The 144179-nt window shown below is 40.0% G+C and overlaps 1 protein-coding gene across 10 annotated transcripts; it reads right to left on the reverse strand.

Moving 5' to 3' along the window:
- Nucleotides 1-7386: 7386 nt before the first annotated feature.
- Nucleotides 7387-110204, reverse strand: Tsc22d1 (TSC22 domain family member 1). 10 transcript variants are annotated; one of them, XM_045146448.1, is made up of 4 exons: nt 107317-110183; nt 106910-106953; nt 9913-9964; nt 7387-8727 (listed from the first exon to the last, which is right to left on the reverse strand). In XM_045146448.1, exons 1-4 carry the CDS (start codon nt 109795-109797, stop codon nt 8470-8472), a joined length of 2835 nt encoding a protein of 944 aa, XP_045002383.1. In that variant the 5' UTR covers nt 109798-110183; the 3' UTR covers nt 7387-8469. The 10 variants fall into 10 exon arrangements, 7 of the variants coding, with proteins under 7 accessions (XP_045002383.1, XP_004665917.1, XP_045002386.1 ...); XM_045146449.1 differs by lacking the exons at nt 7387-8727; nt 9913-9964 and adding exons at nt 79771-81433; nt 82253-82409 and having other exon boundaries at nt 107317-110204; XR_006636331.1 differs by lacking the exons at nt 7387-8727; nt 9913-9964 and adding exons at nt 79771-81433; nt 82253-82422 and having other exon boundaries at nt 107317-110203.
- Between the last annotated feature and the right edge of the window lie 33975 nt (nt 110205-144179).

The raw sequence follows: 144179 nt of genomic DNA on the forward strand, positions 1-144179 counted from the left end.
TAGTAACACATCTTCACAGGCTTGGTGTGAAGAATAAAAGACAGCCTTAAAGAACTTAGCACACAGTGAGTGCTAGATACAGGTAATAGTGAATGGGTTCCATTTCCTGTCTCTGGAAGGAAGCTGGATCTCAAGCTGGAGCCTAGTTCAACCACTTAATATCTAGGAAAGCAGATGCCCAGCTCTGCTGGTTCCCTACCACTCCAGCTATGAAGCAAATAAAACCCAACAGGTTGAGAAGATCTGTTTTCTACTTTTTTAAAGATTTTATTCACTTATTTATTTCAGAGAGAGAAGGAGAGAGGAATAGAAAGAGGCAGATAGTTGGGGAAAGAAAGAGACAATGGGAGTTCCAGGGCCTCCAGCCACCACAAATGAACTCTAGACGCATGCACTACTTTGTGCATGTGATTTACATGCATACTGAGGAATCGAACTAGGGTCCTTAGGCTTCACAGGCAAGTGTCTCAACCACTAAGCCATCTTTCCTGCCCTATTTTCTTCTTTAAGGGCCCAAATCACATAAACTGTTGAATGAGTTAAGCCCATAAAACTTTAAGACTCAGCTATTGGAATCTTGCTTTTAAATGCAGCCTCAAACAGCTAGGAGAATCAGGCATGGCCAGGCTGAGAGGTATGGGGCTCTGCAGCAGTGCCGGGGAGTGGAGGCTGGATATGAGGCCTGGTCCAAAGTGAACAACACTGATGACTCAGCAGCAGCTGGTTACTGTCAGGAGGGGTTGCAGATTCAAGGCTCCTAGAACTTGGAACAATACCACAGTATCAGAAAGGATGTCACTTATTTTCTTACAAGACATATTTGAGAGCCAGCTCTGGCTAGTGGGTTTTCTGTGGTCCAACAACCAATGTGACATCTGATCTCAAAAGATGATCTGCCAGTGGGATTCCTTAAAGTAGGTTATACTTTACAACTTTAGTAAGCCAATTCTCACAGAATAGTATTTTTCTAAACTACTAAAAAATATTCCTACCACATATGAGAATTTGATTATTTTTGATAACTATGCCAAAAATTATTCTTCCTGTGTTATTGTATAGCCTTTTCAAAGTCAGCCTCAAGATTTATCTTTTAAATGAATTCTATCCATCTAACTAGTACTGCTCCCTGGCTCTAGTATGCTCTATTTGCACGACATTAATGTAGTGTAATTATATTTCTTTACAACATATTAAACATGTTTGTATGCCATATAAAGTATCAGACTCAAAAATGTGTCTAAAATAATAATAGGAATGTCTTTCCCTCTTACTAGTCCTGACTAGTTTCAGTTGGGGCCATGGAGTCAAGAACTTTGCTCCACTCAGTCATTCAGGACCCAAGGCTGACAAGATTGGGGCATCCTTCAGCTGCTTTTGCTGAAGGGAAAAGAGCATGGAGGGTTGCCCATGGGAAAGTTTCATGAGTCAGGACTAGAAATGACAAGCCTGCATTTCTGCCTATCTCCTTTGGCCAGAGCTCAAATGCATGGAGTCTGGGATGCACCACTTGCCTAGGAAAAGATTTTCTGGCAAACACATGCCAGTGGGCTCAGATATGCATTTCTTCTTACTGTGACAACAGACATTCTCCCTTCCAGAGCAACAGCCCAAAGGTCCACTCATGTTCTCTATCAGCTCCAAGGTCTCCATGTGAAGCACAGGTATGGACTTGACTCCCCAAAGCCTGGAGATCTAATAACCATAACAAACTTCTTCTCCACTGACAAGTGTCAGCTGTGGAGCTGGGACACAACAGCCACAGGACAATCCCACTGGAAGCGAGGGAAACAAGTGGTTGGCCCCAGTGTTCATCAAGGGGAGGTCTTGAGGAGATCCCTTTACCCTGTAGCAGGGAAGCACTCTGAGGAGACTCTGAGTCCTTCTTTTGGGAAGAAATCGACACCTTGATCTCCAAAGTTCCAGGCTCCTCCTTCTTTGGAGCTTCTTATCCCATACCAGGCATGTCCATGTGTAAAACAATGTTGAGGAGAATGCTGTCCGTGGGACCCAGACAGCTGTAGACATCTACTCAGGATGTGCTCAGGAGCCTAAGAGTTGCTGAAAGCTCTGACATGATTTGGGTGTTGTGATTTAAGACTATATTGGCTTGTTTTCCTTGGTAGTAAAGCTTCCTTGAAAACTTAGTAGGCTTTTCCCTTCATTATAGCCAACCAATGTATCAGGTATAGAACCAAAAATATTTTTGTGGACATGCCTGCTTTGTATTTAACTTCCTCTCCCCTGCCTCTCTGTATCAGTGGAACAGACAGGGCCTCCCTAGACTGTCAGAAACAAAGGCACACACAAGTTCTTGTAGCCTTGGTCTGATTGTTCTTGAAGGGATAGAGTAACCTATGTAACTGTAGGTCTTCGCGTGTATTAACCCCAAATCACCAACTCCAAGGGAGGTAGTTGCATGTCTGGGTAGAAAGAAAGGGAAATGGAATCTAAGGCAGCCAGCTTGTCCCAATTTGCCTGGGACTTTCCTAGTTTCAGCATTGAATGTCTTACTTCCTGAAACACCTTAAAGTCCCTGGCAAACCAGTGCAGCTTGTCACCTACAAGACTCTACCATATTCCTATTTCCTAAGAAATGACATTGTAGCCGGGCATGGTGGTGCATGCCTTTAATCCCAGCACTTGGGAGGCAGAGGTAAGGAGGATGATCACAATGAGTTAGAGGCCACCCTGATACTACAAAGTGAATTCCATGTCAGCGTGGACCACAGTGAGACCCTACCTCGAAACACCCTCCCCCCCCAAAAAGACGTTGAGCATTCTGTTTCCTTGGTCTACGAGGTTACAGTGACTACAAATCATATGTCCAGATGTGAATTGAATGCACTTATGAAGCAATAAAGCAGATTTTAATTGAAATATATTGTTCCTGGAAATTTGTGGCATATGTGATACAATCTTATAGTATGAAAATCTGAAAACATAGCCTTGGTCCCTCAGTGAGTCAGCTAGAAAAGGTGGGGTAGGTCATCCCCCTAAGAGCGTTGCTATCCAGTTAACAACTTTGTTGTTGAGATATACTCACCTTGAACTTAAGATACTACTGCCTCAGATTCCAGAGTGCTAGAATTGCAGGTCTGTGCTTCCATATCCTGTTAACACAAATTCTTAAGAGAACTCTCAGCAAGGTGTGGTAATGCATGCCTTTAATCCCAGCACTCAGGAGGCAGATGTAGGAGGATTTCGGTGAGTTCAAGGCCACCCTGAGACAGTATAATGAATTTCAAGTCAGCCTGGACTAAAGTGAGAATTCCCTGAAGAGGCTGGGAGATGGCTCAATGGATAAAGGACCTGAATTTGATCCCCAGCATCCGTGTAAGGCTGGATGAATTAGCACACATCGTAATCCCTGCCTTCCTATGACAAGATGGGAAATGGATACAGGAAGTGAGGTCAAATAAGAGATCTGTCTCCAACAAAGTGGAAGACAAGAACCAACACTCAGGGTTCCTCTAGCCTTCACACAGACACACACACACACACACACACACACACACACACACACACACACACTGGCATATACATACACATACACACATGTGTGCATTAAAAAAAGACTCCTAGAAACATTTTTGTCAGTTCATCTAAGAAATAACAGCAAAGGAATAATTCAGCTATCACTATCACATACAGCAAATTTTGCCAGAAAACAAACTTCCTCATTTGGCTTAATGGTAACTTGTACAGTCCTCAAGAACAAGGACTTTTGAGTATATTTATCTCTGCAAGATACAAGATACTCAATAGATGGTCTCTGAAGAAACGAACACATAGCATACCACTCCTCTGTGCCCAGACTCATGTCAAAAAGGTTTTTGTGAGACTGGGAAGATGACCCAGTAAATGAAGTGCTTGCAATACAAACAAGAAGCCCCGAGCTCAGAATCAAGACCTGCTGGCTAGCTAGTCTAGCCGATTTGATGAGCTCTAGGTTCAGCGAGACCCTGCTTCAAAATATAAGGTGGAGAGTGATTGAAGAAGACCGGCAATGGCAACCTCTGGCTTCCACATGCATGTGCACACACATGCATACACATATCCAAATGATTTTTTCTGATTTGTTTGGAGCTGAAAAGTGAGCTGCTGCTTAGGCAAGAGCATGCATGCGTCTTGTGACGACAGAAGATGGAAAGCAGCAGTGGAAAGTGGTGGCTTGTGGGCCCATCGGCTGAATTGCTTGTTTGTTTCATTGGCATGGTGTCTGGATGGCAGAAATTTCCACACGGTACCCTGGATTTCTAGGTCTTGAAGAGTGGAAAGCTCTGGCAGCACAGAGCTTGGTTTCTCTTTCTCATGGGATGACTATGTGGAACAAAGGGCCAGCTGCCCTGTCACGTAGAGCACCTGCTCTCCAATTGCTGGCCCTGCACCTATCCCTGATCCTCGGCCACTCAAGGAGCTTTGCAATCATATCCAACAGACTCTAGTATCTGAAGCTGTTTACAATCATATCCAATAGGTACTAGTATCTGAAACACTAGGTATAAAGTACAGACCTAGGGTGGGGGTGTAGCCCAATGGCAGAGCACTTGCCTAGCAGGCATATAGACCTGAGCTCTATTCCTGGCAGGCACATAACCTTGGGTTCCAATCCTAGTAGGCACATAGCCCTGGGTTTCAATCCTAGCACTGAAAAAAAACTCAACTTTATATATTGCAAAACTTTTGTACATTTCTAATTGGCTATTGAACTTTCCAGTAGCTGTTGACTACTAATCCCACACCATTTAGGTAGGCCTACCTGATATTCCATAGCACTGTTTTACATAGAACTTTCTCCCATAATGAAATTAAGGACTTATGATACATATATTCCTTGACTGTAATTATTTATTTACTGTCACCAATACTATTTTCAAACATGGAAAATTCCCAATTAATCCCTTCTGTAATCTATAGCAATGAAACAGCTGTCATTTGGCATTTCCTAGAACTTAGAAGAAATAGTGCATTTCTGTCCTTTTTTTCTTCCTATGTATGTTTTCGTAATAAAGCTTAATCAGCTAAGATTATCAAATGCTAAATCAAAAACTATTGGAAAATAAAGCTATCATGATTTTGTTTTGTGATAAATAGAAATACAATATATTAACATAAGGGGACGAATGACTCAAAAAACTTTGAAGAGTTGTTCTAAATCCATTGCTATGCTCATAGCTTTCCAGCATTACTTGTGGAGACAGCAAGACTCCATTTCTAAGTAGGAGGAAATACAGATCCACATGTAACTTGCTTGAAGTCGGTTGATTAAGTAACCAGCACAGCCAGGTTTAAAACCAAATTAATTTTGGTCCAAGAAGTAAAATGAACAAGCCAGTGAAGGGGAATGCAGACAAGCTTACAAATCTCAGTAGTACCCTGGAGATATGATCCAATCCCTGTTTTACAAATGGGTTTTCAATGCCATGCAAAGGTTAGCTCGTTCCTGAGGGTGGGTGGCCAGAAGCTTCTGGAGCTCAGGTCCTCCACCCACAGGCCAGAGCAGCAGCCTTACTGCAAGTTGGCTTCCCAGTTCTGTGGGTGGGCAGTTCTCTTATTTCAAGCCACTTTATTTAAAAGAAAAAATTTCATTTTCTCTGCCTGTTTCTGATCTTAATGCCATTATAACTGTCTGAAGGGTTTGAAAAGTATCTAAAAGCAGTCATATTGTCAGGGCCTGGTAGCTCCAACCTCTTACTTTATACAACCTAAAGGACAGTAGTGTCTGTCTTGAAATTTGTTTTCATTTTAATTACAGTTATAATTAACGTTTACACATTTCTTGGGTAAATGTAAACCTGATTCTGATTCATGAAATATCACATAATGAGAAGTAAAATTTTGCTTTTAAAGCATGCAAAAATGAAAGAACAGTCTGCAAATTCTGAACATTGGTAATTTGAAACAGAAAGCAGACATTCATTAAAATCATGCAAAATCCCTTCTGTTTCTCCTTCACAGCAAAAAGCCCTCTGTCCTGCAGGTGATGATGTCATGAACACCCAGGACTCAGACAATATTCCCTTCCCCTTAGCAATTATTCCTGCTCCACAGAAGTGTGTTACAATCAGTTATATAATAACCCACAGCCAACTAGGCCTAGGCAGGTCTGTAAGTAAGTAGCAAAATGTCCTTTTAAGCCACCTTAATATGCTTAACTATAAGTCAATAATTGTTTTGTAATTACTAAGATGAGGAAAATGCATAATTATTCATAATTATTCATTCTATTTCACATATAATAATCACATACCAAAGTCTCATGGTAGTTTCATATTAATAGAACTAAAGATCTATTTAATATAGGAGAGTTTAAGATTTTTCAAATTCTCCACAATTACATTAAAAAATGAGATGAAATGGTTAGGAATGTAATTACTACCTAAGTGTCCCTTTATTTAAGTCAGTTATCTAACCTTCATTTTAATATGAGGAAGACATTTCCAAGTCCTTTTCACATTATCCAAATGTCTTTATGGCAAATGCCACCAGCCTCCAGTGATGAGTTCATTACTCTCGTACTTCCACTTTATAACACACCCACCCTCAATGCCCAACACTTCTTTCCTGTAAGCTCTGATGTTTTTCTATTTACCTATCAGTCTCCCACCAGCCTGTTTATTATAGGACTGAAGGAGTCACAAAGTTAAGTACTTGCCCTACAAAGACTCAGATAGTTTTTTGTGTATGTATACCCCAGTCCCCATTAAGGGCTGTTGCCCAGGTCCTGGGGAAGATTACAAAGCTGAGGTAATCCTGTTCACTCACTCACTGACACCACTTTACCCCATTACTTTAGGACTCCAGAATTTTTATTTTGATACATTTTATAGAACTGGGATAGATTCCATAACCTCCAACCTCAAGCCAAGTATATCCAACCCCCAGAATGGTGTTTTTTGTTTGGAAAAAACACCTCTCCCAGGTGCTAGAAATGACCTTAGGAAAGATGTCCGGTTCCAAGATGACAGAGTTAAGTAGGAGTGAGTTTCTTTCACTTTCATCTTTCACTCCTACTTGGGACTACAGAGAAAGGTCATTCCCCCTCTCAGCTAACTAAGCACCCAAGATTAACATCTTTATGGACTCAGGATTTAAAACCATAGGGAACCAAATAATCTTTCTTTCAGTCAGTCTTGCTAGCTAGCACACAGGGGATGGAACTTGCCCATGTCATGCAGTAGAACCAAGCTTCTCTACCATCTCCTCTCAGCCCAAAAAAACTATGTGGATTTTCTCTATCATCTATGCTCACATCACTGCCACCATTACTTTGCCCAATCCTTCAACTCCTTTATAGGATCTTACCAGCAAAACTGCTTAAACTTTTATCAGGAAGTACTTATGGAAATGACTAATTACGTGCATACTGTAATGTGGAAACACTTGTTTATCAACATTTTATATGCTTTATTGAAAGTTGACAAGTACAACAGTTAAATACAGCGACACAACTGTGTAGAGAACATGCACAGAAACGTATGCATATATAACTACTATACAGGTAATATGCAAAAACACCTACTGGGAAGTCCATTTTCTTAGCAGAACTGATCATTTTTCAAAGTATTCAACCAGCTCAATCAAAAGACTTCAATGAACAGGAATTTACTTCAAGATTCAGCAGCTAGATTTCAGATTACACAAAGTGACTAATGGTGCCAAATTCTTAAAATTTCTTCAGGTGTGGCTTTTGTCATGGAGCAATTTTTATGTAGATTTCTATATAAAAGACACTCCACACCTCTTCAAACAGCCAATGAGACATCTAAATTTCAATCTGTACAACCTAAACAGTAGTTATGGTCCTCTACTGTACAAAATAGTTACACTACATACACAAATATACACTAAGCACAACAACCTTCATGTAAGATCGCCTAGGTCCCAGCTACCTATCACCGTTGTCAACAACAGTTTTCTATTATCAGCTGTCTCAGAAAAGAGGGACAGTACTATTATGTTTTATGAGCTTTGGTGACAACTGTCATTTGTATAATGACTGTGTCCCGTCCCCCCCTCATTTCAGTCTTGTCTCTGGCCTCTCATTTCCTCACCAGGAAGGAGAGGAGAGCAAAGTCCAGGAGGAGCCCCAGCGCTTCCTGGCCCCACGCAGGCAAGCAGGAGAGCGAACTCTGGGAAGCAGTAAGTGGCAGGGAAGGGATGGAAAGGCACACGGCTCCTCAGCATCCACTAAACCATTCCTCAGATGTCTGTCAAGTTGCACAGGATCCATCCATGCTAGTTCTCTGGTTAACCTTTAATTCACCCAACTAATAATTTTTTCAAGCCAAAAGCATATGAGTGTTTAATACTGGAAAAAAGAGATAATGGCATGTGTCAGTCTCACGTCTCTTTTGCAGCTAGCAATGAAATGGGTGGCTTCGCGACTGTGGAGGTGGTCTCTCTCTAGCACATCTTCTTGTCTGTTCAGTTCAGAAAGCAGCAGCCAGTTCTGCGGGGCATAGGAGGCTATGCGGTTGATCCTGAGCCCTGGGACGCTGGCTGGGCAGGGGGCTGTGTGGTCCCCTGTGGCTGCGTGGTGGCAGGCGGGGAGCCAGTCTGCAGCTGGGCCTGGAACTGGGCAAGCTGCTCTGGACTGGCCAGTGTCTTCAAGAGATTGTTTTCCTGCTCCAGCTGGGAGTTTTTCTCTATTAGTTCTTTGATTTGCTCTTTCAGAACCTCCACTTCCTCTCTAACGGCATACATCAAATGGCTTTTCACCAGATCCTGAAAGGAAGAGGAAAAGACAGTTTTAACTTATTTCCTGGACTCTGAATCCATAAAAGCATCACTGTGTGTAGTTCTTCCTAAACATTTCTACTCTGCTTTCTAAGAGCATTAAACCACACTTGGGGAAGTCAGCATATAACCATGACAGTACAATATTGAAGTTTAATGCATAAGGGATCAAGCTTTCTCAAGGTCTATACTTTCTCAGCAGACATTAACCAGTGATGTGGAATCGGGTTTCCTACTGCAGACAGCAAGCCGCACTGGGTCTTCTCCGCGCGGGCCCTGGGGTCCTGGAGCCTGACTGCCCGGCCATCCAGACCTGCAGCCCAGTGGCCGCTTCCCCGCCTCCAGGTCCCGCTGGAGCTCCTCCCTCCTTCCCTCCCTCCCTCCGCACCGGCTGCAGCCAGTTCCTACGAGCATGTTGCCGCATTTTCTTCCCTCCACCCCTACTCCCCCGCCTTTCGTGATTAAGCTGACATCACAGAAACCTGGGCAAACGTCGTAGCCAATGGGAGCCCGAGTTATTTATAGCTCTGAATTAAAGGTTCAGAGTTTGCCTAGCAACAGTGGGCAGAGAATCCCGTGAGAAGAGCCACAGGCGCTGCTCCAATAACAAAGAACGACCAAGGCGGAAATAAAAAAAAATAGGAGAAATGCAGGCGCAGGCTGAGAAAACAAAACTTTTCTCTGATTTTCCTTGATTGTGCAGTAGTAGCTCGCACCGTTGGGATCGACTGGGGAGCTGGTTACGTGCCTGCGCAGCTCGCCGGTCCCGGCTCCCCACGGCTTCGGCCTGCCTCCCTCCTCCGCTCCCTGCTGAAATCTCAGGATCCCCGGTAAAGCTCCATCTCTAACATGCACCCAGAACCCAGAGGAGAGGATGGGGCAGTGCCTCCCTACCAAACAGGGACACCCCAAAGAATCGCGACATTGTGTGAATCTGCCCAGGAGAGAAAACCACTTAGAGGCTCAGGGCCCCTGCTCCCTCCAGCAGAGGCGAGGCGAGGCGGAGGCAGTATGCGGCGTCTCCATGCGGGCGCAGCCAGCCAGCAGCGCCGGCATCTCTGCATGTGTGGCGAGCAAGCCCCAGCATCTGAACCCAAGGGATGTACTAGTTCCACCCAAGACAACTCGCTTTCTGTGCTGGGCTCTCGCTGTTAATTTCTAATCAGTACATACCATAGCTTGTTCGATTTTGTTGTCGATAGCTACCACACTTGCACCAGAGGAACTGGAAAAGATAAAAAAAAAAAAAAAGATCATGAATTAATGGAATTTATTTCACACATCCAAGATAAGGATAAGTCTCCAAGCTTGGTGGTATGTTGACTATGCTTTAATGATACAAAATGCACCATACTCCAGAAAATACTAGCTATTCTTCCACTAACGAATATTCAAGCATTTCCTTATTTTTATGAGCCACAAAGGGATAAATTACATAATGTGGAAAAGCTTGTTCTCTGGCCAGATCCATGAAGATTTTGAATATTTCAAAAAGCAGTATGTCACAGTCACCTCTCGGCTATGGACAAAGGAATTCGCCCGGCTATCCGTTACCTGCATTACTACAAGGAGTGAATGTCCAGAAACTATCCAAGCTGACATTTACCTATTGTCAAGTCTCACAGAAGCGTTTTCAGTTCCCAGCAAAGATGACAAGAAAGAAATAGAAAAATGTCTCAGTTGGTAAACTCCTAGATCCATCGCCACTGGTCTACACCATTGGGATTTCATGCAATTGCAGCCAAAAACACCCTCGTGGAAAAAAAAAAAAAAAAGCAGAGGGAGCCCCAGCAGCCCTGTCTGAGCCAGATAAAACCGGCTAGCCTTCTGCTGCCAGGGAGCAAGAGTAGATCCCAGCGGCGGCGCGTCTCGGTTGGGAAGCCGGCTCGGCTCGCAGGCTCTAGACTAGGGCTCCGGCCCGAGCAACATATAGGCGGGAGCAGCGGCGCCGATTGGTCAGCGCCATGGGCGCCCCGCCTCCCTCCCCCTCCTCCCGCGGGCTCGCTCGGCGGCTCGGCCTCCGCCGCTCCCGCCCGCCTCGGGTGGGCCGCGGGGGGCTGGGCGCGGGCTGTGCGCAACGCCCGGAACGCCATGGGCTCCCGCAAGCCCGCACGCACGTGCTTACGTTTCTAGGAGTCAGACCCCGTCTCCCGGAGCCGCGCCGAGCCCCGCGCCGAGCCGAGCGAGCGGAGCGCCCGTCCCCGCGGAGCTTCCGAGTGGCAGCCAGAACCCGGGCGCTACTGGGCATGCTCAGTCCCACCACCTAAGGCTGCGGAGCAGCGCCAGAGTCTCGATTTCAATTATCAGGTTCTCAGCGGCGGAGGTAAAAGGAGGATTTCATGGACGGCTTTACTTTTACGAGCAAAAACCTTCCTGCAGGAACACTTTTATAATGCTAATGAATTTAGGGAAAATTACATTTGATTTGCTAAGCATATTAAAAAATGGAGTCTAAGTATCCCACTAGATGAAATACAAATAATTGTCTTCAAAATGTCCCCAGAGCTGTAAGCCTTAACATTCGCATCCCCCTGACGGCACCAATAATTATGCCTCCTTCCATTTATAGCTACAAAAGTCAACCCTTAGGTTGAATCCTGAATAGATCTATTTTCAGCCAGTTCCTAAGGCAAAAGAAGGTCTTTGGAAGTCAGTACTTCTAAGACTCAATTCTGAGTGTAATTACATCAGAGGGGTAGAAGTAGTCAAGGACATTTTCACAAGCACACAATTCCTTAAAGGTTAAACCTTCAGGAGAATCTGGTGGTGGTTGAACAGTGCTGAGGGCTCACTACCACCTCACCCTGCTCGCTGACAAGACCTAGGCAAAGTGGCTTACCCTGTGACGAAATTATCTTAATAATTTACATATTTTCAAAGGTGTATCAGTGAACGCTATAATTTAATATGCAATAAATCTAAGGCCAAAAGTTTGATGATTCCAAGATAGAAACAGTGCAGTAATTTGAGGAAATTTTAAGTTCTACAATACTGCCCTCTAATGGGCATAATGATATAAACACAAAAAGCTACAAATTCTCAGGCAAGTTGTTATCATCACAATTCCAACATAAAATCTGACCACAACACATAGATACATATTCTACATACACACACGTTCACATGCTTTTCCAAAGGAAGTGTTTTCCATTCCTGAATCTTAGAAGTTGACTCAAGGATAACAGGGATCATTTGGTTTTGGACGTTGTCTAAAACAATCCATGAAGAGCAGGATTGACTTTCCTTATAAAAACTTCACTGTGACTAAATGTACAAAATAATATTCCTTTTAAAGTTTCATGTAATGCTTTACTTCTGAATAAAAATGTATTGTTAGCATATTTTTAGTTTATGAACAATACAGAGTTCTTGAAGGCACTGATTTTCAGTTAAAGGAGACAGAGTAAGTGAAGCTTAAAAATGAGAATAATTTATGCAAACAGGCATGTGGTGCCCATGTCTGTGACCACTGACAAGATCATTACTTAGAATACTTACAATTTCTGCACAACAAACTGTCCACTTACATAGGCCACCTGAATACCAACTCCACAGGAAATGGTATTAAAGAAATATCCTACTTAAGCTATGCAAAGGAGCTAAGAAAAAGAAACATACTCTTTGAGGTCATATGACAAAACGGATTTAAAATGCCCAGCTAGAATTTGAAAAGGTTACTAAAATAACTGAATTTTATTTATATTGTTGTTGACATAAATTATCTTTTTTCATCTTTTCATCTGACTACCTACTGTATTAAGCAACAGAAGCAAATACAAGCCACTACTGTCTATCTAAGTCCATGCCCCTACTGAAGGACATCTTGGCTATCTACAATACTTTCTCTTGTACATATGTGCATGTGCACACACACACACACACACACACACACACACCACACACACACACCACACACACACACACTTCTGGAGAATTTACAGGTCCAAAAGAATATGAAACAAAAAAGATTAGAAGTCCAGTGTTTTCATGTTTAACACAAATGTGCTGAATCCCCTGAAGGTAGATTTGTATATGAAAAATGAAGGTAACATTTGAGAACAAAGACAAAGGAAATACAGAACACTTCATGGGCTGAAGCCATTGGACCAGAAAAGTCCAAAGGACAAAGGGCTAGACTTACCTCTGATTTTCCCTCCATTTTCCAAATCAAGCATCATGAGTCTACTGCCACATCCACACACACCAAAGAAAGTACAAGCCTCCAGGGGAGCACCCCACCCCTGCCTAAAGGTACAGACCTTGCAAGTTATGACCACTGTGTTCTGACAGAGACCAGGCCTTTGGGCTAGGTCATCTGAAACACGGAGAGAAGCCCAGGCATCTCACCTTGTGCTGTTCTGCTACTACTGTGGGCCTGAAAACCTTTCTGCAAGGGTTCCACATCAAACACCTCTGCACCTCGGGTTCCGGTGTGGGGACATAAGAGAACAGGTGGACAGGAAAAACCTGTGTGTTTCTGAGATGATGTGATGTAGGCAAGTTGGTACAGGTAGAGGCCTACCACTCTCCTAAAACAATGTCTATCTCTTCCATCCACCCTCCTTATAAATCTAAAGGGACAGCCAAGGAAGCAGGCAAGGCATGTCACCCTGTACATAGTTACATGATAAAATCCTATCCAGCCATAAAAATGAATCCTATCATTTGCTACAATATGGGTAAAACCAGGGGATATTAAGTCAAATACGCCATGTGCCACATGGTCTCACGTCTAGAAAATCTAAAAATGCAAAGTGTTCTTGTCACAAAGCAATGTCAACCATATGAAATAATGCATCTGTTAATTAGCTAGTTTAACCATTCCATAAAGTACCGTGTGTATGTGTGTGTATTTGAAAACCATATTATGCAATGAGTACAGATAGTTTTATCTGTCAATTAAAAAATATCTAAAACAGGGCTGGAGAGATGGCTTAGTGGTTAATTGCTTGCCTGTGAAGCCTAGGGACCGGGTTTCAAGGCTCAATTCCCCAGGACCCACGTTAGCCAGATGCACAAGGGGCACATGCATCTGGAGTTCGTTTGAAGTGGCTGGAGGCCCTGGCTCACCCACTGTCTCTCTCTATCTGCCTCTTTCTTGCTCTCTCTGTCACTCTTAAAATAAATAAAAGTACCAAAAAAAATCTAAAATAAATTGAAATACATGCAGAAAAATCACTGACATAAGCAGCAAACGTAGCTTTAGCACTGGTTCCTCCTCATGCTGTCAAAACAAGAAATATGTCAGCAGAAGAGAAAGTGGTGGAATCTAACCATATTTCAGGTTGAAAGAGAAAGCTGAAAATATTCCTCCCAAGAGATAGGATTATAAGATAAAAGATAGACTGAAAGAATGAATATAAGAAAGCCAACATCCAAACAGGATGAGTTCCAAAGACAAGAGCAGAGTGAAGGGAATTATCAAAGACATCTTTTAAGAACTGTTGTAGAACATGCAAGGCACACATCTCAGATGAAATGAGATGATTATAAATAAAGTCCTACACCAAAGCACATCACCATGACCCTCCCAAAGATAAGGGCTCGCAGATGGGGAAATCTGGTTACAAACCCAGCAATCATCATCTTACATACAGAATGGTTTTAATGCTGCCAGAAAACAATGGAGAAAAAGTCTTTAAAAGTCTGAGGAAAAAGGTTTTGTTAGCTGCAATTCTTGGGAGCAGGGCAGATGCTGGTAGTGTGGTGACAGATCTCATGGACCACTGATAAATTCAAAGGTGATTACACACACACACACACACACACACACACACACACACACACACACAGCTATTTTAGGGCTGGAAAAATGACTTAGCAGTCAAGGCACTTGTCTGCAAAGCCTCATAACCCAGGCTCTATTCCTCAAGCAAGATAGTACAATGTGGTGCATGCATCTGGAGTTTGTTTGCAGTGGCTAGAGGCCCTAGTGCATCCACTCTGGTTCTGTCTCTGCTTGCAAATAAATAATACTTTTAAAAGCTAATTTACATGGCCATAGTTTCAGATTTATTTTACACATCAACTTTATTGGGAAGGTAGCAGGAAGAACAACTGTGCAGTAGAAATAGCTAAAAAGAGTTACAGTGCAACCTACTAAAATTTGATCATATAATACCTAAACTTGAAATGACAAAAATATAGGGTTGGAGAGATGGCTAAGTGATTAAAGGCTTTGGCTTATAACTCCTGTGGACTGGGTTCAATTCCCCAGTACCAACGTAAAGGCAGATGCACAAAAGGGTACATGCATTTGGAAAGAGGCATGTCCATCTTCCCTTACTCTCACTTACTCTCTGTCATAAATAAATAAAACATTTTTAAAACAGAAAAAGCACAAACCAACAAGGATAAATATGTAAGGATGAAATAAGCATTAAAAGTAGCTGAATTTGAGGAACAGATTTATGGGTGAAAGGGAAAATGTTCTTTAGGTATGTACATTTATTGCTTGGATTTTGAAAATGGAAACACGTTAGTAAAAGAGGTATACAGATACTAACAGGCATATTGAGTATTTAATCAGACATGTGTCAAATGAAACTATCCAAGGCTAAAGCCGAAAATAAACCAAAGTGGCAGGCAGAACAATTTTCAGAAATCACAGGAGGCGATTTCTCACTCACTACCACAAGGCCTTTTCACTTAGCTTCTACAAGCCTGAGTCAGAGGATCTTGTAAGCATGCAACAAACACTTGCAAGAATATTGCCAAATATGGCGGACATCGGTTCTAGACAGAATGAAAGCCTTGAAAGTACCAAGCTACTCCTAAGTAAATTTTGTCTCAACACGGAACTCAAGGATATTTAATAAAATAAAACCTCTAATATCCAACAACTCACAATGTCTGCCTAAAATAAAGAGTACCAGACTTATGAACAAATAGCAGGGGGATATTACTCATGATGAGGAGCCAATCAATATAAATGTTACACATGTGGCGAAGGGGATGGGATTTGTAGACAAGGATATTAAAACATTCTAAACTGGGCATAGTGGTACACACCTTTAAACTCAGCACTAGGAAGGCAGTGAGAGGGATTGCTCTGAGTTTCAGGCCAGCCTGGGGCTATACATAGTGAATTCCAGGTCAGCCTGGGCTAGAGTGAGACCCTACCTTGAACTCCCCCCCAAAAAAACTATTATAATTATGTTTCATATGTTCAAAAGGTAGGCAAAATATAAGAATACTGAAGACAGGTATGAAAAGTACAAAGAAAATGGAGATTAAGTTCATTAAAATGAAAAGTATATCGAGAAGGAAACTCGCTGGACAGGAGGAGTGCAGCTGCGCAGACAGGCAGAGTTCTGGAGATCAAGTCCACAGAGACTGTTCAGGACACACAGGGAAAGAGCTGGAGGAACAAAAGAGAGGAGGAGGCAAGGATCACTGAATTGGGGCAATTTCAAGAAACCACATATATGTACAGTGAGATCCCTCAGGAGTAGAACACAGAGAGAAAACTCTTTTAAGAAATTATGGCACTTTCCCCCAAATTTTATTATAACAATAACTCACTCATGTAAGAATCTAAGCAAACCCCAAGGTAAGAAAATCCCGAAGAAAACCATAGTCAGTGAAGACAGCCCTACTAGGTGTATGGAGAACAGCTGTGAGCTCTGGCTCTTTGTGCTTGCTAGTTGTTGATTTTGTTTTCTCCCACTCTCCTTCTCTCTCTCTTTCTGCTGAAGTGAGCCAGTTTCTTCTACCATGGCAAAACTTCCCCTGGAATCTTGAAACCCTTTCCCCCTTTAAAAAAAAAAAAAGGTATAACCCAATGGGAATATGACCAATATGCAATACATGCTATGTTCATATAATAAAGTACATATTTAATAAGAATGCCAAAAATAGAAGACAGATCAGTGAAGGGGGGATTTCGCAGGTGCTGGGAAAGGATTATATGCTCCTGATATATTGTCTACATGTTTGGAAGTTATCAAAAAGATAAAAATAAAAATTTTAAAAACCCACAGTAAGGCACATAGTCAAGTTAAAGCCAGTCATGAGGAGAAAATCTGAGAAGTAGCTCAGAATATAATTATGCCATACAGCAACAGATGTTTCCACCCAGACAGACCTCTGGCTGGAAACAGTGCTGGGCAGAAGACAGTTCAGCAGCATCTGTTTATTTCTGAAAGAAAAGGAAGCTGTCTCAGTAGACCCACACACTACTTTTCCACAGAGAGGTAAAGGCAAGGCAGTGAATACATGGTGCTGGAACACCCCACTGCAAAAGTAAAGATCAAACAACAAAAACCAGCAACTTCATCTGTTCCTCAAACCAGATGAAAATAGTAGCTTCAACTATGTCACAGCTAAATGTACAATCCCAAACTGTACGAACTATAAGACATTGGGAACTGAAACAAGAAAAATGAACAGTCTAATGAAAGAAATGGGCAAAACACTTGACCAAAGCACTACTGCCAGAGATATCCCAAAGGCAAATATATTGATCATTAGGCATTATAGAAATGCACACTAAGCCAAAAGATACCATTATACAACACACATCCAAGGGATAAAAGAAGACATGAAACTGTCTGAAACCTTACAATGTCCAGCACAAATGAGGCAGAGCAAACTGGAATGCTCCCAGGTCAACTGTGGAACACAGAACAGTAAGACAGCTTATGAAAGACAGTTCTTTTACAGTTGCTTATAATCTGCAGTTTCCATTAAATCCAGAAATCCCAGAATAATAAAAACACGTTATCTCCCAAATCTATACATGAATATTTAGAATGGCTTTATCATAATCATTCCAAACTGGAAACAACCCAACTGATAAATGGCTGAACAAACTATGGCCCAAGCCAGGCACAATGGCACATGCCTTTAATCTCAGTACTCAGGAGGCAGAGGTAGGAGGTTGGCCATGTGTTCAACAACACCCTGAGAATACATAGTGAATCCCATGTCAGTCTGGGCTAGACCCTATCTCGAAAAGGCAAAGAGTAAAGTAACAATGGTCCACATAACCAATGGCATACTACTACTCAGTAGTAAGAAGAAATGAACTACCAACGCACATAACAATGTAACAGCATAAGTAAATCTCAAATATGCCATGGGATGTAGAAAAAGCCAGACACAAAAGGCTATAGAGATAGGATCCCATTCACATGACAAAACTGTAGGGATAGAAGACAGATCCAAAGTTGCCAGAGCCCAGGGCAGAGAAGGTTTCTAAGACTGAGCACTTTTTTCCCTTGACGGTGATGGTGGGATACACACTGTGGTTTGTAAGTCTCATAGAAGTGAGCACTAAGAAAGCAGCCTTTTACTGCACTTGTTATACTTTAATTTTTTTTCAAAATGGTTCCCTATAGGTTGCATTCTGGGAAGAATGAAACACTAACAAAACAAGGAAATATCCACTATTTTTTCCTACTAATTTTAGTTGATTTTTATGTGTGCATGTATTAGTTTTATTACAGGAACAAAAATATTTTCCCATTTTAACCATCTTTAAATATCCACTTCAACAGGGCCAAGCATCTTTTATGAAATATCTCCCAAACTTCACCCTGCAGACCTGAAATTATCCCTTAAATAACTCTCCATTTCCCCTTGCTCCCAGTGCCTCAAAACCATGACCCTACTTCTGTACTATAAATTTGACTTCATATCTGTACAAGAATGATTATAACTCAAAACTATTTTATTCAACTGAATTCTTTATTCTCACCTTTTCATATTAGATTTGTGTTAGCATTAAAAAGAAAAGTTAACAAAGCTTTCAGAAAAATAGGGTAGGTAGTAGAGATGGAGAATAGATGGCCATCAGAAATCAGACCAGAAAGGTGACTTACTCTGCACAAATATGCTGGCAGAGTCATATTTTTGGAACACTGAAAAATCCTTGACCCAATGTAAAGCCCAAGCTGCAGTTTACAGTAATAATTGCCAAGGCATCCCAGGAGAAGGAAAATACATGTTTTAACCAGCTATGGGCATACTGAATATTAAAAGGAATATATCCAAACCCTACAGTGTTTTGGAAACAAAAAACACAAGTTTTCCTAAGGCCTTCACTAGAAGTCATTGGAAAAATCTTAAGATAGTCTTCAAAAACTGGTGACTTGGCTATCTGTGGTGGCAGTTTGGGCTATATAGTGAGACTGCCTCAATTTCCATTCTTTGAGTTTATATATGTATACACTGACTTGTGTGTGCATGCATGTATAGGCCAGAGAACTTTGGGTGTGTTTGTCTATTATTCATCCATGACAGGGTATCTCTCCCTCTACCTGAAGCTGTGGGTTTTGGTCAGTAAACCCACTTTCCAACCGTTGCACATTAGAGTTACAGGCATGCTTGGCAACATTCAGCTTATGTGGGTTCTGAGGAGATGAATTCAAGCTTTCTCAGGCCCTCCTAGATCCTCATGCGTAGGTGGAGCATACTCTTAACCTCAGAGCTGTCTATCCTTAGCCCCAGTTTTTATCTTCTTAAGAAAATGATTTTACAGTTGGGGAAATGGCTTAATGGATAAGGCATATGCCTGCAAAGCCTAAGGACCCTGGATGGATTCCCCAGTACCCACATAAACCAGATGTACAAGGGGGCACATGTATTTGGAGTTCATTTGCAGTGGGCTAGAGGCCCTGGTACGCCCATTCTCTCAAGAAAGAAAGAAGGAAGGAAAGAAAGAAAGGAAGGAAGGAAGGAAGGAAGGAAGGAAGGAAGGAAGGAAGGAAGGAAGGAAGGAAGGAAGGAAGGAAGGAAGGAAGGAAGGGGGAGAGAGAGAGAGAAAGAAAGAAAGAAAGAAAGAAAGAAAGAAAGAAAGAAAGAAAGAAAGAAAGAGAAAGAAAGAAAGAAAGAAAGAAAGAGGGAGGGAGGGAGGAAGAAAATGTTTTTGTTAGTACTTTTATAGGGAATTTTATACCTGAAAAGAATATTTAATACATCTATCTATGATAAGTATTTTTAGCTGACATTTAAGTTCTAATAGCAAGTGAATTTTCATTGAATCTTAAGAAATGTTAACCACAAATTTACAACCGCCTTGTAAGTTAACATTCCTAACATTTTTCTTGCCTACATTAAAAATTTCTAAAACTCTTCCTCAATATCAGAGCTCAGATACATGGACCATACTACACAAATTCAGTAGTTAGAGATCTTTGTACCTACAAAATTATGCAAGAGATTCCAGTTCAAGTTGACAGAACATAAACTATATTTACAGTACTGTATTAAAGAAAAAAAAATACACTTCATTGGGAATTACAACAAATGTTCTACTTAGAAGACATGTGTGGTAGCTTCCCCCAATATATCCAGTGTTTTATTAGTTTTATTACTTTGCATCTACAGCCATTTGGCTGGAGGTGGTGTCACTGGGCTGGGCAGATCTTAAGGTGTGGTGGTGGGTTTGAGATTTCAATCTAAAGATACACAAAGTGTACCTAGCTGGAGTTCCTGAAGTGTGCTGTGTTGTGTGGCTTTGGGCTTGTGCTTCTATCTCTCTGCTTAGTCCTGTGAAAGCAGGCCAGCTTCTTCTTCCATTATGGAACTTCCCCTGGATCTGTAAACTTCAATAAATCCCTTCCTCCATAACTGTGCCTGGTCTGGAAGTTCACCTCACAGAAACTGTCCACTACATGACATTATTAGGATCATCAGTCTATAATTGTTCAATGTTGCCTTTTTCATTCTAAGAATATTGGCTTTTTCAGAGAATTTCAGCTAGTTAGTCATACTTACATCATGTGTCCATACTTGGCCTCACTCATGTAGTAGGAATATTTTTTCAGTCCTACTTGTAAACCAATTCATTTATCTTGGTGCTTACTCCATTGGCTTGTTTTAAACTTTTTGTTTGTTGGTTGGTTTTGTTTTGAGGTAGGGTCTCACTCTAGCCCAGGCCAACCTGGAACCCACTCTGTAGCTCTCGGCTGACCTCAAATTCATGCTGATCCTCCTACCTCAGCCTCCCAAGTGCTGGGATTAAAGACATGTGCCACCATCCCTGTCTTGTTTTAAACATTTTAAATACCTGAAATTACAGAACTTCCTAAGACTAGAGGTATTATGGTTAGTGATCAAAACATGTGGTCAGATGAAAATCAAAATAAATAATATGAATGCAACCCACAAGAAAACTAATTTTTCTCAATAAAGTGGCAGCTATTCTCTAAAGATTTACTATTTCCAAGTCCCAAGAAAAGAACTGAGTAACTTAATTTTGTTTTCTACTATGTACCTTTAGGCTACCTTACTACAAAACTGAGCATTTTTGTAAAATATAGTATTGAGTAAGAGTACTGAAGTTGATTGTTACAGACTATTAAACTGTGCATTAAATGGCTGCATCTTAATTATTTATATGGATCATTGGTCCAATAATATACAAATAGAGACGTGCATCTGGAAATTTATCTCGTCCAATGTTTAGATATAAACAGTTAACCATTCTCCCCATTGTTTCTGCAGCTAGTCCTTGTTTATATTGAAATCTGATGGAAATGCAAGTGCCACTTCTTCCAAGTGACTACATGAAGAGGATGCTACGTCCCAACATGGCACACTGCGATGACTCTTTCATTCACCCATTCTGGCACACTTCCAAAACATCCCCAACAATCCAGTTTGGTTTCTGTCCGGGACGCCGGCTGCCATGGGTTGGACATGAGCACATGCACGCACAAGCAGCAAGATGACGGTCAGCAGAGCCCCAGCCGCATCCCTGCTGGGCCCGGGGCGGAGGCCTCACACTTAAAGTAAAATAAAAACCTACTGAAAAGGATGCAAACCAAGGACTTGGGTACATGCATCCAAGAGACCTACAAACGTCTATTTTGTAACATCAGTTGTTCTGTGACCTTATGAAATGAATCATAGGATCTGAATTTTAAATTCTGATTTTGCTTCATCATCAAAGCTGCTGAGGTGGTGGTCAGCCTGCAGAAGCCGTGGCTGAGGTAAGCTGCCACTCTGGCTTCCATAAACCCGATACTGGTGCCAAGAGAGTCGTAAACACAAATAATTGATCCAAGTGTGAGAATTATACTAGCCTAGCAAAATGCCTTTATATTCTCTTAGTTAAATATAATCACTTATTTGTACATACCTATACCACAAGACACACGGTTTTCTTTAAAAATATATTGCCCCTCTATTTTCTCTCTCCCCTCTGTTTTCTCTCCCTGAACCAAATTATTCTAAGATTGCTGTTATAAGGCTAGGGACAATCTGTTGTACTCACATAGATACCTGCAAATATTTTGTCTTTTTTTTGTCTCATTTTCTAATTTTAAGAGCATACCTTCAAGCTGAAGGCCTCGGTGTGCCCCTGACTTGTTCTAAAGACAGTAAAAAGACTTCATTCCAAGGCACGCTATGATTAGGCAAGCAGTGAAGCTAGTGCCCCTCAATGGCTCCCGGTGCTGGGATTCACATGGCTCCTTTTTCCTGCTTTCCCTCTTCAGGAGAATAATTATTCTGTAACCAAGTTTGTCCTTCAGTTTTATCAGTGGCAGAGTCTGAAAGTCAGGAGCCAGCAGAAAAGGCATCACAGATTCAGAAGCTAGGCAGCGATGAACACATGAAGGGGTGGCCTAATGGTGGCTTCCTAGTTTAAGAACCGCATGAAGTCTCTTATCAAAGATGATTATTTTCACTTTGTTTTTTTATACCGCTACAGAAAATAGATGCTGAGTTACCTTTATACTTCAAACCCAGTTCCTTTAAGTTAATTTTTCATGATAAATTTCTTAAGACAATAACAACAGTAACAAGTACAGAAATAAGAAACAGCTTCAACTAAATTAACAATTTGCTATGCAGACTGGATGGAATACTTGAGGCCATTTTATATTCAGTCCCTTGGTGACCCTGAAATAGTCATGTGCAGATCAACTGAACAGTCCTATTTGCAAAAGTAAAGATAAATTCAAGGGTACTATACATCACTACTAGATGTCTAATATAAAACAGGCTTAGGTGAACATCGACACTCCAGAAAAGACAACTCCATCATCATGGTGTATCTAACAAATACTTCTGCTTTCACAAAGGACACACTTCTACATTATGGCCTCTGGAACCAGCTGTGTGATTTAAACGATGCCTGACAAGGTGGTTTCTCCAACTCTCTGATTTATCCAGAACTTTATACATAAAACAGATCCTAGAGATTATGTGGTTCTAGTAGCCTTATTCTGCATGTTTAGAAATGGAGGCTCAATGGCTGGTGCTGTGGCTCAGTGATAGTGTACTTGCCTAGCATGCACAAGGACCTGGATTTCATCTCGAGTGCCACAAAAATGAGGGGTGGGAGGGGATGACAGAGAAAGAGGGAGGGAGGGATGAAGGAAAGGAAGGAGAAAGAAAAGGAACCAATGAAAATAGAAGTGAAGGCTCAGACATATGTCCAGGATTTCCTAATTGTAGGAGAGGGCATAGAAACACCTTTCTGAGGCCCCATCCCTCCTAAGTTCCTAAACCATAATTCCCACTGCCTAGTATGACCAGTCACTGTCATTTTGTAGAACCAGTTTCTTCTGTCAGCTGTAGCATGGTGGTTACTCATAACAACTTCCACTCATTCACACGTATCTGGAGGGCTGGGAGTTCTGTCTTCCCTCCCACAAGCCAGTCCCATTAGTTCTGTCTCTTAAAAGTTTCTTTCCCTTCCCTCCTGGTTTCCTTCCTTTTATTACCCTTTAATTTCCTGTTCTCTTGTACGTTGTTGTGACTTCACAAGTTACACATCCCATTGCTACCTAGCCTGCATGAATCCATTTTGTGAAGACTTTTGCTGATCTCAATGACCAGTTTCTATTATGTAGCCGGCCTGCAAGGCTGCAGCTTGCCTTAACTTTTTCCCTTTTCACTGTTTTTCTCTGCACCTCCTTCCAAATTCCTAGTCCAGACATATTCAGCTCCTGAAAGGTATCAACTGAGGATTCTGTTGAGCCTAAAGTCCCTGCTCTTCTCTTCATGTTCTCATTCTTAACTAAATATGAATAAGTGAAAGAGGGAATGCCTGGAGAACTAATGTATAGAACTTCTAATTACAGTTTCTACCTTTCTACCTGAGATGTGATATACTGATCATTTCTTTTACAGTAGTTAGCAAAAAGTTTAAGGGCTAGAAAGTGATCCTACAATCACTCAGTTTTCATAAATTTTCATTTCCCTCTTCATTGGCCTAGGTAGCACCACTCATTACTTCATTCCTTTCATTCTGTTGTATTTTTGCCCTTATTTTTGACTAGAAGGGAATATCAGCAAGGTCAGAATCCCATAGAGATGATAAAGAAGGAGCTCCAAGATGATGACACTGGAAGTCAGGACCCATGGGGAACACTGCGAATCCAGAGGGCTTCTCAAAGAAACAGTGCTATTTGAGCCTTGCACTTCTGGCCACACACCTTAGGGACACAACCCACTTTCCTTATTTATAGAGTAACAATCTCTTGGGCTCTTCTCATTCAATATAGCATGTTTTAGAAGTCTAAACCAGAAATTTTAGATCTATGTAGTCTCAGGCTGGCCTCGATCCTCCTGGTCCTCCTACCTCGGCCTCCCAAATGCTGTGATTAAAGGAGTATGCCATCATGCCTGGCAAAATTCCAGATCTATATGCAGGGATTTAACCAAAGCATATTAGAGATGGGAGGACAAAGAACTCAAAAGACAATGAAAGTAATAAATATCCATGGGAGTGAGTGAAATTACCCCAGGAATATACCTGAGAGGAAAAAATGGGGCTGAGAAGTCAAATGTGACTGGGCAGGAGGGGAGAGAAGCATGCTGCTGTTTACTGAGGAGAGGGAGGGAAGCCCATGAGACACAAACAAGGTCCAACCCTTAGTCAGAGTGCAGACTTTTTTCCTCCCTCTAAGAGATTCAATACCTACATGAAAGTCATGTTTCAAAATGGAAAATAATGGAAATGTTTGGCAAGATGGTAAAGAAGCCTTCCACCAGTGTGATTCAATGAGACACAGTCAGCAATAGTTACCATGGTATTTTTCATCACAATGAGATGAGACACTACAGTACATAAGCAACTTGGAGGAGGGTACAGAAAAATGCAGCAAAAACTACCAGCTGAAAGTCACCTGGAAGATGAGGCTGTGTCAAGAAGGGACTGACAGGACCTCACTGAGCTACATGGGGGCTAAGCCAAACCATACCCATGGGCATACAGTGGCCACCAATGTCCATCTCAGGCCAGCAGGTCACAAAGAAGCTCTGTAGTAAATACGATACTAAGAAGTGACTAGTTAATGGAAGTGTTTTAAGAAACAAGGCCATTTAAATAACCAGCAGCACTGGAAGTTCAGAACTAAGCTGAGATACTAAGTAGCCTGCTATCCAGCCAAAGGAGTCCCGTGGACAAAGCTGGTGGCGGTTATGAAAGATTCTAATTGAGCATAGTCCTATCCCCAAGATGTTGAGACTTCTCAGTGGTCTCTTATCTATACAGTCTCCATTTAATCTGAGGCAGTGCATTATTTATTCAATAGAGAATAACGTGGACAGAAGTCTCTGCCCTGAGGGAACTTACATAAAATGGAACTTAAAAGATCACATGTGGCTAGTATAGGTATATCCATGGTGTATGACAGGGTGACAAGGACCGCAGAGATAAAGAATATAGGTTGAGAAGGGGAGAGTAAAAAGGATGGGAATTTTAATCTCTAAGGAAGGCCTCCCTGAAGATGGGTTTTCAGCAAAGACCTGAGGGAAATGGGTCAATCATGGAAGAACTCTGCAATCAGACCAGCAAAAGGACATGCATCACAGATACTCAGCAGTTTCTACAAAGTCAAGCTCGCATGAAGCCTCATGGTAATGTGCAGAAATCAATGAATGGTGCTAGAGATATTCCGAAGGACTTTCTGTAGGGTAGAGATGCATATTTACCGATGACACGGCAGTACACTGAAGACACATAGTGTGAACTTAACAGCAATAGGTAACATATTCTAAACTAGCTTCTTTGAGGACCATTGGGCACATTTCTCACTTCCCAATAAACACCTAACATCTTTTCCTGTCTCTAGGTACAAAAGTAATGTCTTTCACTTACAAAATTGTCTGCTTACAAAGTTTAAACACTAGATGTACCCAGATTTTTTCTTTCTTCCTCTTTTTGAGTCTTGGTTTTGGAATAGTTTCATGAAGCTATGGGACTATCATAGGGAATTTACTTGACTGCTTAAAACTATTTCTGACTAAATATGGTAGGCTGAACACACTCATTTATCTGTTTCTACCTGTACACCACTAAAAGCTTTAAATACAAAAGGATAGAGAAAGTACAGGAAAGATTCAATTCAACAGTTTTCAAAGCTGAAGGGGGAAAGATGGTAATTTATCAAACCGAACCCTATGCAAGCAGCAAAGAAAGTCCAGAAGATAGTTGACATGCACTGAAGAACCGAATACTGTAACACACACACTCTTAAAAGTGAAGGCGCAGGTGGAATGAGACTATGACACTATATACAACACAAACCCCAACCCTACAACTGAGTAAGTATTAGTAACTAACATTCCTTGACTGTGACCAATATTTAGTGACAAGGGCCCTGGACAGTAAGGAAACTGAAGAAGCTTTTAAAATCTTAAAAGATGACATAGATTAAAATAAGAGAACACTCCAGGCAATAAAAAGATCTGGACATTATAAGACAGATGAAAGCTCACTAGAATCAATAAAAAGTAGATAAGAGTTGAAGAAGTAGCTCATACACTGGAACAAAATATTAAAAGGGGGGTGAATTAAAGATTAGCTACTTAGAAGGGCTAGCATCTTAATGAGAAGTGTAAGGAACAGAACAGAACATGGTGTGGGAAAATAACAAAATAATTCAAGAATTTCCGAGACCTACAGATCAGGTTTTTTAAAATTAGCAGCCTATTATGTACAATTTGTTTTATTTACTTATTTGAGAGACAGAGAGATAATGGGCATAACAGGGCCTCTAGCCACTGCAAATGAACTCTATACCTGTGCCATCTTGTGGATCTGGCTTATGTGGGTACTGGGGCATAGAACCTGGGTCCTAAAGCTTCGCAGGCAAGTGCCTTAACTGATAAGCCATTTCTTCAGCCCTACGGTTTGTTTTTTTTATCAAGCTTTTCTTTGGAAAATGCAAATTTGTTCTAACCTAGGTTTTATATACATACACACAGAGACAATACAAGCAAAGTGACATTGAGCATTTGATTATGTAAGGACTTCAGCAACCAGATATTCAAGAACACAAGAAACCCAGTCAAGTCGGGCGTGGTGGCGCACGCCTTTAATCCCAGCACTCAGGAGGCAGAGGTAGGAGGACTGCCATGAGTTCAAGGCCACCCTGAGATGACAGAGTTAATTCCAGGTCAGCCTGGACCAGAGTGAGACCCTACCTCGAAAAAAACAAAAACAAACAAACAAACAAAAAAAAAAAGAAACCCAGTCAAGCCAAGCCTGTAAAGAAACAAAAACACTTATCTCCAATATATATTTATATATGGCAATCTCACTAAGTGAGTACATTTGTCACCACACAAATGCTAACTTTTCTACATTAAAAAGCACTTATTTAGCATCCCAAAGCTGGCTCATTGCTCTGTTTCAAAAACAGCATGTAAGACATGCAAAATTAAAGTAATGAAAAGCCAGCAAAAGGCTATCTGAAAGAGACATGTGATAAGGACATGTGACATCTCCCCTGGAACAGGCTTAAAGGAATCCACTCTGCCTGCCAGCATGATACATCTAAATTTGAAGAAGTCTGCTGCTACAGCAATTGCAAGTGTTGCAAAGTCATTAAGAACAACAGCCACAGAAAGAGAAGATACAGAAAGAATGTAGAGAGGACACATTGACAAGTAGACAGCCAAAAAAAAAAAAAAAAGAATGAGTTCACAACATTTCCACAGAAAAAAAGCACTATTTATATAAAGACCAGAAATTGCTTCTTTTAATGCTAGTCATGGCTGATTCAGTAATTTCAAACATTTCTACATTCCAAAGCCTTCAGCTGTGGGGTGAAGCAGAGAACACAGATAAGAAAATGAATGCAAATGAATTTCCATAAGCAATATGGAAAACAGCTAAAGAAGGTGGCTGCAGAGCCAAGAAGATGGCTCAGCAGTTAAAAATGTTTGCCACTTAATCATGAGGGCCTCTCAAGCTAGACACCAAATTCCACTCCTTAGAACCCATGTAAAAAGGTGGGCATGGTCATGCATGTCTGTAACCCCAGTCTGTGGAGGATGGACACTGGAGAATGGCTGATAAGCAGCAGCTCTGGACTGAGGGAGACTCCATCTCAAGGAAAGAAATACAAAGGTGAACAATTAGAGAAGGACACTTAACATTCTCCTCTGGCCTTCATATGCACGTGCCTAAGTCATTGGTATCTAAATACACATGCTTCCATCTCATATCACATTCACTAAACATCATATATTCCTCACACATGTGTGCATGCAAAAAAGTGGCTACATATTGGATCAAATATTCTATTTTGGTGAAATTGTTACCTATTATAATTGTATACATCTTATGTAAGTACATAAATTTACTGACACTGTATTAGTGGACATATGAAATCACAAAAGACTGAAGAGTCAAAATAGTCTTAAGTAAAAAGAGCAATGTTGAGCTGAGCATGGTGGCACACGCCTTTAATTCCAGCACTCGGGAGGCAGAGGTAGGAGGATTGTCATGAGTTCGAGGCCACCCTGAGACTACATAGTGAATCCCAGGTCAGCTTGGGCTAGAGTGAGACCCTGCCTCGAGAAAAAAAAAAAAAAAAAAGAGCAATGCTGGAGGCAAAAACCCACATGTCCTGCTACACCAGCACCTGGCACCTGACAGGATTCACTTCACCATTAGTATGAAGAATCTATAGATAAGCAAAAAGCAAGCTGATGTCAGGGAGCCTCAAGAACAGAGGCCCAGAGCCTGTTTATTCCTCCCAGTCCACCCTTATCTGCTGCTTCATCTCCACCAATCCCATAGCTCGTATTCAGTGGGAACAGTCAAATTATACTCTACTGAGTAAGAAATCAGGAGGGCATGGGATGTAGTGCAGAAAGAATTCATTCCATCAGAAAATCAAAATTTCAAAGGCCTGGCAAAACAGAATGTTTAACATTTAACCACAAGGAAAGCTTTGGTTTTAAATAACCAAGACTTTGCTGTACATATCAAAACAAAAAGATCTACAAAAATACAATCCTGCCACCTTGTGGCACTCTTTCAAAAGTACTTCATGACTTTATTCTTTCAACATCTGAAGATACTGATCAAGATAACATCACATTTAAAAAAACACCTAAATGTTGATGTTGATATTCACTGAAGTATATTAAGTTGCCAACATTTAATGAAATCGAGGTCAGATCTTAATGTTCTGTTCAACTGTAAGATACACAAATACCACTGTGCTAGACCTCTAAAGCTCTTGGTGCCAATTCTCCTTCCTTACACCTAAAATACCCAGCATGCTTAATAAGCAGAACTGAGCATTTTACTGCCCACCAGATGGTATTGCTTGACCAATTTTAAACCATGAAGTAGAAACTACATGATAAATTTCTATAACATTACTACTAAATTTATTTTATTAGACTATAACTAGTTCAGGCTCTTCAATGAACCCATTATTTCTTAATAGCAAACTGCCATTAAAAAGGTTAGTTCTAAAAATAGTCGAAAAAATACAGAACTACTGACTTTTCAGGGCACCATATGTGATAATCAATTCCTTTTAGTAGTATTTAATGACTATGCCTCCTGATGTAAAGGATTAGAAGTTTATCCTATGAAAATATGAACACCAATTACAGAAAAATACAGTCGGTGCTGATAATATTATGTCAAACCATATACTGCACTATATTTCAGTGTAATACCAAGAATGGAATGCATCTGTGATGCATGTTGCCACCTGTATCCTCTAACAAGCCTGTCAGCCTTCTGGTCCCCATCTCAACAACCTGCTCCAGGCACAGGCCTGTGCCTCCAGTTTCTTTGGTCCTCACTACTGAATATGAAAGGACAGATCTCTACAGAGATACAGATAGAATATATGCATAAGATATTTTTGAGTGCTAGAGAGATGGCTTAGCAGTTAAGGCGTTTGCCTGCAAAGCCAAAGGACCCATAAAAGCTAAGTGAACAAGATTACACATGCATCTGGAGTTTGCATTTGCAGTAGCTAGAGGCCCTGGCATGTCCATCCTCCCTCCCTCCCTCTCCCTCTCTCTCAAATAATACATAAATAAAAAGATATTTTTAAAAAGATAACTCTATTTTGTGCCCCTCTTCCATTCTCTTAATAGTCACTCTCAGAGCTTCCTCTTTACTCTAAAACTTTTAGGAAGGTTGTGGCATTTTTTTTTCCTGTTCTACAGTATCATTTGAATTAAGTTCCTGAAAATATGATTATGCAAATGACTTTGTGGGTTAGGAGCAATCATTGCCTTTACTGTTCATAAATTAAAATGTCAAAATAAGTTGCCAATTGACTACAGTAGCCAATTAATCTGTTTATCAGTAACACCCATGAATTCCATAAGTCAACCCAGTAAAGTAGAAGTAAAGAAAATTCAAGAAACAAAGATGTACAAGTTGATTTGCTGTCAAAACCACTGTTTTAATTAAGCATCATGTTTTCATGAGTCACTATAATCTTTCTAAAGTTACTGTAACCCCACCCCTTTTAAGTTTGATTTAAAAAACAAAACAAACAAACAAACAGGGCTGGAGAGATGGCTTAGCAGTTAAGGCACCTGCCAGCAAAGCCAAAGGACCCAGGTTAGATTTCCCAGTATCCATGGAAAGCCACATGTACAAGGTGGCACATGCATCTGGAGTTCATTTGCATTGGCTAGAGGACCTAGTACCCCCTTTCCCTCTCTCTCAAATGAATTGAAAAAAACAAAACAGCTCTTCTTAGATTTCTTCACAAATGCCCTTGCAATAAGATACACATTTCCTGAGAAAAGCATTTTCACTCACATAGGTTTAAAATATCCAAATAAGAAGAGATTTCAGCTTTTTAAATACGTAAGTATGTATATTTCATCTATACTGATATTCACTGAATATATAGCTATAAAGCTATATACATATATTATAATCACATACATCTCATGTTACAAGTTTTAAAATCTTCCATTCAATGCCTGGAGTAGACATTTGCTAGGAATTTTTCCCTTCAAGTTCCTTATCTCTTCCAAATTTTTTATTGAATAAATTTCTAATGAAATCTATATGCATGTAGTGTTTGATGTCTTTTTATTCACTAATTATTCATTATTCATAATTTATATGTACTACAAAATACAAAATTCGGAAATCAAAAATCAGGGCAGTGTCTATACTTCCAAAAGTAATTACCTCTTGACTTCAATTTCTTTACTTGACAATAAAGATAAAATTACTTGCCTGAGCTCCCTCATGAAATATTCAAAAGGCCTAAATGAGACAATATGGATAAAAATACCTAAGTTACTTGCATAGTCATCTTATAACTACATACTAAATTCCAGGCCAGCCTAGGCTAGACCAAGACCCTACCTCAAAAAACCAAAATATAAAAATAAAAAAAAGATTCAAGAATAAGCAGAAAAATTCTCAGTGGCAATCTGATGAGATATATATCTGTTATTCTAGCTATATTTGTTTGCTACAGGGTCTTCCTATATAGTCCAGGCCTACCTTGAACTTATTATAGATCTAAAGATGACCTATGAACTCCTGATCCTGTTGCCTCCACTTGCTGAGTGCTGGGATTACAGGCACAGACCACCACATCTGGCCAAACTGATTTAATTCTTAAGTTGAAGAATTTATATCAACTATTCTGGTGTATGTTAAATTTAAAGCTACAAAATTAAAATAAGAACTACAGAAATATGTAAGAACTTCTGCCAATATTCACATCAGTTTGGAAGAAGGAGCACACAGGGACAGCATGTGTGTCGTGTGTCTACTGTTGCTTACCAGCCCTTGGTACTGCAGGTGATTGGTTTTGGTGCCCCTCTTCCCATCAGACAGTGGTCACAGGATACACTAGCCCCAATATAAAACAGGCAAAGCATATGCATATAAGCCTCCTCTTCTTTCCTGTGCTTTAAGTCAACTCTAGATTATTTAGAATACCTAACACAATGCAAATGGTATGCAAATAATTGCTATACACTGCAGCTTAGGGATTAATGACAAGAAAAAAGTCCATTGTTTTCAGTATTGTTACTCTTTTCTTAGATATTTTTGATCTGAGGTTGGTTGAATCCAAAGAGCCTGCAGGTAGAGAGGGCTGTCTATGCAGACATTATTGCTATTAATGGAGAATGGCCATCTTTAAAAGTATTCACAAAAATTTTAAACATTTCAAAAGATCTGCACAATCAGTTTTCACCTATGGATAACTTAAACTAATATTTTCTTACAGAAAGGATCAGTGTAAAACTTTTAAATTCTAAATCATTTATGCTACTAATGGTTTCAACTGGTGAATCAAATTAAAAGGCTAAATCAGTTATTCAACTGAATTTTTAAAGTTATTAAACTAAAAATTTTTAAAGTATTAATTTAATTTTTAAATTACTGCTTTTCAGCCTTTCAGCTAAGATAAAGTATAATTTTTAAAATTTATTTTTATGAAGGGTCTTGCTACATAACCCTGTGAAAATTAACTAGTTTCAAATTTGCAGCAATTCTGATTCTGCCTCCCAAATGCCAAGCTTATGGGCATATGTTGCCACAAGGACTTAAAAAAGGGTTTTATAAAATGAATCTCTTAACTGAAGGAAAAGATTGCTCTTGCCATTTCCAAATAATCATCAAAGTAACTTAAAAATAGCTCTTAAACGGTTCTAACTAGGGGAAATAAAACAAAGTGAAAAAAACAAAATGGCTGAACTAAACCTAATGCCACCCTCCAAGATGGTATCCAGAAGCCAACTGCCTTTCCAGGTGATAAACTGTGCTTAGGATGAGGGAGAGATGATTCCTTCTATAAGTATTTCAATGACATTTAAGTAAGTACTCACTGCAGCTCCTCACTAGATTACAGAGGTTTCATGTGTAGGCACAACCCTGTCCTAGCCTCTCTCCCCTCTCAGGCCCAACTGACACTCCTGGGGGTACCCACAAGACCCTCAGGAAAAACTTCCCAGGTTTCATCTGTCCCTCAGGGCAGTTTTCTACTTAAAGGGACAGTGACCTAATTTAGTTATGACAACTTACTACTTCAAAGAGAATAAAACGATCATAAATAGTGATCAGCGTATTTCAAGGGCTAAAGGGATCTAGGGGATTATCATGAGGTTTTAAGTTAACAACAGACAGCTTGTGATCATTTCTATTTAACTCAAAACTCAGGGGGATCTGGTGGAGTTTCCCAACCTTTGAAATATGTTTCAGTGTGGGAGGAAAACAAGCAAGCAAACAAAAAAAGATTTGGAAATAGAAGACTGGGAGGAAGAGAAAGGATACAGGAAAGGATGGGAAAAGGAAGAAGGAAGAAAGGAGGGACTGATGTCCCCACTAGTAGATAGTGGTAATTGCCACTGATTCATGGATCATAGCATTACTGACAATTAATATTCAAAAATTAACTGAAAAATGTGATGACTGACATAATATTAAGCTAGGTATTAGTCAATGCCTACCCAACTTTCTACTTTAGCAATTATATAAGCTATAAAGAAACTGTAAACCACTTGTGTAACTTATTTTCAGGAACATAAGTACAAAATTACATTGGAATTATTATGAAATAGAATCATTACACCTACATAAGTCAACAAAATATAAATTATTTCTAACTCAATATATATAGAGCAACTAATAAACTGATTTTCTTCCTATTGTTATTACCTAAAAAATCTGGCTATATAAAAATAGTGTTACTAGATTCTATTTGTAAAGACAGAAAGAGTAATCAATAAACCACATTATAAACCATATTATCTGACTCACAAATTATTAAAAACAATTAGCTGGATGCTGCATGCCTATAATCCTAATTGAAGGTTGAGGCAGGAGGATATCACAAGTTCCAGGACAGCTTGAACTACACAGTGAAACTCTCAAAAAACAAACAAGCTAAATATAAATAACAACAAAAAACACCCAAAGAATAAATGTCTTAAGCTCAAAGTCCATCTTAATTTAAAAATCTTTGTTAATGAAAAATTTAATGATTTTATATTTATTGAATTAAAATGCTTTTAAAAATTAATGCTCTCTTATGTTCTCTTTATATTTTCTTTTGCTCTTTGTTGGTTTTTCAAAGTAGTGTCTCACTCTCTAGTCCAGGCTGACCTAGAATTCACTCTGTAGTCTCAGGTTGGTCTCAAACTCTGTAGTCCCAGGGTGGCCTTGAATTCCCAGTGATTCTCCTACCCCTGCCTCCAAAGTGTTAGGATTAAAGGCATGTGCCACCATGCCCGGCCTCTTTATATTTTCTTAAACATACCTCCTTAAGAATGTAGTATACCACTCCAATTACTGATCAATTAAGAAAATTAAGGTTATTATATGTATGTCCCCTATTTTTACATTGCTTAAGCAGACAAAACCATGGACAGCATTCTCTTAGTAATGCCAGGAGATTCTGGGAGTATTAGGGTTTAAGAACATTAAAATTTATTTACATTTCAAATATGTTCTCCAGGAGCTACTGAACCCATACTTAACACTATTCAAATGCTTTTACATTGGGATTGTATATAAAGTTCACAGTAAGTTTGTTTTGCTGTTTTATGGGCAGGGAATCAGCGAGATAGAACTCTACACAGAAGTGTAGTGACACTACAGTCAGTCAGTACAGAAGGACAAACAAGTCGCTGGGAAGTGCATCTACGCATTGAGCATCACTGGTTCAGTCTTTAGCGTCTGGCTGTGAAGCTCCCACAGAACCACTACAGACTGCACCAAAGCAAGCACGCTCTGCCCCGATGCTGTGAGGTACTCTGTAAACCTGATTAGCTTGCTGGCCTCACAGGAGTGAAAACAACAAACCAAAATGGCACTCACCTGCCAGGCCCTCCCAGCCCCCTCTGGAGGAGTGATGGTTTGACCTAGAAACACAATTCCAAGGAGCAGGTCCAATTGGGACTAGTCATCAGCCCCATTCCAAACCTGAGCCATCTTCGGCCTGTAACCTTTTCTGAAGGTTAACACTAGGTATGCAAACACAGAACTATCAGTGACCTAAATATTTCTGTCCAATACACAAACCACCAGAAAATTAAGTAAGTTGGTTACGATCACGCAGAATCCAGAGTGCACCATCCTATTATTTATTTAGGATGGAAATAGAAACACTCTAGGCTGACTCTGTTAAGAACAGTTGTATAATGTGAACAATTCATTATTTAAACAGTGTTGTATTTAACAAACATAAAACGAATAAACCACCAGCAGAAAGCATCTAGTGAAAACATGGTAATAAGAAATATGAAGTACGAAAAATGGGGCCAATAGATTTTTTTTGATAAAATTGAAGATCAAAATCTTATCAATAGCACATAAAAATAAATTTGGCTTTAATTGGGTAATTATAAAAGATTTTAAAGTAGCTCATTTTAACATTAACTTAATGTCCATTAATATAAAACCTTAAAAATTAAGATTAGGGTTTAGTGGTTAAGGCACTTGCCTGTAAAGCCAAATGACCCTGGTTCAATTCCCCAAGACCCATGTAAGCCAGATGCAAAAGGGGTTTCATGCATCTGATGTTCATTTGCAGCACCTAGAGGTACTGGCATGCCCATTCTCTCTATAACTATCCCATTATTTAATAAAGCTTTGTCATTTCTTAAAAAAACAATAGGGTAAAGTCTTTGGAAACTGGTGATTGCTGAAAAGCTCAACAGATTACAGAAGAAAAAAAAAACACCACAAATAAAGGAGAGACCGCATTTGGATGACATCAAGGTGAAGATATCCATAGGGAAATCACACGCTCAGGAAAGCTCCAGGACTTCCACAGTACTTCAGAGGCAGGGGTAGGACATACTTCCTGAGGCTGAGTTCCTGTATAAACATGCTACCTTCACATATTTTTTTGACATTTGTAAAGATACCATATACAGTAAGGTTAGTGACAGGGACTGTGAGGGTAAAGCTCACAGTCCCTGTCACTTGCACTCTCAGTGGCTCATCTTGGGCACCATAAATTAACTGTCAAGTGGCAGCACCTACTCAGCAGCAGTATGTGGTTCGGGGGCCCATACTTGTAATCAGCACGCTGACTGAAAAGGAGAAGGCCAAGAAGCAAAGAGAAGTCAGAGAAGTGGGAGAGCTGGGGCCTGTGAGCCCACGGAAGAGAGCTTTGGGAAGAAAGAAGCTACAGTCACAAGGCAGCAAGATCAAAGCCCAGGACTGGCAAAAGTCCCCTGGAACCTATGCTTGGCAAATAGGAAGCCTCCAGTAACATCAGTGAACAATTTCTGATGCTTGGGCTATGGGATGGGAAGGAAGGAGGAACAGCCACACAGCAGCAGTATGCATGAATGGGCAACGAAGAAGCAAGAGGACTGCTGAGGCATTTGAGTTGCTGGATCACACACATTCCCAGCAAAGCATAAAACATTTAAGGAAAAGGCAGTCAAGAGCACTTGCCTTACAAGTGTGCAGGCCTGAGGCCATCTGAGTTCAATTCCCCAGCACCCACAGAAACATCTGGATGTGGCCAAGCATGCCTGTAACCCCAGTCTTGTTAGGTGCACAGACAAGCAAACAAGAAACAGGCAGCTCCAGGTTGAGAGAGAGAAAGAGAGAGACTGTCTGAAGGAAATTCATGGATGAGTTGACAGAGGAGAACACCCAAAGTTTTCCTCTGACCTCCACACATACACGCGCACACACACAATGATTAAGGATAAAAGAGCATTCTGATGAAGCAAAGTCCCAGACAGCCCATGAGGGAATCAGCTAGATAGATATCTACACAGAAGTACAGTGACACTACAGTCAGTCAGCACAGCTATGACACATTTAAGGTCATGCATTCATAATTATTTATAAGCATCCACTCTGTTCAGGAACCACACTCAGTGCCCATCTTTTGCCTTAACACCCCCAGTGCCCTCTGCCCACCATGAAGGTTGGATTCAATCACAGTCTTGATATATAAGGCTGGTAGACAACAAGAAATCAGCAAATATTTCTAATAATCATGAGTTAAATATACTTATATCCTCCTAGAATGCTCCACAAGCCATACTAACAAAAGCTTAACTGTATGTTAGTGACTCGAAGCATGGAAGCGGAGGCGAGTGTAAAAAGCATTCCTTTGAACCACTGTGAAAACATTTCTGTACACTTCAGCAATCACATGCATGTAGTGTGTCTGAAGAGCCTGCAGGCACTGCATGTTCCTGCCTCTTGGTCTGACTCCTGTGGACATCACACTGCCTTTGTCCACTTCTCAAACTCCAGCAAGTCTCTCAAATGCAAACAGTACTTATCTGTGTATTTAATAAACAATATAAAGCAAAAGTACAGAAATAAGAACATGTAGGGTGTGCTATGAAAAGACAGTTAATATTTATGTGGTTGCTCACATGCTAAGCATAATAGCTTTAAAATACATTGCATGGTTTGATCATCATAATGAGGCCAAGCTTTAGAGAGGTGTCTTTCACTGTAAGTTCTACTGCTAGAGCCCAGAGCCCAGATTACTGCCCCAATGGTTTTTCTCCACTCTCCCGAACTACCATCTAAATGATATGCAGAAAAAAGCAGTCAACATTTTGAACATTTTCACTCAAGCCACAGACCTTCTATCAAGCATGCTAGGCTTCACTGCCAAAAAAGGTGTTCGCTACTATGTAATTAAGACATATTTGTTGAAATGTTATATTCACTTTGAGTATATAAACATTAACACAACTATTAATATTCAGTTACAGCAACTAAAAAGTACTGAGTGCTAACTAAGGTGCCAGACTGGCTGGGCATGATGGCACATGCCCGTATGCAGGCAGAACGATTAGGAATTCAAGGCCAGCTTTTCTGTTACTAGAAAGTTTGAGGCTAGCCTGGACTACATGAGATCCTGCCTCAAAATCAAAACAAAACAATCTAAAGTGCCCACCACTCTGCCAAGTGCTTTAGAAGGATTGATGCTTCTTAAGCCATCAAGAGGTAGGTGTGGTTATTACTCTGCTCACTGCCAAAGAGAAAGCAGACTTGGTTGGCGAAGTCAGGTTTATGCCTTAAGATCACAAATGAACATGTGGCAAAGTCAGTGCTTAAAGTCAGAGTCCAACTTTAAAACTTACGCTCTTAGTTAGCATAGTACATGAAATTAGTGTTATCCATCCTTCCTATTAAGAAATTAAATGTCTGTGCATTTGGACATTCAATTAACTAATAACAACATATTGTGACACATTTTTTCATATAGAATAAAATTTACAGGATATGTTAATAAGTACAAACAAAGACTGTAGCAAAGCTTAAAGTTAAAAAACTAGGAACAGGTTAAAGAAATTAAAAATAAATAGTATGTGAATGTACTGAGGTCTGGTTGAGAATTTGAAATTATTTCTACAAATGAAAATATAAGGCACAGAAATGCTAAATATGGGAAGTAAGGAAATATCACTGGCATGTTAACTAAAGGAAGTTGGAATAACCTTGTTTAACTTAAACATCCATTTTAGTCTAGTCACCTTTTGTAACAACAGTCAATTAATCAAGTTTAAAGCAAAAGTAATATACAGAAAACTAGCATAATTAGCTTTTTTCTTCCAAGTTCTGAACTGTCAGGAAAATTGTAGGAACTGCCATTTTCACTTGACAAGGATTATGAAGCAAGTTCCCCCAAATTTGGCCTGCCTCAAAAACACACGCTATCATCATTGGAATGCCTGGAGGCAGATAATAGAGTGGTAAACAAAAGAACCTCAGCACTACTCAGGTTGCCAACTATGCCTTCAGGAAAAAATGCAAATGTTCCAAGAAGTCATTGTTCTTATCTAACAGTAGATGGCGCTCACAGTCCATAAAAATGGTCCTTCAAGGACAGTTTTTATACATGCAATCCAGGCTACTTTAAGTTAAGAATAATTTATCAACACAACATTTTATATAATTCTAAACTTCATTTACCATGAGCTGAATGCATAGGCATTTTATACACAAACCTCAGCTATTTAAAAATGTATTTAACACAATAAAAATCACAAAATATGTATTAACATAAGACATGGATGCAACACTTTTTTTAAAAAGCCTACCATATAATGACTTGTGTGAAAATGTCACAATGAAACTTCTAATTTTGTATCCCAACCAAAATAATTAAAACTATTTTTATAAAAGTAAAATATAAAGTAGAAAAATAGACTGGGGAGAAGTTTTAAAAATAGTAGGTATGGGGCTGAAGAGGTTGCTCAGTGGTTAAGGACACTGTTTGCCAAAACTGGAGGCCTGAATTCAAATCTCCAGTACCCACATGAAGCCAGATGCACAAAGTGGTGCGTGCATCTGGAGTTCATGTACTGTGGCATGTGGCCCTCATGTGCCCGTTCTCTTTCTCTCCCTGTAAATAAATAAATTAACTAATTTAAAAGAATGGTGGGTGAATGAATGTGCTGAGGTATGGTTAGCCTGAGAGTTGGAAACATTTCAGTCAACTAAGGAACTGGACAAGTCTTCATCTAGTATCTCCAGTCCTACAATGGCATATAAGACTTTGCAGAATACGTTCATTTCCTATTGAGGAGCAAGGGAACCCAACCTAGAAGTCAATGTGGGTGGGGGACTGACTGCAACTAGCCAGGGAGAGGAAACACTAGTAACTATTTGTTACTTGGCATTTTAGTCTAGGATGGGAATTAGGTTTCAGGAAGGCAGGTGATGACAAAAATTGTTAAATGTTATTAATAATCATGATAAACATATTTAGTGATTTGGGGCACCTGGTAACTACATCAGATCCTAGGTGTAAATTTGCAGCCCATTAGTAGTAGGGGAGGGGATTTCCTATGCATAACACAGGGGTTATCCCACAAGTCTGCAAAAAAAGGACAGTCACCAAGAGTTATTGTAACTCCAGTGACACTAGGATTATAGAAAACACACAATCATTTGTGTTTTCACTCAGAGAGACTCAACCCCAAACACAACAACAGGCATTATAAAGACACTCTCAAGCCATATACTTCAGGACAGCTACCATCCCTGTGTGGAAAGTTCTATTAGGTACCTTTCATACTTTCAGCATGCTGCTAGTAACCTTGTGCAAATTTTGCAAAGATTGGGTATCTTCTTCTTAAAAATAAACTCAACTAGGGCTGAAGAAATGGCTTAGTCATTAAGGTACTTGCCCTCAAAGCCAAAGGAACATGGTTTGATTCCCAAGGACCCATGTAAGCCAGATGCACAAGGTGACACATGTGTCTGAAGTTCATTTGCAGTGGCTGGAGGCCCTGGTATGCCCATTCTCTCTCTCTCTCTCTCCACCCCTCTCTCAAGTAAATAAAATAAAAATATTTTTTAAAAATAAAAAACTCAACTAAGATCATACATAATAAATATTAGATTTCTTGTCACAGTTTTCAAGAGAGATATTTCAAATATGCTATGTGATTTCAGAAAGAACAGGTGACCAAGATAACTTTTAAGCCTGGAGCTGCGTACCCAAAATAAATGAAGATCTAGAGTAAAACAAAACCTTTTAGACAAACACAAAATAAAGGATAAGTGTGCACTGTTTTTGACAATACAAACATTTGGTAGTTACTAGTAGAAAGGAAATGGCAGGCCCTGTTACAAGGAATGGAATATAGATTTGAAGACATCAGGTGTTTTAGTTTTGATAAACTGGGTAGATTCTTAGCAGGGTTTTTAATAACTCACTTAACAGTCAGATATTTCTTTAACATGACTCATATATATGACACAAACTCTTTAAAATATATATACACAAGCACTAATATATTCCTTGAAAAGTGCAAGTGGTAAATTCTCCCTGGCAGCCACATTCATCTGGTAACTCAGCCTTACTCCCCCCACCACCTCTCTAGCTCAGACATTTCTCCCATTAAACATTTTTTGAAGAAAAAAGAATGCCCCCTATAGAAGTGACACAAGTAAGATGGCAGAGAAAGAAGTGCTAAACTTCTTTAACCACTAGAGAAATATTTAAGGGGAAAAAAAAAATTAGCAAAAGCTACCCCATCAGCTTCGTCAGCACTCTGGGAAACAAAGGCTTGCAGCAGCCCAAGACTCAACCCAGGGCTTCCGCTTGCCCTGGCCTCTGCCCCACAGCCCGCCCCAGCTCAGGGCAGTCTCCACAAAGCAGGGCCCCACCTGGGTTCTACAGGGTTAGGAGATCTGGTTCTCAGTAACGTGATTATGACCTGTCTGGGAACAAGTGCATGGATGGATGAAAAATGTCTTTGTTTCAGGGAACTCAGACTCTCTCCAGGTGGTTGAGCAGAAAGCCTTCTTCATAACACCAGTCACCTGAGGCCAATGATGCATTTGAAGCACACAAAAGAAGTGCAGAGTCACTTGAGAAGAGCCACCAGTAGAGGAATTCAGAAAACCACACCCGTGCTTAGAACGGGGCACAAGCTCAGGAAGAACCACGACGCTGACTTTCACATAGAGGAGGACCGCAAGTCGCACGGACAGGCACAGAAGCCAAGTCCCCACACGAGGCCAGGTGGAATGGGCTTCTGCGAGTGTGAGGGCATGGCAGGGTGGGGCCTGATGGCTTTGGGGACATCTGGGCAATCTCTGACAACACACTTGCCGACCACATGTTAAGGAAGCAGAGACTCTGGATTTCTGCATGATAAAGATATTCTCTTGAAAAACATATTTTAGTTTTAGTACTACAAAGCTACTGAACAACTACAATGCACACCCTGAGGAAGAGGAAGAACCTGGCTTTCCAGCATTACATTCATTGTAATGATCAAAATGGTCACTTTCAACAAAAATTTGCAAAGAAACAAGAAAATTCACAGGATATTGACAGAGGAAGGCTTTAGAAGTTTTAAGACTATGTAAGGAGCTAAAGGAAACCAGACAAGGAACAGGAGGAAGCCAGAAGGATCACAAACACAGATTACTAGGTTAAAAAAGAAAAACATTTAAAAGAAGCAAAAGAGGAATTCTGGAATCAAAATGAACAAGATGGAAATTCACAGAGATTAACAGCAAATCTGAGCAGGCAGCAGGCTTGAAGATAGACCAAGAGAAAGAATCAAGTCTGCCCTGAATAGGACTGACAACACAGGACCGAATTCTGAGAACTGACAAACAGGCTTACAGGAAATTAAAGTTTCTATAATCACCACAGTGAGGAGACAGCACACTACTCATGTCTAACCTGTGGTCCTTGGGCCACATGTGTCCCAGGATAGCTACCTACGAATGTGACTCAACACATCTGTAGATGACAGTACCATGTTAAAATGCCAATGGACACCCCTGTGAGAACTAACATATGACTGAGCTAAACCATACTCCCAAGTTCATGCCTGAAACACTCTAAGTTACTAACATACCTGAGAGACCTGCACATTCATATTTGTTACAGCAATATTCACTATAGCTAGAAATTGGAACCAGCCTAGGTATCTAACATGAGATCAATGGATAAAGAAAATGTGGCCCATACATACCACAGAATTTTATTTAGTCACAAAGAAAAATGAAACCATGACATTTGAAGAGAAATACATAGTAACTTAAAAAATGAATGGAATTATAAGGTCTAAGGAGCCGGATGGACCAAGACAGATGAATAGAGCTACGAGACCCATGGAACACCCGCAACCACAGGCCAGGACAGAGAAAGAATATTTGAAAAAACTCAGAACCAACAGTATCCTGAATTTTATGACATAAATCTGTTCATCCAAGTAGTTTATATCACTCTGACAAAAAGCTAGAGTTGACTCTACCTCTACTTTAAAGTGATTCCCTTCTTTTCCCTGTGGCTGTCCTTGCCTTAATCCAGCAATTAATGGACCATCATTTCTAATCTACTAGTTACCTTTTCCAGGTAGTCTAACTGCAGAGTTGTTTGTAACATTTAACCTTTTTTCTGGGTTTCTGGCAGATCTGTCTCTCTAAAATGTAAATCTAAGCATGTAGTTTTCAATTAAAAATGTTTCATGTTTCCCTCTAGCTTTCAGGATAAAGGGTAACTCCTTATCTCAGCACAGAAAGTCTTGCTTCCTATTCCGGTCCCCTTTGCCCCCTGGTCTAATCTCCTGTTTTCCTTCCTGTTGTTAAGGTCTTAAGACTAGCTCTTCTCCAAGAACGAAATGCCTCATTCTCCTGGAGGGGCTTTCCTTAAATCCTTTCAAAAAATGAAGAAAGAAAGAAGATAAAGCCAGGGTTAGGGTCTCTCATGGATCTGAGGTTGGCTTCAAACTTGCTAGGTCGCAGAGGATGACTTTTAACTTCTGTTCCTCCGGTTTTTACTTCCCCCGTGCTAGGATTACAGGTATGCACCAACCAGCCCAGCTGATGTGGTAACGGGGCTTGAACCCAGGGCTCTGTGCACATTAGGCAAACATTCTTCCAATGAAGCACATGCAGCCCCTTGAACCTCCCAATTCTACATTCACTCCTCTACTCCCAGCTATTTCACAGTATACCAATCATTTTTCAAAGAACTGTTCACATTGTAGGAAAACTGGTTTACTTGCCTAGAGTTGTAACTCCCTAGTAAATTCGGAAGGCAGAAGATACAGCCGTATTATTATTTATGCTACTCTAACCTAGGCTGGTAAATGTTCATACACACACACACACACACACACACACACACACACACACATATATATAAATAAATAAAACATATATATATGTTTTCTGAGGTAGGGTCTCACTCTAGTCCAGGCTGACCTGGAATGCACTATGTATTCTCAGGGTGGCCTCAAACTCACAGCAATCCTCCTACCTCTGCCTCCTGAGTGTTGGGATTAAAGGTGTGTGCCACCATGCCCAGCAAGGAAGAATATTTTCTGGCCCTTTTTACTAAAAGCTAAAGAATGGTCTAAATGAAGGGAAGTATAAAAACAAATTTATTGAATAAGGTTAGAGTCAAGGTAAAAATACCTTAGTTTTGAGCTGAAAAACGTAAACATAAAAATTTTATCTAGCAATTCTTCTTTCACACTCGATACATTAACACAATTCCAGTTTACAGTTAGACACAAAAACCCACACTCCCAGTACTCACCAGCCACCACTCCGCCCCCCAACTATTCCATGCTCTGCCATCTCGCCACCCCCCACATCTCACACCCCAGTGCCCCACACCCTGCCATGCACCACTATGTGGGGCAGTTCCCTGTTCTTTGGCCCACAAAACCACCTGCTTTGCTTTAGACGATATGTTGGTAACTAGATTCTTTCACAATACTTTTCAAAGAAAGCATTCACTACTCTTTCCATTAACTCTACTGAAAATAGTTGGTATCCAAAAAACATTGACAATCTTAGGGCTGGAGAGATGGCTTAGTGGTTGAGGTGCTTGACTGTAAAGCTTAATGACCCAGGTTTGATTGTTCAGGACCCACATAAGCCAGATAACAAGGTGGCACAGGCATCTGTAGTTCATTTGCAGGGGCTAGAGTCCCTGGTGCATCCAGTCTCTATCTGCCTCTTTCTCCTTCTCATAAATAATTTTTAAAAAGCTGACAATCTGAATTTGAGTGTGCCTGGTGAGCCCAAGATGAGTTAGAACAATGTCTAGACTTCCCTGATGACCAAGGATATATTGATATTTTGAAATATCTAAACTTTATAAATTGTTTATGTGACTGTATGATATAACTATGATAGTTATAGTTACATACTGTCAATATTAATGGGATTAGTCTTGCTCTAATCAAATCCAATATAATTCTGGCCACTTTCAGTGTCTACAGATTTCAAACACTCAGGAGAAGGAAGCATCACGATTAGCTTACTCCTACAGCTGGGAGTGGTTTTTCCTTTGGCTATTTCTGCTGAGCACAAAGCTTTCAGACAAACATTTCTCTATGCCAGAAATCTTTCTGGTGTGCTTGTGTTTCTTATCTTACCAGGCTTAGAACTAGATAATTATTTCCATTTTTCTTTGGCTACTAAATAGCCCACAGCTAACTTAAAACCCATTCTAAACCATTCTCATTTGCATTATGGGCATATTATCATTCTGACCTCATCTTAATTCTTTTTAACCTTTTTAAAACTCTTGTCACTAAATTTAATTTTACCATACTTGATATATTTTTGCAAGATGCCTTTACCCTTTCTAGAAAATACTTTAAAGTTATATTAATAAATTGGGTGTGGTGGTGCACACCCTTAATCCCAACACTCAGGAGGCAGAGGCAGGAGGACCACTGTGAGTTCGAGGCCACCCTAAAACTATATAGTGAATTCCAGGTCAGCCTGAGCTAGAGTGAGACCCTACCTCAAAAAAGAAAATCTTAATATACCCTGAATAATAATTAGTATAATCTGCTAGATTTCAAAGTTAGGCATAATCAAACACCCCATAGTCACTCAATAACCCTATGTCCATTTTTATATGTCCCCATATAAAGTATTTTACAGTTTTTTTCATTTTGGGGGAGGTCATTAGAGTGTACTTTGATATCAGCATATATCATATATATGATATGTATATATCATATGTGTGTGTGTGTGTGTGTGTGTATATATACACACACACACACACATATATATATACACACAATATGATTGAGCCAATCATTGAAGCCCACTCACTCTGAGGTTCCTGCAGTGGGAAATAAGGATATGAACCCAAAATCTGTAAGATAGTGATCTCACAGTTGGCAATATGGAGAAACTTGGTAGGTAGGAAACATAACACTCCGAGAGGCACTAGTTAATAAATAGGCAAGTGGATGGTATGAGGGAGTTTCAGTGTGAATTAACAGATATCCCAACAGATAGGACATGGCAAATGTCAAACATCAGAGAGGCAGTCTAGAGGCTTAGTGCTATCAAAGCAAGAATGGCCAGCCCAGATACCTGAACTGGAACAGATTCCATCAAGCAGAATGCTGATCATAAATACTGAAAGATAAAGAATCAAACAGCTATATCGATCCTTATTGCTGAGCTCATGATACTGAACACTCCCTAAGACCAGACCGGGTCTCAAAGGCTGGGCTGTGGAAGGGGCGAGCTGGACAATCAGGGTCAAGTGGAGCAGATGAAATGACCATGGTAAGCACATGAAAGAGGAACAGCAGGGTAGAGGGACACAGAATAACAAACAAGTCTACTGCAGTAAAAACAAACAAGTAAGCCTACTAACTATACCGTAACCACATAAACCTACCAATAAAATGAAACTGTATGAAAGTGAGATGAAAGGGGAGAAAAAGGGACACCCCCATGTGCAGAGAGGGTGACAATTTCAGTGAGATGCTCTTGCCCAGTCATCAGTGATGTCTTACATAAGAGCCTTTTTTTTTTCTTTTGGTTTTTTTTTTTTCAAGGTAGGGTTTCAATCTAGCCCAGACTGACCTGGAACTCACTCTTTTAGTCTTAGGTTAACCTTGAACTCAAAATGATCCTCCTGCTTTTACCTCTCCTGTGCTAGAACTAAAGATGTGCTCCACCATACCCAGCTTTTATAATAGCCAATTTTTAACACTTTTCCTAATATCATCCTTACAAAGCACTGTGGATAAATAAAGTGCTTCCCCTCAATTTACATTTGCATGTAACAAAAGATGTGTGCTTATACACCCTGGGCTGTATTTCACAGTAACCATCTCTTGCTCACAAGAAACTTCTCTCATCTTTAATGAAGTATGTAATGATTTAGGCCATTTTGACATGGGTTACCATAGCAGCATGTTTCTTCTATGTGCAATCTACCTTTCAAATAGCCTGTGTCTTTCAGATTGATGACTTATTGTGTTGATTTTCCTAGCCATTTTTGGTCCTAAAGATTAAGTCATTAGCAGGTATTTGCTTAAGATGGAAAATATTTTCCAACAACCCTTCTGTCTTATTTTAATTCTCATGCCTGAAAACACCTTTACTTCTGATTAAATCCTCTTTTTTAAAAAAAAAAATGTTTGTTTGTAATTTGTTGGAGAGCAACAGAGAGAGGCAGAGAGAGACAGAATGGGCACACCAGGGCCTCCAGCCACTGCAAACAAACTCCAAATGTATGTGCCACCTTGTGTATCTGGCTTACATGGGTACTAGGGAGTCTAGCCTTGAACTGGAGTCTTTAGGCTTCACAGGCAAGCACTTAACCAGTAAGCTATCTCTCCAGCCCCACTCTGTTTTATTTTTATTTATTTATTTGACAGAGAAGGCGAGAAAGAGAGAGAATGGGCACGTAAGGGCCTCCAGCCACTGCAAATGAACTCCAGACAAATGCATCTGGCTAACGTGGGTACTAGGGAATGGAACCTGAGTCCTTTGGCTTTACAGGCAAATGCTTTAACTGCTAAGCCATCCCTCCAGCCCATAATCCTTTTTTGAGAGCTCAACAATAACAGCTAAAATATCCCACTTGACCTATGTGATTTGTTGCATGCTAATTTGTTTCATTCTTAGCCGAGGCTCCTCACTAGAATTATCAGAAAATTATCAGAGTGGCTGTTCTCTCAACTCTCCAAGGACAGTCCATAACTACTGCTACTCCACAACCACCTGAGAAAAGTCAATCCATTCATCACACAACAGATGCCTCGATTTCAAGAAACCCCAGTAAAGAGAGGCCAAAAGTCAGTCACAATCCCAGTAGATAAGTTATACCATCATCTCCATTTGACAGCTGGAGAAATAGACATAGCAGTTGCATTACTTGACCAAGCTCACAGAGCTGGTACCTTGTGGAGGCAAGAGTCAAATTCAGCCTAGTTCGAATCCTTACTGATCAACCCAACCCTTTTACTCTAAAATCACTAAGCCCTTCTTCCACATGTACTGTACACCTTCTGAGCTTTATCTTAAAACCCACTCTTCTTAAAATCTTTATAATTTCCATCCACAAATTTTTCCTCACAATACCAACTATGTTTAAAAAAAGATATAATAACTCCCCGTTTTTCCAGTGCTTGGCTCAGAATTCCTTATTAATCATTGCAACTAATGACCATCATAAGAAATTGAGAAACAAAGTTCTGCCATGACTGGCTTATTTGATATGAACCATGCTTCAGCCAAGCTACAGTCATCACTTATTAGGACATGACATATGTGCATAGTGACCTCCTTGGAACATGAAAATAAAAATCTGAACAAGCTTGTTGAAACAAAAAGATGGGCAAAGTGGATAAAAGATAATGGGAGAAGAACATCATCAAATTACTGTATGTTCATATAATAAAGTTCTCAATAAAAAGATATCTATAACAATTAGGTTATATAATGGTAAAATGAATTTTATTTTAGTAATTTTACTTCTAATGTTCTTATGCAGATAATCCTAAAGTATAAAGAAAAGGAAAGGATGACGAGGACATAAACATTAAAGTCTCTAGAAATATGTTTGGGCTCTATTTTGGAATCTATAAATCTAGATTAAGTTAGCATAGTAAGAAAAAAGAAAAATTATTTCCACTATAACTACAGGATATTATACACAAATACCTTTGAATTTTCATTTACTTGTTATTGCTAATGTGTTTAAATCATCCAGTTGCCCCAAGATTTTGTCGCTTTGGGAGAAGGGGTAATATAACTCTTTCAGTATTTCCAACTATAAAGCAGAGTAAACACAGGTTTACAGGAGAAACTTCTCACTGTTCCATCCAACACAAAGGTTATAAAGACAAATGAAACAGAAACGAAGACCTGGAAAGCTGATAAGTGGGTTGCAAGGTGAATATTTCATCATGATCACTTGATACCTTTCCTCCTTTTACTTGAATACTGTTCCAATGGCAAACCCACTTTATAGATTCCTGGTTATAGCTACCTTTTATTTCAACTAGAAATATTTGGGGATACTTTAACATTAAATCTATTTATAATACATTCATGACAAATTGGAAACATTAAATAAATCTTAATAAAGCATCACCATAAAAAATAGTACAAAAATTGGTTTTCAGCTGTGTAAAGTATGCAAGATAGTATGCTGGGCTTTATTTTAAGTACTGTAGGAATTGAGATCTGCATTAATTAACATAATAGAAACCATAAAACCTGCAAATGGGATCTGGGAAGATGGCTCAGGAGTAAAAAGCACTTGCTTGCAAAGCCTGCTGGTTGGGGTTCAATTTACTAGTACTCACTAAAAGCCAGATGCATAAAGTGACATGTATGTCTGAATTTTGTATCCAGTGGCAAGAGGCCCTGGTGTACTCATTCTCTCTTACACATACAATCAGACAGACAATAAATGTTTAAATTTTTTTTCAATTGGCTGGGAAGATGGCTCAGTGGTTAAAGGTGCTTGCTTACAAAGTCTGTCCACCCAGGTTCAATACACAAGCAAAACCAGATCACAAACTGGCACACACCTCTGGAATTCACTTTCAGCAGCAAGAGGCACTAGTATACCCATAGTCTGTCTATTTATCCCCATTTCTCTCAAACAAATAAAATAAATAAATAAATTATATTAAAAAGTTTTCAGTGGGGAGGTAGAAAGGTTGCTCAGTGGTTAAAGGCACTTGGCTTGCAAAGCCTGATGGTCTGGGTTCAATTCCCAAGCCACCCACATAAAATGGGACCCATAAAGAGACACAAACACCTGGCCTTTGTTTGCAGTGGTAGGAAGCTCTAGTACATATGTATACATATCTGTATACATATCTGTGTACATGTATATACATATCTGTATATGTATATATATGTACACAAATATGTATACAAATACGTACGTAAATAAATATTTCTTAAAAAAAAACTTTTAGTTTACTGGTAACAAATGAAATGTCTACCCCAATCACATTTACCAATATTTTGAAATCATATTAAAAAAATGTAATACCTAAAATATTTAAGCTGGAAACATCAGTACCAGTCACCATGCAGTTTAACGAGATCAACAGCAATTTTAATCCTAGACATTTTGTAGTCAGTACTAAGAGTTACACAAAAGCACTATTAAATATATTAGAAAAGTTAAATGCTTTCCAATTAGGTTAAAGTCCAAGACAGTAGCTTAAAACAAGTACTCTTGAAAAAAAATATAAATCATAAGTAGGCAGCTGTGCTCTGGGGGATGTTATATGTCCCAAGTGATATTCACTTACAAGATAGCAAGACAGTGCCCACTGTTGGAAACAGCTGCCCATTATGGTTCCTGGTGTTTGGGGGCTTTTTTCTAAATGCTGAAGCTGGGTTTTATGTTTTGGCATTCACAGCTTGACTATTTCATCATCTTTGTATGACTTTTTTAAAGGTATACTTTTAACTACAGTTGTTTAAAATTCCAAACCATATCATTAGACAAGAATTGTATATGCTACTATTAAATTAGCCCAGAAAGACTCAGTGAGCTCACTTTGACTACTGAAACTACTCTATACAAACTGATGAACAGATTAAACCCAAAACACCTGTAGTGCTATTACTGGACAAGTGGGCTTTTCAATAAACTTGAGTTTCATTCAATGAATACTTATGGAGTGCCAACCATGTGTAAGGAACCATACTAAATTCCAAGAGACTGTCCAGAGAATGCAACTTTCCCTCTCCTTTATTTCTTTATTTGCAAGCTAAGAGAGATGGAAAGAGAGAGACTGAAACAGAGAGAAAGGCACTCCACGGCCTTTAGCTGCTGCAAACACACGCGCAACTCTGAGCATCTAGCTTTACGTGGTTACTGGGGAATCGAGCCCCAGTTGTTAGGCTTTACAAGGCAAGTGCCTTAACTACTGGGCATTCTCTCTGGCCCAGAAATCTTTTTGTTTTATTTTAGTTTTTTCTCAAGGTAGGTTCTCACTCTAGCCCAGGCTAATCTAGATAGAATTCACTATGTAGTGTCAGGTTGGCCCCGAACTCATAATGACCTTACCTCACTCAGCCTCCTGAGTGCTGAGATTAAAGGTGTGCTCCATCATGCATGGCTAGAAATATTTTATTAACATGTAATGAATGACAAAGAAAACATCTCCTTACTATTGAGCACTGTCTTACATACTGTAAACATCTATTCACTCATTCCTCACAACATCCCTGGGAGGTAAGTATTATTTCTGCTTCCATTTTATAGACGAGGAAAACAAGACCCAGAGAGGGCTACGAACCAACTCAAGGCCCAAGACTAGCAAGAGATGCAAGTGGGGTGTGAAATGCATGCTTTGAGGCACTCTCCCTGCCGACTCTCGAGGAACGTGAAGTGACAGTGAGGGGCAGCTCTTGAAAACTATGACAAAATGTGTCCTCAGCTTCCAAAAGATCACATCCCACCAAACAGAACTTGAAATGCGGCCCCAGGTAAGTGTCAGGGAGGACTGGAGCAGGGATTTTTGGCGAGGGCAAGCAAAAGGAACGTGTTAATGTGTAAGATGCGAGCATGAGAGAGTGCTACAGATGTCTAAGCTTGGGAGAGACGGTAGGTTTTATAAAACTGACCCTCTGGCTAAGGAGGGGAATGTGGGCTTGGACCCTGGTGCTCAGAAGGAAGGGTGCCTCACTAATCACAGCTTACCAACCTGCACAACTGTGCAGGGGACAAGGGAGCAAGAGTGGGAAGAACACAAAGGTCAGAGGACACGAAGCTGGAGGACCGCGTACGGTGCCTGGTACATCTCAGGATCTGTGGCTCAGGAACAAGCATGTTGGAGGCAAGAGAAAAGAGAGTTCAAACATGAGCAGGGGCTCAGCAGGTAGGAAGGTGTGCATGGCCACACATGCGTTTAGCCCCAGTGCTGACAGAAGCAAGGAGGAGGATTGCTGGGGCTTCCTGGTCAGAAAAAAAAAAAAAAACCAACCAAAAAAAAATGGGGGTTACAGGTTCAGAAAGACTGTCTCAGGGCAATAAGCTTGCCAGAGGAGGACATCCTGTACCTTCCTCTGGCCCCCACATTCATGTGTGTGGGCACGTGTATCTGTACACACCCTTGTATACAGCACATGTGAGCACGCACACGATGTCTGAAAAATCAAGACAGTCAAAAACAGCATACGGTTAGGAAGTCAGTTCAAATAAGGCAGCAGTGGGAAAGACCCCGGTGATGAGGGACAGCTGGGTTCTGCTGTGGAGTTAAGAGTAGGCTGAGAGAAATGAACAGAGCTAAGGAGATGACCCAGCACAAGAGTAAAATTAAATTGCCAAGAAGGCACAAAGAAAACTACAGAGGTTAGTGTCAAGCCTGAGAGATCTCAAAGAGCCAAGGAGTTAAATTATTTTCAAAATTTTACACTCAAGAAATTACCTTACATGGAATTGCATTTTTCTAACTTATAAAGCCCAATTATGTAGGTATTGATACTATCCCTTAAGCCAATACAGGAAGCTAGTTTAAAGTCCCCAAAAATGACAGAACTCTGTCTCTACACTGAAGGACTATGTTCTAAAAAAAGAGATGTAGCCACAATATAAATAAAATGCACAGCTCCTGCAACATCAAGAGTCACTGGATATCAGGTAAAGTGCTTCAGATCAAAACAAAACTGCGTCACAGAATGAAATAAAAGTCACAAGACTTCAAAAAAATTTCACTGTGGCCTCAAGACCCTTCAGGTGTGCCTGACCAGGTCCACTCTCACCCTGGCCCACATCGAAGTTTCCATCCGTTCTCCCAACCTTTCTCTCTGTCCTCAGAGCAGCACCAGATTCAGCATGAAGGATGCTCAGCACATGGGGTCATAGGGGGCAGTGACAGCACAATGGGTCCTGTCCCCATACCTAGAGGTTAGAGGCAGCTTCTCTGAGGAATTCTTGAGTCCAACCTAAGGAGCACTGTTAAGAGATATGAATGCAGAAAATATATGCCCAAAATGTGCATAAAACACTGACCTGTATATACTATAATAGGTCCACTAAATTGAAAGTGTAATACTAACAAAAATGATAGTTGCTTCTTTACTTACTAGTCTATAATCTGCCAGTGGGATCTTTAAAACACACAACAGACCATGTTGGCTACCTCTCCCCACCCCACTCCCAGTTAAAATCTTTCAACACAGTTCTATTAGCGCAATAGGAACCTACTTCTCATAGGCCCTACAGCATCAGGCCTCACTTGCTTCCATGTTGTCTCATATCCACTGTCCCTTTACTCCAAGCACCAAAAAGCCTCCCTTCTTCCCATGCAAATCTTAGCCATACCCACAGCAGTCTTTTCCCTTGATGGCTTTCTGCCAGCTACAGACTTGCCACTCTCATTCTCACAATAGAAATTCTGAAAAGGGAAGATTCTCCAAAAAGCAATAAGCTACAGAAGAGCCACTAAGACCCAATGGATAGAGCAGGAAGTGGCCTGGTATGATGGCACATGACTTTAGACCCAAGCACTTGGGAGGCAGAGGTAGGAAGATCGCTGTGAGTTTGAGGCCATTCTGAGACTACATAGTGAATTACAGGTCAGCCTAGACTAGAGCGAGACCCTACCTTGAAGAGAGAGAGAGAGAGAGAGAGAGAGAAAGAGAGGAAGCAGGAAGTGATAGATGAGCATCAGTCTTAGACATGAAAAGGAATTGAGGGAAAATGAAAAGTAATGCTACTAGGCTACACTCACTGAATAAAGGACTCCAAATTATTAGTAGCAACCCCCAGACCCAATTTAAACTATGGCAATGCACTACTACAATGCAGACAAGCCAGCAGCAGCATATCACAATCTCCAGCACTAAGGACACTGCAGAGGGACTTAGGAACTTGGAAATGAGCTCTGCATGTGGAAGCAACAGCAAAACAAGCAGCAGGCAGAGTGGGTGATAGCCCAGCCCCACAAAAGCACCCTGCACAGAGCGGTGACGGCCCAGCCCCGCAAGAGCGCCCTGAACCCAACTGCTCACTAACAATTTGACACTATACAAATTTGATTATGGTTAAAATGCTTTTAAAGGGGATGACTGTTTCCACAGCTTTAAAACTAAAAATCTGGACTTTGTACAAAACACAAAATCCAAGAAGAATATGCACTATTTAATCACATGCATTTCTCACAGTTGAAAGAAGAAATGTTAATTGTACTTTTAAATGTTAATCATTGCTAACAGGAAAACTCAGGTTATTATAACCTATCAAACAAGAAAATTAATAAGAAAATATGTAAATGATAATGTGGCAAAGGAAATGAGTATTCTTATATCATTGCTAGTAAAAGCCCTTTGGAAAAGGAATTTATTCATATGTATTAGTAGTCTTTAAAAATGTTCATGTTCATAAAATGTGTTCATATTCATTTGCCTAGTAATCTCACTCCTATGAATTAGCCCTAAAGAAATAGAGCTGAATGCACATGAAGATTAACCCACAATGTGAACACTCATTACAGTGCTGTGCACAGTGAAGCAGTGGAAGGATGAGATTCATGCTTGAAATAAGAGAATAAAATCCTGGTACGACCATATGTTTTTATCTAGCAAGTAAAATGTTTCTGAAGAACTTGCAATACCATGGAAAAATAACTTTAAAAATTATGAAATGTTGTGTATACTAGGTATAATTTCAAATATTTCCACAACAACATGAGCAGAAATCTTTGCCTAGAGGTTTCTGCTTTTTCACAGCTGAGCTCATGTCTCTGTAATGGGTGGAACAGGTGTAGTAAAGTTAATTTAACAAATTCTAATTTGTAACTGGAAACAAAGAATAAAGGAAGCAATGAACTTAATACAAGATCTACCTAGCTGTCTCATTATCACTCGGCTATTGAGTTGTCTTATTTTCCTCTAACATCTAGGGCATAGCTAGCTGACAGTACACTAGCTACTCAATGACAATCTGCACTCACACACTTACATGGCTGGGTTTATAGACAAAGAAAAATGTACACACTTTTTTCTCAATCAGGAACCAGCCATCCAAGTCAAAGATCTTTGCTATGAAGTACATTTGGTTGTGATTAAAAATTAAAGCTAACACCTAGGATGGTGGTGCATGCCTTTAATCCCAGCACTCAGGAGGCCAAGGTAGGAGGGTCACTGAGTTTGAGGCCAGCCAGAGACGACATAGTGAATTTCAGGTCAGCCTGGGCTTAGCAGTTAAGGTGCTTCGTGCAAAGCAAAAGGACCCAGGTTCAGTTCCTCAGTACCCACGTAAAGCCAGATGCGCAAGGTAGCACGTGTCTGGAGTTCATTTGCAGTGGCTAGAAGCCCTGGCATGCCAATTCTCTCTGTGTGTCTCTTTCCCCCCCACTCTAAATAAACATGTATTTTTTAAAAAAGCAGATAGTAGACATAGTTGCATGACAGACACAGGTTTTAATACAAACACTAAAGGAATGGTTTGATTTGCTTAGGGAAAGAGCTTGGGAGGCAACTTGAATGAGGATGAATGTCCTCGTCAGGGCCACTATTAGAAGCCTCCATCCCTTAACTGATGATACCTCAAAGTTCTACCTCCAGCCTTCCGCTCTCCTCATTCTGCATGTGCTTTCTGTCAATCACAAGGGCTAATTATCACCAGTATATGACAGCTCCCAAATCAACACCTTCATTCCAAAGTCAGGCAAATTAAAAACGTGGAGATCACTGAATCAGGAAGAAACTGGCCTTATGAAATAGAGTGAAACAGCTCAATGGAAAGCAGTCCACAAATGATTTTTAAAGCCTTGCTGTGTTTGTTCACTTTCATTACAAATTTGTGCAGATCATCAGAAGCACTAACAACCAACAGGAAACATGCCCAGTTATAGTTACCATGAGCAATAGCAACCATCAAGACCATAACAGAGAATCTCATCTTCCTTCCTCTACCCTCTCCTTTGTTCTTGAGTACGCTAGTTAAGATCATTGGAGAAAAAAAGGATTCAAATGACAAGTTAGGGGACTAGAGGGATGGCTTGGTGGTTAAAGGTGCTTGTTTACAAAGCCTGACAGCCTGAGTTCAGTTCCACAGTATATACATAAAGGCAGATGCACAAACTAGGGCATGCATCTGGAGTTTCTCTGCAGTGGCAAGAGGCCCTGGTATGCCCATTCTCCCTCTCTCTCTCTCTCCACATGTAAATCAATAAAAATATTACCTCAGTAAGCATGAACAATTTAAGACATTATTAAATGATTTTGATATATAGTTCTTGAAGATAACCAGTTTGGGAAAATCCCTTTCAGTTTGAGTAGAAAGAGATGACCAAACTTTTGGTACTCAAGAGGAAATAGGTTAAATTGGACACATTTTCTGACACTTATTAGTTCTATCTTTCTTACATTCAGAAAATTTGAAGGACATTCTAATTTAAACTTTTTTGAGGGCTAAAGGGATGGCTTAGCAGTTAAGGCATTTACCTGCAAAGCCTAAGGACCCCGGTTCAATTCTCCAGGACCCAGGTAAGCCAGATGTACAAAGGGTTGCATGCATCTGGAGTTCGTTTGGAGTGGCTGGATGCCCTGGAGTGCCCATTATCTCCCTCTCTACACCTCTCTCTCTCTCAAATAAATAAGTAAAATATATTTTTAGAAACTTTATTTTGAATACGATATGATCATCTGAGAAATTATAAATTATTCATTAATACTGTTGAAATAACTAGAAGCTATTTATACACACACACAAAATCACACTATTGGATCTTCCCAGCATACCAAACAAACTCCAAATGGGTCAAAGGTTTATATATAAAAAAAAATAGGTAAAGTATATGTAAGGTACATTTTAAATATCTCGCAAGAAAAAAAGTCTTCCTGATTCTAAATTCTAATCATAAAAGGAAATCTTGATGAATTTGACTCCATAAAATACAAACTACCACATGGTGAAAACTTAATGTCACTATAAAGAAATTCAAATATAAAATGGGAAAAATATTTACTATTATTTGCATTATTAAAAAGGGTTGATAAGGGGCACACACATCCGGAATTCGTTTGCAGTGAGGCCAGAGGCCCTGGCACGCCTATTCTCTCTCTCTGCCAAATAAATAAATAAATAAAATATTTTTTAAAGGGTTAATAAGTTAGCAAGGCACAGAAATAAAATACATGTGTAGAAAGTTGTTAAAAATTTATTTTTAAGAAAAACAAGGAAATTAGAACTTTAGGTCCAATTTTCATGTTTGATCTCACAATCTAAGGACAAGTTAGTAAGAACAGAGATTGTCATCCATGCTAGTGTTTGGGTAAAGGTACAAAAGGAGGACAGTTTAACAACATTCACCAATTCCCTTTCTGGGGATTTAACTTCCGAAAAGTACATATGCAGGTAGGTAATGACATACGTACAAGGCTATTCAATATAGTAACAAAGGAAGTCACCTAAGTTGGTTAAGAAAAAAGCTGTGTCATAAATAGTATACAACTATTTAAAAAGGAGTGAGCGAGTCTTGTGGGTGATAATACATACCTATAATCCCAATCCTCAGGAGGCAGAAGTAGAAGGATTTCTATGTCTTGAGGTCAATACTGAGTTCCAAGATTAGCTAGGGCTATGGAGTAAGCTCCTATCTCAATAAAAATAGAATTAAATTTAGAAGTTGTCAAAAATTATTAAGTAAACCACAATTTGTGGCACATGCCTTTAATCCCAGTACTGGGGAGGCACAGGTAGAAGGATTGCTGTGAGTTCAAGGCAAGCCTGGGCTAGAGTGAGACCCTACCTGAAAACAACAGCAAAAAAGTAAATAAAAATGAGAAAGGGGCAAAAATAATGTCTATTATGTTACCATTTATGTAAAAATTTTACATGAATAATTGAAATTATATTTTGCTAGTTGCTTGAATACATATATAAAGCACCTGAAAGAACCCTAGGTCTAGGGTTGGGTAGTATTTGCTAAATTTGGAACAAAGGTAAAGACAAAATTCAGTATATATCATTTTAAACTTAATTTAAAAAGAAAGTTAAAAATAGCCAAAACTGACTATCTTCAAATAAGCAGTAACTGTAACTTTACAGAGGGGAAAAAATAAAGATGTCAACATGCATAAAGCCGCCACTAGTAAACATTTTTCATGTTGTTGCTCTACAAAACTTTTTGAAATAGATTTCTTAAACAGAAATTAAGGTTGGATTTCAAAGTCCCATTTCTCACAAGCAGTTTCTGAATGTTGGCCAGTCTGTAATTCCCCTGAAGGAAGGTTCTTGACCTACACGCTGTGAGCATCTACAGTAAAAACGAAGTTTTCACGTTGAGCACCAGGGGTGTGCTAGAGAAACGCTGAAGGGCACTAGAAAATGACACTGATGACAAATAGGTAGTGCCCCTCCCTTCTCCCCTGCCACAAAGAATCTCTTTTTTTTAAGTCTAACGACCATGCTTATAAAGTGTGTTTTAATTCACAATTTCTGAGGCCTTAAATTCAGGCTCCTGTAGAGATAGTAGGTAGAGTTGGCTAACACAGTTGCCTGTCTGATGAAGAGATGCTGAGAGCATCCCAATACATCCAACAGACAGGCACCTTCACAGTGCACTTAGTGACTACATTAAAGAAATATTCTCCCTTGTCATAAAAAGCAAGCTACTAACAAAAGTGAAACTCTATTTGATTTACGTCTGTTAAAAATATTATCTACAAAGCTGGGCATGGTGGCACAAACCTTTGATCCCAGCACTCAGGAGGCAGAGGTAGGAGAATGGCTGTGAGTTCAAGGCCAGCCTGGAACTAGAGTGAGTTTCAGATCTGCCTAGGCTAGAGTGAAATCCCACCTCAAAAAGAATAATTATGTGCAAAGATACTATAGGAAACAGTGAGGGACTGGGAAGATTACTCAGCAGGTAAAGGTGCCTACTTGCAAAGTGCCCAGGTTCAATTCCCCAGAATCCACATAAAGCAGGACGACAAAAGAGCAGAGCCAGGAGGACTCCCGGGGCTGGCAGGCCTCTCTCACAGAAAGTGGAGCAGACTCCTTGAGGTTGTCTGTGCTCACAGACAGACATACAAATAAAGTCAAATTTTAAAAGAACTTAAGATATCAAGTACTCAGGAGAATATTTTTTTTCTTTAATATTAAAAAAAAAATGCCACTAAGCAGAAAAGTTGTGGCCAAGGGACTGGCACCATCTGCCCTCAAAGGCAGGATCTCAGTCAATCAGGTTTCCCTCCACTATTTCCTGTTTCTACTTCTTGGAAACACTGCTGGCATCGGAAGCTTCTCCAAGCAGGACATACAACACTTCAGCGTGGGCATGTCAATCATCTATAAGATGAAAGAAAGGGACAGGATCTTCCCCAGTCCACCCAGTGGTCCATTTCTCCATCTTCTTCACTTCCTCATCTCTTGACTAGCATGCAAATATGAAAAAATAACTTGCAAGAAATGACAGCTGTCACACTCCTCTGACACTGAACAAAATCCTTCCTTTCATTAAAGTATTGCTAAAAATTAAAGAAAGTGAACAGTGTGACAGTGAGCATGAATTAGAAACCTTCCTAGATTGTCCCCTACAATTTTGGTTGGTTTTTTTGTTTGTTTTTGATGTTTTGAGGTAGGGTATTACTCTAGCTCAGGCTGACCTGGAATTCACTATGTAATCTCAGGGTGGCCTCGAACTAACGGTGATCCTCCTACCTCTGCCTGGGATTAAAGTGCTGGGACTAAAGGTGTACACCCCCTACAATCCTGAAGACATGTCAGTACCTGGAAATGTGCTAATACTATTCCTTTAACCTATCAAGAACAGAACATTTTATTTTCCATTCTTAATCCCTGTAAACCAGGCATGTTGGCTCACACATATAACTCCAGCAATCAGGAAGTTGAGGTGGGAGGATTAAAAAAAGTTTGAGGCCAATCTGGGCCATATAGTGAAGACTTTGTCTCAAAAAAACAAAACATCAGGGCTGGAGAGATGGCTTAGTGGTTAAGATGCTTGCCTGCAAAGACAAAGGACCCAGGTTCAATTCACAATGCAAGCCAGATGCACAAGGTGGCGCGTGTGTCCTCTGCAATGCCTGGAGGCCTTGGCATGCCCTTTCTCTGTAAATATTTTTAAATAAATAAATATCCTTACAGAAAATAACAAACTCTTTCAAAGTAGAAATCAACTTTAATTCACAAAGGGTATTTCTTATTATATTGCTGTCATCCCTCCCTCGAAGGTCAAAATAATATGTGCTGCTGGACTTTAAAAGTACTGTGCTTCATTTATACAATGGAGTTCTACTCAGCGGTAAAGAAAAATGAAGTTATGAAATTTGCAGAAAAATGGATGGACCTGGAAAGGATTATACTAAGTGAGGTAACCCAGGCCCAGAAAGCCAAGCGCCACATGTTCTCCCTCATATGGGGATCCTAGCTACAGATGATTGGGCTTCTGCATGAGAATTAAAATACTTAGTAGCAGAGGCCAGTAAGGTAAAAAGGAGACATAAAGGGAAGAGAAAGGAAGGGAGGAGGATACTTAATAGGTTGATATTGTATATATGTAAGTACAATGATTGTAATGGGGAGGTAATATGATGGAGAATGGAATTTCAAAGAGGAAACTGTGGGGGTGGGGAGGGAGGGAATTACCATGGGATATTTTTTTATAATCATAGAAAATGTTAATAAAAATTAAAAAATTTAAAAAAAAATAGCGAGGGGGCAGATAGAGAAATGGTTTAGCAGTTAAGGCACTTGCCTGAAATGCCTAAGAACATAGGTTTGATTCACCAGTAACTACATAAGCCAGTTGCACAAGGTGGCACATGCATCTGGAGTTCATTTGTAGTGGCCAGAGACCCTGGCATGCCCATTCGCATTCTCTCTCTCTCTCTCTGTTAAATAAATAATATAAAAAAAAAATAAAAAAAGTACTGTGCTTGACAAAGCACGGGAATAGTATGATTATAAGTCTTTGCTTTAATATTTATCTAATATAACTCAAAAACAGCTCAATGACCCTGAAATATTTTAATTATGAAAATTAAGGTGATAGTAATAATTAAGGAATGGTAAGGCTGAGATTTACTTTGACATTCAATTTATTTTTTTAAAGACTATGTGAAAGAAACCTCCAAATTTTATAACTATACCTACCAGTTATTCACAATAGAGCATGTATAGAACAGTGTATTTGGTAAAGGAAAAAAATTACCCAAATTTGTCAGGGTTCTTGATCTTAGCAAGAGAAACAGAGCTGTGCTGTTTAATATGCACACTGGCATTGCACACTTGAGGTCATCCTGTGTCAAATGGGCTCCCATCACTGGTGGTGCACACAAGCTATGCTCAAGCTGAGGACTCCTCAAAGTTCCACAAAGGTGTAAGAAATTTGAGGAGTACTATTATCCAGTTACTTTCAATAGTTTAAATTTAAAACTTTTATATTTTGCCTCTGACTGAGTTATAATAGAATGCTAATGAGAAATGGTGTTTCTATATCCTTGCAAGAAATGTAGGATTAGAATAGTATTACTATGAAAACATAAACAAGCAAAGGGGAAATGGAAGAGCTGAACAACTTAAACACAAGCACCACATCAACCATTACTTTATAAAAGGAAGATACTCAGATCTAACCAAACAAGAAACCTTACACTATCAAAAATTCTCTACAAAATACAGATCTGTCCACTAATGAATCTGATAGTCCCAAGGTTCTAGAACAGTCAGCATACCAATTTTAGAGACACATCTAAAGCTTAAACATTTTCAAAAGACCTGTTTAAAGCTATACAACTCTCAATCCAGTCCATTAACACTACAAGTAATAAACAGTGTGCTACACAGGTTCTTCTTTGCTCAAAGTAGTTAAGATGATTCTAAAACTTACACGAAAATCAGAATGCAATCACTTGTGAGAAAATCTTGACGTGTTACAGGAAACACTCCATGAAACACTCCATACTGTGTGATGCAGAGGACCTGGACATGCCAGGCATGCTCTGATCATGCCACTCAAAGACTGAGGCAGAAGGACTGCAAATTCAAGGTCAGACTGGGCTAGACAGAAATGGTACAGGATGGAGTCAGGAAAGGGAGTGAATTATGACATTTCTAACGTGACTTAAAGAAATATGGTTTGCATACACGTGAAAAATAAAAGGAAAATTTTACTGGGTGATATGTAAACGCAACACAAATTTCTCCTTTAATACACTATATTATATGTATATCTTACCCAGTAAAATTTGACCAAAAAAGGGATTGTCAGATAAGTTTACACAGATAGTTAACTCCTAAAACTATCCAATGACTCACTGAGTCACAGGCAGGTTACACAGCAAAGGTGCTGAAGAACTAAGCAAAGTTCCAGGAGGTCATCAATGTGGTTACTATATACAGATGTGTGTACATATAAGGAGACCTTTAAGTAGAAGAATCATTAGGATATTTTAAGAAATAGGGCTGGGAAGCCAAGTGTGGTGACGCACGCCTTTAATCCCAGCACTTGGAAGGCAGAAGTAGGAGGATTGCCATGAGTTTGAGGCCACCCTGAGACTAGAGTGAATTCCCAGTCAGCCTGGGCTAGAACAAGACCCTACCTCAAAAAATCAAAATAAATGAAAGAAAGAAAGGGGGGGGGGGGGAAACAGACAGAGTTGGCAGTTTTCCTTACATAGTTCATTAATCATCTAGTTTTAAGAACTTGAAAAAGTTAATAAAAAAGATGCATCATAGCTGGGCGTGGTGGCACACGCCTTTAATCCCAGCACTCAGGAGGCCCAGGTAGGAGGATCACTGAGAGTTCGAGGCCACCCTGAGAATACATAGTGAATTCCAGGTCAGCCTGAGCTAGAGTGAGACCCTACCTTAGAAAACAAAACAAACAAAAAAAAAAAGATGCATCATGTTTTTGTTTTCTCTTAAAAGATAAATCTTAACAGTGAAACAATGAATCTCTACCTGACCTGAAAATGGAATGTTTCAATGGTTCACGAGTAACACTTTATGGGAAGGAATTTTAAAGATAGTTGTTTACAAAGCTCTACATCAATATGAGATTTGTACTGGGAATGTTGAAACAATTTTTTTAAACTTCTCATTTGTATAACCAAAAATGTAGAATTAGAATTTTAAGCCTTTTCAAACTCCTTCAAAAGCATATGGGCTTTTAATCTATTTCTTAAAATGACAGAACTTTTAAAGTTCCAATTCCAATTGGGAGCAAGAGCAAACTGACTAGGGAAGAGAAATCCATGCAATGTGAACCGCAGGACACCACTGCCTAACTCCTGGGCATTATGAAAACCCGAGGGCCATAAATTCCCATGCACCTCTATTTGAGCCTGTGCCTGTGATCGCTCAGTCTGACAGTGTCAATTAAACTCACCTTGCAAACAGACTCATCAGTACTTAACCAAGAGTTTTTAAAATGCAGTATGTTACAGATGGCTAGAAAAAAATCCCCATCATTCTGTGTCCTTTACTGAAATGTTAGTGATATACAAAGTGCTCGTGACTCCACCCAAAACATGTATTATCTGTGAGCTTAAAAGGGGAACTTGGAGCAGTGGCTAAAGGCCCTGGCACACCAATATTCATTCTATCATAACAAAAAGGAATTGACTTAAAGATGCACAATAAAAGTGAGTTCATGTAACACGTTTGTTTCCCTAGTAATTCTTGTTTTTCATGTTTAAAAAAATACCAGGATTCCCAAAGCAGGGCCAATAAACATTTAAATTTTCACTGAAAAATGAACTAAGATTTATATACAAACCACATCATTCTAAAAACATTCTCCCGTCATAGAATGATGTACAAAAGGAGGTGAGTCTTTTAAGGTAACTTATTTGTTGAAGATAACCTCATTTTAATAAACTGAGTGAAAACAGGCAATCTACACATGCCCTACATCTTACTGTTCTGTGGGAAACTTCAAGTTTTGTAAAGTATACTAATTAGAAAATGTGCTCAGCCATGTCTTTACTGGAATAGTCCTACCCAACCAAACCGAGTTCATACAACAGACTGACTGCTCAGATTGCTGATCTCTCATTAACTCATACGTAAAGTAGCTGCAGATACTATTTGCTTGCTGTATTTTTAAAGCACGGTCTTATTTTAGCTCACACTGACCTGACTTGACTCACTCTATAACTCAGGCTGTCAAACTCACAATATCCTCCTACCTTGGCCTCTTAAGTGCTGGGATTAAAAGTATGACCCATTACAGTGGGTCAGTGCTGCTACTTTTAAAACTCTGACAGTCATTACAAGATTGTTATGAATGCCTTTTAAAAGATATTAATGGTAAACATGAGTTTGTTATTACTAAGTCACATTTTCCATGAAAAAAAAAAAAACCTGTGGGGCAGATAAACACTAGTATCACTACTAGTATACTAATATCAGCAGCTTATAATTTGGTAGACTACACACTTAAAATGTCTATAGAAAAATACTCATAAAAAATTACTGCCTCATTATGAAATCGTTAGAAATTTTAGGAAACATTTAACATATGATTTTGCTCAAAAGTTTTCATCAGGGTAGAAATTGAACTCAATGAATTTTAACTGTTAATATAAAAATTATTTTTCTTTGCTCTCAAATGTACATTTAAAAATAAGTAAAATGCATTTCCAACTTTAACAAAAATTATTTAAAAGTTTACAATTATGTTGGTGATTAATTACCTATTCACTCAAGTACAAATATTTTCTCAAAATAAATTTATCAGTATGTCAGAAAGAAAAAAAGGTCTATACGTCAGTGTACTTTTTGTTCTACAAAAGATCATTTTAAATTCCATCTAAAGACTTAGAACTGTTTGTGGTCTGGTAATACATTTTGGTACTGTGCTCTATTTATGGGAAAGTGGACATGAACCTCACAATTGCCACAAAGAACAGTTAAAGCAATTTAAGCAAGAAAAACAAAAGCATGTACATGCTTTTAAAATGACTCACAGTTAAGTATTTGAAGTGATTGCAAAAGGATGAAGTGGGAAGCAGAAATGGCTTAGCAGTTAAGGTGAATGCCTGCAAAGCCTAAGGACCCACATAAGACAGATAGATGCACAAGGTGGCACCTGAGTGTGGAGTTCATTTGCAGCAACTGAAGGCCCTGGTATGCCCATTCTCTATCTGCCTCTTTCTTTCTCTCAAACAAAGCAAAAGTTGTTTTCTTTTCTCAAAGGATGGGCTGGAGGGATGGCTTAGCACTTAAGGCATTTACCTGCAAAGCCAAAGGACCCAGGTTCTATTCCCCAGGACCCATGTTAGCCAGATGCACAAGGGAACACACACGTCTGGAGTTTTGTTTGCAGTGGATGAAGGCCCTGATGCACCCATTCTTATTCTGTCTCCGTCTCTCTCCCTCCCTCCTTCTCTGTCAAATAAATGAATAAATAAAGGATGAAGTGATTTAGTCCAATGACCAAACATTAGTCTATTATTCATATCCCTAGCAAAACAAGTCCTAAAATTGCAAAAGGTTTTTTCAGATTTTTTGTCACCTTTGAAAAATTACATAATGTTAATGGCAAGCTGACCGCCCATTCTGAACTCTTTTGCAGACACAAGATGAGAGAAAAGCTGAATTTTGCAGAAACAGCCTCTCCCACCCCCACAGGAATGGAGCAGAGGCCCTCCTAAACTGAGGAGTGAAAACAGAAATGCTGACTGTGGGCCAGTTTTTTAAAACAAAAGCTGAGAAAAAAGTTAATGAAAAGAAGCACAAAACAGGCAAACAAGTAATGATTTCGGAGCATATCACCCTAAGTTTAAAAATCCTGTGGCATTTTCCAAGGGTATCCAAAGTAACAATCATTCATTCCTGTTTAGAAACAGTTCAGGAGTGAACACTCTACCTCACTAAAGCCAAACTTATCAATCCTAATATAGATATTTTCTCTTCAAAATTAGAAACAAGTCTAACTTTTTAGTTTTGGAAAACCAAAAAAGTAGAACCATCAAGTACCAAATTCGTTCTTAAGATGTCAAAACTAGAAACCAAAAATACTGTGATTTTTTTCTTGAGTAACTTCTTTCACCACCCGAAAAAAAGTAAGAGGTGGGCTGGAGAAATGACTCTGCAGTTAAAGACACTTGCTTGTAAGGTCTGAGGTCATGAGTTCAATTCTCCAGTACCCAAGACAAAGCCAGATCTATAACATGGTGATGAATTGGGAGTTGTTTTTGCAGTAGCAGGAAGACCTGGTAATATCCATGCACACACATTCTCTCTCTCTGAGAAAGAAAATGGGCACACCAGGACCACTGCAAATGAACTCCAGATGCATGGGCTACCTTGTGCATCTTGCTTACATGGGTCCTAGGGCATCGAACCAAGGTTCTTTGGCTTTGCAGGCAAGCACCTTAACTGCTAAGTTACCTCTCCAGTCCAAATAAATATATTTAAAGAAAAGCAGGGGACTAAGGGAGTCTGTTATAGTTCAAGTAAACTTTACTTTTAAAGAAAATTCTTACCCTTCACTGATTCAAAGCTGCACATTTCACATATCTCCCATTAGGCTTCTTTCACTGGATTACTTTTCATCACTTTTTCTTAGGCCAGTCTAAACTACCTAGTTAGACCCTGTCTCCAAAAGCAATATTGGGCTGGAGAGATGTCTTAGCAGTTAAGGAGCTAAGGAGCCAGGTTCAATTCTCCAGTTCCCATATATAAGCCAGATGCACAAGGTGGTGCATGCATCTGGAGTTCATTTGTAGTGGCTAGGGTTCCTGGTATGCCCATTCTGTCTGCTTCTCTCTCTCTCCAATAAATAAATATTACAAAAATAAATGGGGGGTGGGTCAAGGAAACCCAGATTTGACAGGACACAAAAGATTATATATATTCCTAAAATGTTTAAGCTAAGTGTAGTAATGCCCTCTTGGGAGGTTGAGACAGGACAATCCACAGTGGGTCCCAGGAGAGACTGAATTACAAAAACAAACAACAACAAAAAAAAAAGCAGGTTGCAGAGATGGCTTAAAGGTTAAGGCACTTGCCTATAAAGCCTAAGGACCCAGGATGGATTCTCCAGAACCCTTATAAGCCTGATGCACATGGTGGCACATGTGTTTGGAGTTTGTCTGCAGTGGCTGTAGGCTCTGGCATGTCCATTATTTCTCTCTACATACATCAATCAATCAATAAAATAAAAACCCTTAAGAAATGAAAGTAGAGAATAAAACATATTTAAAGAGCTCCTAGGCCAGCCATAAATAGGAGAGTTACCCAAATGAAGCCAACAAGAATCAGTACCACTGAAGCCTTTCTCCTGGATGGCAAAGGAAAATATATAACCCTCAATAGGAGAGTACAGGGGGGCTGCCTTGGCAGAAGAGCCCTGGAGAGTCAAACAAGATGTACACATCTGTGAAATAATGGCACCCAGCCTATGTGGGTAACAATGGCTCTCTGATTGGATAAAAGACTTGCTCAATGGGAAGGAATTTATAGCTGGTACTGGGAAACAAGTAAGAACCCTATGGAGGCAATGGTTATAGACTCCAGTGAGAAGGCCAAGGACAAGCTATACCCATCAGAATTTCTCCTAATTAACTATGCTTATCCCCTTCAATTAATGCTGCTCTTACTTTCCATGGAGAATCTGTTTTCTTTTTTACAGAAGGCAGCAAAAACCTGGGAGAACCAAAATCCATCAACATGACAAGAAAAAAGACAGCTGACTCCCCATCATGAGATGAGCCACCTCTTGCACATCAGCCAGAGTCAGTGAAACCACAGAGGGACTGGTGAGTTAAGCAAGAGTGCTGCTCTCAAGATGAGCCTGATAACCTGCACTAGGGAGGTAGTGATAGATGCTGGACACTAAAAATGTATCAAAGCAGAATCCAGAAGTTGCTGAGAACTCAGCACTAAAGTAGGCTTTTAACATACTTGTCTAGGCTCAGGAAACATTGTGAAAGAGGGGGCAGAAAGATTGTAAGAACCACAGGGTAGGTAGGAGTATCCAAGCCACTGCCCCTGCCCCAGTGACTGACTGCTGCAATCATAACCCATAACCCCATGGTGAATATTAGTAACCATCAGTAACCCCGCTAAGGAAGACTAAAGGACCAATATATGAAATGAACCAAGAACTTCTTCAAATGTAATAAGAACATAAAACAATTTTTAAAAGGCAAAAAAAAAAAAAGACAGAAAAAAATGTTATCTCAACATGAAAAATGAAATGCTACTACACCACCACCAGACAAACCAAGATCAAACACCAATAGCAGCATGTGATGGTGACAATGTCAGGCAAGAGACCTCAGTGGTCCTGGCTGCCAAGAATGCAAAATGAAACAGCAGCTTTAGAAGACAGTTGGGTAGTCTACGCATGACAGAACCAAGTATAAACTTCCTATGTGATCTATCACAATAGTTCCTCAAATTGAAATTATGTCCCCCCGCCAAAAACCAGTGTATGAATATCTGCAATTTTCTTCATACCTCCAAGAACTGGAAACAACCAAGATGTCTTTCAATGGGTGATAAACTGGCAGACACATATGGGAGAGAAATGAGCTGTACAGTCACAAAAGTGAAAACCCACCTAATGCTAGTGAAGGAAGCCAGCATGAAAAGACCGTTTTCATATTTATGACATTCCTGGACAGGCAGCACACATCCAGGAAGATCAGTGGCTGTCAGTTTAGGTTGAGGATAAGCATGTGGAGGATTGCGTATTTCTGCATGCAGTGAAACCACTCTGTAACATGCTCTCATGACTAGTGTGTGACACACTTTAGAAAAACCTTACAGAACTGTGTAATACGGAGATCAAGTTCAATTATAGCTTATGTATCATCTAGTCAATGGATCACAATTGGTAAACCAATTGCAGTGAACATAGTACCTAATTCAAGATGTTTCAAGGAAGGAACTAATAGATGAAAGATGAAAAACTAAGAGAAGAAGAGCAAAGGCTGGAACATTATCTTCGTTCTTACCAGAGTAGACTTAAGGAAGAAGGCAGGACATAAAAATTGGTGGGTACTTAATAAAAAAAAAAAAAAATAGACAGCCATGGGCATGGATAAGCCACTTAAGTACAATAAGAAAATAAGGCGGGGGGGACCTCAAAGACCAAGCTTTGAAGTATATTCATGGCTGAAACAACAGTAATAATATCTAGGCTTGGAAGGAAAACCAGGTTATGAAGGCCAGGAAAATGGCACTTGCAGAAGAAGAAAATAAAGGTTGAACACAAGACAGTGTTAGGAGAGATCAAGTAAGAGATAGGTAACTGACTTTAAGAAGAACCTTGATGGTTTGGGCCACAGCACAGTAGTACTGGAAACAACAGTGAGTAGAACTGACTGAGAAGTAAACAGATGGATTTTGAGAAGCTGAGACAAAACAGACAGAGCCTTCTTGGTATCTTTTCATCCTAAAGCAGTTTTCCTCAGACAACTGTCAAAGTGGGTACCATGCAATTTGGACTCTCAGCTTCCAAGTCTGTCACTCAGAAAGACTTCTAATATAAAAAATGATACATAAAACCACATATATACTGATGGCAAGGGCCTATGAAAGAGGAGTATTTGATAACAGTGTCAAGAGAAAAAGATAGCAACATTTGAGAGACAGAATGAGGCTCCAGAGAACAGTGCGGGAGGGGGAGGGGGCTCAGAAGAGTATAAGGTAAAAAATACCCAGGGGAATTAGAAGGTAGGTGCTCATAACAGTTAAAAGAATAAAACTTTAATGGTTTGCAAAGCTTCTGGTAGAGCGAAGTAATTCTACATGTTAGAACTCAATACAAGTAAAGGCAAACTCAAGCTGCAGATGGACTCTGGGTTTCCAGTTCAATGAGCATCCCTGTTGCCCACAGGAGAAACATCACAGAGCAGGACACCAACAACCCCAATGAGATCCATCAGAAACATGAAGTCCCAGGACAAACTGCTGCCCCCAGACAGGACAGCCAAGCAAACACAGAGCACTAAGGAATAACAGCTAGAGGGTGAGAGTAGACTACCTTGAGATAACAACCTTGGGGAAATCAGCAAAGAGGCCTCACTCCTTCATGAGCACTAAGTCTAGACGCCATTCCAGTACTCAGGGTCCTCTCCTTCATGACCACTAAGTTCAGATGCCCTCCCGGTTCTCACAGTCCACTCCTTCATGACCACAAACTCCAGACACCCTTCAGGTTCTCAGTAAACACAGAAAAACACCACACTTCTGGAAAAGGGGTCCATAGTAAAAATTCCCGAATGTCCTGCTGCCCTTAATAAATGACATCTCTTAAAGAAACTACTTTATCAGAGGCTAACCAACATGGGTTCAAGCCAGTCAATAAAACACCTCTCTAAGGCATCTCTAAAACACTAAATTAAATTAAGGTGGAAGATAATAAAGGAATACTAGAATCTGAGCTAAATAAGACAGTTATTTCTTACAAAAGAAGTTAAAAAAGAAACCAAAACTGAAGTCAGGAGAATCATCACAATATATTTCAAAGACCTTTAGACTCCACAGAATTGAAAAACCTAGGAGAAATGGATGAATTCCTTAACTCATACCAACTACTAAACACAGATCAAATAAATTCCCTGAATATGGAGCTGCATTATCAAGTGAGAATGAAAATGTAATTAAAAGTCTCCCAATAAAAAAAGTCCAAGCCCAGATGACTTTACTGCCAAATTCTACCAAATCTTCACTGAAAAATTAGAGCTAGTATTTCTCCAGTTATTCTACACAATTAAAACAGAGGGAATGGGGCTGGAGAGATGGCTTAGCGGTTAAGCGCTTGCCTGTGAAGCCTAAGGACCCAGGTTCGAGGCTTGGTTCCCCAGGTCCCATGTTAGCCAGATGCACAAGGGGGCGCACGCGTCTGAAGTTCGTTTGCAGAGGCTGGAAGCCCTGGCGCGCCCATTCTCTCTCTCCCTCTACCTGTCTTTCTCTCTGTGTCTGTCGCTCTCAAATAAATAAATTAAAAAAAAAATTTTAAACAGAGGGAATGCTTCCTAACTCCTTCTATGAAGCTACTAGATCCAGCTATACTTCTTTTGGGCAAATACTATATTAATAATAATAAATAAATAATATATAAATAATAAAGAAAAATAATTTATTTGCTGCAGAGACACTTGCTCAACCATATTCATCTCTGCTCTTTTCATAATAACTAGGAACAAGAACCCACCCAGATGCCCATCAACAGATGAATAAAGAAGATGTGGCACATATATACACTGTAATTCTACTCACCAGTAAGAAAAAAAATGAAATAATGCAATCAGCAGGAAAATGGATGGACTTAAGAAAAATCATGCTGAGGTCACGCAGGCTCGGAAAGACAAATAATAAAAAGTTCTCTCTCATATGCGGTTCCTAACCTGGATCAGCTTCAGTTTAATTGTAAGTTGCAGGAAACATAAAGAAAAGAAAGGGGGGGGTGCTGAAGAGATGGCTTAGCAATTAAGGAACCAGCCTGTGAAGCCTGAGGACCCAGATTCAATTCCCCAGAGCCCATATAAGCCAGCTACACATGGTGGGACATGTGTCTGGAGTTCATTTGCAGTGGCTAGAGGCCCTGACATGCTCATTCTCTCTCTCTCTCTTTTTCAAATAAACAGATTTCAAAAAAGAATTACTGTAGCTGGGTATGATGTCACACGCCTTTAATCCCAGCTCTTGGGAAGCAGAGGTATGAGGATTGTCATGAGCTAGAAGCCACCTTGATGTTCCATATTGAATTCCAGCTACAGCGAAACCCTACTTTGAAACCCAAACAAACAACAAAAGAAACAAGATTCAAATAAACATTGTCTAGAATAAATCTACTTTAAATCTAAAACTTCAGAGATTAAAAGCAGAAGAATGAGGCTAAGTGTAGGAACATACCTATAATGCCAGCACCAAGAGGCTGAGGTAGGAGGACCTAAGAATTTTAAAGGAAGATAAAAATGCAGGGCAGAGTCAGACATGCTATGCCAGCACTGTTCCAAAGAAAGTTGAAGGCCTTGAAGCTGAAGCTCAGCTGGCAGAATGTTGCCAGCACACAGGAAGCCAAGGGCTTCATTTCCAGCACCACATAAACCAGGTATGGTTGCGGAGCCACATAAGCCCAGTATGCAGAAAGCAGAGGCAGTAGGATCCTAAGTTCAAGGTGTTCCTCATCTATGTAGCAAGTTAGAGGTCAGTATGTGATACAGGAAACCCTATCTCAAGAAGGGAGGACGGGAAGGAGAAAGAAAAGAAAGGATAGAAAAAAGGTAAGGATGAAAGTAGTTTTATTCATTTCAGACAAACCGAGGCTCAGAATAGGGAAAATTGTTAAGGATAAAGAGAAATATTAATGATTAAAAGGTCAATATTCTAAAATTTCACCATCCTTAATATACATGCATTTAACAGCAGGCCATCAGAATACATAAGGCAAAAGTGAATAGAAAACATGAGAAACAAAGCTACTCTTATACTTAGACTTCAACATTATCAGTAAGTGACAGATCTAGCAGGAGAAAATCAGTAAGGACGTAACTGAACTAAATAGCTCCAACGATCAACATGATCCTCACAGATTACGTCACTCGACAATGTCAAAATCCATGCTCCTCCTAAACTCACATGGCAGTCACCAGGACAGACCACATTCTGGACAATAAAACATGTAACAAAAAACAGAACACGGGCTGGAGAGATGGCTTAGCAGTTAAGCGCTTGCCTGTGAAGCCTAAGGACCCCGGTTCGAGGCTCGGTTCCCCAGGTCCCACGTTAGCCAGATGCACAAGGGGGCGCACGCGTCTGGAGTTCGTTTGCAGAGGCTGGAAGCCCTGGCGCGCCCATTCTCTCTCTCTCCCTCTATCTGTCTTTCTCTCTGTGTCTGTCGCTCTCAAATAAATAAATAAAAATTAAAAAAAAAAAAAAAACAGAATACAAGACATGCTCTCAAACATCAGTAACAATGCCAAATATTTAGAGGGAAGAACCATAAGTCCTTAGAAATACAACATACTTTAAATTATCACCTAAGTCAAAGAAGGAATCTAGGGGAAAATTACAAGTATTTTAAATTAAAGGAAGTAAAACACAAATTAATTAAATTTGGGGAATGTGGCAAAAACAGATCTCCTACAGAGATTTTCAGTATTGAATACATGATTAGAAAAAGACTCAAAACAAGAGAAAAGGCAACAAAACCACACTCTAGTTCTCAACAATAGACAACAGATACGAAATATTTGTAATACAACTGAAATAGCTAGCTACTGACCTCTACACGGTAAAGATACATATTGAGCCATCCCTATGAACATGACAACGTACACGAAATGAAGCAACTCCCTAAATGGCACAATCCATCAAAACTCCCACACAAAACGCATCTGAGTAAGCCTGTATCTGGTAAAGGAATGAGACAGTAGTTAGCAACTTTTCCAACCAGAAAGCACTAAACACATCAGTGTCTAGGTGCATCTATGGCCTCAACAAAACATTTAATGAAATAACAACTCTCCATCATCTTTTGAAACGGAGAAGGAAATCCTAACTCATTTTGAGATAAGCATTATGCTAATACCTAAGTGAGACAAGGATAACATAAGGAACTTTTAAAACCCAATACATGAATAATTACATAATCCATATCAAATGAGATATACTCCAGAATATGCAAGGCTGGCTCAACATTCAGAAACAAATCAATACAACCAGCTGAGTTAACAAGCTACAGCAGAAAAAGCATACAACCCTATTAATAAATGCAAACAGCGCCGGGCGTGGTGGCGCACGCCTTTAATCCCAGCACTCGGGAGGCAGAGGTAGGAGGATCACTGTAAGTTCGAGGCCACCCTGAGATGACAGAGTTAATTCCAGGTCAGCCTGGACCAGAGTGAGACCCTACCTCGTAAAACCAAATAAATAAATAAATAAATAAATAAATAAATAAATGCAGAGAAAGCGTCTGATAAGATGCAAAATCAAGTTACAAGTAAAAGCTCTGAACAAACTTGGAATGCAGAATTTACTCAACCTAATGAAGAGAGCTTACCCAACCCCTATAGCTACCACCATTCTTTCTGATGAGAAAGCTGGATGCCTTTCCTTTCCTCTCTCAATACTGGGACAGAACACGGACATCACCTCTCACCACTCTAAATCAATACCATGTTTTACCACACTTGATAAGCAAAAGCAAAAGGTATAAAGACTGAGAATAAATAACTACCTTTGTGGCTGAGGAAATGGCTCTATGGTTAAAACTACTTGATTGAAAAGCTTGCCAGGCCAAATTTAAGTCCCCAGTATCCATGTAAAGCCAGAGGCATGAAAGTGGCACATGCATCTGGATTTCATTTTCAGTGGCAGAGGGCCTGATGTACCCATAGTTATCTTGTCTCTCTCACTCACTCAAGTAATTAAGAGTACCTTTGTTCAGATATAACTGTTGAAAATCCCTAGGAGCCAAGGGGTGGGGGAATCTCTGACTAATTAAGTCTCTATAGTATGGTTGCATGATCTACAATCTATATGGGGGGGCGGGAGAGCTGACAAAAATTTCAAAATGGAGAAAAATGTTGAGCTCCATGACTGAAAAACTCAAACATTACTAAGATGTCAGTTCTTCCCAAATTAAACTTTAGATTCAACACAATCCCAACCACAATCTCGTAATTTTTCTTTATTATTTATTCTCTTTAGTTTATGTATGGAGATAAATGATTTAAAAGATGGAAAATAGCAGAGCCCTGAAGAGGAGTCAGGTCTAAGGAACAGTACTGACTTCAAGTCTCACTGAAAAGCTCCAATATACAGTCTATTAACAAGGTAGCAGACCAACAGAACAGAAGAGTAGGTAGAAATAAAGCCACAAAGTAGTATCACCCTCTGCTTGAAAGAGGAGCAAGGGCATTTCACAAACAACTGTCTTTTAACCAATGCCTCCATTCCCCCCAAAGAAAATCAACACAAGCTTCACAAACCTTACACAAAAACTAATTCGAAGTGGGTCATAGATCAGCTTGCAAAATACAAAACTTTGGCACATGGGAGAGATTAGAATTCAAGAAAAAATAAACTATGAACTTGGGTTTGGTAGTTAGATTTTACAAACACTACCAAATCACCAAAACTCATTAAAGAAAAATACAACAAGATGAAAGCTATTAAAATAAAAATTCTCCCCTGAAAAACACAGTTAAAGAGAATGAAGACAAGCCAGGGAGTGGGAGATAATATTGGATACACACACATCTGATAAAAGACTGGCTTTCCAAAATATACCAAGAATATATCAAACTCAGTAAGAAAATAACTTATTTGAAAAGCAGGCAGGCAAAAGCCAAGTAAGGTAGGAGGATCACTGTGAGTTCAAGGCTTGCCTGGACAAGAATGATTTCCAGATCAGCCTCACGAAAACAAAAAAGTATGTCCATACCTGAACAGACTGCTCACTAAAGGTAACAGATGGGAAACAAACTTGTGATAAAGATGTTTACCCCATTAGAGCTACCAAAATCAAACACTAGCAAAAGCTTGTGAGAATTAGGAGCCTTCACTACTGGCAAAAACACAAAGGAAGACAGCCTCTTGGGAAGAGTCTGGCATTGGGAACTCTGGAGCTCGCCATGGGCTTGCCATGCGACCCACCCAACCATAGCACAAATAGTGCAGGGAACTTCTGAGGCATGAGCTGACTCTTGATATTGGAACAATGAATCTGCGGCATGTTATTTGGGAACTGAGTCGGAATGGACAGCAATGTGAACTAAGAACTTTTGTCAATATTCCCATATCTACTTGCCAATTATACCATGTGTGCCACACTAACATAAGATGGTAAGAAAACCGAGAAAGGGAAGTGTATGGTGTGCATTTTGACCAAATTTTCCCTTATGCCTAAAGTCTGTTTATACCTACTGAGCAAAATAATCCTATTTATCTACTTAACACTGTGTTTCTATGTGAAAAATCCCAAGGCTCTGCACTCTTTCAGCAAAGATATGTGACAATGCCAGAATTCTTGAGATTAGCTGACTTCCTTTTAGATGGGATCAGGCATGTCCACAGTGCTATGGCCATAGCCAACAGACCTCCTTTCAAATGCCACCTCCCTAGCCTACTAACTGTATGCTCCTGGGCGGGTTTTGTAATCTGAGCTTCCTGGTAAGAATGGAAGTATCACTGTTCTCACATGCTGAAGTTTGGTAACTACATATAAAACACCCAGAAAACATGCCAGAGTACTTATGTAAATGATGCTGTTTTCCCCAAAACTCTAACTGAGGTAAGGCAGAATAGAGAGCCCACCACATCCATGAGCTCTGAATCCACAGACCAGCCACTGCAGACTGGGGAAAGGGGACTATACTAAGTATGTACAGACTCTGGTCACTAACTCCTCAGAATTACTTACATAGTAACCCAGAGGTGATATGAACTTCGAGGGAGAATATGAACTTCGAGGGAGAATGTGGGTCGGTTATATGCACACACTATATCACTTTATAAAAGATGTTAAGTATCTATGAGCTTAGTACCCACCAAGGTTACCAGAAACAATAAGGCCCTTATGTCCTCCTGGAGGTCACTTCAGTGTTTGGGTGCAAGCTAACTGTCCCGACTGGCAACTAAAAGCTCTGTTAAGTGGAAAGTGTTGCTACAGAAGAGTATATTAAATTTCAAGAAGCAACACAACTGCTGCATAGACATAAAATGCAAAACACTGTATTTGAATTAGAAGTTAGGCCACATTCTGAGACTTCAAGGCTATTTCTTCAACCATCTTCTGTGGTTTGGTATATTTCCAAAACCTTTCCAATGAAGCACAGTCTTTCATTTCTAATTATAATTGTGTTACTAAATACAAGTTCATCTTCTTCATGAGGCCATTCATGCAATAGTTTGGCTCCAACATGCCCGGTTACCCTTAAATTTGCAAGGACAATCTGAAAAAATAACATTTTATATTACACAAGTCATTTAACATAGAATTCAGAATTATTTGTGCCAGAATTATACAAGTAAACAAAAAATAACTTAGATGAAAGTTATACTTCTGTATCTGATTTCCTAAGGTCTTAGCTATCACTGTTAGGCAACTAAATTCTACACATTATACAGTATTTGTATAAACAGAGTACTAACCTGATTTAAAAAAAATACTCTAATTTTGTTTCTCTACCTAGGGAAAGCCTAATATGCATAAAATTAAGGACTAAACGGTTTGAGGGGTCCATGGACAAACAAGGCCATGTTCCAATAACCAGACAGAATGCATCTATACTGTGCTGGTTCAAAGTGACACACCAAGAAACAATGGAAGGCTGAAATGTGTTCAGAGATTGGTAACATCTTTCAGGATATCAAGACAATGCCTCAGAACTAGGAGTTAAGAACATGCGGTGTGTTTGATTTGTGAACAGAGAAAGCTCAGAGCCAATGGGGAAATTCACTGCCCAGACTCCCTGCTGTCTAGAACCGGGATCCAGAAGTTAACACACTACCTCTCTCTGAGCTAGCATACAAGTCTGGAGTCAAGCACACAATTTCTATTTATCAACAGTGTGGTATTACAAATGTTATGTAAACCAGGCGTGGGGGCACACGCCTTTAATCCCAGCACTCGGGAGACAGGGGTAGGAGGATCACTGTGAGTTTGAGGCCAATGTGAGACTACATAGTGAATTCCAGGTCAGCCTAGGCTAGCTAGAGCCAGAGCTTACCTTGAAAAATCAAAACAATTTAAAAAAAAAGTTGTATTTCTAACCATTATCCATAATATATGTAAAAGGGTACTAGAGTGGCCAATTTCTAAGTTAATTTTTAAGTTTAAAAGGAAGATATAGCCAATAATCTCATGGTATATGTACCCAAATTTCCATGCAAAATAAAAGATTTTTATAGAGCTCACAGGTTACAAAACACTAACTTAAAGGCCAGGTGCAATGGTACGCACTTGTAACCCCAATTATTTAGGAGGCTGAGACAGGAGGATCACAAGATTGAGGCTAGTCTGCGCTACAAAGGGAGACCCTGTCTTAACCAAACAAGCAAGAACAACCTACAAGCTAAAATACTCAAAGAGCAAAGTAGGAGCCTCGAAATAGCAAGGCCTACATGGAGTTAAAGGGTACAGTGTCCATTGTCATATTTCTACATATACTCTGAAAATACCAAAACAAACTTGTTAGTTGACCATCACTAGACTCCAGGAAAAGAATAAATATTTTTTTTGTTGTGTTTTTGAGGTAGGGTCTCACCCTAATCCAGGGTACCTGGAACTGACTCCATAGTCCCAGGCTGGCCTCAAACTCACAATGATTCTCCTATGCTTGTCTCCTGAGTCTGTGATTAAAGGTGTGTGCCACCATACCCAACATGAAAAATTAAGAAAAACTCTTCCTAATTCTTTACCTCTCTGAAAATGCAAGAATATCTATTGCAGTCTGTCATCAGATATCACACAGAACACATTCTGAACACGTTTCTATCTATACCATACCTACCTCTTGTGCAGAGATCCCTTTGATAATTTCTGAAAACTTCGATGCAAACTTCAGTGTTCCCTAACATTTTTACTACAGTGATCTAAATTATGTTACATGTTTATACCAGGAGAAAAACACTCCAGAGCACCTATGTGCTAATTTTTAAACATAAATTGGTCATATTTAGGACCAAATATTTTCAATAGGAAATAAAACTAAATGAATGAAAAATAACTTGCTTAGGATATCCAAGTATTCACATTCTGCTCAAAAGTTTAAACAGAGCAAGGAAAATAAGATCTGAAAATTAATTTATAATAGGCTTAAAGGTCAGTGCTTTGTAGTCATTGGCTTTACTTTAAACAAAAGCTACCAAAACTCCCAACCTGTTTCATCATTAAAGAGCAATGAAAACAGAATTTTCTACTGCAGTGACTCTAATCACTGATGATGAAACCACAGCTTGTGTTCTCATCGTAAAGATAATGGTAACCCAAATTCAAGATTTTATAACATTTTATTTGAAGGCTATTGATAGTGCAGGAAAAAATCCACGTAAGAAAAACTACTCGAAAGCCTCATTTCACCATTATCTTTGCAAAACTTTTGAAATCCGATGCAGGAATTTTACCTCCCACAGCACCCACCCCTTTCATACATATACATAGGAAAGGCTTGTATACATCCTAGTGAATTCATGTAAAGTCATAGCCTTCCACTGAACCATGTCTTTTGTAATAGTTCTAAAAACAAAACTTTCTTTAACTCATCTTTTCCACTTACCAGTTTAACAAAGTCAAGAATTCTGGCTTCGTTCCCCTGCTCCAAATATAGTAACTCCAAATTAAAATTTCCTTTCATACTTCTCATTTTACTCAGAGTATAACTTCTTTGGGGAGCCAAATTATTTCCTATTAGTCCACAGGTTTTTGGCCAATTTTTATTTGATTGTCTTAGAGTCCATCTTAATGTTTAGTTTCCTTTCAAATCCTTTCCTTTCCTTAAAATCCAAAAAAAAATCCCCTTGCTTCGAACATCCTGCATCAGAAGTTTTCTAGTGGCTTCAATTTAGTAAGCTTATGTAGCTATAAAGGCAAATAATTGAAACCAAATTTCACATTTTCCCATGTTATCTTGGTAAGTTTAAAACCAAAGACTCTGGAGTTTAAGCATTCTCCTATGGTTATCAGCTCAAGCAGAATGTGAACAGTACATGGCACCTTTTCTCTTGGTAACAACTTCAATGAACTGGGTAGTTCTCCAATCAGCCACTGTTGCCCAGTGTTTTCTGACACACTACATAGACTACATTGCAAGGGGTTATATTTTGATTAATCTAGCCTCAAAAACTTTGGCCAAATTACTCCTGATATTTACCATATTAACTCAAGAATTTTAATGATTAAATGGGTTTTTTTTCTCAAAAAAAACATACAAAAGGGAATATGTATTCAGAAATACTTCAAGAAAGACACATTAAATTAAAATACACTTAAAAATACGGTTGTAGTTTTCACTTTCCACTCCTGAAACAGAAATAAGCCATTTATCAGTAAGTGCATTTTTTTCATGGAGAAAGTATTTATTAGTTTTCAAATGATCACATAGTACAAATATTACACAATTAATCATTCTAGAAAAACGCTTATATTAATATTCATAAAATAAACATGGAAAATATAGGATTGTATATTGTAACAGGAAATTACTGTTTAAAAAAATCTAAAAGGATTAATGCATCAAAATAAAAGTTTAAATAAACAAATCAGTTCACATTAATATACAAAGAGTTTCACTTTTAAATAGCTTGTAGTGGCATGAGGTAAATAGAAATGCACTTACATTTCTTTTGCACACTTTTAAGGAACAGAGCTAAATGCAATTAAAGCATAAGATAAGAGGTGAAACCACTTTTCATCTTCAAAATAGAAACAGAAGTCTCACAGGCCATAAAAGGGTTTGTACTGTGAGTCAAAGAATTCAACTAATTTAATTCCTAAGCAAATTTCACTTTCATTCCCCTGGGTTCTAAAACGTTGAGTAGATTTTTATTTGTCTTTTGTATGCTTATAAACTCTTTTATTAACCATCAAAAACACAAAGTATCATTGTATAGGAATTCAGAGTTGTCTGGGGAAAGTTTTAGTTCAAATTCAACTTTCAAACTTATTTTTACTTTTCTGAAAGTGTATTTATAATCAATGGAAAATATAGTTCTCATAGACAAGAAAGACTAAAGGCCAGGTTATATTTTAGCAAATGTGGTTTCTAAAACTTTTGAGATTCCTAGAACACTTTAGCTGTTTGTGTGTCACTAACTCAATTTCCTTTCTTAAAATTTATTCCAAAACAAAAGAAACTAGCAGCATCAGGTGACTGTTACATTTTTTTCTTAGTAGCTTTTTACTGATCAGTTAACAGGCAAGCAAAATAAACAAATAAATAAAAATTTAAAAACAGAAACAAATAACTTGATAACTACTACCAGCTAACAGTGTGGGTTACTACTCTGCAACAGATCTTCACTCCTGCTGACTTATCTAACACTTAAATTGCCTTCATTCTATAAATGATGCTCTGTGCTACTCAAACTTTAGTGAGCCTTCCATGTAGAGTAAGTGTGATAACTCGAGTTCAATAGGTATTTATTACTATAGAAGACAGACAAAGCTACTGTAATCTCCAAGATAGCTCTTTGACTTTGCTAATTTAACAAATATATAACAAGAATAAGGCTCAAGACCAGTAAATGATGAACTACAGCATATCCTGATATTAAACATTGAAAGTGACCCTGGAATAATTAAGAAGGTCACCCTTTATTTTCTAGTCCCTTTTAGTGTCAGGTAACAAAACAAGGTTTCATCAACTTATTTTTAGATTTTCTATGCTACTTATAAGTTTGCCTACTTTTATTAAGGTTATTTTCAGACTCACAGATCTTTTAAGTGAAACACAGAGAGCTGCTTTAAAAGAAAGGAGTCTCTCAAACTTCCTCTATTTCAGTCCTCTGAATAGAAAGAATTTTCATGGCCATGTAAAATTCCAATCTGAAAAGATTATTTCATTATTTGAGCCTTTCCATGTTCAGACCAAGAATAAACCAGAGCAAATCTTAAAGTTGATGGATAACAAATCAGGTAGCTGGCTCATCCTTGTGTCTTCTAGACATACTGCATGGGTCCATTCACCACTGCCTTCCAAACTGCAGCTGCTGGTGTCTGACTCAAGTCATCCATGAGGGCTCTGCTAGAAGAATTCCTTTTGCTGAAGAGGTATGATGTTTACCAGTTGAAAGAAATCTGGGCATTAGAGAACAAATAAACCGGTCTCCCATTTGCAAGATACCTGGAGTCACAGAAGGAATCCACCAAGGAAAAATGAAAACTTGCCAAAGGCACCAGGTTCACATTCTACCCACTGCAGATGATAAGAACTCCCTGCAATCAAATCCTACCCTTTGGCATCAAAGAAACTAAGAGATAAACCATCTTAATGCCATGGAGAAAATCTAGAAAAAGGCTCTTTAGCCACAAATAACATTCCTAAGGACTAGAAAACTACATTTGAGTATATTAAACACAGTTTTCAGGGATATTATATCCTGAAACTTATACTCACTCATATTTACTTTACTAAAGAATGAAGCCTACATTTGACAGTAAAACCACGACAGTGCTATCATTCCATCTTCTCAAAAATCTAATATGAAGGCCTAACATTTAAGGTAAGAAAAAGACCCAAAAGTTCTCACTAACAGGGTAGGATAACACCTGGACATCTGACTGTAAAAATTAAGAGATTTCAGATGTCTAGCTTGTCCAAAGATGAAGCCCAGAATCTTAAACTACTGGAATGGAAAAGAGCTCTTATAAGTCCAGTACTGCCATAAAGGCCAACTTGGGGAATATGCTTTCTTAAATTCCTGTGGACTACACAGGTATTCACAAATCACCCCAAATTATCTACTACTTTAATTATCTGGAGAGAAAATAAATTTTAAGTTTCTTTTTGAATGGGCACTAGATAGCAATCTTAAAAACAAACAGATTGTAGTCCCCCCTGGTTCTTATAAGAATCCAAGGGGTTTACCAATAGAATAAAATGGGTAATGGAAGGACACTCCAATCTATAAATAAACCCAAGCAAATAATGGAAAGCACCCACTTGTTTATTATCCTTTCCCACTCTCTCCAGAAGCTGGATATTCTGTCTCCAAGGGGTCAGTGGAGAAAGTAGACCCCTGACGTCAAAAGCTCTCCGTGGTCTTGGCCGTATCTGTGGCTCTAGGATCATTCCTTGCACCTCTGGTAGGAGAGAAGCACTGAAATAGAGAGCTGAATATAGATTTAAGAAAAAAATCTTATTAAGAAATCACATTCTCTGCTCATTTGAGTTTGTAATGGCTTATCCTCAAGACAAAAAGGAACTATCTCTGGTTATACTTTCTTAAGCACCTTCTTAATTGGAACTTTAGAGGTCTGTTATCACAAATGATTAATTCCTCCATAGCTGTTAAGAAGGGACTTGTATTGGTCTAAGCCATAAGATACTGTGACAAACCACTCAACTTCTAGTAGAAGACTGAAGCAAAAATTAATAAATCAGGACTAGAATCAAGATCATAGTTGTCTTAAAGGGACAGGAAAAAGGCATCCAACCTCAGCTGTATAAAAGTAGTCCCAGTTAATTCTTCTATCAAAGAGAACCAGATGGATTGGAAAATAGAAACAGAATAATCAAGCATATTAATAGGAATTCTACTAAATTGTGGGACTGCCTACAAAGCTGAATTTGTCAAGTTTAAGTCTTCAGTAATTTAAAAGAATTAATCGCACTAAAGGCCAATATAATATACAAAAAGTTAAACTTAGATTTTATTAAAGCTATGATTACTGTCACCAAAAAAAGGTTTACTTTTCAAGCATTCATCTTTGAAGCTGGGAGGGCAGGAGGATAGTCTTCATAGGTAATGCAGATTTAAAATCTTTTAAAATGCATGATCATTTTGTTTGGGGTCAAGATGGACCAGGAATAATTATTAAGGGTTTCCATGTAGAGAAATTAGAGCAGTAAGATACGCCAAACAATAGATGATGGTAAAGACACTGGGAAATCATTAGCTTTATTATAGGAATGAGGTAAACAGAGAGAAGAAGTTTCAAGCACATAGCATCTGACCAAGGAGAAGCTGACAGGAGAACGAGAGGCAGATGTGTGTTTAAAGCTACAGGAATTGCAGGATAAATGTTTAACAGTGTTGCCTTGGGGAAAGGACAATTATACTTTGTGACAGAGTGATGAATCCCTATTGTCAGATCTTCCTCTTAATATAAAGGTGCTGTGTGTCCTTGCTCTGTGACTATACTCATAATGTGCGAATTCCAGAACATGCTAAAGGTGCTATGTGCCCTTGCTCTGTGACTATAGCCATAATGTGCTAATTCCAGAACATGTCATAATATGGGCAAATTAAGAAAAATTTCAACCAAATAATCTCCTTCTCACACAAACTGGTTATCACAAGGTTCCTTACCTGTTAGTGGAACGAGGATTGTGCTCTCGTTTTCTATCAATCAACCAACAAAGGTTAAAGTTTCAGCATTAAGAAGGTAGCAACCAAGCAAAGGGAGCAGTTCAATGCCTTCACTTCCTCCTGGCTCTGGCAGCCAGTTTGAAAATATACCCAAAGCTGAAAAGGAATGGTTATTCCATTATCTAGCAACATTTACACTAAACTTTTTAAAAGCCTAAAGATGAAAAGAGCAAGCTAACCTTTCTGGTTAAGAACTGCACAAATGAGGAATGTAAACAGTCTGGCCTAAGAAAACCCATTAGGAACTTAACCATCCAAACAATTACTTCCAAGGTAAAAGGAAACGTGAAAACAGGCAAGGAGGTGAAACTGCCAACTAGGAAGGCGGTATCCAATGAGTAACTATGAAACACTTCATACGCCACAGCGGCAGCTATTATTTCACTTTAAAGTGCCCAATAGGTTTTGGGTTCTTTCAGCTTTGAGAAAACTACCTTTAAATCAGTGGACTTAGAAAATATATCATCATCACACTGAGGAGGTAGTTGATGAATGGAGAAGAAAGAAGTACAAATTAGAACATTAGTATGAATACTGAATATCTCAAGAAACACACAATTAGTTCCAAGAACCAAACTAAAAAAAAAAAAGTGGAAATAAAAATTAGTTCATGGCTGGAGCTCTTACAGAGTGAAACTCTTTACCAATGAGAAAGGCTTACAATGTCTAATCAGAGTTATCTAATAAACATTTTTATTGCAACCATATGATGCAAATAATTGCTAAAGAATGCTTTAAAATTATTAAACAACTATCCTCTATTTTTTCTAGTTAATTTTCTTCACAAACCCCTTTTGAATACAGTAATATTTTAATTTAGACCCTAAAAATTCTAAATAAAAATCTTCTTAAAAAAAGTTTAGTTATAGTAATCAAGATAGCCTAAAAGCCTATCCAATAATTATGATCAAAAATTTTCCAAATTTTCCAGTTTCCCCATTCTTGAATACTAATCACCCGAAGGGCAAAGTGAAGCAAAAGCAGATCACAGAGAAAGGGGCCACTTTGAAACACACACACGCACCGTTTTCTTGTTTGGAACTCATCCTCACTCAAGCTAGGTTTACTTCTCTATGGGAGCTTTCAGGTATAAATCTTCAAACTTTTGTCACACCCCACAGAATGCATGTGAAAAATACAACCATTCTTAACTTAAAACAACTCCCAATAATGTCCTTAGGTTATGTTTCATGAAATGAATCTGAACTTTGTCAAACTCAGATTACTTTCAGAGTACTCCTTTATTCTGTCTGAAGTATCAAAGCTTCAACATACTCATACTTGCAATTAATACACAGAGATTTTGCCAAATAAAAATTATTTTGAAATCAATCAAGAAAGCTAAAATTACTTTTCCAATAGTTTAAAAATATTGTGAAGACACTGGATCTGATTATATATCATTTACATAGGAAAATATGCAGGCAATTCCAAAATGAGGTCACTGTTAAGCAAGCAAGCACAGGTGCTATGAACACACTGTTGAGAGATGACCACAGGAAGGATACAGTAGACCTCACCTAATTCTATCATAATGAACACAATCTTTCCATGTGACATTGTAAGAGAAAAAAAAAGTATCTTTCTGCAGGGCTAGTATTTTAATCACTACAGAGTACATTACAAACCAAAGCTAACAAAATCAGCAATGCTGTAACAGCACCTCAAATGGAGGAGGAGGCCTGTGTCTAATGTACGTCAATAACATCACCTTAATGTTTTCTATTACTGACATTTTCAAGGATTCTTACTGAAAATCCAGTTATAGTCATATTGAAAATTTATGTTAAGTATAACATACAAATACCACTGAAAAATTCTTTTGCAATACATATTTCATAAGACTTACAAAGTTTGTTCAGTACTAAATTATTAAATGATCCTGGCTTACTAGTTTTAAGCACCGCTAATATCAAAGAAACACAGAAAGGTACCCCTAATTATTTTTAAGCAATGATCTAGCATACTATTATTACTATCATTATTGTTGTTTTGTTTTTTGAGACAGCGTCTCATGTATCCCAGGCTGGCCTCAAATTCTCGACGCTGCTTGCCTCCACCTCCCATGCTGCGATTATTACATCCAGGATTCTACCTTTAGAACCATGATTTCTATTCACTTGGGCAATTATTCTTCTAAAATTGGTACTTTTTATGTAACACAAATAGATTATTCATAAAACATTATAAGTGAGTTGATAACATCGTTAAATTCATTCTGATACAAAATGAACTTCCCAGACTCCTCTAAACGTCCAAAACAGCCCTAGTTGTCCGTAGGAGGAAAAGAACATCTTTAACAAAAGCCAGGTCTCTCTCTATCTCCAGTCCCCAGGAAAGTGTTTGTTACTCTGAGTAGAAAATTATAAACAATTTACAAATGAATGACGTCTACTGATCAATAAGCAAATGTGAACTGTCTTAGATGGCTGACATCTAAAGTAGATATTACACAGTTCAACTTTCTAATCCTAAAGGAAATGAAAAACTTTATCAAAAGTATTACTTTATTGCCAGAGGTGGTATGTATGCCTGTAATCCCAGAATTTAGTAGAGTAAGGCCAGCCTAGGCTACATAGCAAGTGCCAGGCTAACCAGGGCTACATAGCTAGAGACATACTAAAACACAAAGCAAAACTCCATTATAAATTTTTTTCACATTCTTTTGGCTAAGTCACCATTCAAAAGTGTTACTAGAATTCATGTCACTGCACTAGATTTAAATGCCAACTGTTGTTAAGGCAAGCCAAGGTGTCCACATGTGTACTAAGTCAAGGAAGCACAAGGACACTGTCCATAATACAATGTTAGAACAGTTGACAGGTTATAGAAGAAAAGGGGTAATCATGATCTGAGTAAATTCTATCAACTACAACCAAAGACAGAAAGAAACCTCAGTGTCAAGAACAATAAAAACAAGTGTTTAAATTTGCCTCAGACTATTTTGAATGAAAAATGGTTTTTTATACATTAGACAACAAAAATTAGCAAAGGTAATTCTGTATTTTTATTTCTTTATTTGAGAGCAAGAGAGACAGAAAGAGGCAGAGTGATTAAGTATAGGCATACCAGTGCCTCCTGCCACTGCAAACAAACTCTAGACGCATGCATCACTTTGTGCATCTGGCTTTACATGGCTTTTAGGGAACTGAACCTGGGCCATCAGGCTTTGCAAACAAACACCTTGAACTGTTGAGCCATTTCTCCAGCCTAGTGATGGTAATTTTAAATTGCTAAATTATTCAAACACATTTTTCATAATTGACTATTACCTCTCTAGTGTTTCTGATACATGTTTCTTCTCGTGTGAAATGCTGGCTTTATTCTTAAGATGGCCAGCACACTTTGAAGTACACAAGTTCCTTCAAGAGGTAGAATCATCTTTCTACTATATTTTTATTCTAAGATGCTGTTGGGCCACATTTACAAGAACCCTTAGAAAAAGACTACTTCTACTGCAAGAAAAACTCAAGTTTTATGAATCAGGTTACATTTACATCAATACTTTTGGTATCTTTATCCACTTGTGACATAAAAAAAAGTTACCAGGCAACAACAAACAAAAAAATGAAACTTAAAAGTTCTGCTCAAGCAAGGATCATAAGTAGATGCTAAAATTAAGGGATGAGAGTAAGAAGAAAACCAGAATCCTTAATATTGTCTCAAAATACCTCCCAAAGATTTTTTTAAAAAAGGTAATAATTTAATAGTTCAAAAATCTGGCAGGTACCTATTTAAATCAAATGATCAAGGTGAATCAATAGTATCCATGTACTGCCTGAAATAACGATAATGACAAGGACACACCATCACTTATCTAATTTTTCCAAAAATGCATATTCTTAATTTGGTCATAAGAAAACAATAGGTGAAACAATGGGAGGAGAATATGATCATGATATGTTGTTTTTATTTGTGGAAATTGTCAATAACATTTCAAAGAACTGAAAAGAAAATATCAGATGAACATAAAGTGACAGCCAATCTAAGTACTAGTTCAATCTAGTCCTCTTAGTACTAGTACAATCCAAGCACCAGTATAGTTTAGTTCTCTGCAAAAGTGTCAAGGTTGCAAGAGGCATAGAAAGAATGCAAACCTAATTTGGAATAAAAAGTTAGGATCATGAAAAAAGTACAATTTCAGAACCTAGACTGAATCCAGGATCATAAAAAGGTCACATGGGACACAATGTCAAAGTTCAAAATTGTCTAAATATTCGTTTCCTAATTTCTACATGTGTACTAAGGTTGTGTGCGATCTACATAGGGAAAACTGGGTGGTCCACACTTTATGAGGGGTCTGTGTACTATTCTTTGCCACCAATTTCTTGACTAGATTTAAAATTATTTCAAAATAAAAGGCTACAATAAAAATAGCATGAAAGGTATTGAAGCAGTCTCTACATCTAGGTAACACCCCCTGAAAACAAAGATGTATGTAATGTGGTCATGTAAATAAAAGTTTAGTCCAATCGTTCTTATAAACCAGCCCTAATAGAAAGAACATTCCCGTGTCATTGTGAACCTCAGGGCCCACACTAGCAACTATCAAAAATTTAAAAAGACTGTGTTTGTCAACTGCTTACCAAGAGGTTGATTTTTAAGCAATAATCAGATCACACAACCCCTAAAGTAAGTTATCCAACTTGATATCTTGTATTTAAAATCATGGAAAAAAATTAACCCTAGTATTTTACTAACTAATCATAGTCTTTATACATATTTCTAGTTTTCAAACATTTTGAAAATAAAATTTTGGTAGTCACAATTGATGTCTGAAAAGCAAAATACTACCAGAAAGAAAATGGTGGAAACATGCAAGGGAAAAAAGATCATACTAACTAACAATTTAAGAAACAGAATGTAGACATTCACTTGTAATCTCAGCCTTAGGAGGTTAAAGACAGGAGGGACTAAGAAGGCGTTCAAGGCAAGCTTGGGCTACATGAGAACCTGTCTCAAAATGAGAGATTTGGAGGGGTGCTGGGGAACTGACTTCATATTGGATTGGCTATCAGTAAAAACCTCATAAAAGCCAGCCCTGCAGAGTGCCAGTGCTACAAAAACTCCCATTCCTTACTTAAGCAAATCAGAGATCCACCACCTCAACCAGGAAATGAGGCTAATTAACGCGCTTTCCTTCATCTATCTCGGTAAATCGCAGCGTGTGTGGCATCCATAAGTAATGACAGATTATGGCATTTCTAAGAAATGAGACAAGACTCCATTCTTCCTTCAAAATTTGAGTTCAGCTGATATTCAAAATCCTGTGCTCTAAGTTGTTCACATCTGAAGAACTAGTATTACAAAACACTCGTTTTAGAAGTTTATACTCAATTCAAAATCCAGTTCAATGAATCTCCGAAACCTAAAAAAAAAAAAAAAAAATCTAACACAGTGACACATTACCTGATTAAAACACACTGATCAGTCCCATGCAGGTCTAAAGATGGAATAGATAATCTTGGGGAAATATGCCCACCTAAGGCAATCTTTAAAATAAAGTTTGAAAATCACTTACTTGATCCAAATAATGGTTCTATTTTGGAGTATTAACCTACTACTGCTACATGACATTATATTTCTGCTTTGTGGAAACTTTTGTTTTTGTGAATTTAACATTTTTCAAAACATTTCTCAAATACTTAGTTATAGAGAGTCCTAGGAGAATGGGAGTCAGAAAACAAATCCCTATTACAGAATTAACATTTATTTATTTTTCAGCTAGCTTTTTAAAAGTTATGTCCAGAATGGAAGCACTACAGAACCATTCTCAGAATTGAGAAGCAGCCACACTGAGGCTTAGTCCACTTAGGAACCCAGTGAGAAAGAGCACACAGAGTCACAAAGACCCAGAGAGCTGGTTTAGAAGGCTCTCATGCGACAAGGTCTCAGACATGCAGCTTTTCACTTTAACTTACAGCTCTTAAGGAAGGAATGTCTCTTACTTGGCACAGCAAGTGCAGCCACCATATGCAGAGCTACAAAGAGCTGAGCTAGATGCATTGCATATGTTGCCACCTTTAATGCCCCTCAAACAGTGCCACGATAGCTATTAACCACCCCAAGAACAGGTAAGGAAATGGGGCTTCAAAGTTCACACAATTAGATACCAGACCTGATGCCAAGGCTATATTAACTCTACCTCACTGGGCTATATGCTCATTCATCAGTAGCTTTGTTCAGTTAACCAATTAGAATACGAAGCACCATGCTCAGCAGGCATGGAGTGACACCTAAGCATGGGTAATGCAGAAGAAACACACAGACCTTAGAATTCTTCTTCAAAGTACTACTCAAAACACCTGACAACGTGACTTGTTTGTATGTCTGCTAAGTGCAAGGCATATAGTAAGCATTCAACAAACACTTCTGAAAAACTCCATCTTCATGCTATCAGGAAGAGAGTACTGTTAAAAAATGAGAAAAAAAAAAAAGCCTTCAGCCTGAGGGACACTTGCTCAAACTAACTTAGAATTATTTTCACTTCGCATTGGTGGATTTATGATGTAGAGAATAAGAGAACAGTGCCCTTGTTCAACAATTACCAATTCATACCTTTCCGTCTCTGCTAATAGTTTGTTCCCTTCCTAGGTTTCCCATCTCATATGATGAACCTCCAACTCAGACCACTGGTTCCAATGGCATTTAAGTCCCTTATGTAAAAGCTCAAGTACAGTATAATCTGATTTCATTAGGCCAGAGCCCACTTGTTAAAAGCTTTCTTTTTTAAAATACTGGATCAACTTTTAAAATTTTTATTTATTTGCACATGGGAGTATATACCAGTGTCTCTTGCTGCTGCAAATAAATGCCCACCTGGCTTTAAATGGATGACTAGAGAACTGAACCCAGGTCAGCAGGCTTTGCAAGCAAATGTCTTTAACCACTAAGCCATTTCCCCAGGCCCTAGATCAATTGCTAACAAGCTGCTATAAAGCTTCATGGCTAAGAATCAGTACAACTAGAAAAATACCTGAACTCAGATAAAGAAAAAAGCCAAAATTAGCACTGGGCTATCCATCTTACAAGTTAACTCAGTTAAAACAATCTCCTCTCCTCAGTGATTGCTCACCTGGACTGGGGAATCAGAGCGCTCAGCCAGCCTGACAAAAGTACATGAAGTATGATGTCTGAACGCACTCAAATTTGCACAAGGACTAAATATTACTACTGCTTTTAGCAGTTTTTAGGAACTTCCTATTAGTGAGAAGTAAAAAACAATGAAGCATGCAAATAAGATGTATGACTATTCAGTAATAAAGCGAACAAAAAAAGTGAAAAGCTACCTGAATGTCTGAGACCTTGTTGCATGAGAGCCTTCTAAACCAGCCCCCTGGGTCTTTACTGTTGAGTACAGTTCAGAAAGGTTCCAATTGCTTCTTTAAGCCCCAACATATATTTATGAAACAGAAAAACAATAAAATGAACAAAATTTACCGAGCATAACTGTCAGCAAAAATTAAACTTTACTTTCCAGTCTAAGGGGGCAAAAAGATAAAACAAACCTCATTTTTCAATGCAATATTACATCATTCATATTAAGTTAGATTTCTTTAAAGTTCAAATAGCAAGCATGTGATATGAATAGAAACTGTAACAACTCAAAGTTAAAGATCTGAGTTATAAAATGTGCTATTATCATTCAATTAATTAAAACTAAGAGTATTCTAAGAGTATTTTAATGTAACTTGATTAGTTTATGGTTAAAAAAAAAACAAGAGACCAATAGAAGGCTACCTATCTGATTCACTAATATGTTCATGTCAGAAAACTAAATGTCTCTAGTTATTTCTTTCTTTTAGAATGTAATTCTACTTGCAAGTTTTCCAAATTCAAAGTTTAATATTTAGCTATGAATATAAAATTGTTACCCATTGGGGTAGAAAATGTGGCCAAGTTATTTTACTTCACAACACCTTAACTATAATAATATAATAAAAGAAATGTTACAACTTTCTTTCATCTAATTTGCAAGTCTATTATAAACTTATTAATCTTATATGAAGTTACAAATAAAAGGGCTAAAGTGGTTGTCAATTTAGTAGTGTATGTCCTCAATGATTATTAATTACAGAGATTCCTAAAAGGATTAGTGTGTGGTAACATATTTTTATTTTTATGGGATACAGATGTAAGAAATCTAATTTTGAGCCAAGAGTGGTGATACATGGCTTTAATCCCAGCATTCAGGAGGCTGCAGCAGGAGGATTACCATGAGTTCAAGGCCAGCCTGTGCTATAGAATTCCAGATCAACCAGGGCTGGAGTGAGAGCCTGCCTCAAAAAATTGAAAAAAAATTTTTTTTTAAGATTCCTAATTATTTTAAATTCACATTCCCATCTTCTCATTGTCTATTTACCCTTCTTGACTGGAACTTCAAAGCTGGTAAAAATCCCTAATAATGAATATAAGCAGTTATGCAAATGTACACATGCTGCTGTCATTTCATTTCATAACTGAATGCCATTTGGTGGGTCACGATAAAGGACGGTAACCCACAAAAACCATGGAAAACATCTGGGACTCAGCCACACACCTCATCCTGTGATTCTACAGTAAACCGAGACATGGTCCTGTCCCAGACTCTGAAAGAACCCTGGTGACCCACACCTGAAAAAGCCTCTGGAAAGAGGAAAAGGAAAGCTCAGACAGCGGCTGAGCTCACTGTCCCTGAGCCATGGTCATCACTGTACACAAAACCAAGGTCTTTGTCAACTCACATATCTCATCACCTTTGCACCCAAGGGAAGACACTTGAAGAAACAATAAAAAACTCAGGCAAAGAAGTTCATTTAGGAAGCTGTATGAAGAAGGGAGGACCACCAAAGACAGCACCTATACCACACCCAGCGAATGGTGAAGGAGATAAAGCGGAGGAGGAGGAGTCTCAAGGCTGTCTGCTAAAGTTGCTTGAAAGCCCAAGCAGCCACGTGTGGTGGCACGCGCCTTTAATCCCAGCACACTCGGGGAGGCAGAGGTAGAAGGATTGCTGTGAGTTTGAGACCACCCCGAGAATACAGAGTGAATTACAGGTCAACCTGGGCTAGAGTGAGACCCTACCTTGAAAAACCAAAAAGAAAAGGCCAGAGCAACGAACGTAGGGCAAGGACAAGAGTAACCCTGCAGAATGTGGAGATGCCAAAACAGAGAAAGGTAAGAAAGCTGGAGATGCTGAGAGCTAAGTGAAGTGTGACTATATAGTATATAGTGACTATATACTATTTCTATCGAGTTTTATAAAAATGCACAGCTTTGTTTCTTTCACCTTTTTTTTTTTTTTGGTTTTTTGAGGTAGGGTCTCACTGTAGCCCAGGCTGACCTGGAATTCACTATGGAATCTCAGGGTGGCCTCGAACTCAAAGCGATCCTCCCACCTCTGCCTCCCGAGTGCTGGGATTAAAGGCCTGCGCCACCACGCCCGGCTTTTCTTTCACTTTTAAGCACACAGAACACTTCATTGTTTTAGGGTGGGGAAGGAACATGTTTCCCTAACAGAATGTCTCCCAGGCTAGAGTGAGAAAGAAAACACTTTTCCAGCGAGTTTTGATTCCTTTTGGATCCTGGGATGAGGAACTAACTGATTCTGACACAACAGTCATGTTGGATTGGGCCTTGTACCATGAGAAAACTTAAAATTCCTTTTTATCCTCTCCCCCTCCACCATCAACATAGATTTAACTGCCTTAAAACTTCCCAGCACTCAGGAGGCAGGAGGAGGATCACTGTGAGTTCAAGGCCACTCTGGGACTAATTCCAGGTCAGCCTGGGCTAAAGTGAGACCCCAGCTCAAAACAACAACAAAAATAAAACAAGAAAACCAGACACCTCCTGGGACCTGATCCCTTAACAATTGGTTTTGCCCATGTGTCAGCTGATCTGGACATTGCAGTGATATAACTGATGTTTTCCTCACAGTGGTACCTTTTCTAAAAGATTGTCAATTTTTCTGAGTAATAATTCTGCCATTTTCATTTCATTTCCTGAAAGTCAGGGTTGGCCTGTGAAAAGCTGTTTAACAACATGCTTCGTGTGAAATGACAACCCTCACTCTAAGCATTCTCTGTTGAGAGCATCACATGAAGACTTCAATGGAATTTACAGCAACTTTCTGATTTTGGTAATCCATACAAGAAGGAAGTTTGAAAGTTCTTGTAGAATGTTAATGAGTGTCTGCCCATGCCTGAAGTACCATGACTGTTTATGAAAAGCATCTTTAATAAAACTGGATACAGCTTGGCTTGGAAAACTGAATTTATAAAGCTCATTATGAAAGCATCTTATTTTTAAAAGTACATTTACTGAAGCAAACTTCACTGCATGCCATGTGTAAAATGTAATTTTTAAAACAAGACTATTTTCTCAACAAGTGAGAATGTGTAACTGTTAAAAATACTACAACAAAATTATCTGAAGAGCACAACCAAGAAAAGGAACACAGTCATAAGCAAAAACTTCCTTAAAGAATAAAGTTAACTGGAATGTCTCTCGTTTTTGGTTTTTCGAGGTAGGGTCTCACTCTAGCTCAGGCTGACCTGGAATTCACTATGTAGTCTCAGGCTGGCCTTGAACTCATGGCAAACCTACCTCTGCCTTCTAAGTGCTAGGATTAAAGGTGTGCGCCACAACACTTGGCAGAATGTCCATTTTTTAAAAGGATGAAAAATATAATACTTGAAATGCTTGTATTAGTCATTAAAGAAAAAGAAATGATAAAAGACCTGTACTATTTCAAAATATGTTAATCAATATTTCTCATTAACAGATGAAAGTAGGAATTATGATTAATAATTAAATTAGGGCTGAGTGTAGTAGCCAGTGTGGGCTACTTACTTGTCTCAAAAAATAAGTTAAATAAATGAATACTTAAGTATAAACACTAATGAGGAGCTTCTGATTTTACTACTGAATACTACTATAAAGATCCTTTGTAATTTCTGCAGCTAACGGCCTACCTTTTCAACAAAATATATTACAAATATTTTACCAAATATTCTTGCTACACTAAAGTCTCCATCATATCTAGAATAGGAAAAAAGTAGCACAAAGCAGAAAAGTGATATAGCTGTGAGAAGTAACACCTTAGAGGCAGAGACAGAGTAATTTCTTCATACCAGTCCATGATTCAGTAATTATTACTGAAATGTATTCTTTGTCTATATTTTTCTTTGAAATAGCATGCTCAACATCCCCCTTCCCTGTTTTTGAACAGGGTCTCACCACCACAGCCCAAGCTCTCTATCCAGCCTTGGCCGCAGGGCTGGGACTACAGGTGTGTACCACATGGCCTGGCCCTGCCTGGCCAGCACCTAACTTTCAACTAGTAACATTCAATACATACATTATAGTTCTTCGGGGCTTCCCTAAAATTTCTACTACCTACCTCCACGTCAGTAATATATATTCTTATGACATCTGATATGCCTCATGATCCCATTTATTTTCTCTTTTCTTAAACCTGCTTTAAAATGACAAAAGTAGCAAATGCAAGACTGTTTGTAGAAGCCCAAAAGAGACCCAGAAGTGCTTGGTGAGAAGGGCTTAGGGGCAGGGTTAGCTCTACTGGTTACAGAAATTGTAAGCAGTCTTTTTCTTTTTCTTTTTTTTTTTTTCCTTTTTTAGTTTTTTAATTAGTTTTCTATTCTGCAAGTACAGGCAGATTGATACCATTATTAGGCTCATCCGTGACCTACCCCTCCCCAATGGCCCCTCCTTGTTGAGGTATATGGGTCGTGAATTGTGGAGTTAGCCCACAGTTATTGGTACAATAAATGTCTCTGTACATCATGACCCAACTTTTTTGATTTACTTATTTAACCATGCTGAAATAGAACCTGGGGGCTTTGGGCATGTCAGGTAAGGGTTTTACCACCTAGCTACACCCCAGCCCATGAGCAATTGTTGTGGCCATTACACTGCAGAGTTGTGTTCTCCAGGATTAGGCTACCATGTTTAACCTCTAGATAAGTGGAGTGTTAGCACGTATAAAGCAGGTTCTTACCATCTTTCCCAGTGAGACCAGTCACTGCAAAAGTAACAAAAAGATTCTCTGACTTCTTATTTTATGTTTATTAAACTATTCCTTAGCCTTTATATTGTCACATAATTTCCCCATGTATATGTCTTACACAATCCATGTAGACAAGAACCATGTTTAATTACATCTTAGCCTGTATCATTATTAAAGATAATGATTCATATCCACTCTGCCTATATCATGACTAGACATAATGACTTACACCTAGTGCCTGCTCGAGAAACTCTCACTTGATAGGGAAGGGAAAGGGTAGAGAGAATTTAACACTATCTATAAAACTAATGGCCGCAAGATAAAGCATACTGGGATGTTTCTATCCCTATCCTGCGGCTATGTCTCTTTTTTCTAGTTCATGTTTTAAATTCACCTATTTGAGCACTGCTGCACAGGCTAGGAATACAGTAAAACTAGACGAGCAAGGTCACTGCTCTCAAGGATCCTATATCCTTCAGTATAGGAGTAAGAATAGCAACCCCATCCAATTTCCAACACCTAAACACCCCAGAGTAGTCTAAGGAACGTTATAATGACTTAGTAGCATCAGCATACTATGGTTTGTCCCCTCAGAAACTCACACTGGAATTGATTACAGTGGTAGTATGGAGAAGGCCATTAAAGGTAAACAGGTAATTGCTCAGGACTAGACTAATTCCAGACTGTTATCATGGTTGTTATGAAAATGCTCGTTCGCACTCTCTCTCCCTCTCTCTCTCTCTCACTTTTGCCTCATTTGTTTGTGCATGAGTATCCTGCTTTCTGCCAAGCAAATGCAAGGATCAGCACCAGGTCCACAGCAATGAGCCGTTGATCTTGGGATTTCCCAGCTTCCAGAACCATGAGGGCCGGGAGCTATTCATAAATTATCGTCTGCTCTTTATAAATTCGTAGTTCTAGCACAGCAACAGAAAGCAGGCTAAGCTGCAACAGTTCCCAGTGACTCCCAATGTACTGAAACTGATTTGAGTGAGGAAACAGAACATCCTGGTTCAGATCACATGCTAGAAGAACACAGCAATCACTAAGTACCTACTCCAAACCAGATGGCCTACACTTAAAACCCAGCTCCCACTTAACAGTTATGTGACCTTGAATAGAATGCTTAATGTCTATCCTTAGTTTCCTCATCTGTAAAATGGGGAAAACAGTACTACAACCATAAGGGTGCTTTGAAATAAAGTAAGTTAATACATGTGCTGTTCTTCGAATAATATGGAGCATGGGTACTATGATTTTAAGATATTTTCATTCAAAACTACCACCACTACTATTACTACTGCTAAATTATTCTGAGCCTATAAACAAGCACATACTACCTCACAGAGTGTGATATTTATAGACTGAATAAATGAACTTGAGTCAGTTTCTTCTCAGTGAAACTTGAGCAGAGAAATTCTATCAACTGCAAGATACTAGGACTCAAGAGAACATAATCTATTTCAAAGTGGTTTGTTAAGAAAAACAATCCAGGGCCTGACGAGATGGCTCAGTGGGTGAAGGGCATAAGCATCAGGACCTGAGTTCAATCCCGAGCACTTATGTAAAAAGCTGTGAATGCAGTGCATACCTGTAACCCCAGCACTGAGCGAGGGGTGGCGGCAGGATTGCTGAGGCTGACTGGTCAGCCTGTTTAGCAGAGACAGTGAGCTCCAGGTTCAGTGAAAGATTGCTCAGGGAATTAAGGCAGAAGAGAGATAGAAGAAGACACATGTCCTTGTCTGGCTTCTGCACATGTGTGCACAGGACACATGCATCTGTGTGCATATGAACACACACACACAAATTCAGTAAGACTTTTTACTATCAGCACTAAACATATAACATAGCTATTATTTTAACTGTATGTATATGCCTTCAAAGCCCTCCTAGCTAGTTAATATGCTACTTGTTCTTATCTGAATACACACTAATAATTCCCCAACCTAAGCAGTCAGCCACTACTACAAAAATAATCTGGGAGGCCTAGAAAAATAGGGCACTATCTCATCTGTCATATGCCCATGAAGCAGAGTAACCTGTATGGCTCTACAGATAAGAAAAGAGGTGTTACTTACCATGATCTAAAGTCAACCCATAACTGAACCAAGCCATACAACACAACATGGCTGTATGCCAGACAGCCGTGTTTAACACTGTCAGTCTACAAACAGCGGGGGAGAATCTGTAGGGAATCTTAAAATTAGCCAATGATGAGCACAATATGACATCATTGTCCCACTTTTTATTATTCCTTTAAACTGAAGACCTCAACTCTTAGTTATTTTTGACTTCCATTTTGTACCCATCATTAACAACATTCATTGCTAATTCTGACCACTGCCAACCATCTTTCATAGTTCCTTTCCCTCTGAACAATCTGTACTTCATGGGTTTAGTAACAGGTGGCCATAGTGATCATAGAAATTTTAAACAAGTTCTCAATGTTTACAAAACTGATTAATAGGAAAAAGCTCAACACAATCAAGAGGCGCTTGACGAGTTAAACGCCTACTTTAACAGCTGGCACTGTATCAAGGCCTTCCAAGACAACACTTAGCTAGACATTATGTGCAAAGAATCTACCACAGTCAAAAGCAGAAAGAACACTAATTTTAATTTGCTTAGTATTTTGTCGATTTGATAGAGAGACATACAGAAAGAAAGAGGTAGATATACAGACAGAACGGGCACACCAAAGCCTCCTGCCACTGCAAACTCCAGACACATGCACCATTTTGTGCATCTGGTTTTAGATGGGTACTAGGCAACTGAACCCAGACTTTCAGGCTTTGCAAGCAAGCAAGTACCTTTAACTGCTGAGCCATCTCCCCAGCCCTATAATTCCATTTTTTTAAAGTTTATTTATTAACACACACAAGAGAGAGAGAGAAAGAGAGAAAATAGGAGTGCCAGGGTCTCTAGCCACTGCAAACAAGCTCCAGATACAATGCACCACCATGTGCATATGGCTTATACGGGATCTAGGAAGTCGAACCTGGGTCCTTAGGCTTTATAGGCAAGGGCCTTAATCACTAAGCCATCTCTCCAGCCCCCAATTCAATTTTTAATAGAGACTTTTTTGTTTCATTTAAGTTGTTAAGAGGATTTTTATTATACAGACATAAGTAGATAGAATAAAATGCAATACTTACTTTTTAAAAAAGCCAACTAATCACTGTTTGGCTCACAAAAACAAAATTCTCAATTATTTCTATGAAAGGAGAAAATAGTGTCGTTTTATGATAATCTATAAAGAACTTATTTATCTTTCAAAGTTAAAATAGTCTCTGAGAAGGGCCTCCAGCCACTGTAAACAAACTCCAGACATATGCGTCACCTTGTGCATGTGGCTTACGTGGGTCCTGGAGTATGATGCCTGGGTCCTTTGACTTTGCAGGCAAGCATCTTAACTGCTAAGCCATCTTTCCAAGAAATCACATCTACCTTTTAACAATCCTATCTCAAAAATAAGTTTGAATGATAAAAAAAATTAGCTAAACTTGGAAATTGGACAGATGTTTGAGTGACAAATGAGAAAGCAAACAATAAAAAGAAACAAATCCTTAGCAAACAGTGGAGAAAGAAAAGAACAAACCCAATTTATACTGTGAAAACCCCAAAGGCTGAGGAATTCCCACTACCGTATCTACTATGTAGTGGGATAAACAGCAGGTTCCCTAAAATAAGGAAGATTATAACCAACACCACTGGTCCAGACCCTAGTGTAAACAAGCAAACAAAAATCCTTCAAATACTGTCTGAAGTTAAAAAAAAAAAATTTTCAGAACTAAACAAATCAGCCTAACAGAAGGCAGGAAAATAGAAAGAAAACAGGGTGAAGTAAAGATACATGTCCTGGGGTTCTTATGATTTTTTTATGCTATATCTTTCTCCCTCCTCAGAAACCCTACAGAGAGAGCCCTAATCAAAAAAACAGTAATAAGGGTAGCCAGGCGTGGTGGCACACGCCTTTAACCCCAGCACTTGGGAGGCAGAGGTAGGAGGATTATTGAGAGTTCAAGGCCACCCTGAAAACTACATAGTGAATTCCAGGTCAGCCTGAGCCAGAGTGAGACCCTACCTGGGGGTGGGGGTAAGACTTAAAGTAAAAGCCTAACTACCTAAAAATGAATAATGACAGTACATTAAGAGCTCCCAAACAAAAAGTCTAGCCAGATTACTACATAGTGAAGTCAACACCTGGAAAGCTTTGCTGAGAATTTCTGATCAGTAATTTAATTTCTTACTCTTACACACAATTACCAAGTATCGAAATCACAAGTATATCATGAAAAATAAGGACTAAGACAAATGAGAAAATGAAATCTGGGAAAAACAAGACCACCCAGAAAGAAAACTAAAAACACCAAGAATGGTGGCACATACCTATAATCCCAGCACCTGGGAAGCTGGGGCAGAAGACTGCAATTTCAAGACCACCTGGGCTACAAGGACACCCTATCTGAAAATACAAACCCAAAATATCTAACACTTATTTGTTTTTCAAGGTAGCTCTAGCCCAGCTGAATTCACTATGTAGTCTCAACTGGCCTTGAACTCAGTGATCCTCCTACTCCTGCTTCTGGAGCGCTGGGATCAAAAGCATGCAAGACTGCGCCCAGCAACACCAAAAATTTCTTATTTTTATATATTCACACAGCTAAGTATTATTATCATTATTAAACTACAACATAATTAAAAGGGAACAAAGAACAAAAAAACGGAATAGTCAACAATACTGGGGAAGTGGTTCAGTGAATGAATTGTTTGCCATGAAAGTATGAAGACCTGAGGTCAGGTCCCCAGAACCCATATCAAGCTAGATGCAGTAGCATGAACGCCTTTAATCCTAGCACTTCTACGGCAAGGTGGGCAAAGGAGGAGACTCCTCATGGGTCAACTAGACAGGCTACTGCAGGGATAAACGGTGAGACATTGCCTCAAGCAAGGTAGCAAGTGAGTATCAACACCTGACTCCTCTGACCTCATACATGTGCAGTGGCCCATGGTGTGCACATACCCACACTCACACAAGAATACACATACAGGGCTGGACAGACGGCTTAGCAGTTAAGACACTTGCCTGTGAAGCCGAAGGACCTTGGTTTGATTCCCCAGGACCCTCGTAAGCCAGATGCACAAGGTGGTGCATGTGTCTGGAGTTCCTCTGCAGTAGCTGGAGGCCCTGGCATGCCCATTCTCATTCTCTCTCTCTCCCATAAATAAAAAAAAAAATTTTTTTAAATACACAAACACAAGATCAAACACTCAGTCAAGCAGAAGCTGAGTGTGGTGGCTCATGTCTTTAATACCAGCACTAGACAGGGAGAGGTAGGAGGATCACTCTGAGTTCAAGGCCAATCTGAAACTACATAGTGCATTCCAGATCAGCCTGGGCTAGAGTGAGACCCTACCATACAAAAAATAAACTCAGTTAAGAAGGCTCATTGTTCAAATAACAACTTGGAAACTTGAAAAAGAGAAACAGAAAGAAGTAATCAACACCTAATTTAAGAAAAAGTCTCTGAGCTGGAGAGATGACTTAGTGGTTGAGGCACTTGCCTGCACAGCCAAAGACCCAGGTTCAATTCCCCAGGACCCACATAAGCCAGATGCACAAAGTAACACAAGGTAGGTCTAGAGAGCAACACTAGAAAAGTAGACAAGAATGGAATTTCCCCTTTTGGTACCCTATTATTATCTGAGAGAGAGGAAGGAAAAGACAGAGAAAGAATGGGTGCACCAGGATCTCTAGCCACTGCAAACAAACTGCAGACACATGCATCACCTCGTACATCTGGCTTTACGCAGGTACTGGGGAATCAAACCCTGGTCTTTAGGCTTTGCAGGCTAAATAATCAAACAAGTATCAGAATAAACTAAAGCCACTTTAAAATGCCAAGAAAATAAAAAATGAAAACAGTATCAGGTATGGAAAACAAAGATCCAACACAGAAAAAAGAGGACCCCTAGGGTAACAATTGATAACAACTCTATAAGGCAATCAGTCAAGAACAGAGGTCAGAGAGCTAAGAGAAAGACGTCCCGTGGGGGGGGGGGGAGATAGACAGGACCCTGAGGTTGGTATTGAAATATTGAAATCTCTAATCAGGGGCTGGAGAGATTGCTCAGTGGTTAATGCACTTGCCTGCAAAGCCTAAGGACCAGGGCAAGGTGGTGCATGTGTCTGCAGTTTGTTTGCAGTGGCTAGAGGCCCTGGTGTACCCATTCTCTCTCTGCCACTTTCTTCCTCTCTCTCAAATAAATAAAATGTTGTTTAAAAAATAGTGTCACCAGGCATGGTGGCACATGCATTAAAAATGAAATACCTAATGATATATACAATTAGAGACATAGAGAAAACTAAATGTGGGGACAATGAACTCCAATCACACACTCATATGTAAAGAAATACACTAACATGGGCTGGAGGGATGGCTTAGCTGGAGGGATGGATGGCTTAGTGGTTAAGGTATTTGCCTGCAAAGCCAAAGGACCCAAGTTCGATTCCCCAGGACACACATTAGCCAGATGCACTAGGGGGCACAACCATCTGGAATTCTTTTGCAGTGGCTGGAGGCCCTGGCATACCCGCTCTCTCTCTCTCTTCCTCTTTCTCTGTCAAATAATTTTTTAAAAAAAGAAATACACTAACCAAAAAAAAAAAAAAAAATCATGCTGAAATTTCTACTTAATTCTTTAGTCTTCTTGAACTTCTGTGCAAGCACATTATGAATCACCAGACAGCTGAGGAAGAACTCTATTAAGAAAAATGGAGACCAGAACACACACAAATTGAAGGTTGGAGAGAGAGGAGACACAATTTGGAGCAAACAGACTAAGTGATAAGGGGCTATTTGAGAGGGGCTATTTGAGAGAAGAACCCATTCCTGCTACAGAGCAGACAGCTGAGGACAGGGTGGGAGCAAGGAAGCACCTCCGGAACTGGTACAGGACAGAAGAGTAGTCCTCTTCTACACTCATAGCCACTGGGAAGAAAGAGGACTGGTAAGAAGTTAGGCACTACTGTTCACCAAAGAACTGTGTTTTTGAGATGGAACAGTTTAACAAACACCAAGAGCATGAATTAAAGTTTTTAAAAGTTTTCTAAATTCAATTAGTTAATATAGTTAGAATCATATGAGAAATTCTACTGCCTTCATTGTCTTAAATGAGGAAACTAAGGCATAAAGTGGTTAAGTGACCCAAAGTTACATAAAACTAGCAGGTGACAGAGGCAAGATAAACCTTGGCAGTCTACTCCAGAGTCCACGCTGCCAACCATCACTGAAGGCTGCAAGCCCAGCAGCGAGACAAGCCTGGGAGATAGGTACAGTCTGAAGGAGGGCGCAGTGCTGCTAGGAAGGAAGCCTGCGAAGAAAGGGTCAGGAAGTTAAACTAGCTGATGCTGAAGTGGTGCTCTTGCATCTTACATATTGTAAGTACTAACTACCATCCTCAGCGGTTTACTAATGTTACTCCTATTTTATAAGAAAGCACTCACTCTCGTACGTTTGAGGAACTCCTACGAAACACACACTGTATTTAGAAAACAGATACCAATTCACTTAACGAGAAACAATGAAGAGGACGGCAAGTAATTCTATTTCTTGTCTATCTATTGCATAAACTAGAGCCTGCATTTCTAATAGCTGGACTTAATGACAGACAATGTAAGTATTATCATGATAGGAACAGCTGAGGAAAAAGGTTTACTTAATTTATTCAAAGCAACACCTAGTCCCATCCTTGAGGGACTCTTATTCTTGTGGTAAAGACTGGTAAACCTAGCTATAATCAAATATACGTAGTGCTTAAATAGAAAAACAGTAAAAAGTCCTATGGAAACATCTCTTGGGGGAAAGAGTCCTTCTGAGGGATTCTTGGCCTTAAAGAATATATGAACTAAAAAATTTCAAATAAGGCTGTACTAACAGTTACAAAACACTACTGTGAAATAGCTCTGTTTTTCCAATTTTAAACAGGTTAAATTCATCTTAAAGGCTCAGAGATCCCAAGTCCTTCATATTAAGAATATTTGAGGGGGCTGGAGAGACGGCTTAGCAGTTAAGACGTTTGAATAAAAAGCGAAAGTATCCCAGTTCGACTTTCCAGGACCCACATAAGCCAGATGCACAAAGCAGCGCATGCATCTGGAGTTCATTTGCAGTGGCTGGAGGACCTGCACGCCTATCCTCTCTCTCAAATAAATAAAATATATTTTAAAAAAGAAGAAAAACTATTTAAGCCGAGTGTGGTGGCTCACGCCTTTAATCCAAGCACTTGAGAGGCAGAGGTAGGAGGATCACCATGAGTTAGAGGCTACCCTGAGACTGCATAGTGAATTCCTGGTCAGCCTGAGCTAGAGTGAAACCTTACCTTGAAAAACCAAAAAAAGAAAAGAATTATTTGTTTAAAAAGTAAATCGTGTTAAACTTATTGCCTTGCTCCATATTTAAAACCTCTATGGTTTCTTTTTTTTTTTTAATAGCAGACAAGGGGCAAAGTCAAAGTACTTTCCACATGTCTAATAAGCACCTAAATTTTAAGTGCTCAAGTATTATCACAGAAGGTAAGTAATGAATACCCAACCACTCTCTCTTCTTCTACCACCAATGGCGTATGTTAACATACTTCCTGGTTACAGCTTTCTCTCACAGGAGACTAATGGCAACAAACCCTAGAAGATGCAAGTGAGACATTAACACAGGGAAGAAAGGTAAATAGAATTATTCTTCACAATGACGTTTTTCTCTTGTACATATTCTCAAATACTCTTTTACAGCAAATTTAAATGGAATTCCAAACGACGGTGAGATAAAATAATAAAGTGTAGTAGAACACAATTAAAAAGGAGCTTTCTGACCTTACAGGTCCTTTAAGGGTAAAACATTTTGATTTTACAGACTATGAAGGATACCTGTGAAACAATTTTCTAGTTTTGATGACTCAACTTTGATGTCAACTAATAAAAAGTTCAAATGTATAGTAAACTCAAATTCAAGAACAACCTAGAGTGATTGTTACTTCAAATATTTCATCATATTTCTTCTTGTCCCTTCCTAGAACTCCAAACTCTTTTACATAATTTGCTCTCATAAATCTTTACATCAGTTACCATCTATCTGGAGAATGATTTTGCACTAATATGTTAACAATTGGAGCTCTCACCCTCCAGCTACAAACTAGTTCTAAGTAGCATCCTGATTTTAACTATTTAAAGCAGCCAAGTTTTGAAAAGCCCTACCCAATGCCAGGAAAACAAGAGAAAGTCATACCAAGAGTGCACAAACAGTAATTAAGAAAATTATGGCAGGTTCGTACTCACAGTTGGCTTTCATTTCTATGTCCCCATCTTTCATTTCTCTTAACTCAGCATCTACATTACATATCTACTTTAATAGGACTCCACTCAGATTACACCCTTTTGAGCTAAGAAACAAAAACTAGAGTAAATAATTCTTTAAAATTGCAGGTGAGGATCAGAATGATAAAGATAAAATTAAAGGTTGAACAGTAATTATAATTGGGCTTTTACAGAAACTACCTCCTAGAAATCTATTTAAAGTAGTTTTGTAGAAGGATATGGAAAACATTTAATTACTAACAAGATCTTAAGTATATGACTATTAGAAAAATTAAAAATTTTTTTAATTTTATTTATTTATTTCTTTGAGAGCGACAGACACAGAGAGAAAGACAGATAGAGGGAGGGAGAGAGAATGGGCGCGCCAGGGCTTCCAGCCTCTGCAAACGAACTCCAGACGCGTGCGCCCTCTTGTGCATCTGGCTAACTTGGGACCTGGGGAACCGAGCCTCGAACCAGGGTCCTTAGGCTTCACAGGCAAGCGTTTAACCGCTAAGCCATCTCTCCAGCCCAGAAAAATTAAAATTTTGAAAGACAAAATTTTAGTTTGTTTCTACTACTATGCCTTTTACCTTTTATCTTTTAAACAGCTTACCAAAAAAAACCATGACACCTCACTCAAACCTTTGGCCTTTCTTTGCTATTCCTGAAATTAAAAACTCTTTTGTAATATGCTCTGTTTTCCCAAAGAAAAACTCTCAAGTATACATATAGACTATAAGTGCTTCAATTGGTTTGATGAAAGTTCAATCTCCAAACTCTCCAACTAATACTAAATAATTACGTATCTTGCATGCCTTCTCAAAATCCCAGTCACAGACTTTTCACCACTGATACTTTGATCAAGGGTGGTCAAGACTGGCAAATTTGTGAAAAAAGCATTTGTAAAAAATTTAAAAAACCCACTAGGTGTTAAGGAAGTATTAAAAAGATGCAAGGTTTCACAGCTTTTCTAGGCAGTCAACTTCAGAGAATTTAAGTCAGTGTGACTAGCATAGGACTTTTCAATGTAATTGGAAAAAACAGTGGTGAAATGATATAATTTCAGGTTTTATGTATTTTGGCAAGGAAAGAGGGAACGGGTGGGATAGATTAGTGTAAGTCTTCTTTTCATGCCTGTAAATTCAGGCCTCCAAGACTGATTGACTTCACTCTAAAATGGCTACCACCTTGCTGTACTATGTAAAAGAAAAATGTACAGCATACCGTCAAAGATAAAGATAAATTGAGTTAAACAGTGTATGTGTTCCTCCCTCAAAACCTAAGATTCCCATTCCTTTTCTGTTTTGATAAAGTCAGCATTAAATTAAGTTTACAAAAGCTGGTTATTTACAGTATGAGGTCAACCTATATAACCCAGATGAGGTCATCTCTTCCTACAATGTCTGCCTAGGAAAAGCAGGTAACAGTATCTTTCACAGCCTAAGATCAAACGCTGAACAGAAAAAGGACTCTTCTAGTAAGAGAGAACAAATATGGAAACCACAACCCCCACCAGCAGATGACCATAAGGATTTCAGAAAGTCCAAAGAATTCTTTGTGGGTTAGCCAAATTTAAACTTCTTTTCATTATAAAAGCATTTTACAAATAATAAAAACAACCTGGTACCTTCAGGCCTATGCTGGTAAACCTATGCTGGATAACTAATCTGAAATTATGTACATGACTTACACTTGCTAGCCTCTCTGAAATCACTCTGTAGCACTCTCACCTAGAAAACTTACCATGAATATGTACTTTTACATACAAAACTAAAATCATGCTTTCTGCTTATTTTGTCCACATATATTGCTTCTAGATTCAGTCTGAATCTGCAGAATGTCTGCAGAAAGACAGCATGGTCTTACCTCTCATCCTCGCCATCCACCAGGGGTGTCGTCAGCGGTAGCACCTTCAACGGGAAAAGAGAAGCAGAGGCTGCTAGGCTGCTGCTACTCCCATCAGAAACTGCTGACATTCCCCCACTGTCACCACTGATAGTCTCAGGTAAACCGACTAAGGAGGGTTCTGCTGGGCGCCTGGCATCTTCGATTTGGCTTCCAATTGCCTGAGCTAATGATTGTGCAGAGAACTGAGTAGAACTTAGTGGTATCTGTTGTGCCAAAGGCAAATTTATGTTAGTTGCTATCAAGGGAGATTGACTAACACTTTGAACCAAATTACCATTTTGGGTGGCAGGTGGTTGTGCTATATTTTGTGGTGGAACTAAGTTTGTTGGGGCAGAAGGCATTCCAGAAGAACCAGTTGAACTAACCTGATTTGCAACAGAAATACTACTAGCAGAGGGCAAAGGACTAACTGCAGGCAACTGCTGCTGCGGTACAACTCCTTGAGCTCCTGGTTCTACTCCCTGTGGCTGGGGAGGCACAGTTGTTACCAAGGTACTCTGGGGTCCAACAACCAACTGTTGAGGAAGGCTTGAAGCACTAGTTTGAACTCCCTGATGAATAATCCCAGTTGGAGCAGGTGGAGCTACTTGTGAAGATGGAGGAGCACCTTGCTGAGTAACTGAAGGTGGAACTTGGGGAGCAGGCTGTTGCACTGCAGTAGGCATGTTTGCTTGTTGACCAGTATTTGCAATTTGACCACCAGTAGGTACAGCAGACACAGCCGTTTGAGCCTGGCCAATAAGCTGGCCAGATGCCCCTGCAGGTTGGACCTGTACTGCTGTGGACTGCACTGGCAGCTGGATCCCCTGTGGCTGGGCCACAGGGATCACAGTTGCTCCTGTTCCCACTCCTGCAGAACTGGACTGTCCAGAGGACATTGCTGTTTGCAGAATCGGCTGCTGTTGTACATACTCTGAAGTAGGAATTTGAGTCACTGATTGACCATGGCCTGGAGCCATCTGTGTAGAAGCCATTGGCTGCTGCTGTCCATATTGTAAGTGTTGGGGTGGTGCCCCGGGGAGGGGGGTTTGCAGTGCAGGAGCCGTCTGAGAATATGGCAGTTGGGGTTGAGCCAAACTGGAAATGGAAGGCTGCTGACCTGTAGCTGAAGTTACACCAACAGCGGTCACAGGCGACGGCTGGATCCCAGCCGCTGCATTCATGGCGGCTTGCAGAGGTACTGCTTGAAGACCTTGCTTTTGTGGATAGCTCAGTTCTTGAGATTGTAACTGTACTTGTGACATCTGTGACTGAGAAATACTCTGTGGTATACTAACTGCTGAAAGACTCTGAGGAGCAGGACTAGTGAACTCCACGTGCTGGAGGGCCACACCCTGAAGCACTGGCAGCTGCTGTTGCTGCTGCACCATCACAGAAGGGGCTCCCATCTCTCCACTTCCCACACTCTCCGTGTAGTGACTCAGTGTGCTGACACTACTGCTCACTGAGCTCCCACTAGTGCTCTCCCTCTCTGAAGATGCTTCTGTGGGGTTCTGTTTGACAGTCTCCACCACTTTATTTATCACCACACCTTCTGTAGCGGGCACAGCGTTTTCTTTTTCATAGAACTCAGTGCAAGTCCATCTACCTTTTTTAAAGGGTTCAGAAGTAGAATCTAACTTCACAACTCTGAACCTGGATGTGTTAACTGTTGGTTGCTGCTGACTTGAAACCAATCCCACAGCCATACCTGCAGCTGCATTAGGGACACTGTTAGCAATAACAGCAGAGGAAGAAACAGTACCATTGCCCATGCCACTCAAAACATTCACGTTAACACCACTGGTAACTCCAGGCCCAACACTTACACTAGCAGCGCCAGGAATATTGCTTGAACTTATATTAGCATTACCAACCATGCTGCTTGTCACATGAGGACTGAAACTACCCCCAGCCACAACGTTAGCATTATTCGTTGCATTAGTGCCAATAACAGAATTTATACCTATACTGCCTGCAGCACTTGGAGCACGAATGTTACTCATAACAGGTGCAGGTGAGCCAGTCGATGAGACAGCAGAAGTAGGTGCAACTGGCGTGCCACCATCGGAACTTCCAGTTGTAGAGAGTTTTCTAGACGCTGGACTTGAGGGTGGCCCTCCAGGAATGGATGCACTGGCCACAGCAGCATGGGATGGATGATGGTGTCCATGGTGAAGGTGGTGTCCATGATGGATGTGATGATGGTGATGGAGGTGGTGCGAATGAGCATTCCCATTGATCACAACATTCTGTGGTGGAAGGTGAGGCAAATGAGGCTGAGGAAGGTGGGGCTGGTTGGGAGAGACTGCCCCAGGTGTCTCAGCTTCCTGGAAGTTATTCAGCGTCTCTTCCGAGGAGCTTCGTTCAGGCTCACCCAAGTCGGTGGCCCTGGAAAGTGACACATCAAGGATCTCAGAAGAGGACAAATCTTCCGTGTGCGACTCATCCAGGTCGTCGTAGCTCTCAGTGTCTTCCGCTATGCTGTTGTTGGAGCTGATGCTGGCAGAGATCTGCGCAGGAGTAACGCTGGTTATCTGGAAGCCACTTTTCTTTTTCAGCTGAGTTCCGCCTGGCGCTAGAGGCTGTGCTTGCAGCTGAGCCTGCGAGAGGAGGTTCAGGCTTTGTGGAGGCGGAGGCTGTGGTCCCGACGTGGAAGATGCTGCAGGAGGAGGCGGTGGCTGGAGCAGAGACGGAGGGGGAAAATCCTCCGAAGATGTGGCAGCGCTACTCCCGCCGGTACCTGCTGCGTTGAGCGCGGAGGCGCTGCCCCCAGCACTGCCCCTTCGAGGGAACACCGCCGGGTGCGCCATCTTCCTAGCACTAATGTCTGCGGCGGCCGCGGTGGCCTCGGGCGGCTGGTGCATTGTGTTGGGTATCGGGGGGCGGAGGAGGCGAGTGCAATTTCCTTCTGCACCGTAATCTTTGTATCGGGAGGCCGGATGGGAAAACGGGACCTGACGCTCCGCCCGGCGCGAGTCCTCCTCCTCCTCCTCTGCCCAGGGTGCCGGCCGCTCCAGCCTCCAAGGACTCGCTTCGAGAAGGATGGACCGAGGTGAACGCGGCGGCTGGGGGAGCCGAACCCCTTCAGTCCTCCGCCATTCACTCTCCCCACCAGTCACACACACGCACACCCCTCTCCGCCCGCTTCACGTGGGGTGCGGGCCCGGAGGAGCCCAGGGAGGGCGAGAAATGCCCACCTCCTGAGGCCACGTCCCCGGGCACCGCAGCCCCCGGCCCCCGGCCGCCCCGCACGCAGGCTGCGTGGAACCAGGGGTCGCTCGGCCCTGGCCGACCCCGGCGCGGCGCGGCGCGGCGGACGCCCGGAGCCCGAGCTCAAGCCAGCGCCGCCGCGACCTCCCCCCGCCGGCCTCGCCGACCCCGCTCGGCCCTCCCTCCGCGCCCGGCGGACCCTCTCAAACCCCCTGGGCTCGCGGCGGCTGCTCCGGGAGGAAACGCTGGCCGCGGCGGCGAGGCTGCAAGCGGGGCGGCGACGGCGGCGGGGCGCCCGGTACGGTGAGCCCAGCAACGAGGCGCGGGCGGGCGCGCAGAGACGCCGGGTCCTCGCGGAGCGCGGCCGGGGCGCGGTGGCGGCGGCGGCGGCGGCGGTGGTGGTGGTGGCAGCGGGAGCCCAGGGACCGCTCCATCACTGGCAGCCATGGAGCCCGAGCATTTTCGTCCCTCGGGGCAGGCGCTCGGCTCGGCGCACGTCCTCCGGGGAGGAAGGGGCCGGCGCCCGAGCTCCCCGGAGGGCGGCGGGACGTGCGCTGGCGGCGGAGGGGCGAGCCCGCGTCCTCTTCCTCGCCGGCCGGCCGGCTCGTCCTCAGCCCGCCGGGAGGGAGCGAGGGAGGCGGTCGAGCAGGGAGGGGGCCGCGGGCGGCGGCGGCGGCGGCTCCTTCTTCGGCGGCGTCGGTGGCCAGACGGGCTGGTGCAGCGACTGCAGCCGACGCCGTTCAAAGGAACGAGAGGTGGGGTTGGTCGGTGTCTGCACACGGGGCGGGGGAGTGGGTGGGTTCCGAGGGAGGGTGTCGGGCGGGGAGGGGGCAGTAGTGGTTGTTACTAGTGCTCTTCGCAGGCTCCGCCGTATCCCCCGGTCTCTCGCGGCGTCGGCCTCGGGGGAGGAGGGACCAGCGCCCAGCGCAAGAGGAGGAGGGGCGACCGCCGGCTGGAGGGGGCGGCGGGGGGAGGGGCAGCGGCGGGACCGGGAAGATGGCGTCTGCGCATGCGCCCCGGCGCCGCAGACATAAAGCCGGTTCTGGCTGGGAAGGAGGCGGCGGCAAGTCTTCGGACCTAGCCGAGCCCGGGCTGTCCTCACGGAAATTGCCGAAGGCTAGCGGACGCCGGAGGCGGTGGGGGCGGGGCGGGGCGGGGCGGGGTGGGTGGAGCAGGGTGGGGGTGGGGAGCCCCTAGGCTAGCGAGCGAATCCGGGTCGTGCGGAGAGGCTGCCGGCGAGGGCAGGGCGGGGCGGGGCGGGGCGGGCGCCACGCCGCGCGCGCAGCCGAGGTGTGTCCGCGCTTCTCCCACGCGGCCCGCGCGGGCCCGGGGCGGGAGCGGTGTGCGCGCCCGCGGAATGGAGGATGAGCTTCTCTCCTCAGCAACAGCATCACGAGTTCCACTTCCCAGGAGCCCACCGCCGCTGCCACCTCATGAGTCAGGCTTTCTTCCTCCGCGCGTGGTGGAGCCCTCCTCCCTCTGTTCCCTCTGTTCCTCCGCCTCTTCCTCGCCGCACCTGGGCTCGCCCTGGCCAGGCGAGGGATGCCCCGGCGCCGGGAGCTGCAAGCTTCGTGACCGGCCGCTGGCTCCCTGCGACAAGTGCTGCCTTTTGTGCAGTGTCGTGGTGGCTGCCATGCGGACCTCTGCCTTGGCCGGGCCGGGGCGAGGCCGCTGGGCAGGTGTGGCAGCTGCGTGCGCGGAGCCCCGAAGCCCCTCGGGGGCTCTTTAAAAGGGAGTGGAGGCAGTCCAGCCTTACCTGGAGGACGAAGCCGGCCAACCCAGGAAGCCAACTGACCTCAACAGGTGGAGCCGATTGCCAGCAGCTCAATGTCTCTTTTTGTTCAAACGTTGCCCCCCTCCTCACACACACGGCTAAAGAGGCGAAGTGGCCTGTTCGTGGCAGGACACAGCGAAGCAAATGTATATCTTTGGGGGCTGGAAAAGCATAAGGACAAGCTGAAATTACAGATTAAAAAAAAATTAAACTGCATTCCATGGATGTGAGCATAGTCCTACAGAAGAAATGTTAGGTTTGATTGGAGGCAGTTTTCAGATTTCTCCCTGGCATTATGTAGTCAAAACCACACATCTCTTGTCTACCAACCAACAATTGTGCTTGTCACCCAGGAATTCTTAAAAAGCAACAAATTAAACTGAAAAAAAATAGTTTTGGGTTTTGTATTATTAATTTAGGTTTGTGGATTACAAATGGCTTGCAAGGTAGACTTCGAAAAGGTTATCTCCAGTCTCTTAGGAGGTGTTAGCACGAAAGCAAGCTATTTGAAAAGTACTGATAGACTTCTGGTTGTCCATCCAACATGGTAGCTTTGGGTTGTTCTTGTTTTTGTTTTTGTTTTTACCTTTTCCCCTCAAAAATCCATCATCCCTCAAAACTCTGAATGCTCCCTACATTGAATAGAAATGCTCCCTGGACACTTGCCTGCCATGCGTTAAGACTCTCAAATATGTTAGTTTTGCTAGTACATGTTGTGGATCTCCCCCACTAAATTGAAAAGGCAGGATTATTTTTTTTAGTCTCATGATATAGCAAGGGTGACCTTTGTCTTCATACTCCTGCTTCAGCCTCCTGCTTACTGTGATTACAGGCCTGCACCACTGTACCTGAGCTCTGTGCTAAACACAGAGTAGATGCTATGATATTGAAAGTGGTAGGGTAATAAAAGTCAAGTCAACTTGAAAATTTTTACTTCTTGTACTATAATATTTGATGCCTACATTTTTCAAAAAGCTACAGCCATTTGTACATTTTTAAAAAAATATTCATTGCACTTGGCATGGTGGCACAATTTGAAATCACAATATTCTCAGTAGGAAGCTGAGAGAGGAAGATCTTGAGTTCCAGGCCAGCCTTTGAGACTAGTGAGTGCCAGGTCAACCTAGCTTACATAGTGATACTCGATGTCTCAAAAACATTAGTAAATCGCTTATAGTGACACCACCTATGCACATGGATGTAACCTCCAACAGCTTGTAGTTGAAACACACATCTGGTGTGCTTTTTTAAGCAATTTATGAATGAAGAATAGAAATTGTCTTTACTGATTGAAACTCAGATTTTCAGCTTATAAGGGAATGTGGACTGAAGAAAGATGTTTCTTGGGCTGTGGTGTGAAAGAAAATGCTCTTGGTTTTTAAAATGGCGTAGGTCAGAATTTTAAAAGGTAGTTTTCCACCCCTAGACCTACCTACATACCCACAATGAGTTTGCTGATATGGATGAAAAACATAAAATTCTTCAAGTCAACCAAAACTCACTGAAATTGTGGAAATAACTCTGTAAGAAGCTGGTATCTCTAATGACCAGTAGCAAAGGGTGTTATTAGCCTGCATTGTTCTGATTTGGGCTTAGAGTGTGGGGGAGTATTACTCCTTTTCAAATAAAGTTTACAACCAGGTGAGGTAACTCATGCCTATAATCCAGGAACTCAGGTAGGAGGATCACCATGAGTTCAAGGCCAGCCAGCCTTGGGCTCTAGAGTGAGTTTCAGGTCAGCCTGGGCTAGAACGAGACCATACCTCAAAAATAAATAAAGAAATAAAGGTACTAAATAGACATGAAAATAGGAAGGAGATTAATTAGGAGGAAGTTTAGCAGAAATGAGAGGGAGATAAAGGGAAATGGGTGAATGGTCAAAATGTATATATGTATAAAACTGTCAAAAATAATTTTCTTAAAAGCTTTTCCAGAATACTATGCACCTAGTTTTTTTCAAATCATTTAATTTTTGCCTACCATATCACTTTAAGACTCCTGCCTAGGCTGCATCATGTCCCATTAAGATATGAAGAACAACTCTGTACTTAGAAATTTATTTCTTCTCCCTCTTCTACCCTTCCCCCCAAATTTCTGTGACCATCAACACACGAGCTCATGCAATCATCATGGACTGACTTTAGGCCCCTACCCCCAGATACAAAATTCTTAAATGCTCAAGTCCCTTACACAGAATGGTGCAAGATTTGGTTATGACCTGTGAGTATCACCCACATGCTTTAGGCCATCTATAGATTACTTATATACCAGAATTGTTGTAAATGCATGTAAACAGTTGTTTTACTGTACTGTTTAAGAAATAATGACAGGAAGAAAAGTCTGCACATATTCAGTATAGATGCAGCTGTTTTCTAAGTGCTTTTGATTCTTAGTAGAATTGAAAGGAGTGGAGCCCACAGAAATGGACAGCTTACTGAACTTTTAAAAAATGAGAAGCATCTGAACAGACAGGTTTTATCATATTATCATTTTTTTAAGAAAAGTAAGTCTTGGGATCTAGGGAGATGGCACAGAGGTTAAAGATGCTTACAAAGCCTATTCCCCAGCACCCAGACCCATCTGTAACAACACCTATGACTCTGGGAGGTGGAGCCAGAAGACTGAAGCTCACAGGCCCTCTAGTCTGACTATTTGAGACCCTGCCTCAAAAAAGATGGAGGACAGGCACCTAGACGTGATGCTTTGACTATGTGCACCATGGTATGCACACCCATATACACAGACACACAGATAAACTTTTATTTATTTATTTTCAAGCAGAGAGAGAAAATAGAAACACAGAAAGAAAATGAGCCTCCAACCACTGCAAACAAACTCCAGGTGCATGAACCACTCTGCATCTGGCCTTATGTGGGTGCTGAGGAATCAAACTCTGATCATTAGGCTTTTTAGATAAATGCCTTAACTCCAGCCCATAAACTTGTAAAAACTTAAAATGAGGGCTAGAGAGAGATGGCTTGGGAGTTAAGATGCTTGCCTGCAAAGCCTAAGGACCCAGGTTTGATTCTCCAATACACATGTAAGCCAGATGCACAAGGTGGTACATGTGTCTGGAGTTTGTTTGCATTGGTTAGAGGTCTTGACATGACTATTCTTTTTATCTGTGCCTCTCTCTCTCCTTCTCTTTCTTCTTCCCTTCCTCCCTCCCTCTTTTTCTCTCAAATTAATAAACTTAAAAAGAGAAAAATAGGTTTGAATATTTAATGGAGTAACCAAGTCACTAAAGTCTCTGAATCCAGTATACTTATAACTGGTCTTTGCTTCATGAAAAACTTGGTTTCAACTCTTCATTGTGAAGATGAACCACTGAGTTATTCTGTTGAGTATAAAATCTGGTTGTTACAGTATTGTGAACTAGCTTGTGTAGTTGTGTATGTTTCATCTTTATTCTGCCATTACATAGAAAATTTAATCAATATTGTAACATGAGTTTCATAGTTGTTAGAACTGCATAATGAATCATGTTAGTTACTTTCTCATTGTTATGACAAAAACACGTGGCAAAAGCAAACTAAATGGAGAAAGGTTTCTTTCTTTTGCGTCACAGTTTGAGGTTACAGACTGTCATGGCAGGGAAGGCACTGGGGCAGGAGCAGAGGCAGCTGGTCACATTGTACCACAGTCAGGAAGCAGAGAGAGATGAATGCTCAGGCTTAGCTTACTGTCTCTTTTTTCTTTAGTCCCAGACCACAGCCTATGGGATGATGTTGCCCCCAATTAAAGTAGGCCTTCATGCCTCAATTAACGTAATCTAAAAACTGCCTTATAGACATGTCTAGAAGTTTGTCTCCTAGGATTCTCTATCCTGACAAGTTAACAATCAATATTAACCTCCACAGCTCAATATTTGAAAGTAGCTAATTCTCTATAGTAAAGCCTTGGGGAGTAGGAAAGAAGTACCTATAGTCAGAATGACTATGAGTGCCAAAGATGGGTATTAAAAAGAAACATGAGAAAACTATCCTAGCATTCCATTCAGTAATTATTCTGGTTATTTGTTTATAGCTTTATTTTTTTATTTGTTATGTTGATGGGACCTAGGACCTCACACATGCTAGTGCAAAAGACAAGTGCTGGCCACTGAGCTCTATCCCAGTCCTCATCTGTAGCTTTTTCTGTCATCTGGAAAATGAGCCTGGTGTGCAGGCTGAAATCCTAGTGCTTGGAAGGCTGAAGCAGGTGAATCACTACAAGTTTAAAACCAGCCAAGCCTATAAAGTGAATTCCAAAGAGCCAGGCATGGTGGGTGCACACCTTTAATCCCAGCACTTGAGAGGCAGAGTCTAGAGGATCACCATGAGTTTAAGGCTACCCTGAAACAGTGAATTCCAGGTCAGCCTGAGCTAGAGTGAGATCCTACCCCTTTAAAAAACAAAAAAAAAAAAAAAAGGGGGGGGGGAGTTCCAAGTCAGCCTAGGCTTCATAGCAAGACCCTAAAAAAATACCTAAAAAAATAATAATAATAAATTTCATCTGGAAAAAAGTCAAATATTTGAATATGAATTACAGAAATTAGACATTTTCATATAAAGAAACATTACATGATAATATTGAACCATTGTATTAATCAACTTATTATGTGGAAAATTTCTCAGATCAGTAATATGATATCTGACTCACAAATATCACATAATATCTATTTTGGAACTTTTATTCTAATTTAATATAATTATAATAATTTTAATGAGTACAATTTAGTTTATAACTGCAATGATAATTTTCCAATATAAATACATCTCTGAACAGCTAGGCAATTTTATACACAAAAATTTGAATGTATAGTTCAGAATGCACACAGATACACAATGACTCATAGACATTTTCTTTCTCGTGCTATTTAACTTTCTGGGTTTTGGTTTGGTTTGGTTTGGTTTTTCAAAGTAAGGTCTCACTCTAGCCCAGGCTGACCTGGAATTCACTATGTAGTTCCAGGATGGCCTTGAACTCACAGTAATACCTCTGCCTCCCAAGTGCTGAAATTAAGCTTGCGCCACCAGACCCAGCTTTAAATTTCTTTATGTACACATGTGAGTTGGAAGTGTCGCCCCAGGACCTCCCTGCTACAAACAACAGATACTTGTGCCACTCTTGCATCTGGCTTATGGAGGTGGTTTGGGAATTGAACCTGCACAGGCAGGCTTTGGGAGCAAGCCTCTTTACCCTCTGTGCCATCACTCCAGCCCTCTTCTTCCTTTGTGAAGTAAGTAATCACTGAGGATTAAATAACTTGTTCCTGGGTTGTGCCAAGTCTGGGTTCTCTGCTCCTATCTGGGGATTCTCTGCCTCTGTGTTTAAGGATTCCGAAAAAAAACAAAATCAACTTTAAGCACAAGTATTTTTTCAAAAATTCATAGAAATTTAGATTCCTTTTAATGTTTGTGAACACTGAGGAAGATCATGGCAGATACATACTAGTTGCAGATAGCATCTCTTCTATATAAAGAGGATTAGAGGCTTTTCCTGTCTGAACCAGTGTAACTTTTATAGATTCTTCTAAAATCTTTTCTGACTTATAGATATGTTAGTTTGGAGATGTTTCTCAAAACTTAAAAAATTTCAAAAGCCAGGCATGGTGGTACATACCGGTAATTCACCCTAGCACTGAAGAAACTGAAGCAGGAGGATCACAAGTCCAGAGCCACCCTGGGCTGCATAGTGAGTTCACGGCCAACCATGGATAGACTCTATCTCAACAATAAATAAATAAAAGTAATCATTTTTGATTAATAATGCAGAACTATGAAATGACATTGAGAAAATAAATAATTTGTTAATTCAAGAGCTGGGTGTGGTGGCTTATGCCTGGTATCCCAGGACTTGTCAGGCAGAAGGAATGCCACAAGGTCATGACAGTCTGGGTTATATGAGTTCCAGGCCAGCTTGCCTGCGAAGCTAAGGAATCAGGTTCAATTCCCCAGTACCCACATAAGCCAGATACACAAGATGGTGCATGGGCCTACAGTTGGTTTGCAGTGTCTGGAGGACCTGACCCACCCATTCACTTACTATTTATCTGCCTCTTTCCATCTGCTTCTCGCTCTCTCTCTCTCTCTCATAAACAAATATATAAATATTTTTTAAAAGAGTTAAGATTTTTAAAGAAATTTTTTAAAGATTTTTATTTTTGTTTATTTGAGCAAGAGAAAGTGAAGCACTTGTCTAGCATACACAAGGCTCTAGGTTCAAGCCCAAGTATCACAAAAATAAAAAATAAAGATTTTAGGCAAATGACCCTCTAAATCTCCAATAACAATTACTGTTTAATGTACAGTTTAAAGTATGCCATTGTTCTAAATGCCAAGTGCTTTATCTCAATCTCACAACTGTATAAAAGCAGGAGCTATAGTTGTGCCATTTGGCAAATGAGGAAAATGAGGTTCAGGGAGATGGTGGTCATACAGCTTGTGTAGTGGTTGGCTAAGATAAAAATCCTGGCAGTCTTCCACACCTTCATTCCTGCCACCAACACAGACGCAGGGTCCTGCTAGCACAAGCTCCCAAGCTAAACTTCTACAGAAGACTCCTGGTTTCATTTTGCCTAGTAAGCATCTCCAGAGAATCTCTGAGGACTTTTCTCCTAACACAGAAACATTCAAGGAAAGAATGTACACTTTAGGGACCCTACAATGCCACATAAGATTGGACATAAAGGAGCTGAACAATAACTTAATTAAGCTGGATTATCTTTCACTGATCAAAACTGATGCCAAGTGCTTGAGGGAAAGGGTATTAGGCATATATAAGTAAGGAGTGTTATCTACACAGGATGAGATAAGTATTTTTCTTGAGCAGAGAGCCTATACTATAGAGAGAATAGCCTAGTCTTCCTAGTGTTCTCTTTATGGATTTTGGAAATAGAGTCTCACTTTACCCCAGGATAGCCTGGAGCTCACTCTGTAGCTCAGGCTGGCCTTAAACACATGGCCATCCTCCTACCTCAGCATCTCAAGTGCTGGGATTAAGGCATGTGCCCCTTCACTGGCTTCTGGCATGCTACTTCTAAGGATCCATTTATATTTGTACATCTTTCTAACATATAACACTATAGAAATGTATTCATCATATTTGTATCTTGCTTCAAGTAAGACCTGTGTCCAATGAGAAAAAAAAAAAAAAAAGCAAATCAAACAGCACAAACAGCCCAAAGCCACTGTTATTCCTGTATAGTTAAAAATTAGCTTCATAAGCACTTAAGTATGTCTTCAGGATGAAAGCTCAAGGAGAAAGAGTGGATGCTGAAGTATTCCTAAAATGGAATTTTCCTTTAGTCATTCATTTCTCTCCCCTCTGTTCTAACGTAACTGTCAGGAGAAAAAAAAAGTCAATAAAACAGCTTTTAGAAATATACTCAAATTGACATTTCGATTTAATTTCATTATAAAAGAAAAACAGACAATCATTAGTCATTAAGGGAAGAATCTTTTCTTTTTTGTTGTTTTTTCAAGGTAGGGTCTTGCTCTAGTCTAGGCTGACTTGGAATTCACTGTGCAGTCTCAGGCTGACCTCAGATTCACAGCTATCCTTCTACCTCTGCTTTCTGAATGCTGGGATTAAAGGCAGGTGCCATGACACTTCGCTTTTCTGATGTTTTAATAGCATTTAAAAAGAGAAGTAAATTTTAAGATGGACATGCTGACTCATGCCTGTAATCCTAGCTCTCGGGAGCCTAAGGTAAGAGGATCACTGAGTTCGAGGCCAGCTTTGGCTATGTAGTGAACTCCAGACCAACTGGTATTACACCATCTAACCCTTAAAAAAAGAAAAATTAAATTTAAGCAAGCTAGATTGAAGTCAGAAGCATACAAGAAAATTCACAAAAAATTTAAAGATAAACTTTTTTTTTTTTTTTTTTTTTTTTGGTTTTTCAAGGTAGGGTCTCACTCTGGCTCAGGCTGACCTGGAATTCACTATGTAGTCTCAGGGTGGCCTCGAACTCACGTTGATCCTCTTACCTCTGCCTCCTGAGTGCTGGGATTAAAGGCATGCGCCACCACGCCCAGCTAAAGATAAACTATTTACAGAAGCAAGTTATTCATAATGTCTACATGAATGATAAGTTAGAATCATTAAACAGAAAATGCAGATATTTCAGAGAAAATTATATGGCAAGATTTAGGAAGAAAAGCTCAACAAAATGGATTTATCATATGTAATATAAAGATACTTGTCAAACTCAAGAAAATTAACTGTATGGCTGACTCAGCTTCTTCACTGAGTTAAATATAAAATTAATTGCAAAGATGCCAGCAAAGCTTTCCATCAGAAACTAGAAGAGAATTCCAGGTGCTTTCATGCCCTGGTTATTTATAGAACAGCAGAAGACCATATGATAATACCAACCCAGAGGTGTCATTTTGATGTCTTGAGATAATTGATGAACTGTCATGCAAAAATGATTAAATTAAAACTATCTTGGGCTGGAGAGATGGCTTAGCGGTTAAGGTGCTTGCCTACAGAGCCAAAGGACCTTGGTTCGATTCCCCAGGATGCACATTAGCCAGATGCACAAGGTGGCACATGCATCTGGAGTTCCTTTGTAGTGGCTGGAAGCCCTGGCACGCCCATTCTCTCGCGCTTTTTCTCCTCCTTTCATGCTCTTGAATAAACAAATAAATAAGTAAAACTATCTCAATGTATACTTCGAGTAGAAAAGGACTAGGCTATATGTTACCCTAATGTTGATCCTAACTTATTAATAAGTAAAAACAAATACATTTTATGGTGTGTGTGTATGCATGTGTGTTCATACGTGTGTGGATGTACATGTGTAAGGTTAACATTGGGTGTCTTCCCTCATGGCTGTCCACTTTATTTACTGAGGCAGGGTCTCTCTAAAACCCAAGGCTCACCAATTTGGCCAGCCTAACTAAGCCTGCTTGCCCTGAGGATCCCCGATCTGTGCTTGTTGAGCCCTAAGATTATAGGCAGACCCATCACACCATGCCTGCCAGCCACTTGTATGAGTGTTAGGGATCTGAACTTTAGTTCTCATGCTTGCCTGGCAACAACTTTGTTCACTGAGTTATCTCCCCAGCACCAAAAGAGAAGGTCTGAGATACTTGCAAAGAACAAACAATCCTGAGAAAGGAGCTAAATTTTTGTTTTTCTTCTAAGACTATGGTAGAAATATATAGTTCTAGAGAATTTTTTATTATTTTATTTGAGAGAGAGAGAAAGAAAAAAAGATGTAAAGAGAAAGAGGAAAATGGGTGTTTCAGGGCCTGTAGCCATTGCCAATAAACTCCAGATACATGTGCCACCTTGTTCATATGGTTTATGTGCCTACTGGGGAATTGAACCTGGGTCCTTGGGCTTCTTAGGAAACACCTTAACTGCTAAGCCACCTCTCCAGCCCAAAGAATTTCTTAAATCTCAGCTGGATATGGTGGCATACTCCTTTAATTCCAATGCTCAGGTGGCAGAGGTCGGAGGATCCCTATGAGTTCCAGGCCAGTCTGGTACTACAGAGTGAGTTCCAGGTCAGCCTGGACTAGATAGAGACCCTGCCTCAAGAAAACAAAGGGGAAAAAAGGAATTTCTTTCTTTTTAATTTTTTTGTTTATTTTATTTCTTTATTTGAGAGTGACAGACAGAGAAAGAGGCAGATAGAGAGAGAGAGAGAGAGAGAGAGAGAGAGAGAGAGAGAGAGAGAGAGAGAGAATGGATGCACCAGGGCCTCCAGCCACTGCAAACAAACTCCAGATGCGTGCACCTCCTTGTGCATCTGGCTAACATGGGTCCTGGGGAATCGAGCCTCAAACCGGGGTCCTTAGGCTTCACAGGCAAGCGCTTAACCACTAAGCCATCTCTCCAGCCCAAGGAATTTCTTAAATCCTACATGGAGTGATATCATCAACGTTCATCACATGAACCTTACCATTGGGATTTGTAGATGTTTCTGAAGAAAATTAGGTTTGTAACTTATTGAATTGAAAAACAAGTTCAGTGGCATTTGATGATAGTATTAAATTTCTTCAATCTCTGTAAAATTCTTCTTGTCCACCCTGCGCCTGTAACAGCACACTACTCTTTTCTTGTGGAACATCATCCCAGAGCATGTTTTTAAAAGAAGCAAAGTTCACAGGACTGAACATCTGCTCAGTCAGTAAAATGTTTGCCATGCAAGCATGAGGACATGGGTTTGGGTCCCCACCCCCACATAAAACGGGGTGGGGCTTCATCACCATATCCACTCTGGAGGTGGACACAGGCGGCTAGCTAGTCCAATGGATGAGCTCCAAGTTCAAGAAACAAGAACAAGGTAGTCGGGTGTGGTGGTTCACACCTTTAATCCAAGCACTTAGGAGGCAGAGGTAGGAGGATCTACATGAGTTCGAGGCTACCCTGAGACTACATAGTGAATTCCAGGTCAGCCTGGGCTTGAGCAAGACCTTACCTCAAAAAAACAAAATAAAAAAAAAAAATGAATAAGAAGAACAAGAAGGTATAGAGTGTTTGAGAAGACAATGGCCTCTGACCTCAACACTCACACATGTGCACCCATCTACATACAAACACATGCATACACACTACCTACATATACACAGAAAAGAAGCAAAGTTCAATGAAAATGGTACAAAGACCAGAAATGAATTTGTTTCTCCTTTTCTGATAGCTTTGCACTTGCTTAAGGACAGTGCATTAGTTAAATATAGATTGGAACTGAACCCTTTGCTTTTCTGAATTCTGGAAGCTCATTCCTTACCTCCTAGCCTTTGCATATGTGGAATTCATATTCATCTTCCAGTCAGAGGACTTCAGACAATGTTCTTAAAAAGTTACTTGATGATCTTTACCCTGACTAGTCACAGAGCTCATAAGAAGCCTATGATAAATGAGTAATTCCACACTCCATGATTAATTTTAATCCTTCTAAAACATGTACTAGATTTTTTTTTTTTTTTTTGGTCAAAAGCTTCATTCTGAGGGCTGGAGAGATATCTCAGTGGTTAAGGCGCTTGCCTACAAAGCCTAACTACCTGAATTCAAGTTCCCAATACCAACATAAAGCCAGATGCATGAAGTGGCACATGCATCTGGAGTTTGTTTGCAGTGACTAGAGGGCCTGGTGTACCCTTCTCTCTCTCTTTCTCTCTGTCTATATGTCTCTGCTTGCAAATAAATATTTTTAAAGAGTTTTTTAAAAGCTTCATTTTGTATTAGTATCAAATGAAGTTTCTGCTATTATTTTGCATTTTCAGGTGAAACATTTCATTTATGGTCAATACAATAAAAACTACTTTTGGGCTGGAGAGATGGCTTAGCAGTTAAGCACTTGCCTGTGAAGCCTAAGGACCCTGGTTCGAGGCTTAATTCCCCAGGACCCACGTTAGCCAGATGCACAAGGGGGCGCACACATCTGGAGTTCTTTTGCAGTGGCTGGAGGCCCTGGCGCACCCATTTCTCTCTCTCTCTTTCTCCATGCCTTTTTCTCTCTCTGTCTGTTGCTCTCAAATAAATAAGTAAAAATTAAATTTTTTTTAAAAAACCTACTTTCTGTTTTAAAATTAAAGTTAGAATAAAGAAGGCACATCATCAATTATAACTGATGTATTTTCAAAATCAAGCATAATGTTGGGTGTGGTGGCAAACACATATAATTCCAGCATTTACAAATCAAAGGTATGTGGATCTCCATGAGTCTGACAGGCCAGCCAGTTTGTTATAACAAGTTCCAGACCACCAAATCTACCCTGTCTCAAAAAATACAAGTAAATAAAATGAAAAATCACACATAAATTTAAGTGCATAATTTTTTAATACAGTATGCATATGTTCTAAAAATTCTTTTTCTTATCTAATTTTGAGACATGGTCTCACAATATAGCCTAGGCTGGCCTGGATCTCTTGATCTCCCAGCTTCGGCCTCCAGAGTGCTGGAATTACAAGCGTGGCTATCACGTCCAACTACAAATTGTCCACATTTATTTTTTTATTACTTATTATTTATTAATGTGTGTAGATGTGCACAGGGGCAGGGTACACTAGGTTCTGCTGCTACATTTGCCTGACACATGTGCCACTTTGGGTCTGGCTTTGCAGGGATATTAGAGACTTGAACCTGGCTGGGAAGGCTATACAATCAAGTCCCTTTAACTGCCAAGCCATCTCCCCAGCCCTTAAGTTGTTTGCTAATGATAATTAATGTTTTTGTAGCTGAAATATATTCCTTATGAATATGCATTGATTAAAAGTGGAGTCTTTTTTTTGTTGTTGTTTATCCTTTCTTTGGAAGAATGGGAAAATTTGGCCCCATAGTCTCCTACATCTAGGATATTCAGAAAAGGCAAGTCACCATCTCTGCCCAGTTAGTTCCACATTATCAAAATGTCCAAAGAGAATAGCACTTGGACCTGTTTTCATTAATTTTGTTGCATTAGTGTTCATTTAGCTTTCATCTTATTTCTCATTGTACCGAATGAGCAGTTTAGTTAAGACTTGGGCTTTGGCATATGTTCGAATGCCTTTGATCAAGTCCTTTAATACCAAATCAGTTTTATAATGGGTGCCCGTGGCCATCCTCTCTATTCTTCCTTTCCACGCACTGCCCCTCCTTCCACTCCATTTCCTCACTATACCTCAGAAATTGAAACCACAACCATCTTCATTTGGATGAAACCCCCAAGTAGTAATATTTTATTTTCTGCTTTGTGATAATTGTGCCACGTCAGTCAACTATTATAGCACCATTTGCCAGACTGTTCATCCTAAGTATATGATGAGCTATATTACATGAATAGGGCTGCTACAGAAACACAGAGAAGAAAAACCAATAAAAGGACATCGACTAATTGTTTTTATTTATTTATTTATTTATTTGAGAAAGAGAGACAGGGACAGAGTGGGTGCACCAGGGCCTCTAGCTGCTGTAAACGAACCCCAGACACATGCGCCAACTTGTACATCTGGCTTACATGGGTCCTTTGGAATCAAACCGGGGTCCTTTGGCTTTGCAGGCAACTGACTTAACCACTAAGCCATCTCTCTAGCTCCTATTAATTATTTTTTAAAGACATTCACCATTTCACAAATACATGTTGACAGCAATGGCTAATCTCAGCTGAGTCATATTGTAGATTGTTTTTCACTGAGCCATCCATCTATAAAATGAAAGTAAAATCTCAGTTTAACACCGAAGTTACTTTGGGGAGCAATCCCAACTTTGGTCTCTGAGAAATAAACTCTTCTACTTTCACTCAAAAAAAAACAAAGTAAGAAGGAAAGAGAGAAAGACAGAAACCAAAAAGACTCCAAGCAAAAAAAAAAAAAGGGCCAAAAAATGGAATAGAAGAAAAAAAAAATTAAGCAGGAATGTATTGCTATCATCCCATTGAGGTCTCTGCCTAAATGTAGTTCATTTTTAATGTGGAACAAGAGAGTTAAGCTTGTGCCTACTTCATACTAGATCATGATAGAATGAGTATAGCCTTACATTTTAGTAGACTACATTATACATGTACAAGCAGCAAACATCTGGAATAGGGTTATCAATGAACAAATACCAGAGGTAAGACAGTAAGGTCAGCTGTGAAACTGGTATTTACTTCAGGAAATTAAGGTAATGACTAAAAGTCTTCAAATGTTGCATTAAGAATGGTGTTTAAGCTGGGCATGGTGGCACATGCCTTTAATCCCAGCATTCAGGAAGCAGAGGTAGGAGGATCACCATGAGTTCAAATCCACCCTGAGACTACATAATGAATTCCAGATTAGCCTGAGCTAGAGTGAGACCCTACCTTGAAAAAACCAAGAAAATTTTTTTTTAAAAAGGATGATGATTAAAATTAATTTCCCTGTCCCTACAGTTGTTGGAAAGTGGCTAGGTCTCTGGAAAAGTAAGTAGACCTACTCTTGGCTACCCCTCATTTTATTTAAAGGACCTATTGTTGTCTCTAATGAGGCTCTTTAGGGTTTTTTTTTTTCTATTTGGGGGACACAGGACTAGCTTTCCATAAAATAAAAAGAAAGCTTAGACATATGTAGCCTGAGCTCTTCAACATGGCCATACACTGCTATCTTTAAACATTGAGACTTAAACTAATTTTAAAAGATGTTTTTTAATTTATTTGTGAGCAGAGAGACAGAGACAGGGAAACCACTACAAATGAACTTCCAGAACCATGCAACACTTTGAGCTCTGGGGAATTGAACCCAGGCAGGAAGACTTCAAGCAAGCGCCTTTAATTGCTAAACCATCTCCCTAGCCCCTAAGCTGATTTCTTTGTTTTTTTTTTGTTGTTGTTTGTTTGTTTTTTGTTTTTCGAGGTAGGGTCTCACTCTGGCTCAGGCTGACCTGGAATTCACTATGTAGTCTCAGGGTGGCCTAGAACTCTCGGCGATCCTCCTACCTCTGCCTCCCGAGTGCTGGGATTAAAGGCGTGCGCCACCACGCCCGGCCCCTAAACTGATTTCTTAATGACTATGATCTGATGTACTACTGAATGATTTGAATGACAGGCACAGTCAGAACTACATGATTTGTTAGTCCTTAATTTAATAATTGTAACATATATGCATGAACAAAATTAGCCTATTCATTGTCTTTCTTTAAATTGCTGTGTCTGGATTAATTTCACAAATAAGATTTTAGATTTGTTGGTTGTTTCTATTTTTACTGTTTTTTCTGTTTCCTTAATTTCCGCTGTTAATTCCTGTTTTACATGATTTGTTTTCTAACATGTTTCTTTTTGTGTATGGGTTTTGGTTTTCATTGTTTTGTGTTGCTGCTGTTGTTTCAGACAGGAGTTCTTATGTCATCTGTCTGGGGTTCTTATGTCATCTGACTAGCCTGGAACTCACTATACAGAGCCGGCTGGCCTCTAGCTTATAGTGATTCTCCTGCCTCTGCTGTCAAGGGCTGGGATTAAACATGTGTGTCACTATGGCCACTTTCTAGTTATTTTTTATTGGTTTGTTTTTGTTTTGTTGAGACAGGATCTCACCTCAGCTGGCGTAGCCCATAATGGTCACAAGCCCTTGGCAGTCCTCCAGCCTTAGCCTGAGAGTATAGAAGCAAGCCACTATACCCACTTTCTGCTAGCTCTTGGAATTACTGAGGTAGCACATTAGTTTCAATCTGTTCTTATATTAAAAAAAAATTTGCTTATATAGATGCATTTTATTCTAATTACCAATACTTACCCATTATCTTTCTAATTACCCACAAGTTTTGATAGACTATAATATGGTTTGTAATTTCTGTTGTGATTTCTCTCAAACCTATGAACTCTGTAAGAGTGGGTTTTTTTTTGAAGTGTGTGACCACAGAATTCTGTTTTACAAAGGAAACTAAAGTTGAGAGGAATTAAATGTCTTACATTAAAGAAAGTTGAGAAGAGTTGAATCATTTACTTAAATTTGTATAACTAACACACAACGTGAAAATAAAGTCTCATAATTACTATTTCTAGTCTTTTCAATTTCTTTTTTTAAATATGTCTGTTTATTTACATGCAAGCAGAGAGACATGGAGAGAAGAGAGAGATAGGGTGAACCAGGACCCCCATCTGCTGCATCTGAACTCCAGATACATGTACTATTATGCATCTGGCTTTACATGGGTACTGGGAACTTGAACCAGGGTTAGTAGGCTTTGCAAGTAAACACTTTAACCACTGAGCCATCCATCCCTCTTTTTGGTTTCTGTCTTTCTCTCTTTCCTTCTTTCTTCGTTTTTTTTGAGTGAAAGTAGAAGAGTTTATTTCTCGGGGACCAAAGTTGGGATTGCTCCCCAAAGTAACTTCGGTGTTAAACTGAGATTTTACTTTCATTTTATAGTGTTCATAGCAGAGGGGAGGGATGACCAAGTTTCTTAATTTGTATGTTTCCTATCAGGAAGATTTCTGAAATTAAAACATTATCTTTAACCCATGTTGTACCTAGAAATCCACATTTTATCTCTTTATGTTTCCTTTTATTTATTTATTTATTTATTTATTTATTTTGGTGTTTTGAGGTAGGATCTCACTCTAGCTCAGGCTGGCCTGGAATTCACTAGGTAGTCTCAGGGTGGCCTTGAGTTCATGGTGATCCTCCTACCTCTGACTCCCAAGTGCTGGGATTAAAGGCGTTGCCACCTCGCCCAGTTTCATTTTTTATATATGCCAAAGCTCTGGAATCAGAGACACTGTCATCTCAGAAGAAAAGTAGGCAGATGAGTAATGGAGGAGGAGAGCTAACATCCTTCTCCAGCTGCCCAGGGGCACACTGGAATACCAGCCAGGACACACATATATGTGTGTACAGTACACCACACACCACATGTGCTATAACATGCAAGAAAAAGATGTGTCACTGAAATGGTGATAGTGCAAATATATATGAAATAATTAAAATGATAGTAACCAATTTCATAAACACAACTTTGAAAAATAAGTTTCATTGCCCCCATTGTATATAGAAGGAAACCTCACATTTAAGTGATTTGTCCAGGTGACACAAGTGACAACCTTTGGATTGGAGTGCATATTCTTTTTTTGAGGTAGGGTGTCACTCTAGCCCAGGCTGACCTGCTGCAATTCACTGTATAGTCTCAGGGTGGCTTTGAACTCACTCACAGTGATCCTCCTACCTCTGCCTCCCAAGTGCTGGAATTAAAGGCATGTGTCACCATGCCTGGCTTGGAGTGCATATTCTGTCTCACTCCATAGTTGGTATCACAAACAGCCATGACCTTTTCTCAGGGCCCTTATGTCTCTCATCATAGTTCTAGCCAAGGTCTGCTATCGCCACCCCCTTATCTAGGGTGTAACTGGGAAATGGAAGACAGCTAGGAAGCAAAGGGGGATACTAGTAGTATTAGACTAAGTCCTTTATTATTTGGTTTTGTTTTATTTTATTTTATTTTATTTTGGTTTTCTTCAAGGTAGGGTCTCACTCTAGCCCAGGCTGACCTGGAATTCGCTATGCAGTCTCAGGGTGGCCTCAAAATCACAGTGATTCTCCTACCTCTGCCTCTGAAGTGTTGGGATTAAAGGCGTACATCAGCAGACTAAGTCCTTTATATATACAAACACTTTGCAAGGGTGCTAAATGTTTTTCTTGTCCTTGAGAACAGTCAGTACTGTGAAAAACAGGTATCTAAGCAATGGACATTCCCCCCCTCCCCCGTGCCTTATTCGCCCTTTTCCCTAAGTGCTCACTAAAGCTGTTAACAAGCAGAACCCAAGTCAGAACTGACCGTGCATGTGAGTGAAGAATGCTGTGCTTACTGTGTTCATACAGGCACCTTTGCACAGACTTTCTCTAGGCATTATTGAAAACTGGGAATTTATTTTTTATTATTTAATAAATTATGTTACTCTTACCAACATAATGTGGCACTGCACAATGGCAACTGATCTCTTAATATTCTTGTATTATGCCTTTGCTGACAACCATCTTTTCATTAGAAGTGTGTCAAAGTAGCTTCATTGGTTTGTACTAGTTCCTAATGTTTTTTTGTATGTGCATGTGGAAGCCAGAAGTTGATATCAGTTCAAGTATCTTTCATTATCATGTTCACATTATTATTATTATTATTATTATTATTATTATTATTATTATTGGAAGTGGGTTGAGGCAGGGTCTCTCTCTAGCCCAAACTGACCTGGAACTCATTCTGTAGCCCAGGCTGTCTTCAAACCATGGTGATCCTCCTACCTCAGCCTCCTGTAGTGCTAGAATTGAAGGCATGAGCCATCATGCCCAGCTTCTACATTTTTTTTTTTTGTTTTTTGAGACAGGGTTTTTCAGTAAACCCCAAGCTCACTGATTCAGCTAGACAAGCTGGCCAGAAAGGCCTGTCTCTCCCTTTCCAGAGGGGGATGTAGGTACTGAGGCTTTGAACTCAGGTCCCTGTGCTTGCACTGCAAGCACTGCGTCCATGGGGTCGTCTCCCAAGCCCACCATTCCTAATTTCACATGCACTGCAAGGGCAGGAGGGGGGCAGCAGCAAAGGCATTGCCTGCAGCCTAGTTTCTAATCTTTAATGTATGTCTTCGTCTTCATAACAGGATTTGCAGATGTTAGGATGGTCTTTCTCCCATCTTTTCTCCCATCTTTCTTCCTTTATTCTGGTTTCCTCTTTGATCTCTGTAGCCATTATTTTTTATAGATATGCACAACGATTACAAGGATTGTTTTAATAACAAAGAAATTCTCATGATATCAAGTTAAATCAAAAGACAGCAGGATCCAAATTGTATACATAGTCTGAACCCAAGTAGTTGAACTTTTACATTTTTATTTAGACAAAAATTGTGCTGTGCTGAAGTATTGACCGTCTTCACTCTCGGTGGTTAAGAAATATGGGTGATTAAAAATATTTCTATATATTTCTCATGTTGTCTACAATGGGTATAGACTACCTTATGACAGATTTAGGTCAGCAAAAAGCCAGAAAAGAAGCCAAAGAGGCAATTTTGATGAAAAGCCCCTGCTCTTGCCCAATGCTACCTTTCTGTAGGAAGACTTCCCCTGACCACCCTGGAGTTGGCAGTGGCTAGCAGCTGGTGGGTAGTATACAGGGCCTGGTGCATGTGAATGTGGTGAGGAAAGGGTCGCAGGAAGAGGCTTGCCATCATTGCTGTGGGGAGAGGCCAGCGCCCAGATCCTGTGGTCTATCTCATCAGGTGTGGCCTGGAAATAACATCTGGATCCAGTCGGTTGCTGAATATCCATTCATCCTTTGTCCTGTGTAGCTGTCATTGTATTCTCCAGCTTGAGGTTCAGTTCCCTGAGCTAGGACAGATGAACAAATTTGGATCTTTTAAAATCAGCATCCTTTTGCCTCAGTCATTCCAAATAAGGACCTCATAATAATGTTCTCCCTCTTGTTCATGCAAGTGCAGCAGAAGTTAGGAATATGTGCCCAGTACAGTTTTGCACTTAAATGTGCCTTTTTGCCATTAAAGTTTATTGCCTCTCTATAAGGATGTGTGCACACACACATGTGTGCCTGTATGCATACCCTTTCTAACTTTTCCCTTTAACTATAAAGATATTATTCATTATTCTTGTTTCTGGGAAATGAGAAAAGATCTAAACTCCTGTCATTGTTCAACGTTTGCTTAACATATATCCAATGTGAACACTGACAAGCACAATTGAGAAGCATGACTGATGTGACCATATAGGTCCATAAGACTGAATCATTCATCAAATGTTAATGAGTCATTTCATAAAGTCACTTTCCCAGTTGCTTTTCAATAGAATTGAAGCCCAAGCAATTATAAGAAAACAAAAGACCCTTAGGTCTTTCATGGCAGGGTCATACTATCACTGGGAAATCCTAACACAATAACCTGTGATTTTCCCTCAAGCTGAATGTTCTCACACAGATCAAAACTTGAAACCTTCACATGGCAAATAAATATAATAACAAGGGATTTTCAAGATGCTTTACAAGAGTGATAGTTAGAGCTCAGTTCCTGTCCATTACATTCCACCAAATCCAATCTCAGATTTTACATGAGTCTTTGGATTAATAGATTGAGTAGCTGATTTAACATGATAGCACAGTTCTGCTTGTACATCACTCATGTGATTCCTCCCTGTCATAAAGTCTAAACAGGCCATCAGCATCTTTTAGCAAAACTCAGCACACTACACACTAATTGTCAGTAAATAAAATTATTGTAAAGTACCTTACATATGAGGGTTAGGGAATGACAGCTGAAAAAAACAATAGGCTATATATACTGTGGCTCTGTCAAACTCATCATATCTGATGTTTGTGCATTACTAACAACAGTACCATTCCTGTGTGTGACTTGAGGAGGGAGGATGGTGCCTTCTGACCATAACCAAGGTATGATTCAAAGTGAGCACCCCAAGCAGAGTTAGGGCTGAGCTCTAGTTCACTCAGCCACTGACATGAAATGGCCTATCAATTAGCCATACACATGGAGACAGATCATTCCATTCAAAGATTGTTTTCTGTATGTGATGGAGATAGTGTAGAGTTCTTTACTTTGTAGTAATATAAGATGGGGAGCCATTCCATTCCATTATAATTTGGTGACATCACAGGTGTTTTGCCTTTTAGAAATGTTCAGACATTAGATTAAAACATGTTTGGGCTGGAGAGATGGCTTAGTGGTTAAGCGCTTGCCTATGAAGCCTAAGGACCCTGGTTCAAGGCTCGATTCCCCAGGACCCATGTTAGCCAGATGCACAAGGGGGTGCACATGTCTGGAGTTCATTTGCAGTGCCTTGAGGCCCTGGAGTATCTCCTCCCCCCCCCTCTCTGTCTGTCTCTCTCAAATAAATAAATAAAAATGAACAAAAATTTTTTTAAAACATGTTTATTGATCAAGTATGTGAAGAGCCTGAAATTTGAGGTTGAGCTTTGATATGACATCATTTAAGATTCCTGAACACACCAGAGAGTGGCAGCAAGCCATTCACTCTAGAGATGTCTGCTTGGTACTTAAACATGCTAAACCTGAGAAGAGAAACAGTTTCTTTTTAGACATAAAGGATGATTCTTTTTATGACCAAAAAGTCAATAAGAAACTCAGTTTGAAATCAGACTTTTTCCCAATGCGAATAAGAATCCAATTATTTCCTCAAGTAAGATTTGACACTGCTTCTCTCTTTTTGGACAGTTTTGTATCTCATTTTCAAAACAGATGTCTATTGCCTTCGAGGCTTTCACAGAGAATTTAATTGTTGGCAGTGAAAAGAAAGAATCCCAAGGGGTCAAATCAGTGGGGAAGAGAGAGGGACTAGCCAAGTTGAAGGACTTTAATTTGAATTGAAAATCCTTTAGTCATGCCAAACATGTGAAATTATCAAAGAATCAAGGAATTTACATTGTGACAATAAATGGAAGCAAACCTCTGCCATACAGTACTTTGAGTATTAGTTCTCAAAATTGTAATGTCAATCCTACAGTAAGTTTTGGATTTTATTGTTGTTATTTGTTTTGGTTTTTTGAAACAGGATCCCACTCTATAACCTTGACTGGCCTGGAACTCTCAATAATCCTCCTGCTTCAGCCACCCAGTAGCTGGGATAACAGGTTTGAAATCAACATGCCTCACAAGTTATTCTTAAAAAAAGACTATTACTGTCTTTTGGAAATCCTTTGCTGCCTTATGGTGTAATTATTTTTGCTCCTAGAGATGTACTAAAATGATTGAACACTAATTTGCATTTTGATTCAGATTTAAAGTAGGTTTGTTCATAGTATTTATCTTAGAAATTAAAGATATGTTCCTAATGGATCATTCTAGACCTTGAGCTTGATTTTGTTTCCATTTGCTTTCTTCTTCCTTGGCTATGTCGGAGAGGACTTTTTGGCTTTGTTTTTTTTTTTTGCTGGTGGGTAGTTATAATCAACAGTAGCTGATCCTGGCAAACTTCAGCAAGAAGAGAACTCACTGGACAAATTACAGGAAACTCAGGAGGTTGAGGAGGGACTGTTGAAGAAACAGTGCTGGGAGGAAGTATTGCTAGCTCTCTTTGCTGTCCATGACATGAACATTACCACAGCCCCATGGAATAAATGATTCAAAATCCCCATAAGAGAGCATTTGACTGGTTAGCTAAAGTCCACTCCTCTTTCCTTGGCTATAAGAAGGATGATTGAACAGCAGTCCTACCAGAGAATATCCAAATGATGGGATGAAATTCAAAACATAAAACACAATGAGGATGTTTCTAGCAAAAGAAGGTAGAAAGTCAGTGACAGCTAGGCAGCTATGGCGAGTAAACCCAAGGTAACAACACAAGATGAATGCGTTTCATGCCCATGCTCTGTCCATTTCACACTTTCCTCTCCTTTTGTATATCTTTCCCTTTCTTCTACCCTTGCTTTCTTGTCTCTTCCTTTTTCTTGCCCTTCAAAATGTATCTGTTGTCATGTTGGAATTTTTGCCATTGTTCCTGCTCCATTTCTAGAAGCCCTAATATTAAAACCATAGTTTCTAAACAAGGGCTCTTTGTGGTAAATTGGGTTGGCTGTATAAGTTATAGTGCTAAAATATTGGGCAGAAACCAGGGAGAATGGATTTATTTTGACTTACAGTTTCAGAGGGGTTCAGTTCATCATGGTGGGTAAGGCATGACAGAGCAGTGCAGTTCACATCATGGTGCTTCAGATCAGAGCAGCAAGAAGTGGCTAGGGCCAATGTATACCTCTAGACCCTAGGCCAGTGATCTACTTTCTTCAGCTTGGGCCCAGCCTCTAAGTTTCCAGAACCTCCCAAAATAGCACCACCATCTGTTGACCAAGCATTCAGATTGTGAGCTTGGGAGGACATGACATTTTTAGACTGTAACCTAATAAATAAATCAATACTCCTTGTTTGTGTTAGACATTTTTGTCAGAACAGAAATTTGAAGAAAGCAGTGGAAAACCATGTGCAATGGGGGAGGGCATTCCAGCTAGTGGGAACAGGTGTGAAGGACCTGATACGCACCATTTTCTTTTTTACAATGTACAGAAGATCATGTGTGGCTATGGCTCCAGTCTACTTCAACTTTATCTCCTAATCTTTTCTACCTGACTCCACTCCAGCCACTAAATGATAAAAATTGTTAAATGGATAATGAAACAAACCCCAATTACATGCTACTCGCAAGAAACAAACCAAAATGTATGGACACACAACTGGTTGAGATTACCATGACAGAAAGTGATATATCATGCAAATATTTAAAGAATCATTCTGAGAATAATAAAAAATGGGCAAAAATGGAAGCTTAGACACAAGCAAAGATTTATCTCATGTGCAACATTAGAGAGGCCAAGAAGGTGCCGTAGTGCAGATGCACTGCCACATGCACACCACGACTTCCACATGGCATGCGTGCATGCCTCACAGGTTCACGTGCTGAAATTCAACCTCCACTGAGAGGTCATGAGAGGGCGAGTGTTCTGGGAGATGGTTAGGATTAGATAGGGTCATTAGTGGTAGCCCCAGTGATTGAATTCTCTTTAAGAAGAGGCAGAGACCTAGATTGATATACACACACATATGATCCTTGTCCCTGACTATATGATGCCCTGGACCACCTTAGGACTTTGTCAGTGAGAAAGCCATAACTTTGACTGTAGGCACCCAGAAATAAAGCCCAAATCAACCTCTTTTCTTCAAAAAGTTACCCAGTGGACTGTTATTAGAAACAGGAAACAGACCACTTCAGGGCCCTTAGTCACACTAAAGTACTACAGAGAGACTATGCAGATAAAAGGAAGAACTCTATTTCTAACAATGCTACTGTCTCCTCTTCCATATTTTCCCATTTGTTTTTATCTGTGTGCTGTAGGGTCAAACGAGGGGAAAAAAGAATCCTAACTGAGGAAGAAAAGGACAGAGGACTCTTAGGATTCTTAGATAAGCATCCCTAGGATAGGCCCAGTGGCATAAGCCTGTAATTCCAGCTACTTGGGAGGATGAGGCAGGAGGATTTTAAGTTTAAGGACTACCTGTGTAACTTAGTGAGACCCTGTGTTGAGTAGAAAAAGAAAAGAAATCATAGATTGGTGGTAGAGTGTTTGGTAACAAGTCTGAGGCCTAAGATTTGATCCTTATGCTGAGAGAGAGAGAGAGAGAGAGAGAGAGAGAGAGGGAGAGGGAGAGGGAGAGGGAGAGGGAGAGGGAGAGGGAGAGGGAGAGGGAGAGGGAGAGGGAGAGGGAGAGGGAGAGGGAGAGGGAGAGGGAGAGGGAGAGGGAGAGGGAGAGGGAGAGGGAGAGGGAGAGGGAGAGGGAGAGGGAGAGGGAGAGGGAGAGGGAGAGGGAGAGGGAGAGGGAGGGAGGGAGGGAGAGAGGGAGAGAGGGAGGGAGGGAGAGAGGGAGAGAGGGAGGGAGAGAGAGAATATGAGTGTGAGTTGGGTATAGTGCATTCTTACAATCCCAGAAATTGGGAGGCTAAAGCAGGAGGATGGCAAGTTTTGGGTATTCCCTGGCCTCTATTAAGATCTTGTCATAAACATGAAAATAAAATAGATCTGAATGTCTTTAGGAGCTTGATTTCTATAACTATTTGTTTCATTCTTATTAGCTGCTAAAGATAGTGAAGCACCAGGCCTGGCCAAAGAAGATCCTATTACAATGCCTCTCTTGTGAAAATAGGCCCAGAATGTCAGCTTTTGAAAATAAGATTCACAATGGGCAATGGGCAAGAGAAGTAACTCAGCAGTAGAACACTTGCCTACCATGCATAAGATTCTGCGTTCCATCTCTATCACAGAAAATAGTAATAAATAATTCTGGTGTGGTTGTACTTATCGGTAATCCAAATACTAGAAAGACTGACTGAGGCAGGAGGATTGCAAATTTAAAGGTAGTCTGATCTACGTAGCAAAACCCTGTTTAAAAAAAGAAATCCTCTTTAAAAATACAATTCTCATTGCTCTGCTGTGAAATTTGGTAGAAATGATAAGTGCTGCCTCAAGAATCAACTTTATTACCTAATTGAAGATATTTTAAGGCTATTTTGTGTGTACCAGTAGTAAATGTATTTTTTGCTCTCAATTAATGTGGCTAAAATTGTCTGGCTGCTGCCTCAATGAGGGTTTTTTTTTTTTTAAGCTGATTTTCTTTTTAAATATTTTATTATTATTTATTAGAGAGAGCAAGAGGGAGAGAGATAATGGGTGTGCCAGGGCCTCCAGCCACTGTAAGTGAACTCCAGATGTATGCACACCTTGTGCATCTGGCTTACATGGGTTCTGGAGAATTGAACCTGGGTCCTTAGGCTTTGCAAGCAAGCGCCTTAACCACTAAGCCATCTCTCCAGCCCCCTCAATGGGGTTTTAATGTCTAACTCATGTCCACCTATGTGTGAGTTTCAATCACAAAGTAATTATTTCTTATATTGTCCCAGTAAATTCTCATTTCATAAACATCATGTTTTGTGACTTGAAATCCAACTGGTTAAGTTAAAATGAATTTTTTTCTAGTTATGGATGAATTTTGTAAAGAAGTAGGAAAATAAATGCTGGTGAGGATGTGGAGGAATAGGAACCTTCATCCACTGTTGGTGGGAATGTAAGACACCACTGTAAGACATTGGAAAGCAATATGCAGACTCCTAAAAGGTTGACTATAGTTACCAACAGACCCAGTTATTCCCTTACTGGGCATTTATCCTAAAAGATCCACACCTCAGATCAGAGAGATTTGATCAACCATGTTTATAACTGCTCAACTCATAATAGCTAAGAGCTGTAATCAACCTAGATGTCCATCAGTAGACGAATGGATAACCAAGATGTGGTATATCTACACAATGGAATTCTACACAGCATTAAGGAAAAATGACACAATGAAATTTGAAGAAAAATGGTTGAACCTGGAACAGATCATTCTCAGTGAACTCACCCAATCACAGAAAGATAATCATTGCATAGTCTCACTCATCTATAGCTCCTAACCTGAATCTACCTGAGGTGCTAACATACCAAATAAGCATCTTGAGGACTGGACAATAGGGTGGGTGGGGCAGGAGGGAAGACTAATGGTGGGGGTGGGGGACACAAAACTGGACCCAAATGGCAATGGTACCATAAAATTCTACATCCTAAAAGACAGACTAAATGGTTGAACCTTCATCAGGTCCTTAGAGGGAACACCTTAATCACAGGGCCCTGGAGAGGGTATGATGAAGACTGACCTTAATCTTCTCCTGTTTCTCTCTCTCCCTCTTCTCTCTATCTCTTTCATATTGCCTATCTTTTTCTTCCTTCTTTTCTTTGGCACTGACCTGTAACTCCCAGTACCAGCATGTGGCTACCATCCACAATGAGCTGTTATCAGAGAGATCTACAAGGTTTCCCGAAAGAAGACAGATTTCTGTCAGAGTACTTGATGACCCACCAAAGGTTAGTGGTAAGACCCTACTGCTGAAGAAACCATATGCTGTTGGTATGGATCTGGATGGAACCTGGAGGAGAGTCAATCCTCAGACAGTTAGATTGTCTAGTGCCAGAAGGTGCTACCTGAGCAGCTGGGGGAGAATGACCAACATCTGTCCAAGCAACTCATAGTCTAGCTACTCAATAGCAAACAACCTGATGTGATGCTCACACAAGTGAAATAGTGGTGCACAGCCATGGTGGGAAACCAACTGCTCTTGATTTGGCTATTTGATCTGCTCAGTGGAACGGAACCCATAGCTGGAGCTGGGAAACAAGTCAGAACCATATCCAAAAATGAGCCTGCTCTTCATTATCAAGCTCCCACCAATCGTGGCCTATAAGTGGGCCTACATCTATCAAGTTCTCTCTAAAAGAAAACAATGGTTATCCCATTTATCTGGTGGTAACTTTACTCTCCACTGGAGAATTTTCTTCTCTTTTTCAGATGGATGCAGATCCTAAGGAGAGAACCAGCCCATCACACTTCACCAGGGTCCCAGCTGAAACCATAGAGTAGTTGTAAGCAAGAGTGTTGCTTTCTTGATAAAGCTGGTAACCAGCACAAGGGTGAAGGAGATAGACACAGAGAACACTCAACTCCTACCAAACCAGATATGCAGAGACACAGAGGCTCATAAGACATCATCACTGAAGCAGAACTAAAATGAACCCAATATGGCTCAGGGAAGGTTGCCAGAAGAGGGGCCGGAAACAATGTTAGAGCCACACGTTGGGTCATTATGTACAGAGACATTGCATCTTACCCATAATGGATGGATAACCCCACAATGCATGACCCATCTTCCCCAACGAGGAGGTTCCCTTCAGAGGGGGGAGGGCAGAGAGGAGGCTAATGATGGTGCCAACGTGACTGTATACACTGTGTACGTAACTAATAACAATAATAAAAAGAAACTTAAAAAAGAGGGAGGAAATAATTTTTATTTAATAAATTTATTTATTAATAAGAAAATTATCTGGAAATAGAACATTTATCTTATATTTTGTGTTTTAATCTATATGTGATGTTAAACCTACAAGGAATTTAATAAATTTTGTTTTCAATTTTAACATCCTCAAGGCAACAGATTTTCTCCAAAGGCTTAATAGTGTGTGTGGCAGTTTGAATGTTGTCCTCCATAGCTTGGAACTTGGATTTCCAGCTGCCTGGCTGGATGAGGTATCACTGGGGCAGATCTTGGGGTCCATCCTTAAGGTGTGTTTGGGGGTGGATCTGATTTCCAGGCCGAAGGTATGCAGAGAGGTCTGAGCTCTAGTGAGGTCCCTACTTTTTGTTGCTGGTTTTATGCTTGTTGCTTTTGGTGTCTGCTGGCAGGTGATGGTTTCTCTCTGCTTGGATGTGTAGAAGCTGCTTCTTCTGTCAGTAGTGGAACTTCCCTCTGGACTCTATGCTTGAAATCAATCCCTTCCTCCCACGAACTACACCTGGTTTGGATGTTCATCCCAGCAACAACATGGAGCTGACTACAATAGTGTGAAATTAAGTCTGTGGAAAAGCAGAGAAGCCTGTAAATTCAGATTATTCATGGAGCTGCGTTTTTATTATTCCTTTCCATTTTTGCCTCCTAAACGCATCATTCTACTTACATTGTTCTCCTTGTGAAAGCAGAAAGCCACAGCACTTCCCTGTGCTGGTCTCTGGGGAGATGAGGGTTAATTAAAGTCTGGAAAGTGCATTAGGAAATAAGCAATGTTAAGCCAGACATAATTTGTGAGACTGGGGAAAAACACTTCACAACTGATAAAACCAGTAGATGGAAGAGAAGAAAAAAGGAGAAAAAGATGGTCTAGGCATATGGCTTAATGGGTAGAGTGCCTGCCTAGCATGCAGAGTCCTGAGTTCAGTGCCCAGGACGCCACAGAACTAGGTGTGGTGGAGCATCTCTGTAATCCTAGCACTTGAGAGGTGAAGATGGGAGGATCAAGCTCAATGTCATCCTGAGTTAAATAAGGAATTGCATGTAGGCCAGCCAGCCTGAGGCTACAAGAGACCTGACACAAAAACAAAAGTAGAAAAAGAATAGAAATTGGGAAATAGTAAACATAATGGTCAATTTTAAAACATAATCAGAAATGGGTTTTCCTCTTAGTGGAAAGGGATGTGAGGTCTTCATGGCCTTGCACTATTGTTCTAAAATATCCAAATGAATGTCCCATAGATGCTACATTTGGGGGCAGGGGGCGGGGAAAGATGTGGTCATCACATGTCACTGAGTACGCTCTGCATAGACAACAGTAAAGTCATCACAAGCAAAGAGCTTTGTGCTCACATCACATGCATGATCCAGAATGAGACAGTGCTCTATGCCAACAGGCCACTTGAGGTGAACTGATGAGGTGGTTATCTGTCATACCCTGTCTCCAGCCATGCCCATCTCTTTTCATCTTCTGTGCAAGAGTCCCAAGGCTATTTGTATGAATAATCCATCTTGTGCTCTTATCGTTGTGTTTTTGTAGTTTTGGGTTTGTTTTTTTTTTTTTTTTTTTTTTTAGTTTTCTATTATTTTATTCCACATAGAACTTAAGGGCTGAGTGTATATTTAGCCAGCACAGTATACATTACCACATGAGAATAGCACAATTTCAATATGTTCATCAAACAATGTGTTAATTGAAGAGTTAAGGTGCCATTATCAGATGATTTTTTTTTTCTATTTGAGTTGCAAAATGGCAAACTTATTCAAGTAAAGCATTAAAACATTGACAATCATGAAATCAGTTAGCAAGTATCTGCTAAAGGTCTATTATATTCCTAGCTAGATAGGATTAGGACTCCAATGTGCCCATAAGAATGCATCGAAGGAAATTTTTGAACTATGAGGATTGGTATGTGGTATTTATTGCTTTAAAGTTTTCACATATTTATGACTGGGTCAACCCGGAGTGCAGATTAGATAGAGGAAAATCAGGTTCCCAGTTGAACAAGCCCAAGTGTCCAGACAATGGTGACAGTGATCTTAATGTACCACAGGTACATGTGCATCTCATGCAGTCCTGGCTTGACCCTTATCCACTGTCTCCCTGTTGGAGTTATATCTTATTTGTTACTTTTTTTATTGTTTGTTGAGACAGAGTTTGAGGCTGTGCTCAAACTCAAGATTCTCCTGTCTCTGTTAGCCACGTGTTGAATTTGCAGGCTTGTATCACCATGGCTAAACATACTAATTTTATTACCAATTTCAATTGAAAATTGGCATGGTCTTGCATGTCTCTTGGCCAGGAATGGCTTGATGCTGGCACAGCAAGGAGTGGAGAGAAGTGCAGACACCTTGATAGCAGAGGAAGGCAGAAGAGCACACTAATTTTATTTTCAATCATTGGTATCCAGTTGCATACTAGAAGGTCCTGGGAACTTGGTTTATAGGTTCCTTTTTGGATTTGACCTTCTTATTTTAAGAACAGTCTGAACCTGTAGTTGGCAACTTTTCACTGGTAGCATGTCCTTGTCTACTATCCAAGATACTGGTACTGTGAGATTTAAGCAGCACATGGCTTTCAATTAACAAAGATATTGGTAAACAGGAAAGTAACTAGAAACAGAGGGTAGTTATGGCTTACCTAACCAGCATATAGTTTCAGCTGTGCTCTATGTGGTTCTTTCTTAAGATGTTCCCTAAGCACTAGGATTTGGTATGGTAAGGCAGACACAGGAACAGACCTGAAAATTGAATCTAAAGCATAAATGTTAGACGCCCTCAAGGGCTTCCCCAACTTTGGCTAAGAAGTGCATGTATCTCTTACTACAGTCAGACATACCAGAGGTCATGTGAAGTTCATATACTTGAAAGAGGTTTAATTTTTTCCAACTCACTTTAAAATGTACTCATAGCTCACTTCATTGTTGATACCTAAAGAAGTAATTCAGATCACATGACCTGACTTCACAAATAATTTATCCTATGTGGAAATTTCTCTGTAACATAGAAGTGTACACCTTATATCACTTGATTTATTGGAATATGGCTTAAGGGTACTTAAAGTATCAACAAATACAAACCGAATACTGATGGCAAGGTTAATAAATGATCAAGGGCTAAGTTGCACAGAGTTCCAGATAGTCTATCTGAGTTCAACTTAGAATGATAGAAAAAAGATAATAGTATCCCATGTTGCATCATAAATCAAAGATTTTAAAATTATTTATGAAATTTATAATGAAATCTTATGGTCATTTTAAGCAGGCAAGGACAATTAATACTTTTCCTATGTTGCTTTGTATTACCTATATATACCAGAGACCAAAAGTTAGTTTATTTATTTATTTATCATTATTATTTTTTATTTTTTTGGTTTTTTTGAGGTAGGGTCTCACTCTAGCCCAGGCTGACCTGGCATTCACTATGTACTCTCAGGATGGCCTCAAACTCATGGTGATTCTCATACTTCTGCCTTCCAAGTGCTGGGATTAAAGGTGTGCAGCACCATGTCCAGCCAGACCAAAAGTTTTTTTTTTATTAATTAGTTTTGTACTCAGTGAATACAGTCAATTTGGTACCATTATTAGGCTCATCCATTACCTACCCCCTCCCCTAAGCCCCTCCTTGTTGAAGTATATGGGTCATGCATTCTGGAGTTAGCCCACAGTTATGGGTAGGATAAATGTCTACATATCATGACTCAACATGTGGCTCTGACATTCTTTCTGCCCCCTCTTCTGCAAAATTTACTGAGCCATGTTGGGTTCATTTTTGGTCTGCTTCAGTGATGAAGTGTTGGGGGCCTCTGAGTCTCTGCATTTGGTAGGAGTTGATTTGTCTTCTTCACCCTTGTGCTGGTACCCAGTTCACCAAGAAAACAGCACCCTTGCTTGTGTCACCAATTGTTTTTAGTTTCAGCCAGGGCCCTTTTGAGGTATGATGGGGTGGCTCTCTCCTTAGGATCTACATCTCTCTGAAAAAGAGAAGCAGATTCTCCAACGGAGAGTAAGTTAGCACCAGACAAATGAGATAACCCTTATTTTTTATAAAGTATTTAATAGGTATAGGCCCTCTTGTAGTCCACAATTGGTGGTAGCTTGATAATGGAGAGTGGGCTTATGTTTGGATATAGTTCTGACTTGTTTCCCAGCTGCAGCTATGGGTCCCATACCACTAAGGGGATCAGTTAGCCTAATCAAGAGCAGCTGGTTCCCTACCATGGCTGGGCACCACTATTGCACTTGTGTGGGCATCACGACAGGTTATTTGCTGCTAAGTAGGTGAGACTACGAGTTGCTTGGACAGATATTGCTCATTTTCCCCCAGTCGCCCATGTAGCACCTTCTGGCACTAGATATGCTGACTGTCTGGGGACTGACTCTCTTCTAGCTTCCAGCCATGCCATTCCATTTTATGTGTCAACCACATAAGGTGTCTTCAGCAGTAGGCAGACCAAAAGTTTTTAAACACTGGGCAAAAGCAAGATTGTACAATGGGGCACAGATGTCATCGGAGAGAAGCTAGCCTTCAAAAGCATTTCTGTCTATGACTATGAAGTTAAAAGTGATTGGAATGTTGACAGAATGATAGGAATTATCAAAGCTAGTTTGCATAATTTTCATTGGTTTAAACTTTACTTCTTAGGCTAGAACTTGCTTATCTATCTATCTTCTTAAATGTATGATCTTCATATAAGAGAAAGCGTGCTGTATTTGTTTGAGACTGGCTCATTTTACTTATTATGATGATTTCTAGTTCCATCCATTTTCCTGCAAATTTCCTGACTTAATTTCCATGACAGCTGAATAAAATTCCAATATATACATATGTATGTATGTATGTATGTATGCATGTATGTATGTATGTATTGAGGTAAAGTTTCTAGCCCAGGCTGACCTAGAACTTACTCTGTAGTTCCAGGCTGGCCTGGAACTTATAGTAATCCTCCTACTTCTCTGCCTCCCGAGTGCTGGGATTGAAGGCATGTGCCCCCATGCCCAATTTACCACATTTTCTTTATCCATCTGTTGATGGGCATCTAGGCTGGTTTTATGTCCTAGCTATTGTGAACAGTGCAACAATAAACATAGACATGCAAATAGCTCTATGGTAGGACTTGAGTTCTTTGGTATATACCCAGTAGTACAGTTGGGTCATGTGGTAGTTCTAGTTTTAGTTTTTTGAGAAACTTTTATATGGATTTCCATTGTTTATATTCCTACCTGCCTAACAGTAAATAATGGTATGTTTTTAGCCTGTTTCTGAGGCAGAATTTATCCAAAGAATGCCCATGAATGAACTGTTGCCAGGTGAAAGGTAATATCTGGTGATGTGCCAAATACTAACTTTTTTTTTTTTTTTTTTTTGAGGTAGGGTTTCACTCTAGCCCAGGCTGACCTGGAATTCACTCTATAGTCTCAGGGTGGCCTTTAACTCTGACCTTTGCCTCCTGAG

The sequence above is a fragment of the Jaculus jaculus genome, chromosome 3 (genome assembly GCF_020740685.1).
Source record: "Jaculus jaculus isolate mJacJac1 chromosome 3, mJacJac1.mat.Y.cur, whole genome shotgun sequence".
Classification (NCBI taxonomy): Eukaryota; Metazoa; Chordata; class Mammalia; order Rodentia; family Dipodidae; genus Jaculus; species Jaculus jaculus.

What these genes read in the sequence shown, in the direction of transcription:
- Tsc22d1 (XM_004665860.3), bottom strand. Translation starts at nt 109,797, where the DNA reads ATGCACCAGCCGCCCGAGGCCACCGCGGCCGCCGCAGACATTAGTGCT. An exon ending in GTGGATGGCGAGGATGAGAG is followed by an intron (nt 9,965 to 106,909) that starts GTAAGACCATGC and finishes TATCTTTTCCAG; the next exon opens with TTCCTCTGGTGCAAGTGTGG. An exon ending in ACAAAATCGAACAAGCTATG is followed by an intron (nt 8,728 to 9,912) that starts GTATGTACTGAT and finishes TCTTCCTTTCAG; the next exon opens with GATCTGGTGAAAAGCCATTT.